Below are 131,239 nucleotides of genomic sequence, written 5' to 3'. Positions count from 1 at the left end.
CTTGCCCCTCGGGGGCGGCCGCACTTATGGAGGAAGTATCCTCACTCCTTCACCGGGGTGCAATAACGGAGTTGAGCACAGGCTTCTACTCCCCCCTATTTTCTGGTTCCCATGAAAACGGGAGGAGTGAGACCTATTCTGGACCTGCGGGTCCTCAACACGTGGATCACACGGCCCAGGTACTCCACCACATCAAACACCTTGGGTTTGTGGTGAACGAGGACATGAGTGCGCTCCTTCCGGCCCAACAGATGATGTATCTGGGTTTGGAACTGAATGCGGTGTCCTTGACGGCTCACCTCTCAGAGGAGAGGTGGAGTTCGCTCCTGTCTCTTCTAAGGACCCTGGTTGCATCACCCATGTTCCGCGTCCACCAGTTGAGGACCGTTCTGGGAATGATGGCCGCGGCCCAGCCTGTGGTGCGCCTGGGCCTCCTTCATATGCGCAGACTTCAGCAATGGTTCAGTCGCCTCCGCCTATCTTCGGTGCGGGACAGGCACAGAAAGGTCTCGATTCCGCTGCATGCGCGCAAGGACCTCCTGTTCTGGCTGGACCCAGTTTGCCTCCAGCAAGGAGTCCCTATGGGCTGCGTCTCGCATCACGTCAAGGTGTTCACGGATGCGTCGCTCATAGGTTGGGGAGGCACTCTAGGCCACTCCGCAGTGGGCGGTGTCTGGGACTCCACGCCCACTCACATCAATGTCTTGGAAATGACTGCGGTGCAGCAGGTGTTACTTCATTTCCAGCCTAGGCTGCAGGGCAGACATGTCTTGGTCTGGTCAAACAACACCACAGTGGTGGCCTACGTGAACAGGCAGGGGGGGACCAGATCCCCTCCCCTGCATCACAGGGCCGCAGAGATTCTGCTGTGGGCAGATCGCCACCTGTCCTCTCTGAGAGCGTGACACGTGCCAGGCGCACTCAGTGTCGGTGTGGACAGAATGTCTCGGGGAGGCCCACTTTCCGAAGACTGGTGCCTGTCTGGTTCTCGCTCAGGTCGTCAGACGAACCCCCTCTCGGGATAGACGCCTTGGCTCACAGGGTCTGGCTTCGGGCCTCCTGTATGCCTTCCCTCCGACCCACTTTTTGACCCCTTTGCTGTGCCGAGTGTGGTTGCAGGGCCTTCACATTCTGGTGGTATCCCTGGACGACCCGGGCCCCAGGTCGTTCCCGGATCTGGTTCAGTTGGTGGTCGAGGATCCATGGCTTATCTCCGATGAACCCGATGCCCTACTCCAAGCGGGGGGCACCCTGCGGTCCCGCTCCATCTTGGGCAGGAGAATCCTGGTCTGGATGCTGAGAGGGTGAGACTAGCAGGGCTAGATCTCCCCCCAGCTGTGGTGTCCACTATCCAGAGTGCCAGGGCCCAATCTACTGTCAGGGCTTACAGGTCTCGGTGGCGCCTCTTCACGTCGTGGTGCTCGGAGAGGGGTGGACCCCGGCTCCTGCGCCGTCTCCGGGGTTCTGGAGTTCCTGCAAAGTTTGCTGGATAGAGGTCACTCTGCTTCCACCCTCGCAGTGTTTGCATCGGCCATCACGATGGGTCATGCTGGCTTTGGGTGTTTTTGGCATGCAGCCACCCGCTGGTGAAGCGGTTTCTGCGTGGGTTGTGTAGGCTTAGGCCTCCCCTAGACATGTCATTCCCCCTTGGGACATCCACGTCATGCTGGATGGTCTGGGGGGGACCCCCTTCGAGCCTTTGGAGCCAGCGGACTTCCGTATTCTCTCCTTCAAGGCTGCTTCTTTTGGCTCTGGCTTCTGCCAAAAGGGTCAGTGATCTCTGCGCCCTGTCGGTCCACCCCTCCTGCATGTCCTTCTGCCAGGATGGTGGGTTGGTTCATTCCTGGCCTACCCCGGCCTTTTATCCCAAGGTTATCACTTCGGATTTCATTCGAGAGGTATCTGGATCAGGGAGCTTTGCACCCCTTTGGTTCGTCGGTGGATGATCCACAGCTGCAGTTGCTGTGTCCAGTCAGAGCTCTGCGTTATGTTGAGCATACAACTAGCTTCCGCACTACGGACCAGCTGTTTGTGGGGTTCGGAGCCAAGGGGCGTGGAGCCCCGCTGTCCTCCCAGTGCCTTGCCCACTGGGTTCGTGGTGCTGTTACGGCTGCTTATGAGGCATGAAACCACTCGCCGCTGGCGGTGGTTCGTGCTCATTCCACACGTGGTATGGCCGCCTCTGTGGCTCTGTGCAGGGGTGTCACGGTGTGTGACATCTGCCAAGCTGCTTCTTGGGCTTCTTGGGCTTCTGCGTCTACTTTCGTGTGCTCCTATTTTGTGGATATGTGATTCTATGGCCATGTCGGTCTTACGCAAGGACAGGGGTCCTGTCGCGTAAGTGGACTGGTTCTTGGCCTGGCCGACTGCTGTTTTCCCTGAGGGACTTCAGACCGCGGCGAAGATCTTGCCCGCCTGCCGGTGTGACTCTGGGAGTCCTGACCGGTGTGTGTGTGCTCCGTTGACGGTGTGTCACGGTTTTTATTGGACATGCGTGCGGCCAGCGCCTCGGTGCGAGGGTGCTTGACGTCAGTGTCTTGGGGGCTTGGTGTGGTTGTACTGGGAGTATGGCCTGCCTGCTTCTTCTTCCGTGCCGATCTTGTCAGCCTGTCCAGCTGGGAGTACATTTATCCCTACGGCCTCCACCTTGGTAGGAGACCAATAGCGAAGCCCATAGGTGGGCTAAGCACCACACGAAGTAGAAATTATAGTTACTAGACGTAACTACAGTTCTACAACTGTGTGTGTGCCCACCTACCTGCTAGCCCAGCTGGACTGCTTCCGTGTTTTCTTGGGCTGATCCAAAGAAGGGAGAACTGACGGGGCCGTCAGATTATATCCTCTTGGAGAGGGGCGAGGCGTGCGCCAGCGCGCGGGCATGATTGGCGCGGCAACTCGTTTGATCTTCTCAGTGTCTGGCTGGCGCCAAAGGAGGGTACCAATAGCGAAGCCCATATGTGGGCACGCACACACTCGTAGAACTGTAGTAGAGATGAGCGGATGGCTCATTTTTTCATCTGCAACCGCTTCTTAAAATCTCCATCCGCCTGCTATCCGCCCGCATGAAAGATTTTTTATCAATTTTCAAAACCGAACCTGCCCGCCATCCGCAGAATAGTGTTTTGGCTATTAAAATGTTGCTTTTTTTTTTATTTGAGTGCTTCAACCGCAACGCGCCAGAATGTAATTAAAATCTTAATTTTTCGACACGTCATCCGCCAGATCCGCGGTTATCCGCGGGCTCCGCAGGTGCAACCGCAGTCCGCGCATCTCTAAACTGTAGTTACGTCTAGTAACTATAATTTCCGTCTTTTTCAAGCAATTGTGAGTTATTGGCCAAATAAGGTCATCAAACATGGTATTTCGGTAATTTAAAAAGGCAACGGTAATGATTACCGTCGGGAATTTTACCACAGTTTACCATTTTACCTTTAACCGTTACATCTCTTGTCCCCGTTACCTGTCGACGAATATTCCCCCCATGGCTCAAGAGAAACTCTCTGATCTCGCTATCTGGCCAATGCTGGGTCATCTTGACGAAAGATATCTCACGCTGTGTCCAAAAAAACAACAAGCACGCTAAACGTAGGCATGCTACGTCGACGTCATCACGTAAATTACCGCGTTGAGCCGGAGGTGAGCCGATTAAAACCCAGGTCGCTTGCAGCATCGATCAACCCAGGTTGGAATGATGTATAAACACTTTCCCACTGCCATGAGGAGGCGATTATTAGCCGGTTTAAATGGGTTTTTTGACCAGTGGGAAAGGGGTATATGAGAACTTCTTGTTCCAGTGGAGAGAAGGGCGCCACTCTGGTTTTCATGGTGAATCTGTGATCGATCGCGGAGGCCTATTTAAGGAATCACGTGCTGATCCTGGATTGGCTTCACCTGGCCTGATGAATCCATGTGCTCCCATCCTGGATTAGTCTTTTGTGCGACCAAGTGAGCCCGAATACTCTGGTTTTGAATTGGATGAGCCTGGATCAGACATTCATCCTGGATGTCTGAATCCTACTTTTGTACAATAGGCCCCAGGTTTCTCTGCGCATTCTGGCCTGTTTCGGTTTGTTGTCCAGTCCTCTTTTCCCTTGTGGTCCATCAGCCTCATGTGTTGCACCTGTTTGTCTCCCTATTTAAGTCCTGCTTTCCTCATGTTTGATAATTGGCCCTTGTGGCTGCCGGCCCGGAATAGACCCCACCGGCCCGGAACACACCAGCCATTCAAACAAACCTCCAGAACCTCCCGGTGGCCACCCCGCCCCTGTTCGGAAGTGTTCGTGGGAGGAACAAGCCGCTTCTGCGGCTTCTGCTTCTGCGATGGTCGCTCCCACTGCATGTCACTTCCTAAACAATACTCTACGCATGCGCGGCTCAAAACAAGACCGCGCACAGAGGCGGCGACTCGACATGATATGTCATCACGCGAACGCGTTCCCACATTGACTGGCATTATGACTGCCCAATCACGAGTTGGAACCATACAATTCTGATTGGTTCTAAGGATCCTCCAGTATACCTTTAAAGCTAGGGTTGGCGATTTTAGAAAACTAGCATGTAGCACGAATGTAGCATCTCCCCAAGGCTCCGCCTAGCTCCGCCCAGCTCCCACCCCACTGGAGGAGCTCCCGTTGGGAGCGGAGACGTTCGCGGCGCACACGGCGCTTCCGCGTCCAGTGCGTTCCTGGCGTAACCTGTCCTCAGCGCTTCTTTTCTTCGTTTTTCTTTATTTGCACTACGCCAAGTTATGGCGCACTCAACGGTAAGTAAACCCCCAAAACATCTTCTCCGCCATTCTGCAACAACGCTCCGTCCTTCTAAGCGCGCACTGAACCAGGGTCTCAGTGCACGCCATTGACATGTACGCGCAGGGGACAGGTCAAATGGCGAAGGGATTTGATTGGTTTAAAAAAAAGGTGTCCCGGCAAGACGAATGGTTGCTGTTTTTCTTGTTTTACTCCTGCTGTAGATAGCGGATATTTTCCAAACTATTTTAAAAACACGCTATGAATTGCTTCCCATCGGGTCATAAAGATCATTTTAACCAGTATTTAAAAAAATGTATCTCATTCAGATCGCCAACCCTAGCTTTAATATAATAAATTATAAGTAAATAATAAGTATAATAACGTAAATATAGTAAACTCTTTCTCATGTAGCTGCTTCATTGTTGTAGAATAATTTTTGATGAAATACACAGAAAATGAATTAGGAAAGATGTTTATTGAAATGTGTGACGTTACAGGATTTCAACAATTGAATCATATTATATGAATTCAGTTGAAAAACTTCAGTCGTACTTCAGTTGTTACTCAGCGGAGTCACTCTAAAAGAAAAAGATAAACAGAATTATGGAATTATTTTGTGAGCTTTTGCCATTATTTGCACAGTTCATTACTTTTCATGTGGTTAAAATGCAAATAATTGACTTCACATGCTTCACTAATAATTAAAAAAGAAGCGCTATCACTGTTTAAAAATTTTACATCTTAAATTTGTTCTGAAGATATTTTTACATTAGTATTACCTTTCCAACATCACGGCTCTTAGCTCTCAGCTTATTGACTTGGGACTCAGCAATGTCTGCTCTCTCCTGAGATTCTTCCAGTTCATGTTGGACCTTTCTGAGCTTGGACATGTGAGTGTTGGCCTGCTCCTCCTGTGAAAGGTTTTAAAGTTAGAGAGTGTTAATTATGGGGTTAATTAAGACATTTTAAGTCTAGCTGGAACACATCTACCATAAAGCTGTAGTTTACTTACAGCTTCCTCAGCTTGTCTCTTGTATGCCTTGACTTTAAGCTGCAGCTTGTCCACCAGATCCTGAAGTCTATTCACATTCTTCTTGTCCTCTTCAGTCTACAGAGATTGAATTATAAAATGGTCAGTAATGTCTGGGGATGGGGAAATCTGGGCATCCCTGCTTCTGGTGTTATCGCCGTGACCCAGCACCAGAATAGCAGTAGATAATGGATGGATAGATAGATTGTTGAATGCATTACCTGGTAGGTGAGCTCCTTCACTCTCCTCTCATATTTGCGAACTCCTTTAACAGCATCAGCTCCACGTCTCTGCTCAGCCTCAACTTCAGACTCCAATTCACGAACCTATGAAGCAACATGATATATATATATTTATATATATATATATATATATATATATATATATATGGTGTGTGTGTGTGTATTTATTTTTTGTAATGGTTTCACCGTATAGTTCTTAAAACATTTACAACTCTGTTTGACTCTTACCCTGGACTCCAGTTTCTGGAGCTGCTTCTTGCCACCCTTCATGGCGAGGTTCTCAGCCTCATCCAGACGGTGCTGCAGATCTTTGACTGTGACCTCCAGGTTCTTCTTCATCCTCTCCAGATGAGCACTGGTGTCCTGTTCCTTCTTCAGCTCCTCAGCCATCATGGCAGCCTTAAATGTTTCAAAAGTAATTTACAGTTAATTTGGATGAGAATGCCATTCCATATGAAATAATATAGCAGTGAAATTGTTGTAATCTCACATCAGTGATAGCCTTTTTGGCTTTCTCCTCAGCGTTTCTTGCTTCCTGAACAGCATCGTCCACCTCACTCTGAACCTGGACGAGGTCAGACTCCAGCTTCTTCTTGGTGTTAATAAGACTGGTGTTCTGAATGTGGGAGAAGAATGAAAATAATAATTACAAAGGATTGTAAACTTCTGGATCTGGGACAGTACTTTTTCATATTATGTCCTGAAATTCTGACATCAAACCTGAGAGTGCAGCAGTCCCACACGCTCACTGGCATCAACCAGCTCCTGCTCAGCCACTTTGCGTCCTCTCTCTGTCTGCTCCAGGGCAACTCTCAGCTCCTCGATCTCAGCCAACATCAGACCATTTCTGCGCTCCACCATTGCAACCTGCTCCTTCATGTCCTCCTGTCCTCTGACAGCATCATCAAGGTGCAGTTGGGCATCCTGATGACGGAAGAAATTAAGAACACTCATTTTCAACAGTTAGTACCATTGCAGATTTCTTATTGTAAGTGAATGATCTCAGAAAACTCACCTTGAGCTGTCCCTGGACATTCCTGAGTTGTTTCTGAGCCTCAGCAGCCTGCCTGTTGGCATGGCTCAGCTGAATCTCCATCTCATTCAGGTCTCCCTCCATCTTCTTCTTGACTCTCAGAGCATCATTCCTGCTCCTGACCTCAGAGTCAAGAGTGCTCTGCATGGAGTCGATCACCCTCTGGCTGTTTCTCTTGATCTGCTCGATCTCCTCATCCTTCTCTGCCAGCTTCCTGTCAACCTCACCTTTCACCTGGTTGAGCTCAAGCTGAACGCGAAGAATCTTGGCTTCCTCGTGCTCCAGAGTGCCCTTCAAAAAATTAAAACAAATGTATTTAAAACCTACTAAAAAAAAATTATAAACTACTACTTTTAAAGGGGCTGTATCATGCAAAATTCACTTTTTGTATGTTTTAACCTTGTTATATGGCTATGTACTCACCAAAAACACCCCCAAAGCGTTTTTTCCTTCGTGCCTGCATGTTTGAGCTTTCCTCCTTGTTGTGCTGCTCAGAGAGGCAGCCCCTCCCGCACCCGTGAAAACGCTCTGTTTTCCCACTTTCACGTCACACGGAGAAGATGGCTCCCCTGAGCCCCCCTCCCGCAGGCCCTCGGCAATCAGCGTTGCCGCTTTTTTCTAACTCTGATTACGGAGATAAACTTCAACCATTGTCTGAAAGCAACAGTCAAGCAAGAGCAAGAGTCTGAAGGGTCTGCGCTTGGTGAGTTTCTAACAGGAAAAGATGTTTTCGCGTGTATTTCCGTGTAGAGAAGCTAGAGCTAAAGAGCTAAAGCTAACCCTTAGAGACGCTAACGACGCACTGATTGGTTGAAGTACGCTGTCAGTCAAAGTCCACAGGGGGAGAGGCGGGATTTTCAGTGAAACAGAGCGTTTTCTCTTCCGGGTTTCAGAATTAGCCCCAGAAAATCTTTTATTTCACACAAAATGACTTTTCCTTTGCGCCAAAAATAAACTATTACCATGTTAGTGCCATTTCTAGGGTTTGGACTAGCTAAAAAAGCATGATACAGCCCCTTTAAGAAATATCTTTTGCTGAGTAAAATAAATTCTAAAATGTTACAAGACGTTACCTCAGCCTCTTCCAGTGCAGTCTGAATTTCAGACTTTTCGGTCTCCACAGTTTTCTTGGCCTTCTCCAACTCATGGATGCTCTTTCCAGTCTCACCAATCTGTTCTGTCAAGTCGGAGATCTCCTCTGCAGAGCAAGCACAGTCAGTTATATTTACAGGAACTTTATGTTTCACATAGTAACTTAATTGTGCGAATGACACAACATAAGTATATATAATATGTCACTGGAAAAAGAGGAACTACTACAGAAGAGAAAAAATGTTTTTATACAATAAACATACGCTGCAGGTTCTTGTTCTCTCTCTTCAAGGTCTCCAGCTGATCCAGAGCCTCTTCATAGGAGTTCTTCATCTTGAAGAGTTCAGTGCTGAGAGAGCGAGCCTCCTTTTGGGCTCCTTCCAGCTCTGCCTGCCCCTCCTCATATTTTTGTTTCCATTCTGCCAGGACCTAGATTTTTGAAGGTGATTCAAATGATCTGTGAATAATCTGTGTATGTGTTTGATCTGTTCAACCATTGTTTTGATGGCAAGATTAAGAATTTACCTTGTCAAAGTTCCTCTGCTTTTTGTCAAGGTTGGCAGCCAGAGCATTTGCTCTCTCCACATCGATCATGAGGTCCTCCACCTCTCCCTGCAGCCTCTGCTTGGTCTTCTCCAAAGAGGCACACTTGGAGTTCACAGCCTCAATGGATTCCTCAGCTTCCTGCAGGCGCTGGGCAAGCTTTTTCCTGGAAAGTAGAGTAATATTTGGGATTAAAGCCAGCAGCTATAGTGAAAGCTTGCTCAAAGAAAGAAAAGACTATTATTTACTTGGCCTCCTCCAGTTCCTCAGTGCGCTGGATAGCATCAGTCTCATATTTGGATCTCCACTGAGCCACCTCACTGTTGGCCTTGGACATTCCCCTCTGCAGCTCAGCCTTGGCCTCCTGCTCCTCCTCAACTGCTCCCTGAGCAGGTCACAGTCATGGCGGGCTGACTGAACAGCATGAGCCAGGGCGTTCTTGGCCTGTTCAACAAAAAGTTGAATGTGAGGCCCCATCCACACGACGACAAAATGCTCATAGTTCCAAAAGCGTTTACCCGTAAAGACGGAGTTGATTCAATATTTATGACCGTCCACATGACTGTTTTCAAAACGGCCGAAACGTTGCAATAACATGGCAGGCCGTTAGGTGGCGCTTCATTGACAACCGCTGGAAATACATGGCAATATCATAGCACCTCCGCCTTGTAGCCCTTTGTGATCTTTTTCATGGTCGATCCAACATTGCATGAAGCATCCTGCTGACCACTTCATGACAAAATATAAAAGGGACATTGATGTGAACTGTTCTTTCTGCGGAAATCACCCTGAAACAACTCAACATCTCTTTTGGACGTGATGACTCCAAGATCTTTTGGAAGGATTTCTGTCGCTTTGTAATTAATAATGTACACAAGGACTTTACTTTGAGGTAGGAAAATGTGTTTTTTTGTTTCTTCAGAAAACTGGAAAACGAAGGGGTGTTTTTTTTTTCGTCAATTTACTAATCCTAATATCAAAATTCTTTAATCATAAATGCAAATACAGCAGGCAGAAGCCATTTCCCCACTTCAGAAATGTAGTCTCTTGTATAAAAATGTTAAAAGACTCCGAAAACAAAAAGGCTGTAAAAACTATCAGTATCTGTGAGAAATTTAAACCGTTTGAAATAAACTGCTCGCTTATTGTGTACCCCCCGGCATAATGTTTGCCATGTACGTATATATTTACAATAATAATAAAAATATATATAAAGCATGGCGTTCTCCATGTTGGTTTGTTGTATCCGGTGGCACTGAAGGAGTGTAATATTTTGCTGTAAAAGCAGCAAAAGGCTCGCAGTCTTCAGCAGGACGTCTGGTACACTGCACAGCGCCATTGTTATTGTTGTTTACAGTGCTCTGCGCTTGCGCGTTTGTTAAGACGAAGCGCGATGACACAAGCGTATCAGGAAGTGCTCCAAAATGGGAGTAAATACGGAGACGCGGATTCAACAGTTTTCGGATCTGTTCACCCTGGGACCTGGTTTCAAAATGTTCGGTTTCAGATCCACAGAATGCTGAATTCGTGTGGATGACAGGATGAATTGATCAAATATTTTTGCGTTTTGGCCTGGATTCGTCTTCGTGCGGATGGGGCCTGAGGTTGATAACTCCATGACCCAAATATCAGTTTAGAAGCCTACTGCATGTCAGTACTTTTATGTTCTTCATATTCTCAATAATGCAACAAGGAATGGAAACTTTTCTCACCTTGACTTCCTCTTCAACGTGCCTCTTGAGCTCCTCAATCTGCTGAGTGAAGGCCTGCTTGCCTCTCGTCAGCTGAGAAACAAGGGCTTCCTTCTCCTCAATCTGGCGAGAGTACTCACCTGATAGACAACGTAGAAAGATGTTATTCATTAAGAAATACATTCCTACATTTTTAAATCTTTTGTTTGATGAATTTCTCCAACATATGACATACCATTTTCTGTCTGAAGTCTTGCCCTCTGAGCATTAATATCATTCAGCTGGCGGACATTCTCATCATTTTTGGCCTTAAGCTCACTCAGTTGGTCTTCAAGAGTTCTGCTAATTTTCTCCAAGTTGCCCTACAGCAGCATAACACGATGGATTTTGTTTATATCTTTAGATGTAATACTCATGTCTAAGATTCAGGTTTAGTTAATTTTTAATTATAAGGAGCAGACCTACCGAACACAAGCAAGCTATTTACTCACCTTTGATTTGGCTACAGCCTCCATGTTGCTGGACAGGTCATCGATCTCCATCTTGTACTCGCTCTTCTCCTTCTCCAGCTTCTGCTTGACACGCTGGAGGTTGTCGATCTGCTCTCCCAGCTCTGCCACACTGTCAGCCTGCTTCTTGCGGAGAGCTGCTGCAGTAGCTTCGTGCTGCAGGGTGGATTCTTCAAGGTCACGACGCAGCTTCTGGAACTCAGCCTCACGCTTCTTGTTCATCTCAATCTGAGCGGCGGTTGCTCCACCAGCTTCCTCAAGCCTCTCACTGATCTCCTCAAGCTCCCTGGAGAGATCAGCTCTCTGCTTCTCCACCTTAGCCCGAGCAGCCCTCTCAGCTTCAATCTCCTCCTCCAGCTCCTCAATGCGAGCCTAGAGATGATGGCAAATTCATGAAGAGGACTTCTTCAATCATTTGTGTACTGTAATTTGATTCCCATAATAATAATCAATCTTAGATGGAAATACTTATTCAGTGTGTGTCACCTGGAGTTCCTTGATCTTCTTCTGAAGCTGAGCACCAAGAGACTGTTCATCCTCAATCTTGCTGAGCAGCTGGCTCGTCTCAAAGTCCTTCCTGAATATCAACAGAACCAGAAGCTTTAATTTTGCTCACATGTTTTCAGTGCAGAACTGAACATTCAGTTATTTACTTCTTGATTTTCTCATCAGATTGCTGCTTGTCATTCTCCAGATCCATTATGGATTCCTGGGCCAACTTCAGATCTCCTTCAAGCTTCCTCTTGGCTCTCTCAAGGTCCATACGGAGCTTCTTCTCTTGCTCCAGTGAACCCTCAAGCTGTGAGGCAATGAAAAATGTGAGTAATTTATAATTTTCAAGTTTCCACAGTATTTCCAGCTTAAAAATAGTTTTCTTACATCGTCCACTTGCTGTTCCAGCTTTGTTTTGGCCTTTGTCAGAGTGTTGACTTTGTCTTCCTCTGCCTGGAGATCATCCAGTGTTTGCTGGTGGGACTCTTGGAGGGCTTTCTTCTCCTTGGTCAACTTAGCGATGGCCTCATCTTGAGATGCCATCTCCTCAGTCAGGTTTTTCACCTAAAAGCATTGTTAGAAAAACATTTTAGACACTCCATGTTTGAAAAAAACGAACCAAATAAGTCCTATTTTAGTAAATGTGAATTTAAGCGCACTTTGTTTTCAGTGGCATGTTTCTCCTTCTCCACTTTAGCCAAGGTGAGTTCCAAGTCATCAATGTCCTTCTTCAGCTCAGAGCACTCATCCTCCAACTTCCTCTTCTTGGCAGTCAGCTCAGCATTGATTTCCTCTTCATCCTCCAGTCTCTCAGAGGTCTCTTTGAGTTTGGCCTCAATCTGGATCTTGCTCTTGATCAACCCTTCACATCTTTCCTCTGCATCAGAGAGGCTCTCCACTTCCTACAGTACAAGAAATAGGTGAATTATGCGGGTGCAACAAAGTGAAAAAACAAATGAAAGAATCATTATTTTTGCTTTCATGTTAATGATAAGTGATCGGATGATTACAAGATCACACTACTGAATTTGGATATCAGCAAATTCAGGATGTGTATTTGTTTTCTCATATAGTAACACAGTTAAGAATTTTGTCTTGGTTTTATTTTAAACTTACTGCAGCCACTTGAAGCTGCAGGTCATTTTTCTCCTGCAGAAGGGAAACCATCTTCTCCTCCAGTTCCTTCTTCTTGGCCAGAGCAGCAGCAAGGTCTGATTTCATCTTGTCATAGTTTTCCTTCATCTGCTGCAGCTCCTTCTCAGTCTCAGCACTCTTCAAAAGTGGCTTGATCTTGAAGTAAAGTTTCAGCCATGGCCAGTTTTTCACATTCATGAATGAACGGACGTTGTACTGGATGCTGTAGATAGATTCTCTAAAACCAGATAGACGATATGTCATCATATATTACTTTTGCCTCCATGAAATCTGAAACGAGTAATGGGAATATTGTGTGTATTTTATAATTTCTTTACCTCCTCTCCATCATCTTGACAAATTCCTTCCTCATGACATATCCTCTGCAGAGAGCCTGAGTCATGGTCACCAGCTCAGCCAGTTTCTCATCTCTCATCTCCTCAAGAGTACCCAGCAGACCAGCTTTGAAGAACACCTATGTTTGGCAATCCAAATTAATAAGCAATCACTTTAAGTATCGCCAAATATTTCCAGACACCAAGCTGAATAATGACATACCTTTGTGTGGCCAAACTTGTACTGAGTGTGGTCCACATCAATGGAGCCCAGCAGCTTCTCTGCAGCCTTCTTGTTGTCAATGAACTGTCCCTCAGGGATGACACTGGCATTCAGGACTTTGTATCTGCAAGAGGAAATTGTGTTCATGCTGATACAGTTGCTTTCACATCATTTTCTTTTATTTGCATTGAAACTCATGTTCACCTCTGCTTGAAGTCACCATAGAGGATTCTGCTGGGGAAACCCTTTCTGCAGATTCTGATACCCTCCAGCACACCGTTACACCTCAGCTGGTGGATGACCAAGAAATTCTCCATAAGACCTGAAATTCAGAAATTAATGTCAGCCCATTTTTCTTTTGCAGAAGCATGGAATTGTTTTTGCCATGAAACTGCGGATTTACCTGGAGTCTTAGTTTCGTTGGGAATCAAGCAGCGCACAAAGTGAGGATGGGTGCTCCTCAAGTTGGTCATCAGCTTGCCCAAGTTCTCCTGTGGATTGCATCATCCATTGTTCATTATATTTTTTTCAAATTTGGTCCTACATTTTATACAAAATAAAATTGGACTGTACATACCCTGAACAGAGCAGAGACAGTCTGGAAGGAGCCACCCTTCTTCTTGCCACCCTTCTTGCCACCGCCACCGGAAGCCTCTGTTTGTGAAAAACAGAACAACACAACTTTAACATCACTGAAACATTTTTTTCCTGTGAGAAGTTGGTTGTCAAAACTTTTGTATTTCTTCAGTTTTTTTCAACAAGTTTTTAAGGATCCTTACCCTCAGCTCCAGCATGGGCGGCATACAGGAAGGCCAGCAGTTTGTTGGAAGACTTCTGGTACAGCTGAACCACTGAGTCATTCAGTGGGTCCTTGTTCTTGTCCAGCCAGCCAGTGATATTGTAGTCCACAGTACCAGCATAGTGAACCAGAGCAAAGTGAGCCTCGGCCTTGCCCTTTCCAGGCTTCGGCTTCTCAAAGGCCTTTGTCTTTCCAAGATGCTGATCATGCAGCTTGTTCTTGAAGGTGGTGTCAGAGGCCTTGGGGAACATGCACTCCTCTTCAAGGATGGAGAAGATGCCCATTGGCTGAGGAGAGTTCATGTTTCTTGGTAAAAAACATCACTTAGCAGCAACTGTAAGCAGTGAATCATTACACGGTGTGAAAACATACCTTCTCAATAAGCTCAATGCAGGCAGCCAAGTCCATACCGAAGTCAATGAACTCCCAATCAATGCCTTCTTTCTTGTACTCCTCTTGCTCCAGGACGAACATGTGGTGGTTGAAGAACTGTTGCAGTTTCTCATTGGTGAAGTTGATGCAGAGCTGCTCCAAGCTGTTGAACTGAAGTTACAGAAAAGCAATTAACTTTTTTTCAAAGATTCAAAATATAGTTTGAAAAAGTGTGTTACTTCAGTATCCTTCCGAAATTACACGTTGTAAAAATTGCAAGTTCTTACATCAAAGATCTCAAATCCAGCAATATCCAGCACTCCAATGAAGAAGCTTCTGGCCTGCTTTGTGTCCAACATCTCATTGATACGGATGACCATCCACAAGAACATTTTCTCATAGATAGACTTGCAGAGAGCTGAGACAGCATTGTTGACCTGGAAACAACAATTTATTTAGCAATACAATAATTATTTTGGACTAAACATTTTATTCATACATATTACTGTCGTTACCTGTGGGACGGTCTGACCCTTGGTCACAAACTCATTTCCGACCTTGACTCTGGGGTAGCACAGAGCCTTCAGCATATCAGCAGAGTTCAGTCCCAGGAGGTAGGCGATCTTATCTGCCACTGTATGGAAAGAGCTATTTCATCAGTTCACTGGGAGTACGGTATGTTCATACATGTCACCATAACCATTAATGAATCAAGCCTCAGTGAATTTCCTCAGACTTACCCTCAGTGCCATCAGGCTCAGCCTGCTCCTCACGCTGCTTCTGCTTGAATTTCATGTTTCCGTGATGCATCACAGCACCAGTCAGCTTGTAGATGCTGACCTTCTCATCAGCATTGAAACCCAAGATGTCAATGGCGGTCTGAAGAACAAACGAGGGTGTTGATGTTTGCAATTTTGTATAGAGCATTCAGCAGAAAGTAATTATGATAGACTTAATTGAGAATTTACATCTGTTGCAATGAACTCCTCCACGTCATTGATGCTCTTGACAGTGATTTCACCCTGACTGATCATTGGGTAGTCATAGGGGTTGGTGGTGATCAAGAGGGCCTCTGAAAGAGAAGAAACAACAAAAATGTGAACATTTTTATAGATTTAATTTCCACTCATATGATTCGTGGTTGAAGTTTCAACATACCCAGCAGCTCAGGCTTGTGGCCAGTCATCAGCTGATAGAAGATATGGTAGCTCCTCTCAGCAGACAGCTGGAAGGTGACACGAGACTTCTCCAGCAGATCTAACAGTCAAATGATGGACAGTTACATGTTTGACGCGTCATAGGATGTAGTGAAAACAAACATTTCGTAACATTTTGTTTTGAATCGTGTCTAGCATCCTTGTCACCTGTAAACTCACTTACATGTTTCAATATCTGCTGAGGCCAGTTTACCAGAGGTGCCAAAATGAATTCTGATGAATTTACCCTGAAGACATATCAAAGTTGAGTCAATGAGATTCTTCGTGTGATGCTTAAATAACTAATACTTTATTTCCCCCCAACACTTACGAAACGGGAAGAGTTGTCATTCCTCACAGTCTTGGCATTACCATAAGCCTCCAACAGAGGATTGGCTGCAACAATTTGGTCCTCAAGGGAGCCCTGCAAGATGAAGTTTTAGTAATATGAGCCAAACAAAAACAACTTTAGTCTTAAAAAGTGATCTCTCCTGATGAGAAACGTACCTGGATTTTGCCAGTTGCTGCAGGCTGCTCAGCTTTCTTCGCTCCAATTGCAGCAATTGTAGCGAAATACTGGATGACACGCTTGGTGTTGACAGTCTTTCCAGCACCGGATTCTCCGCTGGGGAAGAAGAGACACATTAGTTTCAGTCTTACGTACATTGTGACAATTTTTCACATCAAATTTTCAGCCAAACTCACGTAATCAGGACAGACTGGTTCTCACGATCTGAAATTGAAACAGGTTTAACAAAGTTTATTTTCATTATTTCTTCAATAAATGTATGTCAAAGCAACTTTCTGCAAAGTAGCAATCTACTTAAATGTATAGCTCTATGTTTTAGATTTTGAGCTTACCTGTGAGCATGAACTGATAGGCATTGTCAGAGATGGAGAAGATGTGGGGTGGAGCCTCAATCCTCTTCTTGCCTCTGTATGCTGCCACACATACAGCATCATATACAGGAAGCCACTTGTAGGGATTCACGACAACACAGAACAACCCAGAGTAGGTCTGTTGTAGAAAAGATTTTAAACAATTAATTACATCCAGAAACAACCACTTCAGTGTCAAACATGAAAAACCACAATTTTGAAATAATTAATACAAGTAATTGGTTATTAGCTGTCAGGAGAAACTCACGTAGATCATCCATGATGCATAACGCTCTTTGAGGTTATACAGCACAGAAGGCTCGTTCAGATGGGTCATCATGGCCATGTCCTCCATCTTATCGAACTTTGGAGGGTTCCTGGGATGAATATCCTCCTCTTTTACAGTGATTGACTGATTAGGAATGACACACAAAGTTCTTTGTGTCACATGACAGCACAGAATTTACATTTTGTGAGTAAATCCAGTTCATTCACCTACCTTTCCTGTATCAGTCTCAACTGTGGCTTTGCCACCCTCTCTCTTCACCAGTTTCCCCTTGAGGTACATTTCTTCAGGTTCAGCAACGAAGTATGCAGTTTTAGCATCAAACGGAGCTGTCTGAGCCTCAATCCTCTCCTTTTCTGTCTTCCGGAGGTATATGGCCGCCGGGCCATACTGCTCCATCTCCGCGTCTGTGCTCATTTTGGCACTTTATTGGGGCCTGAATGTGAGGGAGGGAAAGAAATCACATATGAATCCTTAATTTTTCTAATATCTAAGTTCATCTTTCTAAATTGTCTCATTTTTGTTTCATCGATATTACCTCAGCCTATGCAGAAACAGAAATTCTTTCTGGTGTACCTCAGGATTCTACAAATAAAGTACAAGTTGATCATGTAAATACCGTCATTTTATTTCATCAAAGACTATGAGTATGTATTCACACGAAATGATGAAAATATTCATGTTAAAAAGAGTAATCCGTAAAAACTTAACAAAATCATTGCGAATTGTGAAATGGTATGACAGAAACACAGCATACGAACAGTTTGAAGTACTCACCTGACTGAGATGCCCGTCAGTTTAGAGCAGAGGCCTCCAGCTGCTGGTATTTTATACTGAACAGCTCTGCCTCCTCAGCAAATGAACCTTACTCTGTTTGGTCAGTCTTTGGCACCTCATCGCTCGATACTGATATGGTTAGGTATACATTTATAGTCATGTTGCATTGTGTGCATATATCGCTGCCAGTTTAAAAAAGTCTGATAAAAGCTCAAAATTTGTTTTGATTAGGTTTTGTAGATTTTTCTTAACATCAGAATTAACAATAATCTTTTGAACACATCTATGACATATCAGTCATAGTTGATCAATATATTAGCTGATGCTATGCTGACTCAGTATTGTTTATGGGTAATTTGAATTACCGTACTCCATTGAAAAGCACCATGAATGATCATTTACTGACACAATGATGAGAAGGAATGGAGTTAAGGTGTTTCTTAAAAAAAAAAATGGAAAAAAAAAGGTGATTACAGTGTCATTGGATGATACAGTCTGTAACATGATTTGTCAGTGGTGAGTACGCCAGTAATTTCCACAGCAAATTAACTTGGAAATTGTAAAAGTGTTCTTCGTGTTTGTGGTTTATTTGTTCCAATAAATCCAAGGCGGGGGGGAAATAATTTTAGGGTGGCAGGGTTTATAGCTGGCACCTGTATCATGATCAGTTTAATGCCAGAGCATGTAATGAGTTTTAAATTTGGGGAAGTATTGAGATGCCTCTGGTGCCTAGTTACAGGGCAATCAACTCTCAGATATCAGACTGAGGCAGTTTCCATTAACGCTGTATAAGTGTTACATATCTCTGGGGAAATACAGTTCAAAGAAGAAAGTCGAAGCACATTATTCAACCAGGGCAAGATACAAGTATAAATAGTGTTTTCTCATTTCTCAAAATGTTACAGTAGGTTCAGGGGGGTACGCTGACTGCCTGACATAAAAATGATGTAATTATGATAAAGTCTCTATGACAAGGATGGAAGCAGATCAGCTTACATGCCCAAGATTACATGGAGCCGACTTTTATTTGCCATCTTACCACCAGATCACAAGGTATTGCCAAAGTCAAAATAAATCCAGTAAAGGGGGGGGAGCAGTGACTTGTTTCTGGCACTGAGAGAAAATGTATTTATAGGACGCATTCAGATATGCTGTTGACAACATTTTCCGAGTTTTAACATTTATTTCCTATCAACCAATTTATTTGTCACTGTTGATCCGTGTTGCCATTGCAAGGCCAGAGTAAGATATAAGTAACTCAAATAATCACGTTTTACTCTTGCTTAATAAAATTAAGTGTTTATAGCTAAAAAACATAATTCATTGTAAGTCATTACAACTGTCATCTTTGCTTGTGGTATCTTAGAGCGCTAAAATTGTTTCCTTATTTCATATAATGAAAGCAGACCTTGAAAACTCAACATTGATTTGCATGCAGGTGGAGCTGATCCAGTAAATGAAAGGCAGGGTATAAATTGATCAGTCTCTAATTTGAGGTTGAAAATTTACTGAATATTGAATATTTAGATGAAAATGAAAATTTACCGTTGGTATAATATTGTAATGCTACTAAACTTAAAATGAATTATAAATATGTGACACATATCAAAACACCAACTTCTTTAAAGTTTCAATTCGATATTCTATGATAATAACATTCCTCACATTTCATATGGTTGGCTGAGTTTTAGTGTTTTCAGAATAAACCTTTTGCCTTGAGATGCTTCTTCTTCTTCTTTCCAGTAATGATCATGGCAATGAAAGTTAAGCCATGGCATTTATTACACATTTTTATCTACTGAAATAGCACAGAAAATTTCATGATTTTTTTCATTTATTTCTTAAAATGTATTTTTTACAGGCTGGTACCTTCAAAAATAGATTATCATCTCCTTCTCAGTGTCTAAAACTAATAGGGGCATGAGCTGTGCTGGACGGAGAAGGGGGTATCAGATTTTATAAGCCAACTGTGTCATTTATTGATGACTGCTCACATTTTCGGTCAGGATAAGGTTGTGGGAGCAGCATCATTAAATATAGAAAGGCATCTGTGGTGTCAGTAATAGTAAATTGTTGACAGAGGCTTCTGGAGAACATAAAAGGTGGCACAGACGCCTGTGTAGCTGACTTCTTTCATCAGTAATGAGTGAATTCTCTCGTAGCTACAACTACATTGCCCTGTATTACTACTGCATGACAGCAGCAATGGTGCATGTAGCCAATGAGTTGATACTGTTTTTCTTTTACAGTAAGTGTTTGAAGAAGCCTTTGAGTGATGTGTGGTGACATTGCGTAAAATACAGTTGATGATAGATAACAGCTATGAGAAAGCACTTGTAATGACCTGTAGCATTGCATGTTTACTTTTTTACGATAGTGTAAAAATTTAACAGTGTAATACCCAAATCAAGTAAAGCATGCATGTTGAGAATCACTGTCAAAATGATATGTAACTTTAAACAAATCTGTTATACTTAACTTATGCTAATGCAATCATTTAACTTCTAGTTAACTGTATGTATAAGTAAATAAGTAAAATATCAGTGTTACTGTTACTGCTGGGTCTTCAGAAGTTATTGTTATCCATGATGTGATGACATTGCTCGACTGTGCGTGCTTTCAGTGATTTTTTTGTTATTTTTGTTAAAGTTATTTTGTGTATTTATTAGGCTTTACAATATTTTTAAGAGCACCCACTAAATTTGGTCATGCTGATACCTTGTGTGTGACATGGTGACAATAAAGTTCTGCTCTATTCTGGCTAGCTGTGCATTAGATTTTACTGCATCTGAAAAGAGACCATTTTAGGTGTATTTGGTGACTGTAAAATCCCACAAATACAAACCCATATAAGATATTTTATATGTGAAATATATTACTTTTTGTTGTCATTCAACTCAATGTATGAGGTGACCATTTAAGTTGGTAATTTAATTGATTGGTATCCCAACATCTTTCCACTGGTCATGCTGAAAGACCCCAAAACTGATAAACAGCAGTGCTGTTGAGCCTCGATTCAACTTTCATGACCATGATCAGAAAGAAGTCAAATGTAAATGCGATATTGACCTAGAGGGGCTCTGAACACTTTTAAATTGCATAGAGCAAATATTCCAAGAAATCGCTGTCAGTCGAACAACATGAGAGCAAATAATACAAAGTAAATAGAGATCATGAAACAGTTTATTGAAATTATGCATTGTAAAATGACAATTCAACTGCCGGTTCATATTATATGAACTCTGTCAGAATGTCCCAGGAGGTGTTGCTTCTTATTCAGCGTCAGCCTAGAAAAAAAAAGCAAGAAGAATATAATTATTTTCGGCACACATACTGTAAACACATGAGTGTCTGTTCTTATGCAGTAATCATGTCTGTCATTCTTTACCTGACAACATGTATTTATTACATTCATATTCAACAATATTTTGCATCCAAAGCGATCAGACACATACTTTTCCAACATCACGGCTCTTGGCTCTCAGCTTGTTGACCTGGGATTCAGCGATATCTGCTCTCTCCTGAGCTTCCTCCAGCTCATGCTGAACCTTCTCAGTCTAGACATGTGAGTGTTGGCCTGCTCCTCCTGTGAAGGATGTTAAGTGATATTATCTTTTGATACATGAGCCACACGATGAGATTTGAAGTCAATTCAGTCAACTTACAGCCTCCTCAGCCTGTCTCTTGTAAGACTTGACTTTAAGCTGCAGCTTGTCCACCAGATCCTGAAGTCTGTTCACATTTTTCTTGTCTTCCTCAGTCTACATGGAGGAATTATTACATATTAAATAAATAACATATAATGAAATGAAGTTTGTGTCTTTTTTTTTGTCTTGGATAAATGCATTACCTGGTAGGTGAGCTCCTTCACTCTCCTCTCATATTTGCGAACTCCCTTAACAGCATCAGCTCCACGTCTCTGCTCAGCATCAACTTCAGACTCAAGTTCACGTACCTACAGCAGAAAGTGAGATAGATTAAATAAAAATATCACAAATGTTATGCAGTAAAACATACAGGATTTACAGTAAAACTGATTTGTACTCTTCAGCAAACATGGAGGAGTAAGGATATGACTCTTTGTTCGTACCCTGGACTCCAGTTTCTGGAGCTGCTTCTTGCCACCCTTCATGGCGAGGTTCTCAGCCTCATCCAGACGGTGCTGCAGATCTTTGACTGTGACCTCCAGGTTCTTCTTCATCCTCTCCAGATGAGCACTGGTGTCCTGTTCCTTCTTCAGCTCCTCAGCCATCATGGCAGCCTTAAATGTTTCAAAAGTAATTTACCATTTATTTGGATGAGAATGCCATTCCATATGAAATAATATAGCAGTGAAATTGTTGTAATCTCACATCAGTGATAGCCTTTTTGGCTTTCTCCTCAGCGTTTCTGGCTTCCTGAACAGCATCGTCCACCTCACCCTGAACTTGGATGAGGTCAGACTCCAGCTTCTTCTTGGTGTTAATAAGACTGGTGTTCTGAATGTGGGAGAAAGAGTATTAGGCTTAGGTAATAAAATGCTTGACATGACACCAAAAAAATAATTTGCCATATCATATTCTGAATGTTGACATCAAACCTGAGAGTGCAGCAGTCCCACACGCTCACTGGCATCAACCAGCTCCTGCTCAGCCACTTTGCGTCCTCTCTCTGTCTGCTCCAGGGCGGCTCTCAGCTCCTCGATCTCAGCCAGCATCAGACCATTTCTGCGCTCCACCATTGCAACCTGCTCCTTCATGTCCTCCTGTCCTCTGATAGCATCATCAAGGTGCAGTTGGGCATCCTGATGACAGACATGACATTTTCAACAGTTAGTACCATTGCAGATTTGTTATTGTAATTGAATGATCTCAGAAAACTGACCTTGAGCTGTCCCTGGACATTCCTGAGTTGTTTCTGAGCCTCAGCAGCCTGCCTGTTGGCATGGCTCAGCTGAATCTCCATCTCATTCAGGTCTCCCTCCATCTTCTTCTTGACTCTCAGGGCATCATTCCTGCTCCTGACCTCAGAGTCAAGAGTGCTCTGCATGGAGTCGATCACCCTCTGGCTGTTTCTCTTGATCTGCTCCATCTCCTCATCCTTCTCTGAAAGCTTCCTGTCAACCTCACCTTTCACCTGGTTGAGCTCAAGCTGAACGCGGAGAATCTTGGCTTCCTCGTGCTCCAGAGTGCCCTTCAAATAATTAAATGTACAAAAAGTTATTTTAAGAAACACTAGAAAAACAATCAATTTAATAATTTGCTGTGAACACATCGAATTGTTAAAATGTTACCTCAGCCTCTTCCAGTGCAGTCTGAATTTCGGACTTTTCGGTCTCCACAGTTTTCTTGGCCTTCTCCAACTCATGGATGCTCTTTCCAGTCTCACCAATCTGTTCTGTCAAGTCGGAGATCTCCTCTGCAGAGCAAGCACAGTCAATTATATTTACAGGAACTTTTTGTTTCACATAGCAACTTAATTGTGCCAACGACACAACATAAGTATATATAATATGTCACTGGAAAAAGAGGAACTACTACAGAAGAGAAAAAATGTTTTTATACAATAAACATACGCTGCAGGTTCTTGTTCTCTCTCTTCAAGGTCTCCAGCTGATCCAGAGCCTCTTCATAGGAGTTCTTCATCTTGAAGAGTTCAGTGCTGAGAGAGCGAGCCTCCTTTTGGGCTCCTTCCAGCTCTGCCTGCCCCTCCTCATATTTTGTTTCCATTCTGACAGGACCTAGATTTTGAAGGTGATTCAAATGATCTGTGAATAATCTGTGTATGTGTTGATCTGTTCAAACCATTGTTTTGATGGCAAGATTAAGAATTTACCTTGTCAAAGTTCCTCTGCTTTTTGTCAAGGTTGGCAGCCAGAGCATTTGCTCTCTCCACATCAATCATGAGGTCCTCCACCTCTCCCTGCAGCCTCTGCTTGGTCTTCTCCAAAGAGGCACACTTGGAGTTCACAGCCTCAATGGATTCCTCAGCTTCCTGCAGGCGCTGGGCAAGCTTTTTCCCTGAAAATTAGAGTATTTTTGGGATTAAAGCCAGCAGCGATAGTGAAAGCTTGCTCAAAGAAAGAAAAGACTATTATTTACTTGGCCTCCTCCAGCTCCTCAGTGCGCTGAATAGCATCTGTCTCATATTTGGATCTCCACTGAGCCACCTCACTGTTGGCCTTGGACATTCCCCTCTGCAGCTCAGCCTTGGCCTCCTGCTCCTCCTCAAACTGCTCCCTGAGCAGGTCACAGTCATGGCGGGCTGACTGAACAGCATGAGCCAGGGCGTTCTTGGCCTGTTCAACAAAAAGTTGAATGTGAGATTGATAACTCCATTGACCCAAATATAAGTTTAGAAGCCTACTGCATGTCAGTACTTTCATGTTCTCCTTCATATTCTCAATAATGCAACAGGGAATAGAAACTTTTCTCACCTTGACTTCCTCTTCAACGTGCCTCTTGAGCTCCTCAATCTGCTGAGTGAAGGCCTGTTTGCCTCTCGTCAGCTGAGAAACAAGGGCTTCCTTCTCCTCAATCTGGCGAGAGTACTCACCTGATAGACAACGTAGAAAGATGTTATTCTTTAAGAAATACATTCCTACATTTTTAAATCTTTTGTTTGATGAATTTCTCCAACATATGACATACCATTTTCTGTCTGAAGTCTTGCCCTCTGAGCATTAACATCATTCAGCTGGCGGACATTCTCATCATTTTTGGCCTTAAGCTCACTCAGTTGGTCTTCAAGACTTCTGCTAATTTTCTCCAAGTTGCCCTACAGCAGCACAATATGATGGATTTTGTTTATATCTTTAGATGTAATACTCATGCCATTTCAGGTTTAGTTATTTTTTTAATTATAAGGAGCAGACCTAGCGAACACAAGCAAGCTATTTACTCACCTTTGATTTGGCTACAGCCTCCATATTGCTGGTCAGGTCATCGATCTCCATCTTGTACTCGCTCTTCTCCTTCTCCAGCTTCTGCTTGACACGCTGGAGGTTGTCGATCTGCTCTCCCAGCTCTGCCACACTGTCAGCCTGCTTCTTGCGGAGAGCTGCTGCAGTAGCTTCGTGCTGCAGGGTGGATTCTTCAAGGTCACGACGCAGCTTCTGGAACTCAGCCTCACGCTTCTTGTTCATCTCAATCTGAGCGGCGGTTGCTCCACCAGCTTCCTCAAGCCTCTCACTGATCTCCTCAAGCTCCCTGGAGAGATCAGCTCTCTGCTTCTCCACCTTAGCCCGAGCAGCCCTCTCAGCTTCAATCTCCTCCTCCAGCTCCTCAATGCGAGCCTAGAGATGATGGCAAATTCATGAAGAGGACTTCTTTAGTCATTTGTGTACTGTAATTTGATTCCCATAATAATAATCAACCTTAGATGGAAATACTTATTCAGTGTGTGTCACCTGGAGTTCCTTGATCTTCTTCTGAAGCTGAGCACCAAGAGACTGTTCATCCTCAATCTTGCTGAGGCAGCTGGCTCGTCTCAAAGTCCTTCCTGAATATCAACAGAACCAGAAGCTTTAATTTGCTCACACGTTTTCAGTGCAGAACTGAACATTCAGTTAGTTACTTCTTGAGTTTCTCATCAGATTGCTGCTTGTCATTCTCCAGATCCATGATTGATTCCTGGGCCAACTTCAGATCTCCTTCAAGCTTCCTCTTGCTCTCTCAAGGTCCATACGGAGCTTCTTCTCTGCTCCAGTGAACCCTCAAGCTGTTAGGCAATGAAAATGTGAGTAATTTAGAATTTTCAAGTTTCCAACAGTATTTCCAGCTTAAAAATAGTTTTCTTACATCGTCCACTTGCTGTTCCAGCTTTGTTTTGGCCTTTGTCAGAGTGTTGACTTTGTCTTCCTCTGCCTGGAGATCATCCAGTGTTTGCTGGTGGGACTCTTGGAGGGCTTCTTCTCCTTGGTCAACTTAGCGATGGCCTCATCTTGAGATGCCATCTCCTCAGTCAGGTTTTTCACCTAAAAGCATTGTTAGAAAAACATTTTAGACACTCCATGTTTGAAAAAAAACGAACCAAATAAGTCCTATTTTAGTAAATGTGAATTTAAGCGCACTTTGTTTTCAGTGGCATGTTCTCCTTCTCCACTTAGCCAAGGTGAGTTCCAAGTCATCAATGTCCTTCTTCAGCTCAGAGCACTCATCCTCCAACTTCCTCTTCTTGGCAGTCAGCTCAGCATTGATTTCCTCTTCATCCTCCAGTCTCTCAGAGGTCTCTTTGAGTTTGGGCCTCAATCTGGATCTTGCTCTTGATCAACCCTTCACACCTTTCCTCTGCATCAGAGAGGCTCTCCACTTCCTACAGTACAAAGAATAGGTGAATTGTTTTCCTCATATCGTAACACAGTTAAGATTTTGTCTTGGTTTTATTTTAAACTTACTGCAGCAACTTGAAGTTGCAGGTCTTTTCTCCTGCAGATGCTATCATCTTCTCCTCCAGTTCCTTCTTCTGGCCAGAGCAGCAGCAAGGTCTGATTTCATCTTGTCATAGTTTTCCTTCATCTGCTGCAGCTCCTTCTCAGTCTCAGCACTCTTCAAAAGTGGCTTGATCTTGAAGTAAAGTTTCAGCCATGGCCAGTTTTTCACATTCATGAATGAACGGACGTTGTACTGGATGCTGTAGATAGATTCTCTAAAACCAGATAGACGATATGTCATCATATATTACTTTTGCCTCCATGAGATCTGAAATGAGTAATGGGAATATTGTGTGTATTTTATAATTTCTTTACCTCCTCTCCATCATCTTGACAAATTCCTTCCTCATGACATATCCTCTGCAGAGAGCCTGAGTCATGGTCACCAGCTCAGCCAGTTTCTCATCTCTCATCTCCTCAAGAGTACCCAGCAGACCAGCTTTGAAGAACACCTATGTTGGCAAAGCCAAGTTAATAAGCAATCACTTAAAGTGTCACTAAATATTTCCAGACACCAAGCTGAATAATGACATACCTTTGTGTGGCCAAACTTGTACTGAGTGTGGTCCACATCAATGGAGCCCAGCAGCTTCTCTGAAGCCTTCTTGTTGTCAATGAACTGTCCCTCAGGGATGACACTGGCATTCAGGACTTTGTATCTGCAAGAGGAAATTGTGTTCATGCTGATACAGTTGCTTTCACATCTTTTTCTCATATTTGTATTGAAGATCATGTTCACCTCTGCTTGAAGTCACCATAGAGGATTCTGCTGGGGAAACCCTTTCTGCAGATTCTGATACCCTCCAGCACACCGTTACACCTCAGCTGGTGGATGACCAAGAAATTCTCCATCAGACCTATAAATGTGAAAATACTACATTAAGGTTTTCATGTTCCAGCATTAGTTACAGTTACAAAAACAACACATGATGTGATTTACCTGGAGTCTTTGATTCATTGGGAATCAAGCAGCGCACAAAGTGAGGATGGGTGCTCCTCAAGTTGGTCATCAGCTTGCCCAAGTTCTCCTGTGGATTGCATCATCCATTGTTCATTTTTTTTTTTTTTCAAATTTGGTTCTACATTTTACACAAAATAAAATTGTACTGTACATACCCTGAACAGAGCAGAGACAGTCTGGAAGGAGCCACCCTTCTTCTTGCCACCCTTCTTGCCACCGCCACCGGAAGCCTCTGTTTTCAAGAAAGTTGTTAAAGTGGTCTTAATTTGTGTCATATCTTGTCCATGTATGTTTAGCCAGAGAAAACTCTTGTGAAATTTTGTATGAGCAAATTAACAGTTTGAACTGGTTCTTACCCTCAGCTCCAGCATGGGCGGCATACAGGAAGGCCAGCAGTTTGTTGGAAGACTTCTGGTACAGCTGAACCACTGAGTCATTCAGTGGGTCCTTGTTCTTGTCCAGCCAGCCAGTGATATTGTAGTCCACAGTACCAGCATAGTGAACCAGAGAAAAGTGAGCCTCGGCCTTGCCCTTTCCAGGCTTTGGCTTCTCAAAGGCCTTTGTCTTCCCAAGATGCTGATCATGCAGCTTGTTCTTGAAGGTGGTGTCAGAGGCCTTGGGGAACATGCACTCCTCTTCAAGGATGGAGAAGATGCCCATTGGCTGAGGAGAGTTAATGTTTCTTGGTAAAAAACATCACTTAGCAGCAACTGTAAGCAGTGAATCATTACACGGTGTGAATACATACCTTCTCAATAAGCTCAATGCAGGCAGCCAAGTCCATACCGAAGTCAATGAACTCCCATTCAATGCCTTCTTTCTTGTACTCCTCTTGCTCCAGGACGAACATGTGGTGGTTGAAGAACTGTTGCAGTTTCTCATTGGTGAAGTTGATGCACAGCTGCTCCAAGCTGTTGAACTGAAGTTACAGAAAAGCAATTAGTTTTTTTCAAAGATTCAAAATCTACTTTGAAAAAGTGTCTTACTTCAACATCCTCACTGGATTACACATTGTAAGAATTATAAGGTCTTACATCAAAGATCTCAAATCCAGCAATATCCAGCACTCCAATGAAGAAGCTTCTGGCCTGCTTTGTGTCCAACATCTCATTGATACGGATGACCATCCACAAGAACATTTTCTCATAGATAGACTTGCAGAGAGCTGAGACAGCATTGTTGACCTGGAAAAAAAAAACACCTTAATATTGCACTTACCCACCTGTAAAAAAACTTTACGATAATGTCTGTTTACAAAATGTATGTTGTTTACCTGTGGGACGGTCTGACCTTTGGTCACCATCTCATTTCCGACCTTGACCCTGGGGTAGCACAGAGCCTTCAGCATGTCAGCAGAGTTCAGACCCAGGAGGTAGGCGATTTTATCAGCCACTGTCGGAAAAATAGCCTGTTAGTTATCTGTACACTCAGAGACAGATCCATATACATTGTAGTGTAGCCATTTCTGAATCAACATTGTTTTGGAAGTGCTGTCTTACCCTCAGTGCCATCAGGCTCAGCCTGCTCCTCACGCTGCTTCTGCTTGAATTTCATGTTTCCGTGATGCATCACAGCACCAGTCAGCTTGTAGATGCCAATTTTCTCCTCACCAGTGAAGCCCAAGATGTCAATGGCGGTCTGCAAAGGTAATGAAGCAAAATGTTTCCATTAATTGATTTTGAACTTTTTCTTCCACTCTAGTACACACATTGACAATTTATCAACATTGTTGACTCACGTCAGTTGCAATGAACTCCTCCACGTCATTGATGCTCTTGACAGTGATTTCACCCTGACTGATCATTGGGTAGTCATAGGGGTTGGTGGTGATCAGCAGACCCTCTGAAATAATGAAAACAACATCCATGAGAATTTCTTTTTCTAATATCATATCAGCCTCTTTAATCTTAGGTTCCCAATCTGCTTGAACATACCCAGCAGCTCAGGCTTATGGCCAGTCATCAGCTGATAGAAGATATGGTAGCTCTCCAGCGGACAGCTGGAAGGTGACACGAGACTTCTCCAGCAGATCTACGTGTAATGATAGGTTGTAACATGTTATATATATGACAGCACTCAGTGACAGAAATGCTTCTTAATTAGATGAGTCGTGAATCTTGTCTCTTCAACAGTACATTAAAACAGAGCAAACCGTGGACCTTTTGCAAAAAATGAAAAATACTTACACGTTTCAATATCTGCGGAGGCCAGTTTGCCAGAGGTACCGAAGTGAATTCTGATGAATTTACCCTAAACATATAGCAGAATGAAATGAACAATGTTCTTCATATGGTGCTTAAAGTGCTTAAATCCAGTCTTTTACACTTACGAAACGAGAGGAGTTGTCATTCCTCACAGTCTTGGCATTACCATAGGCCTCCAACAGAGGATTGGCTGCAACAATTTGGTCCTCAAGGGAGCCCTATAAGATGAAATTGTTGTGACAGTCAAATATTGCACACAGTTTTCATCTGAAAAAAAAAAAAAATCCTGATAATGAATATAATGAATATACCTGCATTTTGCCAGGTACTGGAGCCTCTTTCTTCGCTCCAAGAGCTGCAATTGTTGCAAAGTACTGGATGACACGCTTGGTGTTGACAGTCTTTCCAGCACCAGATTCTCCGCTGGGGAAGAAGAGACACTATTAAGTTTCAGCTCCTATGACAGAGTGACTAAGATAACAATCTGAGCTATACTTACGTGATCAGGACTGACTGGTTCTCACGATCTAAAATACAAATATATGGCTTACTTAAGTTCAGTTTTCATGAATATTTCATCAAGATTATTTGGTAATTTATTGTTCTTTAATGTTGTGACATTTTTATCTTTCATATTACCTGTGAGCATGAACTGATAGGCATTGTCAGAGATGGAGAAGATGTGGGGTGGAGCCTCAATCCTCTTCTTGCCTCTGTAGGCACCAACGACTTGGGCATCGTACACTGGGAGCCACTTGTAGGGGTTCACCACGACGCAGAAGAGACCAGAGTAGGTCTGTTGAATTGGAGAGAATAAACTTAATATTCACACCTCTCCTGTTAACATTAAGTTATTACAGTTTAAAGGAAACTCACGTAGATCATCCATGATGCATAACGCTCTTTGAGGTTATACAGCACACAGGGTTCATTGAGGTGGGTCATCATGGCCATGTCCTCAATCTTGTCGAACTTGGGGGGATTCCTGGGGTGGATGTCATCCTCTTTTACAGTGAGTGACTGATTGGGAAAAACAAACAAAGTTCCAAGTGTCACATGACAGCGACACATGACAATTTTTTATTTTGTGAGCAAATCCGACTTATTCACCTACCTTTCCTGTATCAGTTTCAACTGTGGCTTTGCCACCCTCTTTCTTCACCAGTTTCCCCTTGAGGTACATCTCATCAACATCAGCAACGAAGTATGCAGTTTTAGCATCAAACGGAGCTGTCTGAGCCTCAATCCTCTCCTTTTCTGTCTTCCGGAGGTAGATGGCCGCCGGGCCATAGGCCTCCATCTCCGCGTCTGTGCTCATGATGGCACTTTAGTTGAGACTGAAAAGGTGAGAGTTGCACGCAGGAGTATAAGCACATGAACATGATGCAGTCAAATGTGCATTTTACGTTAAATTTTTTTGTTTGTTTTTGTTTGTTTTGTTTTGTTTTTTTTACCTCAGCTCCTTCTGGAAAAGATTGAGTTGTGCCGTCTCTCCCAGAGCCTTCAGATGCTGTAAAATGTCAATGAAAATGGCCTTAGTCACATTTGTTTGAATGAGTAAAAGTATGACTTTTTTTCAACTAACAATATTCTGTGAAATCATTCACACTTCACATTCTCTCAGCTTCTCAGTTGTTCCACAGATAAGAACTATTTCACAAATTTCTAATTTGTTACTCCCTGCGGTGTGAATCCAGCAAGATATTCCTGAAATGTATAATCATCTATAGTAAAAGTTATTTTACAAACCTTAAAATGATTTATTTAATTAGATTTTTGTAACCCAACCAACAATTTGTGTATAGCATGCATAGGTAACAAACAATGCATCAATTTTTTCAGTAACCAGAATTTCCCAGTTTGGGATTAATGAATTAATACTCTACTCTCTACCATCTAAATAGTTAGTACAAACTAGGATCACTATGAATACACTCACCTGTGAGGGGAGCCTATCAGTTAATGAGAAGTCCCGAGCTGCTTCTTTTATAGAGGGTGTAGTGCCTCATCAGCAGCAGCCCCTCACTTGGTTTGGTCATGGCCTCTTTTCATCCTGTTGCCTTTTTGGTAGTAGGGGTGTTTACGCTAGTAAGAGGCTTGAGAGTATGAAAAAAAAAAAAAAAAAACTTGGTCCATTACAATGTTGTATGAAATGATATTATTTGATAGAAAATACAGACATTTTTTGCAACAAATGTGTGATTAATAGAACAATTGAAGCAGCTAACTAAAAAAATAAATACCCCCAAAAAGCAGAAACAAACAGAAATAAGCTTTAAATCCTGTTGAAGATTTCTGTACATGATTCAAGCAGCTAGATGTACCGATATGCATTGTTTTGTCTTCTGAACTACATGGTCCGCCTATGAAGGAAATATGACGGTGCTTATGAGACAATTTATGTACTGCTGCAGCAGAGCATCTGTGGACGTTACAAGCTTATAGTTGAAACATTTGGTCCACCACTGCCTCCAAGTGTGTGTACAAGTAATGTAGAAGTAATAGCAAAATAATATAATTCAACAAAAAATATTTGAGGATAATTACAATAAACATAACTATAAAGTTAACAGATGTGTTTTAGAAACGATAGCTCTTAAAGGTTATGAAATTCAATTGGTATTTATTTATATGATACAAATATGTGGGAAATACCTGAAATTGAAGAAAATGTATCCCCAGATAACACTAAAATAACAAGTTGACAATGCTTCATCTTCAGTTAGTATATAATTTCTATATACTAGCAAGATTATAATGATATATATTTGAGTTGGCTCTGAAGCAGATGGGGTATCTAATATAGCAAGGTCGTTACTGCTCATAAATATTCCAGAATTGGTTAAGTGTCACAGAGCTCATAAAACCTAAAATAAATTCAAGAGTTAAAATCTACCTTGATACATGCATCTTCAGTTTTTCTGTGCTCTATCTTTCTTGGGCTCATAAACAAAAATTCAAGTACTTTATTAATAGAGATTACACCACATTAGGGTTGTAATGGGCCATGCCAGGAGCATGCATGGTGCTTAGCTTTGGATATGTCCCAAATGTTTGTGGTGTTCGGTTACAGGACACTGACACATCTTGTATTCCTGTAATAAAATTATATGTGAGATCTGAGCCATATTAGTTCAATCAGCCATTATATGACTCCCTACATGGATATGAAGGCTGTTGGCATCCCGTCAGAGATCAAGCTCAAAATAAGTTCTACCCAAGGCAAAATGACATTCATCCAGTTGCTCCATTTGACAGAAGGGAAAATGTGCATGGGAAGTCTGGTTAAAAGGTGTTGGAAAATTTAGATTCCAAAAGATACAGACTTACCATAGAAAACCACAAAACCAGTTGATTGTAGTGGGTGGACTAACTGTTTTCTTAACCTTGGTCACTATTTGGTCACTATTTTAAAATTGGATCTTAAAACACATACTGATCTGAACACATGGGTGGATCCACAAAAACCTCAAAACACCCAAGAGGCCCTCACAAGTATTTTACAGCTCTCTTTATAGCTCCTTTGTTGTGTATTAATTACAGTGGTTAATTCAAAACTCAAACGTGTAAACCAAGGCATTACTGGAAATGTGGGTGGATTTTGTGTGCGTGTATGTGTGTGAGAGATTGTGTGCGTGTGTGTCAAGGACATTTGGGGCCCCCTTTTGTAAATAAAGCCCCTTAATGAAGGGATGGTGTTGATTTCCTTTGGCGCTTATGTGGCTTGAACATGTTTCCTTGTCACCATATATTCCCCTCCGGACGACACAAAAGTGGCATGAAAATCCAAGAAGCCCCTACATAGGATGAGTGGAGGATGAAGGCGCATCAAAAGCTTAAGTGCAGACCTTGTTCTCGGCCAACATTCCTAACCAAGCTTTAGTTTCTTACCACATGGTGCAAAGACAGGCAGGACTTGGCAACCTGCTGTTTGTTCCCTCTGACATCCCAAATAGTGCATTGCATGGATGCAGAACAGGCCTGGCCACATTTTGATATGCTAAGCATAATTTGATTCCCTGAACAGTCTTGTGAGAATAACAGGAGCCTTTTTTTCCCATGATGCTTTTTGTTTTTACATTCAAACACATCTTAATATATACTCCCTCTATAAGTCTCTCAATGCTTGATCCCATCTTTCATGAAGAATATGTTATTGAGAAGGTAGTGGAAAGTTTATGGTCACAATTCAACTGTGACTCACAGGCATGAAGCAACACTGTCCCTTGAGGTTGCTGTGTGCTTGTTACTCAAAAGAAATATATTAAAAATAGCCACAATTAAACATTTTCATTATATCTTCTTTGCCATACGTAACTGATTATATGGTGAAGCCTTGGGATCACTTTTTTTTCTTCTGGGGAACAAAAAGCAAGCAAAAAGAAAACGACGCAATTCAGAAAAATGATACAAATTATTGACTTTATTATTTTGTGAAAATGCCCGCAAACGCAAGTTCATATTTTATGAACTCTGTTTAAAGGCTTGAACTGAAAGACGAGTCTCATTCAGCATCAGACTACAAGAAAGAAATAAGAATCAATTAGCAATATCAGATAAACAAAGCAATGTTTTTATTTTCATCAAGTTTTGTGTTCTGATCATGGATAATGATCACAGACTTACTTTTCCAACATCACGGCTCTTGGCTCTCAGCTTATTGACCTGGGATTCAGCGATGTCCGCTCTCTCCTGAGCTTCTTCCAGCTCATGCTGGACCTTCCTGAGCCTGGCCATATGAGTGTTGGCCTGCTCCTCCTGAATAAGTGACAACAATAATAGTGATCGAGCCACTGGGCATGCTACACAATTTTAATGAAAACTAAGTGATTAAAAAGCAAAAAAACATCAAGGACTTGACTTACAGCCTCCTCAGATTGTCTCTTGTACGACTTGACTTTAAGCTGCAGCTTGTCCACCAGATCCTGAAGTCTGGTCACATTCTTCTTGTCTTCCTCAGTCTACATGGAGGAATTGTTCGTTTTAAGTACAGTGATACACAGAATTAGTCCAGAGTTTGTAAAGTGTTCTTTCTTTCTTTGCTGCATTACCTGGTAGGTGAGCTCCTTCACTCTCCTCTCATATTTGCGAACTCCTTTAAGAGCATCGGCTCCACGTCTCTGCTCAGCATCGACTTCAGTTTCCAGTTCACGCACCTGAAAAATCAAACAGATGTGAAGACTGAACAGTTTAGAAAGTTTCAAAACAACTTTAAATAGATGCATTCATACCCTGGACTCCAGTTTCTGGAGCTGCTTCTTGCCACCCTTCATGGCGAGGTTCTCAGCCTCATCCAGACGGTGCTGCAGATCTTTGACTGTGACCTCCAGGTTCTTCTTCATCCTCTCCAGATGAGCACTGGTGTCCTGTTCCTTCTTCAACTCCTCAGCCATCATGGCAGCCTTAAATGTTTCAAAAGTAATTTACCATTTATTTGGATGCAAATATGGTTCGATATGAAGTAAAATAGCAGTGAAATTATTGTAATCTCACATCAGTGATAGCCTTTTTGGCTTTCTCCTCAGCATTTCTTGCTTCCTGAACAGCATCGTCCACCTCACCCTGAACCTGGACGAGGTCAGACTCCAGCTTCTTCTTGGTGTTAATAAGACTGGTGTTCTGAAATAAGAAGAAAAAGTATAAATACAATGATTTATGTGCTGCAAAAAAACAATTTACCATATCATATTCTGAATGTTGACATCAAACCTGAGAGTGCAGCAGTCCCACACGCTCACTGGCATCAACCAGCTCCTGCTCAGCCACTTTGCGTCCTCTCTCTGTCTGCTCCAGGGCGGCTCTCAGCTCCTCGATCTCAGCCAGCATCAGACCATTTCTGCGCTCCACAATTGCAACCTGCTCCTTCATGTCCTCCCGTCCTCTGATAGCATCATCAAGGTGCAGTTGGGCATCCTGATGACAGACATGACATTTTCAACAGTTAGTACCATTGCAGATTTCTTATTGTAAGTGAATGATCTCAGAAAACTGACCTTGAGCTGTCCCTGGACATTCCTGAGTTGTTTCTGAGCCTCAGCAGCCTGCCTGTTGGCATGGCTCAGCTGAATCTCCATCTCATTCAGGTCTCCCTCCATCTTCTTCTTGACTCTCAGGGCATCATTCCTGCTCCTGACCTCAGCATCAAGAGTGGTCTGCATGGAGTCGATCACCCTCTGGCTGTTTCTCTTGATCTGCTCCATCTCCTCATCCTTCTCTGCCAGCTTCCTGTCAACCTCACCTTTCACCTGGTTGAGCTCAAGCTGAACGCGGAGAATCTTGGCTTCCTCGTGCTCCAGAGTGCCCTTCAGATAATTCAGGCAAATATGTTAAAAACTTTTTGGAAATAACTTTTGCTGAGCAAAATACATTCTAAAATGTTACAAGACGTTACCTCAGCCTCTTCCAGTGCAGTCTGAATTTCAGACTTTTCAGTCTCCACAGTCTTCTTGGCCTTCTCCAACTCATGGATGCTCTTTCCAGTTTCGCCAAGCTGTTCAGTTAAGTCAGAAATCTCCTCTATTTGAAAAAAAAAAAACAACAATGAAAATATACATCAATGAAACTTATTTGAAGTGGTGTATAAACAGGGCTGGATGCGCTTTACTTTTTATGTATAAAACAAGAAAGTATCCATACGCTGCAGGTTCTTGTTCTCTCTCTTCAAGGTCTCCAGCTGATCCAGAGCCTCTTCATAGGAGTTCTTCATCTTGAAGAGTTCAGTGCTGAGAGAGCGAGCCTCCTTTTGGGCTCCTTCCAGCTCTGCCTGTCCCTCCTCATATTTTTGTTTCCATTCTGCCAGGACCTAGAGGTATGCAGATTCCTGAAGTCAGTTGCACCTAGTAAATTACATTTTATGCTAAAAGTCAACACACTGGTTTAACAGTTTACCTTGTCAAAGTTCCTCTGCTTTTTGTCCAGATTGGCAGCCAGAGCATTTGCTCTCTCCACATCAATCATGAGGTCCTCCACCTCTCCCTGCAGCCTCTGCTTGGTCTTCTCCAAAGAGGCACACTTGGAGTTCACAGCCTCAATGGATTCCTCAGCTTCCTGCAGGCGCTGGGCAAGCTTTTTCCTGAAAATTAGAGTAATTTTTGGGATTAAAGCCAGCAGCGATAGTGAAAGCTTGCTCAAAGAAAGAAAAGACTATTATTTACTTGGCCTCCTCCAGCTCCTCAGTGCGCTGAATAGCATCTGTCTCATATTTGGATCTCCACTGAGCCACCTCACTGTTGGCCTTGGACATTCCCCTCTGCAGCTCAGCCTTGGCCTCCTGCTCCTCCTCAAACTGCTCCCTGAGCAGGTCACAGTCATGGCGGGCTGACTGAACAGCATGAGCCAGGGCGTTCTTGGCCTGTTCAACACAAAGTCAATGTCAGATTGATATTTTTATTAACCAGAAGAGAATTACAATAAGGGACTTTTATGTACTACTTCGTATGCTTAATGATGTAAGAGGAGATAGAAACTTTTCTCACCTTGACTTCCTCCTCAACGTGCCTCTTGAGCTCCTCTATCTGCTGAGTGAAGGCCTGTTTTCCTCTCGTCAGCTGAGAAACAAGGGCTTCCTTCTCCTCAATCTGGCGAGAGAACTCACCTGATATATATTGGTTGAAGGAGTTACTGATTAGTGTTTACGTCACTTTATAAATAAACCTTTTGTTTGATCACATTTTCAGTCATTTACCATTTTCTGTCTGAAGTCTTGCCCTCTGAGCATTGACATCATTCAGCTGGCGGACATTCTCATCATTTTTGGATTTGAGTTCACTCAACTGGTCCTCCAGAGTTCTGCACATTTTCTCCAAGTTGCCCTACGACAGCAAAATATGATATGTCCTCTGAGTCTTCAAAGTACTAGTATTGATCCACTTAATTTATTTGGACTCAAGTGTATGTCATTAACTCACCTTTGATTTGGCTACAGCCTCCATATTGCTGGACAGGTCATCGATCTCCATCTTGTACTCGCTCTTCTCCTTCTCCAGCTTCTGCTTGACACGCTGGAGGTTGTCGATCTGCTCTCCCAGCTCTGCCACACTGTCAGCCTGCTTCTTGCGGAGAGCTGCTGCAGTAGCTTCGTGCTGCAGGGTGGATTCTTCAAGGTCACGACGCAGCTTCTGGAACTCAGCCTCACGCTTCTTGTTCATCTCAATCTGAGCGGCGGTTGCTCCACCAGCTTCCTCAAGCCTCTCACTGATCTCCTCTAGCTCCCTGGAGAGATCAGCTCTCTGCTTCTCCACCTTAGCCCGAGCAGCCCTCTCAGCTTCAATCTCCTCTTCCAGCTCCTCAATGCGAGCCTAGAGATGATGGCAAATTCATGAAGAGGACTTCTTCAATCATTTGTGTACTGTAATTTGATTCCCATAATAATAATCAATCTTAGATGGAAATACTTATTCAGTATGTGTCACCTGGAGTTCCTTGATCTTCTTCTGAAGCTGAGCACCAAGAGACTGTTCATCCTCAATCTTGCTGAGCAGCTGGCTCGTCTCAAAGTCCTTCCTGAATATCAACAGAACCAGAAGCTTTAATTTTGCTCACATGTTTTCAGTGCAGAACTGAACATTCAGTTTTATTTACTTCTTGATTTTCTCATCAGATTGCTGCTTGTCATTCTCCAGATCCATTATGGATTCCTGGGCCAACTTCAGATCTCCTTCAAGCTTCCTCTTGGCTCTCTCAAGGTCCATACGGAGCTTCTTCTCTTGCTCCAGTGAACCCTCAAGCTGTGAGGCAATGAAAAATGTGAGTAATTTAAAAATTTCAAGTTTCTACAATATTTAAAAATCTTAAAAAATAGTTTTCTTACATCGTCCACTTGCTGTTCCAGCTTTGTTTTGGCCTTTGTCAGAGTGTTGACTTTGTCTTCCTCTGCCTGGAGATCATCCAGTGTTTGCTGGTGGGACTCTTGGAGGGCTTTCTTCTCCTTGGTCAACTTAGCGATGGCCTCATCTTGAGATGCCATCTCCTCAGTCAGGTTTTTCACCTAAAAGTATCGTTAGAAAAACATTTTAGACACTCCATGTTTGAAAAAGACGAACCAAATAAGTCCTATTTTAGTAAATGTGAATTTAAGCGCACCTTATTTTCAGTGGCATGTTTCTCCTTCTCCACTTTAGCCAAGGTGAGTTCCAAGTCATCAATGTCCTTCTTCAGCTCAGAGCACTCATCCTCCAACTTCCTCTTCTTGGCAGTCAGCTCAGCATTGATTTCCTCTTCATCCTCCAGTCTCTCAGATGCTTCTTTGAGTTTGGCCTCAAGCTGGATCTTGCTCTTGATCAACCCTTCACACCTTTCCTCAGCATCGGCAAGGCCCTCAATTTCCTATAGGGCATAGTTTTTGATGGATATAAATTCCTGATTCTGGAAAACAACTGGATTCAGAATATCATAAAGTCACACTTGATTTTATCTCTTTACCGCAGCAACTTGAAGTTGCAGGTCATTTTTCTCCTGCAGAATGCTAATCATCTTCTCCTCCAGTTCCTTCTTCTTGGCCAGAGCAGCAGCAAGGTCTGATTTCATCTTATCATAGTTTTCCTTCATTTGCTGCAGCTCCTTCTCAGTCTCAGCACTCTTCAAAAGTGGCTTGATCTTGAAGTAAAGTTTCAGCCATGGCCAGTTTTTCACATTCATGAATGAACGGACGTTGTACTGGATGCTGAAGATAGCTTCTCTAAAACCAAATACATGATATGTCATCATATATTACTTTTGCCTCCATGAAATCTGATATGAGTAACAGGAATATTGAATGTATTTTATAATTTCTTTACCTCCTCTCCATCATCTTGACAAATTCCTTCCTCATGACATATCCTCTGCAGAGAGCCTGAGTCATGGTCACCAGCTCAGCCAGTTTCTCATCTCTCATCTCCTCAAGAGTACCCAGCAGACCAGCTTTGAAGAACACCTATGTTTGGCAATCCAAGTTAATAAGCAATCACTTAAAGTATCGCCAAATATTTCCAGACACCAAGCTGAATAATGACATACCTTTGTGTGGCCAAACTTGTACTGAGTGTGGTCCACATCAATGGAGCCCAGCAGCTTCTCTGAAGCCTTCTTGTTGTCAATGAACTGTCCCTCAGGGATGACACTGGCATTCAGGACTTTGTATCTGCCAGATGACATTGTGTTAATGCTGATACAGTTGCTTTCACATCTTTTTCTCATATTTGCATTGAAGATCATGTTCACCTCTGCTTGAAGTCACCATAGAGGATTCTGCTGGGGAAACCCTTTCTGCAGATTCTGATACCCTCCAGCACACCGTTACACCTCAGCTGGTGGATGACCAAGAAATTCTCCATCAGACCTATAAATGTGAAAATACTACATTAAGGTTTTCATGTTCCAGCATTAGTTACAGTTACAAAAACAACACATGATGTGATTTACCTGGAGTCTTTGATTCATTGGGAATCAAGCAGCGCACAAAGTGAGGATGGGTGCTCCTCAAGTTGGTCATCAGCTTGCCCAAGTTCTCCTGTGGATTGCATCATCCATTGTTCATTATATTTTTTTCAAATTTAGTTCTACATTTTACACAAAATAAAATTGTACTGTACATACCCTGAACAGAGCAGAGACAGTCTGGAAGGAGCCACCCTTCTTCTTGCCACCCTTCTTGCCACCGCCACCGGAAGCCTCTGTTTTCAAGAAAGTTGTTAAAGTGGTCTTAATTTGTGTCATATCTTGTCCATGTATGTTTAGCCAGAGAAAACTCTTGTGAAATTTTGTATGAGCAAATTAACAGTTTGAACTGGTTCTTACCCTCAGCTCCAGCATGGGCGGCATACAGGAAGGCCAGCAGTTTGTTGGAAGACTTCTGGTACAGCTGAACCACTGAGTCGTTCAGTGGGTCCTTGTTCTTGTCCAGCCAGCCAGTGATATTGTAGTCCACAGTACCAGCATAGTGAACCAGAGCAAAGTGAGCCTCGGCCTTGCCCTTTCCAGGCTTTGGCTTCTCAAAGGCCTTTGTCTTTCCAAGATGCTGATCATGCAGCTTGTTCTTGAAGGTGGTGTCAGAGGCCTTGGGGAACATGCACTCCTCTTCAAGGATGGAGAAGATGCCCATTGGCTGACGAGAGTTCATATTTCTTGGTAAAAAACATCACTTAGCAGCAACTGTAAGCAGTGAATAATTGCACAATGTGAATCCATACCTTCTCAATAAGCTCAATGCAGGCAGCCAAGTCCATACCGAAGTCAATGAACTCCCATTCAATGCCTTCTTTCTTGTACTCCTCTTGCTCCAGGACGAACATGTGGTGATTGAAGAACTGTTGCAGTTTCTCATTGGTGAAGTTGATGCAGAGCTGCTCCAAGCTGTTGAACTGAAGTTACAGAAGAGTATTACTATTAGTATTTTTTGATTAAACAAGAGCAACTTCAACATGCTGATCAAATGATTGATGAATTCTCACATCAAAGATCTCAAATCCAGCAATATCCAGCACTCCAATGAAGAAGCTTCTGGCCTGCTTTGTGTCCAACATCTCATTGATACGGATGACCATCCACAAGAACATTTTCTCATAGACAGACTTGCAGAGAGCCATAACAGCATTGTTGACCTGGAACAATACCCTCAGCATTACATTTTGTCACGTGGCCAGAAGTTTAAACCAAAAAAAAAAAATCATTACAAAACGTTTGTTGTTTACCTGTGGGACGGTCTGACCTTTGGTCACCATCTCATTTCCGACCTTGACTCTGGGGTAGCACAGAGCCTTCAGCATATCAGCAGAGTTCAGACCCATGAGGTAGGCGATTTTATCAGCCTCTGAAGGAAACACAGGACTTTAGATATGTGCAACGATAACACGGCAACCTATTTTTTGAAAATTCAACAATCATGCTGGTGGTCTTGAATTATTTCAGACTCACCCTCAGTGCCATCAGGCTCAGCCTGCTCCTCACGCTGCTTCTGCTTGAATTTCATGTTTCCGTGATGCATCACAGCACCAGTCAGCTTGTAGATGCCATTTTTCTCCTCAGCAGTGAAGCCCAAGATGTCAATGGCGGTCTGTTTTGGACATAAATAGATATTGAAATCACAATATTATGCTGGCTTGTCACTTTTTTACCAATTTAAGAGTATGAAGTGAATGTTTACATCAGTTGCAATGAACTCCTCCACATCATTGATGCTCTTGACAGTGACTTCACCCTGACTGATCATGTGGTAGTCATAGGGGTTGGTGGTGATCAGGAGGGCCTCTGCCAAGAAGGAAAAGAAAAACTCTATGTAAATGAAATTTTATGTGATTTAAATTGAACGACAGATGGATGGAGAGAGAGACAGTCAGACAGACAGACAGACAGACAGAGAGAGAGAGCGATATTTACATACCCAGGAGCTCGGGCTTGTGGCCAGTCATCAGCTGATAGAAGATATGGTAGCTTCTCTCAGCAGACAGCTGGAAGGTGACACGAGACTTCTCCAGCAGATCTGCATGTGACAGCAGGTTGTTATATGTATGACAGCCACCAGAGGCAGCAAATGTGCCTTCATGTATCACAAACTGGTATCTTATTTATTAATAAATTATAGCAATGCTTACCAAATGAGACACATAATAGATAATGAGATGAATACTTACATGTCTCAATATCTGCTGAGGCCAGTTTGCCAGTGGCTCCAAAGTGAATTCTGATGAATTTACCCTGAACAGAAGTTACATATCAGTTAGTCTGAAAACTATTTAGTGATTCCAGAGCAGTGTGAAAGCTAAGTTTCTGATCCATGGTCGGACTTACAAAACGGGAGGAGTTGTCATTCCTCACAGTCTTAGCATTACCATAAGCCTCCAGCAGAGGGTTGGCTGCAATGATTTGATCCTCCAGTGAACCCTGTGCAAATATAATCATGATTATGTTCCATGTTTTTCATTTGCAGTAGTAATTAACATTACCTTCGCACGTGCAGGTGCACACACAGACACAGATACAGATGTAAAAACTATACAGCAAGACAACAATACCTGAATCCTGCCAGATGTTGGAGGAGCGTCAGACTTCTTAGATCCAGCCACTGCAATTGTTGCAAAGTACTGGATGACACGCTTGGTGTTGACAGTCTTTCCAGCACCGGATTCTCCGCTGAGGTAGAAGTGAGAGATAACTTGAGTCTATTTTATTTTTCGTTTATTTGTTTCATGGATACAAATTATCTATAAACAAGTAACACATTCATACTGCACTCACGTGATGAGGATAGACTGGTTCTCACGATCTGAATTAAAAAAATAAATGGCAATGATCCATTAAGTGTCAAACATCCTTCATACTTTCATCATTTCCGTTTTTTTTGTTGTTGTTTTTTTTGCCTACTGTGTCTCCTAAAAATTCATCTGCATTGAACTTTGAAACATCTTACCTGTGAGCATGAACTGATAGGCATTATCAGAGATGGAGAAGATATGAGGTGGAGCCTCAACCCTCTTCTTGCCTCTGTATGCAACGACAACCTGGGCATCGTACACTGGGAGCCACTTGTAGGGGTTCACCACGACGCAGAAGAGACCAGAGTAGGTCTGCAGGAAAGGAAGTAAATGCGTCATGTCACCATATACACATTTGGCATCTTAGCATTTCAGTTTGCAGTAGACTGGAGTAATGTCCCCTTTGATATGACAGCCACTGAGAGACACTCACGTAGATCATCCATGATGCAAAACGCTCTTTGAGGTTATACAACACGGCGGGTTCGTTGAGGTGGGTCATCATGGCCATGTCCTCAATCTTGTCGAATTTGGGAGGATTCATGGGGTGGATGTCATCCTCTTTTACAGTAAGAGTCTGAACGGGAACCAAATTAAAACGCTTCAGATTAAAAGGGAATTGTGTGATGACATATTTTTTTAAATAGTATGAAATTTTCTGGAAAGTGTGGTGTTGTATTTCGTTTTTCAAGACGGGTAAATCAGTCTTTCACTCACCTTGCCTGTGATCGTCTCTACTGTGGCTTTGCCACCCTCTTTCTTTGTGAGTTTCCCCTTTAGGTACATCTCTTCAGGCTCAGCCACAAAATAGGCGGTTTTGGCATCGAATGGAGTGTTCTGGGCCTCAATTCTTTCCCTCTCGGGCTTGCGGAGGTAAATGGCCGCAGGCCCGTACTGCTCCATCTCTGCGTCAGTGCTCATCTTGGCACTTTTGTGAACACTGAAAAAAAATGAAGAAGTCCAAATGAGTATGAATTGTGGTATCATTTAAATAAATAGCTTTGGATTAATTTGTGAATATGTTGAATGGGTTATTGCTGCTACATCTTACCCCTATGTATCCCAACTGATTGTTCCAGATAGGAGGTGGCTGATGGTGCTTTATCAAAAAAATTGAGATTATCAATGAAGTTCACACAAACCTTGGATCACTCAAAGCAATATTTTAAAAGCCTCTTTCTCAGTCATCAAAAATAATGCAGGCTTTTAAAAGAAAATTCTGAATGCACAAATTGCTATAATAGTAGCATCTCTAATATAGTATTGATAATTTCAATAATATTATTGCAGTAATATGATTTAAATCACAAAAATATAACAGCAAAGACCTATTTAAAATTAATATTATTAGTAAAAAGAAATTAAATAGAAAAAAACACATGCAGCACTAACCTGTGTGGGATGCCTCTCAGTTGTGTGGGGGAGTCTGAAGCTGCTGCTTATATAGAGGTTGGAACTGCCTGCTCAGCAGCACTCCACCACTCGATTTGGTCAAGTATCCCTGACATCTTAAGACCCAACTTGGGACTTAGCACATTTAATCAGCTTTTTGTCTGAAGTGTAAGATTACTTGACGGAGAGTAGCCAAAGTCAAAATCTCAACACACTGTTGTTATGATTATTTTCTGTATTTTTTTTTTCTTTTTTATTCAGTAAGGGTCAGAATTTTGGCAAGCTCAACTAAAACTTAAAATATACACAGAAAAAAGTCAACTCAAATTATATCTTAATTTCATGGGAACTTGTACATTTGATATATCTTACTTTTTAAATAATTTACAGAATTAATACTATTCAGCTAACTGGGAAACTCATCATTAAATAATCTTAAGAGAGTTGTGTTTTGTCTTTACTTTTTCGGGGTTCAACCGTTTGTCCTTCGTAAAAAAAAGAAAAAAACACACACAAATGTCACTGGTATTGAGTGTCAGCTGTTATACATATTCCAAATCTTTGGAGTCCACTAAACTGGGCATCACGGCCTTTTTATCAGTTTTTCCATTCCTAATTTATTCATAATGAATAATTGCTCACACTATGTGTATTATTTTTTTCGGACTGTGCTGGCTCATATCATTGACATCTCACAACATGTTTTATAGAGGCACATTTTGTCTCATAAAACTTAAGTGTAATGTTAATGTTAAAAGTGTGTCCCAATATAGATACTTTGCGATGCACACATGGAATTTTAAAAGCCCTATTTTCCACAATATATAATTCAGAGAAATACATCTGAAGTTAGTTTTATGTGAGAGAGATTTTGTTATTTTGTAACAACAACTTTGCATGTGCTTATCCAAGCAATTTCTCTTGCTGTGAGCCAGGAATGGAAATTAATTTTGGAGAAGCCCCCAAGTGCCGCTGGTATATGGTTGCAGAACGCTGGCACCTCTCGTATTCCTCTAATAAAACTGAATGTAAGGCCCTTTCCGTAAAGTTCAAGTGGTATTACACCTTGCCTTAAAAGGACATGAACATTTGCCAAGAAGGCTGAGATAAGACCTATAATAAGGCCCACTCGGATATCAAAGATCTTTATCCCTGTGCCACATTTGATTCTAAGGATGTTGTTGCTGTTATGGAAACCCAGTGTCCTTGAAAAACTATGCGTCTCTGGTTTTGAAGCATTGCTGGCATAGGCCCCAAAATAAAGTGACCTACATGATCCGAAAAACAGCTGACAACTGCGCTAATGCTTCTTAAGAGAATAAACAATTACCTCACAATAATAGGTTTGAAGTTGTTATAACTTTGTGTACAGTTGTATTATTTTACAGTAAGCTCTCTGTCTATCTGAGGCATCAAATAATGGTCATACCGTTTTATTTGCCACACCTCTTAAAGTCCACAGAGGGCAAAATACTTGGCAAGGTTATTTGTAAGCTTAAGGTTACACCAACAATTATTGGATGTATTTATGAATGCTGGTATGTAAATTAGACAAATTAAGATCCACCACATTGTTGAAAGGAACACTGTGCTGATAGGCAGCTTCATTGAGGCCTTTTCCAAAGGATGCCATGAAATACTACCTTTCGTTATGGGGTGTTGCAAGCAAGGATTGTTGAAAATAGCCATAAATGAGATTTAAAACAAAGCAAAAATAGGCTTCATTCATACGCGTACATGAACGAGTAGCATTGTTGCTTTTCTGTTTTGCATTAATAGTTTTCCGGTTATCTCTGCATGTACAGATTGCAGCCATACTACAATTCACTTGTGCTGTTGGAGTAGAATACATGTGTTAATGGCTTCCATGTAAAACATTTCAATGATAAAATTGTCTTTATACAATCTGAAAAAGGGTAAAAAACACACAAAACAAACATTGTTCAATTATTATCTTATTATTATTTATTGTCTTACCCACTATTCCACTTCCTCAAAAAAAAAAACCTCACTAGCTCAATGTCATTTCAGAACTAAATTCTCCAACACATGTTTCTGTGTGATCACTTTACTATGATCAGATGTTTCCTCAACTTTGATCGCAATCTATCTATAGCCAAACCTTTTTACATGGTACTGTATATCATTCATAAATCTATTCCAAAATAAAACAACACAGGGTAAAGTTGTATAGCCGCTTTTGTCCAGAAAGAGGAAAAAAGATTTCTCCAATAGATTTATTTTTATTTTGAGAATGACTGGATAGACAGATTGTCTCTCAGGTGTTTCTATTGGGATAAAACAAGTTTGTTTGTGGACATCAAGTCTCTTTGGCATATATAAAGCATACCTACACCAAAAGGGATGGCTCCAAACGCTGTTACATGCTCTGCAGGAAGTATTTGTCAATAAAATATAGCCTGCTAAACCTTAATCAGAAAAGTGTCCGAAAAGTTATCACAGGGATAACTGGCTTGTCGCGGCCAAGCGTTCATGGCGACGTCGCTTTTTGATCCTTCGATGTCGGCTCTTCCTATCATTGTGAAGCAGAATTCACCAAGCGTTGGATTGTTCACCCACTAATAGGGAACGTGAGCTGGGATTAGACCATCGTGAGACAGGATAGTTTTACCCTACTGATGATGTGTTGTTGCAATAGTAATTCAAGCAACACTTTGATATAAAATGTGGCTTTTGTAATGAATGCCTTGAAATAATTATTTATTTACTTTGGTTTTGTTCAACTGAAAACTGTTTTGGCAAAAATTTTGTGATTTTATTCACATTAATATTGAAAATTATTTCACATATATGGCGAAGAATGCATTGTTTGAAGAAGTTGATGATGACTGAATGGCAAAAAGCAATCCTACTTACCTGATAGCTCTTTTAGTACTGATATCCAAGTATTACATTCATGACTGTAAACATTTTATTGTTCAAACATTACATTTTCTCAAACACTGACAAAACTAAGGGCAGGTTAAACAGTAGAAATCTGTAGTTTACTGGGTGTGTTTTTTAAATTCAAACCCCCCCGGCATGAGCTGTAATTTTTTATTTTTATTTCATCTTTGTGCTGTTGTGCATGTATTTGTACTGTCCATATAAACTTGTTACTGTTCACTGACAATTTGTCGTGTTGTCCTGGGACAAAGTGTTAGTATGAATAAAGTTTTTTTTTTTTAATAACAAGTCTCTGCGTGAGCGTGTACGCCCTTGCGTCTGCTGTGACGCAGCTCCGTCAACCCGGAAGCTTGACTGCACGCGTTGACAACGCAAGGAGCGGGTTATTGCAAAGAAAAGCTAGCTTGCTAATATTAGCATCGCTGATATTTGGCGTTGTTTGGACAAAAAATGATCTCGTCAAATGATAAAGCTGATGTTGTGTTTGTGAGTTACACCATTCAGTACACCGTTGGTTTTGTGTGTTTGTGGCTACTTTGTATTTTTAACTTTTTAGAGGCTTGCTTGACTGTGTTGAAGTTTTGCCCGCTAAGCTAAAATAGCTACAGTGCAATGCGTTGTCTTATGAACTTTTAATTATTGTGCACTTGTTGTGCACTACGTGTTTATACTCACTTTGCAAAAATTATAGACGGTAAAACCCCATACTACCTGTATCGTTTTTTCCTGTTTCACGACAATGTTAGCTTGAGCTGTCGTAACCGTATTGCTTTGCTGTGCTTGTGATTGTTGTGTTAGGAAGAAGATGATCTGCCTTATGAGGAGGAAATCATCAGGAATCCATACTCGGTCAAGTGTTGGATGCGTTACATAGAGTTCAAACAGAATGGACTCAAGTCAACTCTCAACATGATTTATGAGCGGGCTCTGAAAGAATTGCCTGGCAGGTAAATGAGGGAAAACGCTTCAAATACCACATAAACATTTTAGCAAAAAGACTGAAAAATCCCAGCTAATCCATAAATGAAGTCCTTACAAATGTACAGCATCATCGTCATATATTAACACGGTAACACACATATAGATGTTATGTAGCATTGGTTTTGACTGTAAATGAAAATACTGTTGAGTAATACGGTATTCACGAAATTATATCTTCATTAAACTTTGTGAAACTTCTATTTTCTTGTCTCGCTAATAATGGCTCTCCTTGTTCGTTTCATTATCCAGCTATAAGCTCTGGTACAATTATCTTAGAGAGAGAAGGAAACAAGTTAAAGGCAAATGCATCTCTGAACCCATCTATGAAGAGGTCAATAACTGCCACGAAAGAGCACTCGTGTTCATGCATAAGGTAATATTTCCCACACAACTTATTGCTAAGATGTTTTTTAATTCAGTGTGATCTTGGCCATTGTTGATCTTAAAACTAATCTGTCGTCTTTCTCTCTGCTAGATGCCGAGAATATGGCTTGATTACTGCCAATTCCTTGTGTCCCAATGCAAGATCACAAGAAGTCGACGAACATTTGATCGTGCACTCAGAGCTCTGCCAGTAACTCAGCACCCACGTGTCTGGCCACTGTATCTTCGATTTGCCCGTAACCTTCCCCTGCCCGAAACAGCCATCCGGGTGTACCGCAGGTACCTGAAGGTGAGAGTAATATGAAATAACATAACATAAAAAAGTGTAGGATTTAAAATGAAGGCTGTATTTGGGACACCTGTGTTTCCTCTAATCTTAACCCTCTATCTAAACGCCTGAAGGTTGTTTGACAAATCAGACTTTATATATTTTAGGTGTTTCACTATTTGCTCCTAAAGCTGCAATATATTCTAGAGCTGTTGGTTTAGCTAAAATTCAGAATAATTTCACAAACTGTAACCATGTCTTGTCCAAACAAAAGTGATTATTAGAATAAAAACAATAATTGAAGGTCATCAACTGGCTAAAGAAACGTAAATAGTATCATGGTTATTTTATGTAATTATATATTTTTTTGTCTTACAGCTTTCTCCAGAGAATGCAGAGGAGTACATTGACTACTTACGATCTGTTGGCCGCTTGGATGAAGCAGCTGTGCGTCTCGCTGCTGTTGTCAATGATGAAAGCTTTGTTTCCAAAGAGGGCAAGTCAAACTACCAAGTAAGATATGTTATTCTGATTCCAAGTAATTTGCATTGTGTTTGTCTCAAGGGCAAAGCTTGGAAATGTTTACCATACTTTTTCTTCATTCATTTCCGATACAGCTGTGGCATGAGCTCTGTGACCTAATCTCCCAAAATCCAGACAAAGTGACTTCTCTGAATGTAGGAGCTATCATCCGAGGAGGCCTCACTCGCTTTACGGACCAACTTGGGAAACTTTGGTGCTCTTTATCAGACTACTACATCAGGAGTGGGCACTTCGAAAAAGTATGTTTCCTCTGAGTATACAACATTTTTCTGCATAAAATATAACAGATTCAAACGATTGAAAGGTATTTTTTAAACCATTGTGGCAACCATTGGCTTTTTTTTTAATTCGTCTTTGTTTTTTTTCCTCAGGCACGTGATGTGTATGAAGAGGCCATCCTTACAGTGGTAACTGTAAGGGATTTTACACAAGTGTTTGACAGTTATGCCCAGTTTGAAGAGAGCATGATTGCTGCCAAAATGGAAACGACATCTGAGATGGGGCAGGATGAAGAAGGTGTGTGGATTCATCCAGAGAGATGCTGTAGAGATGCTTTGTTCACCAGTCTCATTTCTTTTCTTTCTCTCTGTACCCAGATGACGTGGACCTGGAACTTCGACTCGCCCGATTTGAGCAGCTAATAGCTCGGCGGCCTCTACTGTTGAACAGTGTCCTGCTCCGGCAAAACCCGCACAATGTGCATGAGTGGCACAAGCGGGTTAAGCTGTACGAGGGAAATCCCAGGCAGGTGAGTTCCAGATCATTTACTACACCCTGAATTTTGCAAAAATCATTGACCTCTGTGTTGTGCATTAACAAACTCATTTTTTCATGCAGATCATCAACACATACACTGAGGCAGTACAGACCGTGGATCCCATGAAAGCCACAGGGAAGCCTCACTCGCTCTGGGTGTCCTTTGCTAAATTCTATGAAGACAATGAACAGCTGGAAGACGTAAGTCCAAAAAGTCTTTCCACCAAAGTTTTCCAAATTTCCAAAATTTCAGATCTTACTTATATATTTAATATCCTGTGTATCTTAGGCCAGGACTATCTTTGAAAAGGCGACGAAGGTGAACTTCAAGCAGGTGGATGACCTCGCAGCAGTGTGGTGTGAATATGGCGAGATGGAGCTTCGCCATGAGAATTACGAACAGGCACTTCGCATACTGAGGGTAAGATATTTGCCATTTTAATTTACCCAGATGTATAGGAGCATCTAGTGGCAGGATTGAGTAAAGACAAAGTAACTGGGATCATATTTATTCCTTCTTTTGTCTTCTCATATTCTCATTTGTCCAGTTAGAAGGAATCTCAAAGCACCTATAACCAAACTGACTCATTCACAGTACATTTGAGGCAAACTTTTGAAAATATCAGCTCAGAAATTGTATTTCATCATCAGTACTTGCACATTTATTATGGCAGTTGTATTCAAGTAGGAAAAAAGCCTTGTTGCATATTTTTGAATATATGGAACTGTGTGTACATGTATTGTGATGAATCTTAACTACTGTAAGCCATTTTTATTTTGCTGACTTGATTGTAGAAAGCTACTGCCATTCCATCCAAGAAAGCGGAGTACTTTGATGCATCTGAGCCAGTCCAGAACCGAGTCTACAAGTCCCTGAAGGTCTGGTCTATGCTGGCTGACTTGGAGGAAAGTCTTGGCACTTTCCAGGTGTGTTTACTATTTATCTATTATATTCTGTTAGCCAAAAAAAAGCGGTGCATAAAATCATAATGCAAATTAAATTGATTGTCTGATTAATGATTTTTTTTCTTTCTTCAGTCGACAAAAGCTGTCTATGATCGGATTATTGATCTCCGAATAGCCACTCCTCAGATTGTCATCAATTACGCCATGTTCCTTGAAGAGCACAACTACTTCGAAGAAAGTTTTAAAGTAATGACACCACTCGTTTTCCAACTGATAATTCATTTTCGGTTTGGATTTAGGTCTTGCCTATTGCAAATTGACTTTATAAAATTACTCCATGTCTTTGTTTCAGGCATATGAACGTGGCATCGCTCTGTTCAGGTGGCCAAATGTTTATGACATTTGGAACACTTACCTCACCAAATTCATTGATCGTTATGGCGGGAAGAAGCTGGAGCGAGCCAGAGATCTGTTTGAACAAGCCCTGGATGGCTGCCCCGCCAAGTTTGCAAAGAGTAAGTTGATTAAAACACACTGACTCCTTTTGTATATTTACTGACATTTTATTTTGCTTGTTTATGAAATGAACATTTCGTATCTCTTCTAGCCATCTATTTGTTGTATGCCAAGTTGGAGGAAGAGTATGGTTTGGCACGTCACGCCATGGCTGTCTATGAACGAGCAACGCAAGCAGTAGAGACTGAGGAGAGGCATCACATGTTCAACATCTACATCAAGAGAGCGGCTGAAATCTATGGCGTTACATACACCCGAGCAATCTACCAGAAGGCCATTGAGGTATTGAGGAGTGGTACTATGAATATTCTTTGTTGAAAGTTTTTATTTGAATTATTTTAATTTAATTAAGTCACTGTATTCTGCAGTTACACTTGAACATCAAACCTGTCGGAAGTTCATTGTCACCTTTCTAACGTCTAATCTCTGAACCATAATGCCTCTACTTGTCCAGGTTCTTCCTGATGAACACGCAAGGGACATGTGTCTTCGATTTGCGGACATGGAGAGTAAACTGGGTGAGATTGATCGGGCCAGAGCAATCTACTCCTACTGCTCCCAGATCTGTGACCCCAGGGTGAGAGAAACCACATTCTCCTCTACTTCTTACTCAACAGTCACTTTTCTATCTAAGCTGTCAGAAAATTTCAGATTTATGCATTTTTGAATGTGGGTCTTCCAGGTGACGGCAAACTTCTGGCAAACCTGGAAAGAATTTGAAATCCGCCATGGAAATGAGGACACCATCAGAGAGATGCTGAGAATTAAACGCAGTGTTCAGGCTACTTACAATACCCAGGTCAACTTCATGTCCTCTCAGATGCTGAAGGCAACAACAAGCTCGACGGGCACCGGTGAGAACATTTATACCAACTAAATGTTTAAATTGTGTTTGTTTTTGGAAAAATGCTTTGAGTTGTCCGATTATCAAGAAGCGTTTCACAATATAAAGTCACTTTATATTGGTGACTTTAAAAGGTCACTACATATTTCACATAGCATCTTCTAAATACTCTCTCAATGAAACTGAATTTGCTGTTGAGTTTCACGCATTCTCTTTTTGTGTGTGTGTGTGTGTTTAGTGTCTGATCTTGTTCCTGGCCAAATGGGAATAGATGACATGAAGATGTTGGAGCAGAAAGCACAGCAGCTTGCTGCAGAAGCGGAGCAGGACAAACCTAAGCCCAAAGAGAAGATCCTCTTTGTCAGGTTTGTCGTTTGTTTTATTTACTGTCATTGAAAAGTATTGGTTAAAACATTTACTTTGCTTGACCTGACTGCATCTTTCATCCCTCCATCTTTAATACCACTTACACCCTGCTCAGGTAGAAGGGTGCTGGAGCTAATCCCAGCAAACTGGGAGAGGGCAGGCTACAATGCTGTACAGGATGCGTCTTTCAGTCAAGTAAAATTGAAACTTTGCTTCTGTTTTCTCTCCTTACCTGTGCAGGAGTGACACCTCCCGCAGCGAGCTGGCTGAGCTTGCCAAACAAGCCAATCCTGATGAAATTAACATTGATGATGATGATGAAGACGATGACGGCCAAGGGCCAGATGGTCAGTGACAAATAATGAAGAGAAGAAGTTTGTTTTCGTATTTATGCCAGCTTGTTATTCATGTAAAACTGACTTCCTCTTGGTTTTTACAGAGGTGCAACTCGAACAGAAGAGCATTCCCACTGCGGTCTTTGGAGGACTCAAAGATGATTAAAGGACAACTCACTCATTGTTTTTTTGTTTGTTTGTTCTTTTTCCCTAAGACATTGACTTCTTTTTTGTGATTATTTAGTTGATTGATTATTAAGTTTGTTAAATCTGCTACTATCTTTTTTTTTCTTTTTAATATGGTGTTAATATTTTATTTGGGTTATCTCTGTTCTTTACACATTCATTATTTTAGCCTTGGATGCAATGACTAGTTTTGGCCTCACGGTGTCAGTCCAACTCAACCATGAGGCTGAAGATGTTTCTGAGCAGTAATGGCATAAAATTCTACTATCTAGATACCTGTGAATTGTCAAGAGAAAATGTCATTTCACTTCCTTCGAAAACCAAACCTTGTTTAACATGAATTGGAAAAAAGCTCTTTAATAAATTGGAATGACAAGATCAGTTCAGCCCGAGTGGAAAAGTAGGGGAGGAGCATAGTTTGTTCAGCAGAGAGCATTCATCTGAAAGTAGAGCTTAGTATTCAAGCCTTGCATTGTTACCTTGAGGATCACAAGTAGGTGGGTGTCTTACAGAGCCCAAGGCCTCTTTCATAACATGTACAAATGTCACATTCCTCTTCCAGTGTTACATGTGCAAGTGCCATTGTAAAAAAAAAAAAAAAAAAATGACAAGGGATATAAAACATTTTCATAGCATATCACAAGGGGGCAGTTTTTTGCCCCAACTAATCATTTTTAGATCAGAAGCAGCTTAAAACTCCAAATATTGTAAAGATTTCTGATATGCAGTTTATGAGGTGGTCAGGTTTTTTTTGTTTTTTTTTTTTATGAAGGGGGTATACGGTTCTCACAACTGCCCACACTGTGTTGAATCTTTCATTAAAACAAGTGATTATACCTTTTACAATAATAAAATGTTTTTGTTCACTTAGAACATTGTTTTTTTTTTTGTTGAAATAAACAGTGAGCTATTTGATTGTGTAACATTTACTGTGTAGAGTTGCAAAGCTGTTACATTTTCTTGCGGGATTACTTTCGTGTTGTTGGTCAGGTACACCTGCTTAAATGTTTGATGGAAACAGTGCCATGCTTTAGATTGTTGCCAGCCCAACATCAGAAGTATGCTGGCCTTCGACTAGGAAAAGAAGTGAGTGGGATTTTTGTTTCTCTCATAATTAGATTAAAATGGCTGAGAGGTAATCCTCTTACAAAGTTACTGCAGTGGGGCACTTGAAACAACCTGGGACTGTGAACATCATGTGATGAGGCACCCCTGAGATTTTTCTGTAACAATGTTGTTGCTGCTACAAGAAAATAACAACCTCAAAGACAATAACAAACTTAAAGCAACTCAGAAGTTCTAACTTGAGTTGAGCTGTAAGAACTAATGAATTTACTCACATATTGCATCTTTTTCTTGCAGCTTGCTTTGAAGTCAGCAAAGTATATAAAATCACCTTATTTGCAAATGGTTATTTTGTTGCTAGTCTTTACTAAACAAAACCCAAAAATTCAATGGGACATTCTCCATCACATACTGGAAGGTTTCACTAATAAATAGCATCTTTGTGTCGTAGTTAATTTATTTAGTAAATATTTCCTCATCAATAACTATACCCTGATCAGCTTCTTGATTAAATCTAGAAAAGTGGATTAAAAGAACATTTGCAATTTCAAAAATCATTTTAACATTAGTGGGCCGAGTTCTCTAAAACAAAAAGGTATACAAGCTGTACATGTTGAAGTGATGTTATGGAGCAGTTTATAAGCCTAATTTTACAAAAATCGACAATAATGAGTGCATAGCTTTGTGAAAAATCTGAAAATACTGACTACTATTAGTCAATTGCAGGCAATACTGAAACTGATGGCAAGGTCATCATTGGTAATGAAACAACTACTATTCTCTAAGCTGTCATCTGACAGCTACATAGTGAATTCACTGAAATATTAAGTCAAATTATGATAGTATTGTTCTCCAAGGAGCTTATCAAAAATCAATTTACTATTAATATCCTGCAAAGTACTAGGAGAGTAAAGTCTGAAGTGACAATTTAATCGAAAAGACCCTTAAACATGACATTTTACATGATCAACTTCAGCGTACTGCATTTCACCCCTAGTGGGGCCCCATTGAGTGTCGGAAATTCCAGTTATTTTACTCAAACAAAACATTTGCCTGCCACTGACGCCAGTTCCTGAAGCGGTTTGTGTAAATGCACAGTGTTTCATCTTGTCTGTCTCTGCTGAGAGAAGGTGGCCCTTCGGGCGCTTTACCTGTGCCAGCAGCAGATGCACCTGTAGCAGGAGCCTCCCGCAGCACACCTCTACCTGCTGTCCGCTCCGAGGGGGAAGTCCCGCCCCCTCCGGCGGAGCTGGCTTCCTATTGGCCGGCGCGCTGAGTGAGCGCTGCCAGTGTGGAGCACCTGGTCGTCAGTCATCCGCGGGTCTGGAGGAGCGGAGCTGCGTACAGTCAACTGACAACACAGCAATGCGGACGAAGAAGGACACAAACGAGGGGAATTGTCCGTTTTTTTGTAACAGCCCGGCGGGTCGGGGCTTCGCTTGGTCGTAAACGACACACGAGCTGGGATTTTTTTTTTCGTCTTCAAAAACCTCGCAGAAAAAGGGCATTTCTCAGGCTTGGAGAGCGGCTCCGGGGCGGATATTTTCCCGACAAAACCCTGAACCACATCCGTATTCCCAGCCTCGTCCGTGAGGAATACTCACTCAGAGAATGATTCCTTAATTCCCCTTTTTTATACTCTCTTGAATCCCGTTTTTTGATAGCATAGCTTCTACTATATTAGAGATTCGCTATGGTCGACTCTCCTACGATGAAGAAGACTTTTGTGGTCCCAGACATAAAGCCATTGGATTTGTATGACTGCACTAAATCAAAAATATGCGCAAGTGTCGGATGGCTGCTGGCAAAGTCGTACGGCAGTGCAGGTAAGTGTTAGCAGGCCCGGTGGGGTGCAGTGTTATGAACACAGGGGTTATAAAGACCACCATCCTTTTGTTGTTCTCATATTATGCTCAGCGGTGGAGCGAGAAGCACATGTACGGGGAACTGCAGTGTGTGTACACATATGTGTTTGTGTGTGTGTGTGTGTGTAGTTCAGCGATTTTCACCACAAAGAGCCGCATATGAAAAGACCACCCGCATTTTTCAGTCTGACACATGTCATTTGTTCTCGCTCAATAGCTTGTCACATTTCAGAGTGTGTCAGTGAAACGGGCCTGGTCCGAGCGGGCCTGGTCACGCTAACCCAGTTTTTCTTTTTCTTTTTTTTTTTCATATTCAAAGCCACCAGGTTTTAGAGAGAAATGGCAGCCTGCTGGGTATGTTTTTTTAATCCGGTTACACAGACACAGCACATGGGGCGTAGATGTATTTCAGTGTTCCAGTGATGATGGCACCTCCTACGAGCCAGTGCACTTTGGATTAAATGCAGCAACTCAATGAATATACAGCATTGTCATTTATCATGAAACTACCTTCCTTACTCAGCACAATCCATGCGGCGGTGAGAAACCAGCCAGCCAGCTCAAAATGTGCACCAATCCCAGCTTCTGTGTTTTGAGACTTTGTTGTGGCTTAGTTTTCTTGAGATGGGCCTTCCCACTCTAAGCTTTGACCCTGAGATGATAACATGTCTTCTTGATTTCCAGTACTATCTGCTAGATTTCACAAAGAAGGCAAAATAATCCTGTTTAGGAGAAAAATAACTTTACTTATTCTCCATTCCTGCTTCAGCTGGAAAATAAGACATTAGTCCAGTGGTTGTTCACCTCTTTCCTATTTAAGTTTGTGTATATTCACAAGAAAGCCCTCATTGGCATTTTTGAAATGTGCAGTGGTTAATGAGGCAAAAGAGTTAAACTGTATTGCACTTTAACAACATAACTTGTGTGTTTCACAATCCCAGACAGGCCCTGTTTCAGTGCTGGAGTCTGTGTGTGTGTGTGTGTGTACTCTTGTTTAGCACCTCAGCCACACCCTGTGGTCAAAGTCACCTCATGCCTGGCTGAGGGAATAAGTAGATAAATATTGTGATGGTAATAATTTTTCCTTAATCAGCCACGTGCCCTTGCTGATAGTTTCCAGCAATCTGAAACTGACATCATCTAGTTGCTTCCCAGAAATCTAAAGGCAGATAGGGTAATCTGGTGCTCTCTCTTTTTAATTTAGTTTCAATGATGGTGACATGTGGCTTGTTTTGTGTGTGTGTGTGTGTGTGTGTGTGTGTGTGTGTGTGTGCGCGTTCTTGTATTTCTATCCTTGTCGGGGCCAAATGTCCCCACAAGGATAGCAAAACGTGGAACGACGTGCCTTGTGGGGACCTTTTTCCGGTCCTAAGTAGGAGAAACAGTGTTTTCTTGACCATGTTGTTGTTACTGAAAAAAGTAAAAGTGCAAAAACATTTCTTTAGGGTTAGGCTTTGTTGTGGTGTGGGTTAGGGTTAGGGTAAGGGTCAGGGTTAGGGGCTAGACATGAATGGGAGTCAATGGACGGTCCCCACAAGGATAGAAATACAAGACTGGGCGTGTGTGCGTGTGTGTGTGTGTGTGTGTGTGTGTGTGTGTGTGTGTGTGTGTGTGTGTGTGTGTGTGTGTGTGTGTGTGTGTGTGTGTTCTCGTATTTCTATCCTTGTCGGGGCCAAATGTCCCCACAAGGACAGCAAAACGTGGAACGACGTGCCTTGTGGGGACCTTTTTCTGGTCCTAAGTAGGAGAAACAGTGTTTTCTTGACCATGTTGTTGTTACTGAAAAAAGTAAAAGTGCAAAAACATTTCTTTAGGGTTAGGCTTTGTTGTGGTGTGGGTTAGGGTTAGGGTAAGGGTCAGGGTTAGGGGCTAGACATGAATGGGAGTCAATGGACGGTCCCCACAAGGATAGAAATACGAGACTGTGCGTGTGTGTGTGTGTGTGTGTGTGTGTGTGTGTGTGTGTGTGTGTGTGTGTGTGTGTGTGTGTGTGTGTGTGTGTGTGTGTGTGTGTGTGTGTGTGTGTGTGTTGTAGCTTTACAGAATGAAGTGTACTTGGACTGCAATCTGTGGTCATTTTATGGTTGGAGTAATGCTGTGTTTGACAACAACTAGTAAAAAGTGTTTGCTTTAGGGATGCAAACAATTAATTGATTATTGATTAATTGTCGATAAGAAATTACTCAATTGAAATAAATTAATTGCAGTTAATCATTACCTTTATTTTTGTTCTATGTACTATTTGAGAAGTTTTTTTTTTTGCTTTTAACAGACAGTGCACTTTTTTTATTTTCGTGTTTCTAGTAGCCTTAAAGTAGCCTTGTCATTGCATTGTTCCATGTGTGAATGTGTTGTTCCCTGCTGTTAAGAATAAATCTTTTATTAAGGAATATGATTTGCATTTTCTCTTTCATAAGAAAGACAGCATTTTCGTAGAAAGGAACCTATTGATTCAGAGGGAAATTCAGCTTCTCAGAAAAATTGCCGCTTATCAATTAATCGATAATCGATGAAACAACTATGGATTAATGAATTACTCGATAATTTGCATCCCTACTTTACTTTTAACACCTCCTTTAAAAAAAGACTTGACTTTGATATTGCAAAAGTATTCCACATTCAAGTGAAAAAGGATAAGTGAGCAATAAGGCATTTCAGAGTTCTAAAAAAGAAAATCAAGTGTTTGAATACAGTGATCTGCCATTCTGTCACACGCTTGTTGACTAAAAACTGACCTATGTGTTGTGTTGCGGACCGGTGATATTACCTACTTTTATAAGTACTGTTTTCCATATAAAGTAGTTCAGGGAAAGGTTTATGAGCTGCCCTTGAAATAGTTTTAACAAATGGCTTAATAGGTTGCCTTTCTGGATGACTCAAGGGGACGTGTGCACCTTTTAGATCGGAATGAGATCACTCTTGAGTTACCTGTTTGTGTTTGGGAAGCGCTTGCTCTTCAACTTGGCAGCTTGCTTGTGGCTGGGATTTCAAGTCGTTCCTCAGAAACACACTTCTAGTGTTTGTTTTTATAGTTCAAACCACCATCTCTCAAACATGATATGTCCCAAAGTAAAATATCTATTCATTTCATTCTCAAATCTGTTTGGCAGCATTTTGTCGACATTGAATGGAAACAGTAATTTCAGTTGCATTGTTGTTAAATGCTTTTAGCATGTGAGCGCCACCTTGGCCTACTCTTTCTATTGGGTCACACGAACATCCCATCGGACTGATTACTCATCCTCTTCCAATCATTGCAACCATGGTGAGTCAACAAGAGACAAGGACCTGAGGAGGATGTTAGCTTGTGTTATTGTTTACTTAATAGGCAGAAAATGCTTTTGGTTACTATGGAAAACCCATTTAAGGCTAATTCACTAGCACAACCATCCCTGAAATATGGTGTGTATGAGCTTAATTTCTGACTTCAAGTAAGTTTCATTGTAGTCAGCTACCAAATGGTGAAAGGTTCTTAGCTGAAGAGCGTTACTCCCAGATCTGTCTGTGATATTATATCCACACCGAAGTTGCATCTGGAGATAAATGCTTGCTAAAACAAAGGTCTTGACTTTACATTTTCACCCTGTCTTGGTAGTTTTATGTCACGTCAACCTCAAACGTACCCGTAATGTAATCATACTCTGTCTATAGGGTATACGTCTGTGTACACTGGCCCTTTAATGCAATAGAAGGCTGCTGTGCTGTAGCAGATCATTGCCTGTATTGATGTGTTACAGGATGCACATGGCTCTTAGGAGAGACATGTTCATGGTAAGTGGACATGTGAATGCGTATGGAGATGAGTGACACTTCATGTGTTGTGTTTGAAGTGTGCTTTTTTTCTTTTTCTTCAGAGCACATGCTGTCAGACACTGGCTTCAATACACGAGTGTTGTGCATGCATGCATATTTATCTGTTTCAGCTATTGACTGGATGAATGGAGATAAACCATTTGGTGCAGATGCAGTTTATTCATGACGTGAGCTATTTTTTCGTAGTTAATACTTCCCCAACAAAGACCTCAAGACATTTGATAACTGTACTATTGTATGTTTTTACTGTTACTTAACAAAATATGCAGTTTAGATGAGCATAAAGCAATCGCTTTCCATCTTGCGTGATTATTTCTAAGGTGTTGTTTGAATTTGCTGTTACCTCAGAATCAGCCATCACGTGTCAGGTAGACTTTTACCACAGGCTCCCTCACCACTGCTGGGTTTTGGCATAACAGTGCCTGCTTTGTTCTAAAAATCCTTCTCTTTTTGGATCCTTTTCACCTCATGATGAGGATGTTTATAGCACAAGCATCAAAGAAGATTTTAAAATTTATATCAGTTCTCTCAAATCACAAAAAGAAATGATCCTGATATCTTCAAAGTTTGCTTCAGGTTGATGTGAATTCAATTGTTTAATCAGCATGTATGTAATGATCCCTAAATACGACGTAAACATGGAAATATTTTCTCTTGAGCTTTCAGCTTTTATGCTTATCTTATGTCTGGATACTTCTGCAGATCTGAGCCGTAGTAAATTATTTAAAGTCTTCCAGGGTTTCTTGAAGATTCCAGTATCAGTCTGACAGCATGAATGGTCAAATCAGCAAGTTGTTGCGGCGTGTTTTTGCTTAAAAGTTCCACATTATACAACTTTCCAACAATTTCACATAGGTGTCAGAGGTCCAACAGCATTGCATTCAAAGTGCATTGACCCAAATCCAGCCTTGGTCCTGAATTTCACCCTGTCTGAACGTCCCTCGAGTGAGCTCTACTGTTTCTGTACCTTTACATGCTAATGAACTGTGTCTGTCCACGCCTACTTGTTGATGCCAACAACAGAGCAAGTACTGTCCTTTGCTTGTACCTTTGCCATGTTTGTTTTGCAGTAGTCTTTGAGGAGCTGCTACCAGAGGAAATGGTTATTTCCACAGTTCATGAAGGGAAAATCTTTGATTCTGACTTGATGAGGACAGATTTATTAAATGGTGACGCAAGCGGGGGAGACGACAGGTTTTCTTCACTTCTGGGACGTCATACACAAACTATGAGGATGCATATTACTGTTGAAAAAGCAATATGAAGGTTTTTTTTTAAATATTGGACCTTTTAAAGGAGGAGATCAGTGGAGTGGTAATTGTTCATAGTCACTGAATTCCACCTTTCTTTTTTTCTCTCTAAAGGTAAAAGATTAGGGGCAGGTGTGGATGTTTTGTCTCACAGCCATCTGAAGGGTTTAAGTATTGATTAATTTTAATCAGACTTTGCTTAAGTTGAACTTTTTTGTCTGGTGACTTTCTCTCGTACACAAATGATAATGTCTGAGACATGACCAGCATGCTAGCTCAATCAGTCAATGAAGCAGCGGAACACACGCTCCTTCTTATCAGCAGGCTGTCCAAATATGCAGATCAGTACAGTAATGCAGATAGAAGTAAATGCCACTGAGCTGCTTAGGGCTGCTTTTTTTTTTTTTTAGCTTGGTCAGTATTATGAGTAAATTTCTTGATTGCTTATGCAGCATCTCACTGATAATCTTGTGATGTTTGGAGGCTCTTTCATTATAACGGTAATACTGTTGTTAGCTTCTTTATCTACTTGGCAAGGTAAAAGGTCAGAGACTACTTTAACACGCGCTCCCTCTCAGTATATTGGATTAAGTCTCTCGGTATTCAGACTTCTCTACATAAAGAGTGATTCTCTGGCTAACGTTATGTTAATGTGCTGATAAACTTTAGACACCTCTGACTTTTGCCTCCTTACTCAAACCAGTTGATAAAGCACTGACCTCGTGATCTCTGAAAATGACTGAGAGGCTGTTGCTCCAGTTTATGCAAACTCACGAGCTTGTTGTGTTTGATGTTTTCCTTGAGCTGAATTCATGTAAACGTAGCTGTAGCATCACTTTTTTTGCTTGGGAAGAATGATTAGCTGAATCAATAACTAGTGTTTGCAGTTAATGATTAATCATTCTTATATTGCCTTTTAATTAGTAGTTTTTAATATTCAGTGTGTATATTATTAAAGTCTTGTTGCATTTTTGATTGATATTAACGGCGTCAGTCTTGTACCTTCAGTTTTATCCGAAACAATAAACTGTCTTTCATAGTCCAGATGTCTCAAAGGGAAATCATGTTATCGATATCTCTCAAATCCATGAGTTGTGGGATTTGCATCCTGCTTTGCCTTTAGGGGAATTTTTCTTTTTTTTTTTTTAAACATATAATTGTGGAGCCTCTTGTGCATATACTGTGCCACTAAGTGGACGTGGAGCGGTGTAACATAATTGTAGTTTAAACACACAGCAGAAGATTTCTAACAAAACGAGCCATGTGGAGTGACTGACGATATTGTCGAACAGCTTCAGTCAACTTAAAGTTAAAGACTTGGGGCTTTGTCTGAGGCATGTTTTCTGTGTATTGTCAGTGGATCCATTTACCTGCCTGTATAATGATACAACACCCAGGCGACACCTCCCTTATAATTACCCCCTTGCGAAGTACAACCTGAGACTATCCGCAAGATACATTACTTTAAAATTTCTACTTTCTCTTGTCAGGCACACTGTTGTACTTCAGCCCGGGCGCTTTAAAGCACCAAGTCGCTAACTGGTGTATGTTTGCGTACAGACAGGGGTTATTAAGTTTGCTGCTGGTTGGTTCAGTTTCAAAGAGGGTGTGTCAGCTGTGTGTGTGTTTAGGATAATCTTTGCTGTGCTGGTCCTCTCCACAGAAGAGTGGCTAGCCGGAACAGATTATTTGAAAATCATCAGCATTACTGGAATCGTTCAAGTTGTAGACTAAAATCGGCTTGTTCACAGCGTTTGTCGATATTTGAAGCTGAGATCATGTGGTCTGAGAAGAGAGAGATGAACAAGTGGTAAAGCACCTTGTAATCTGCAGATGCCAATATTTGAGCTTAGCATGCCCCACTAACCTTGATGCTTGCCCTGCTCTTCTCACACATGATTATAGCTCAATTGTATACACCAGCTGTCTAAATCTGCCCGGTGATCCAGGCAGAAGTCGCGTTTCCCCACCAGTGTTGAGAGAACTGAGTTTTTACAGAGAAGCCAAGTTTAACAGTAACGTCAGGCATTTGTTTCCTTTACATATTTTTGGTAGAATCATTGGAGGACCCTGTATAACCAAGTCTGCTTTCTGTTTTCTTCCTCCCGATAGAAAATGTCCCTGCTGAGCTGCGTGACCCATTCTACTGTGACCAGTATGAACAGGAGCACCTGAAACCTCCAGTCACACGCCTCCTTCAGTCCTCAGAGCTCTACTGTCGCACCTACAGCCTATTACTGGGCAGCGCTGGACCGGAAGCACAGCCCAAAGACAATGTCGCCCTGTTGCAGCTTCTCAATCAGAGGGGGATTGTTGCCAAAGACCGGGACTCGCCAGTGACTGATGCAGACCTGCGACATAAACCCATCAAAATGGTAACATCATAAATCTCACATGAGGTCTAACAGACATTACTGTGTGCACAGTAAACAAAGCTTTAATGTTCTGACAATTTGTTGTTGTTTGATGGAGTTTGTCCATTATTTCTTCCACCCTATGCACTGAATGCCTCCTCTTGTGAAACCTGATTTTCTGCTATCCAGGAATGTGTGGAAAAGCAGAAGGGGTCAAGTTCACTTGGTTTCTGATATACGGGCATGTTTATGCTTTGATTCTCGGGATTAAAGGACATCAAAAAGACCCCCATTTATTCAGCCCCAGCCCTACCCCCCATGCTGCCCCCAGCTGATCCCAGAGGATAAGTGGATCCAGCTGCTTGGGCTGGGGCAGTCACAAGGGATGACTGCTTTACTTTCAGGGCGTGAGAGGGAGACGGTGTCTCGGTACAATAGGCAATCCAGATCAGGACAATGGAGAAACGGGGCTGTTGAAACTCTAGATGCGTTGTGTTGGGAGAGTACTCTGGAGTGGCTCAGCAAGTTACATCTAGAAAAACAGGTTTTGCTTCTTTGGCCTCTCAGCTAGTGGCAGTAGCTCTCTGTCTTTCATTCGTCTTCATTCTCTGTTTCTTTTTTCAGCTTTTCTATACTTGACCTTTCTAATTGTTGATCACATTATTTTTGTGCTCATTTGTCCCTTTCCCAGATCATAATCATCCTCACTAAATGACAGTTTGAATTACCTCAGCCATCACAGTTCATACACATGCGGGCTGTTTTGGAAGCTACGTAGCGTCTCTCTGGGGAATTGAAGAGAATATTGTGTTCGGTAAATGGTGTTTGCTGATTGCAGCCTGTTCCATCATCACAGTGCTGGGGTGAAAGTGCTGTGATGATGAGCTTGCTTGTGGAATGTATTGTAAACTGCGTGCTGGATGTAGCTTGAGTGCAAGCTAATGCGTGATATATTTTTTTAAATTAACCCTATGCCAATTTTTTTTTTGATCCATTATCAGCATATTATTGCTCGTTTTATTTTATTTGTATAAAATGTAACCAGTTTAGTTTTATATCTTATGTAGTACTTAAAAGCATTTCTAAAATTAATTTCCCCTGGTCATCCCAATGTTAGGTCACATCTCATTTGAGGTCTTCACAAGTCTTATGCTCATTATTATCTGTTCTGCCACATCAACCATTGTGAAGTAATGCTTCAGATCTGCTGCTACTACACCAGGAAAAATGACCAATTGACCCAGGTCATTTCCAGAGAGGATGCTGCTGGATTTCGTGCCCTGCTTGCACGCATGTGTCTTAGCAGTAAATTATGTTTTTAGGTCAGACTATGGTTCCTCTCAGCGGTAAATCTTTATCGTTAAACTCCTATTTTGGCTGTGACAGCTAATGCAGTATTTGCTGTTTGGGTGTACCAGCCTTCCAGTCACTGCTTGGCTGCTCTTTGAGCTTGTCTGCCACACACTGGCTCTGCAGCTACAGTGAAGCAAGCAAAGAAAGTGGGTCATGCTGCAGCATTAGAAGGATGGAGCATCAATGTGGGTCTTGGCCAGTAAACGGCTTTGCGGCATCAATCTGCTGCAGAATGGCTGTATGTTAAAGCTCCACATATTTGTGTCAGATGAGTGAGAGAGAGAGAGAGAGAGAGAGAGGGTAGTATTTTTGTGAGCACATGTAAAAGCATGCCGAGCAGTGACGGGTGACAAAAGTCAGGCGGTGTTTGACTTTTGGGTGCAGCAAACAGTGACTCAGTGTGTTTTGGGTGATGTGTGAATCCGGTGGAGGTTTTCTTTGTAGCCCCTGAAGATCCTGATCCTAGTGTTGCATGAGGCATGATAATCTGTATGCAGTGCTAGTGAGGGGCAAAGTTAGCATTATTGTTAAAGAAGTGCAAGTTGTATTCCCGTCACTGCTAATCTTTCAGCTGATGGTCTGCAATTTGTTGTAGGTTTGAGAAATTTGATTTAGCGTGTTACTTTAAATTTGATTCTTCTGTGCAGGCCAGCATTATCCTGAATAGAACTCTCTCCAGATGACACATTGGTAGCTTTTTTGAAATTGCCCCGAAAATCCTACACCTTCCGCTACCAATTACATTTTATATTGATGTGTGCTTCCCCCTGGAAGCTGTCCTCCTACTGGAGGCCCAGCCCCCATCACTCCTCAGATTTAGGATAAAGATCTTTGAAGATTAGAGATAATCTGCCACGCAGACTGGACGTCATCATTGGTGATTGGATGACACACCAGAGATGACCACTGACTCATTATGAATGTCTCACAGCATCAAACTAATTGTTTAAATTTATTGCAGTTTAGAATAATTTGCATGCATTAAAAAATGTTGTAATTCATAATTACGCAACTGCTTTGGTCCATTATTGGTTCCCACCATGTCAAAGTAAGTCATGTAGCTATAATTGAGATAACCCTCTTCCTGGTCCCCTGTTGGTTTTGGATGGGCGATGACACTTTGTCTTAAATCATCACACTGCTGTGTTGGCGGGTTTCTGGTCAAGTGAGCATCATTCAGGAGCTTAGCAGAAAATAATAGTGGCAGACGATCAGAAACACTAACCATCATCTGAGAACTTTTTTTTTTTTTAACTACTTTGGGCCATGCTTGATTGAACACTAAAGTGATTTAAATGTATTACTGTATGCTGAGTAAGTAAAGCTGTCGTACAGTATCTTTTACTAATGAAGCGTACAATTTATGTACATATCACTGTTCCCATAACCTCCTTTTCCAAAATACCCAGCCGGGCCCCAGGCTTCCATGATCCCTCTGTTTGTCTGCCCATCAGTAGGCACCGGGCGTCGGAAAGGGGGGGGAAGGGTTAAGTCATATTTCAGACATAATCAGATTTTACCTTCAATCATAATCTCACTTAATGATCCGCAAGATGCCTTTGCGGTCTTTGTTTGCTGGAATCGTTGAAATTATTCCACAAACTGATTTACCAAATAAGACCACGGAAATGATATGTTAATAAGGCTGATTTTTTGTGTTATTTGATATATTTTTTTCCTTTTCGTCACGTAAGTTTTAGTAGTGGTGGATGTTTCAGAGGGAGCGGTGAGGAGTGCAGAGCAGCGCAGCAGTGAGGCATGTACTGAGATGCATTGTGGGTCAGCTGGTTGGTTGTTATGGTGACCTGGCAGGCTCTGTGTTCGGTCGCTCCTCTCTCTCCTCTCATTAGGGTTACTTGTGATTTAGCTTAGCGAGCTCTCCTGGGGCTGCGCTGGGAAATCCACTAGCAACACCCCCTCCTCCTCCTCCTCCTCCTCCTCCTGCTTTCATTCTGCACTTTTTAGTCACTCATTACTCTTTTCTCTCTTTGTCATTTTAATAATCATGGTGAAGTTTGACAACAAGGTTTGCTACTTTCAGAAAGTCTAGCATTCATTTGTTCTTGTTCTTGTGGCCATCCAGTCACTCTTTAGGAATTTATAGCTCCAGCCTGTGATGTGGGTAAATGTAAAAATATTTCACCACCATCTTAAAAGATTTTGCTTTCATAGGGACTGAAGAGCAAACTGAAAGGATTTGACTGCTTTTTTGTTGTTCCTGAAATACTGACGAGCAGAATGGTGTAAACCTCTATTTTGCAGTGTTTGTTTTTTTTTTCTGAAAATATGCTGTGTTGATCATTTTCTACACTACAGCAATGCATTGTTTTACATGAGTTTTCCCTGTAAAAGATGATCTAATGATAATAACAGTGGTATTAGATAATGTTTGCTTTTGTGTGATGCTATCAGGCAGATATTAATCTTTCTATGCATTTCTTACAATTAAAGGGGTAATTTACAGTGTTGCACTGCACCATTTATTTTGTATGGCGCCTAATCTTCCGTCGGCTCCATCTACAACCATGAGGCGACGGCAAAAGAAGCAAAATTCGTAGCATAGCTCAGCACAGTTTAGAGACTCGGTACCCCGTCACACTGACTGCACTGATAAACACACTTGAAATCTCATGCCAGTAGTTAAAGAAACATATTGGATGACAATGGTGCTACACAGCGTGATGCTGGCCAATACAGAGCTCTACTCTCATGTCAAACAAAGCAATTCTTTAAATCAGTAATAAAGGTTTTGTTTTCTAGTTCTAGTTTCAGGTTTTACATCCACTGCATATGATTGATTTAATATTGAACCTTATGTTGTGTCAGGCATCAATACTAAATATCTGTGCTCAGAATCAGTCAGGTGGTGCTTAGCTCTTACAATATTGCTTTCTTGAAATTCAATGCGCTCTTTCTCTCTGTTCCTTTGAATTGCCATAGGAAAAAAACAAACAAACTAATCTCTCAGACACACAAACAGCTGGGCGAGTGTTGACAACAGTATTTTGAGGGCAGGACGGGCAAGTCGGAGCCACACAACATCCACAGAGCTTGGCCCGACACTGTCTGACAAGCCTTTGATGGCATACCCTGCTGTGGCTGCCCCAGCACCAGGCCTGCCCAGGTCAGCACTTTACATCAAGGTTGAGTAGGCAGACATGCAGCCAGGGCTCATGCATGCGGCATGAGTGCTGCCACCCCTCATCTGGGGCTGCATAAGAGGCTGGAAAAAGAATGTTTGTCCTCCATGGTGGAATTTGCAAGTAGGAAAACGGGGCAGGCACTGATTTGCACAGATTAGACTCAAAATCTTGACTTGAGTTTGAAGGAATGGCCCCGTGACAGGAATGTGTTGTTTGTGACTGGCCTGTACTCTCCGTTGGCCCGAATTAATGATAGTAAGTTTTGTTGCAGTTAGCAAGAAGTAGCGAGAAAGGGGCCTCTATGCGGATGTAGTATGTAGCTCCAGCAGTTTCTAAAAGTCCTGTATTGTGTTTGTAACTTTTGGAATTGGAATCAGTGGTGTCCAAAGTTTTATCGCTCTGAGCCATGTACAGAAAATCACTTGAAGGACCAGGAAAGTCTCAAGAGGCATTTACGAGCAAGTCATTTTTGCCTCACCTCTTTTCCATATAGCATATATCCTGTTTTTTTTTTTTGTTTTGTTTTGTTTTTTTTTACTGACATTTTCCATAATGTACAATAAGGTTTAACAAGATGGACTTTAAAGTAACTCACATATTTGAAATGTTTTAGGTGAGACATGGGGTAGTTTGTTGCAGGGCCGTGCTCCACGTCTAATAAGCTAACAGGTTTATAGAGTTAAGGCGCTCACTTTGACTGAGCTGATAATGTTGGTGGTTCGTTTTAATGGGCTCTCGCTTGTACAAATAGCTCTGTAATGGTTTTCCCCAGAAAGCGGAAATGTATTTTTGATACAAGCCCTTAGGAAAACTGAGAATCTTTAGCTTGGTTTGTTTTTTTTGTATTGATAGTTGTATTTGTGCAGAAAAGACTAAGATTTCATATCTGTTGTGTTGTTTTGAAGAATTCATTTCTGTTATCCTGGTGAATTTGCTACAGCTGCTCGTTTCCCTCCTGCAGTCCCCTACATGAGTCACTCAGAAATACTCAATGCACATTGGGGAAGGGAAGTGCATGAACAGAACGCAAATAAATGGAAAGCAGCAGAGGAATGAAAGTGCTGAGACACATGTGTTATCGTGTTACTGCGCCATCGCCTATTTAATAAGTGCACAAACATGGGTCCAAAGTACAGACGTGTTGACTAATGTTTGCTGGCTGAGAGCTGCTGTCAGAGTATCTGCTGACTCACAGTTGGCTTTGGGTGACCTCTAGAGGATGCAGTTGGTAAATAAAACCGGCGATGCAGCTGGTTACTGTAGTGTAATATGCTAGAGCTGCACAAATGCACGTGTCCAACATTATTGCGTTAAATGTGATTGACTGACGCTGTCGGGAAAACTCCGGTCTTCATTTCCTCTCCTATCTCCCATGTGATTGGTGCAGAGTGCTCACCTGGCATTGATAGATGCCTTGATGGCAGTGGGAGCCATGGAGACGCTGACTGCGGTGAAGACATGTGATTCTGCTGTGCAGCTGGGTGGAGCGTCCAGCTGGGAGGATGCTCTGCTTTATTGGGTTAATGAGGTAAGAAGCAGACCAGAGAAACTCACCTATTGTCTGTACTCTGGTCGATATTACTCAGGCTTCAGACTTGTTCTGAAACCTGTCATGTAGATTTCAGAGTATATTTTTATTACGTAGGAAACATTCCACTCTATTTGTTTAATGCACTTCTGCTTAATCTTGGAATGTGTGTAAGCTGTTTTCTTTTGTTGTTGTGTTTTCAGTTAAACCAGAAGCTGAGAGAACGTACTGAAGCAGCCCAGAATGATTCTTCCCAGGCCATCTCAGAACCCCAACCTGTTCAACCCTCTGTAAGTTTTACTGTCACAAAAAAACAAACTATTTTTATTAATTTGCTTCAGGTGATTTTAATAAACACACAGCCATGCAATAGCTGAGCGTTATGTTTTCAGGGCTTTAATTTCGTAGAACGAGAAACGGGTGGAAATACAACAAACATCTCCAGATACCTGCATTAATGGGTGGGGCCGGCACACTTTTGTTGACCATAGTTTCAAACCAGGTGGAGTCAAGTAAACATTGTCACAGAATGTTAGCGTGGGGTGTGATGGTGGTAGGAATACAGATGGAGTCACGTTCAGCTTAATGCACTCTCCTCTTTCCCTTTGAATCTAGCTGCAGGTGATTGATAGAAAGTGACTGTGGCACCAAATAAGGGGAAAGACGCCAACCTTTCAAATTGATTATGTGAGCTTTATCTGAATGAAATTTTAGAGGACAGAGGTTTTTGTTGTTGTTGCGTGACAGATTCATTAAGGGCCTCTAATGTATTTAGACTCGGGGGGGGGGGGGGAGATGTTTGTTCTCGAAAGTCCACAATCCAATAACAGATTTTGAAAGTCATTCTTTATGTGTTCTGTCTGAAATGTAGCGGTCTTATCCATCCTGTCAGATACTTTGTAAAAAGGCTCATTTCAACTATTATAAAATGTTCGTGTCTGACATGACAAATTTCACAGATAACTGAATGAAATTATCCTCGATGCAATAGGGAAGCAAATTGTACGTAAGGTTTTATAAAGAGTTGAATGCCATTGTTTTTATCTATTCTGAAAAACATAAACTGTTGTGAATATGAAAAATGTTTGTAACTCAACTATTTTTAGTATTCTTTAATTTTCAGTTTTTCTTTTTAGCTTTTGTTACTGTTGTGAGGACTAATGTTGGTATCCTGCCCCACAAGCTATTTCGTTGGTTCTCCAGCAGCTGCTCTAGGCCTCTGTTTAATTATGGGTCAGGTCAAGTCCAGCAGGGTTTGGTTGACTTATTAAAACGAAGGCCAATGCAATCGTTTTGTCAACAAGCTTTGGTCTTTGTCATTTTAAGAAAGCGCTGTCACCAAGCTCCTTCTCGTGTTTGTCTAGTTCCTCCACTGCGGGCTTAATAGCTCTCCTTGTGCTCCTGTTTTCCATTCCCTTGCTTTTCTATATTTCCTGTCCCTTCCTCTCTGACAGTGTCCTACTCGCTGGTACTGGAAACTTGTTCCTGTAAGTTCCTTCCTTTCCTCTGCCTCCTTCCCCTGTCCTTCCATCCATCCAGTGCCTTCATCAAATTTATCACCAAATATCTGATAGTCAGGTTTGTTTTGTTTTATCACTTTCGAAGGCGTGAGATTGCTCTGTGCATCACATCCTTTGGTTTTTTGTTGCATTTTTAACAGCATGAATATGTGGCGTTGGACAGGACTCTGTTGACAAGCGGTGCATGAATCACCGACTGTATTAATCCAAACCTTGTGAAGCTGCCATGTACAACCGGTTTCTCTGGTGTTAAACAGAGGTGTGTGTTTGTGTGTGAATGGCGATAGGGTTAACAGAGGCAGGCTTCGAGTCAGCTGTTCCCGGCTGACAGTGGGCTGTTTGTTTGCATACTGTTGTTGTACCTGAAACATGTTCTTTCTTTCTGGGCCTGAGTATGTCCTGCTGTCTATTCTCTCCTGTGACCTCCACTTGAACCTGATTCTTCAGCAGAAATCTCCCTTCATTTTGCTTGATTAGCTTGCAACCGTTGCGTCTTCCATTACCTTTTTGAGTAGTTTATTTTTTTTAAGCCTTACCATAACATTTCTCTGTATTTTTTATTTTGTTTCCTTAACATTTTGTGTTTTTGTGCACTTATTTTTATAAACTTTTCCTCCAGGTTTCCAGAATTGAATTTGGTTGTGCTTGATGATGCTAACAAGTGTAATCATACTACAAAGGTTTACAGGAAGTTGCTGTTTTCTTTTTCTTGTAGCTCCGGTACAGGAAGGATAAAATTGAGTCAAAAATCAAGCCCAGCTTTCCAGTCGTGAATGAAGTGAAAGATCTCTACAGTGGTTGCGCTGTTGCTGCTGTCATCCATTACTATTGCCCTGGATTACTCCGACTTGAAGGTATCAGTAAATATTATCAACCTGAATGTGATGAATAGAATTTCGGCACGTGATTTAAGTCAGCCTAACGTAAGGTTCCCTTCTCTTTAAGATGTTTGTATGAAGGAAGCCATGTCTGCTGCGGACAGTCTGTACAATTTGCAGATCATACGTGAATTTTGTGACAGCTGTCTGAAGAACTGCTGTCACTTGGCACTGGAGGATATGCTATACACACCTCAGGAACTCCAGGTATTGTTCAACCTCCTGGTTGTGAGTTCAGTGAACAGTACAGTAACAGAAGTGCTGAGTACAGCGTTATCCTTTTGAAGTGTGACTTACTGTGTGTGTTTCGTTCAGATTAATTTGCTGAGCTTCCTATCGGAACTGCTTTCCTGGTTTGAAGTGCAAAAGCCAGAATTTGTTCATCCGATTGACTCATTAGGTAAGAGTTGCACATTTGTTTTAATTCCTGTGTGACATTATTGTCGAGACACAACATTTAATGTCAAATTGTCTGGGTTTTTTTTTTCCTTTGTCAGATGCATCTACACCAGGAACACCAGGTAGCTTGAGTGGAAACAGGTACAGAAACTTTCTGATAGTAACTTTGCCTTTTTGTAGTTAATTACTTTAATCCTAATTAATTTATGCTAAAGCTATTTCCCTGCTTCGCAGTTCATCTCCCTCGATTTTCAAGAAGCCTTTCCTTCCAATCTCATCCCCAGCGTCAGGTAGGTTTTGAACCACATCCTGTTTAATCTACTGAATCATTTCATATTGTGGTTCACTTATTTCCCTCGGTCCTCGTTTGTCTTTTACTTGTGTTTTGTGAAGTGCTCATTTTCATTTTATGATATTTGTAACTTGTTTTTGCTATTCCTGTATATTCCCTTCAATTGGTGTGTTGTTTGGTTGATTTGTCCATCCCTGTGTGGTTTGCATGCCTTTACACATCTGTGTGTGTCCCATTGTGCTCAGGATCTTTGACTCAGTCTACCTCAATGTCTCATATAGAAGGAGTTGGGAAGACATGGAGCAAGAAGCCTCTCAGGTATGGCACATATATTGGATTACAGTTAAACCTTGTCACTCTTGATTTTATCGTAGTGGTAGTTCATTTTCTTTTTTATTTCTTCTCCTTGTAGCCGACCCTTGTCAGCAGTGTCCTTCAGCATTCCTTTTGGCCTGGACAGTGATGTTGACATTGTGATGGGCAATCCTGTGATAACTCGCTCCGTGAGTTCAGATCAGCTCAATCCGGCCGGCCAGAATATGACCCGAGTGCCCTTCACCCCACCAGAGGACCTCAGCCATTTGCTTACAAAACCTGGACCCAACGGTCCTCAGAGATCATCGTGGTCCACCCAGTCTCCTGTTGTTCCAAGACTGGCTGAGGAAAATGGTCTTGGACCCAGCGAAACAGGAGAACTGCCTACCATCGAAGAGGCTCTCCAAATTATTCACAATGAGAGCAAAATGGAGCCTCGTTTACATCCCGATGGCGCCCCGGATGGCTTCTACCTCCACTCACCTGATGATCCAGCTAGCTCCAGATATAACAGCAGCATGGCGCCCATCAGTAGCTCTGCTCCATCACGCTCAGGGATGCTGTACCGGCCTGCAGGAGACCCTAGAGACCCCGCTCGCACTAGAAATGCCTCCGAATGTTCACGAGATGACGACTCGGTCCTGAGAGACGGCAGTGTGGATTCAGATGCTTCTGAAGATCTGCCCAAGGCTCACTCCACTCCAGCTACGCCGGCCGCTGGCGCAAATTCTGCCAGAGATCACGCTAAGGAAGGGCCTGACAGTGGAGTGAAGATGACCAGCTTTGCAGAACGCAAAAAAAAGCAGATTACTGAATCTCCTAAAGCAAGTGACTCGCCGTCTCCTAAGATCACTACATGGGCACAGAAGTCTGAAGAGAGCTCCCAACCCCAGAGTCCTCAGCTGGGCAATGAGATGACTGAGCTGGGCGTCCGTCTTGAAGAAAAAAGGAAAGCTATCGAGGCCCAGAAGAAAAGAATTGAGGCCATTTTTGCAAAGCATCGGCAAAGACTGGGAAAGAGTGCCTTTCTGCAGCTAAAAAAGGAGCAGCGCGAGGATGACGATGAGGTGAAAGGAGCAAATGGTCAAATCAGTACCTCATCCACAGAGGAAGAGCTGTCCCGCTTGACACTGGAAGAAAGACTCGCTCGAATTGAAGCAGAGGAACAGCAAGAACTAGAGGAACAGCGCCCCTCAGTGGCAGACAACACTAATGTTAAAAAAGCCAATCAGGCCAGTAAATCTCAAGAAAAGGCTGGCACACCGGGAGAAATGGGGCCTGGAACACCGGGTGAGAAAATGGTAGCTCCTCTCGGAGACTATAACAACGCCGTGTCCAAGCTGACTGCAGCTCTCAGCTCTCTGCAGAGTGACATGCAGCGACTTACCGAGCAGCAGAATCAGCTCATCCAGAAGAAAGCTGCACCTTCCTCTAACAAGTCCTGGGTTATTCCAGCCAGCCCTAAAACCTCCAGCCAGACTGTTCCTCCTGCACGACTGTCACGAGAATCCACCAGGGATTTAAATTCAGCCTCCTCTTCTCCTTCTCCATCTCGGAGACTCACAAATCACGTCACTCCTCCAAAATCGCCTCGCGTTCAGCGACGAGCCCAGTCTGTACCTCCTAAGAGCCCAAAACAAAGTCGTCCCATGGACGTCAAAGTTCCGACCCTGTCGAGGGTTCTCAATCCACCTCAGAATGTGGACCGCATTCCTCACCTTCGCCGAGTGAATCCCTGGCAATCGCAAGTCCAGACTTCGTCCTCGTTCTCTATAGGTGACGCTGAAAGCCTGGATGACTTGCGCTCGTCTGGACCGAGCCCTGTCCACACGCCTACACTGACTCCTTTACCCACCCCGAACCTAACTCCCACCCCGACTCCCCACCATGCTGCGGACGACGCCCTGTCGGAAGTGGGCTCCACCGACGGACAGAGTATTTTCAGCATGGACCTCGAAGCCGCTTCCTCACACAGCACTTTGGTTCGGAAGGATGGGCTCACGGGGGCTGGCTGCAGCTCTGGTGCCCCGTCGGAGTGCTCTTTCGAGAGTGACGCTCCTTCCGGGATGCCTAACGGCAAACGTGGCAGCCTGATCGAGATCTCACTCTCCGCCCTGCGAGGAGACGGCGAGGACGACGACCAAGTGCCAGACCCTTTCTCTGACTCCGTGAGCGATCGGCTGGATCCAGAGTCAAAAGCAGGAGTTGGTTTCTTTTTCAAGGTTGGTTGCTGTTTCTTCCTGAATATGTAGGGTTTTTTTTTATTAGAAAAAAAATAGACAATGTTTTCATTTTTGTCTTTTTCTGCTAGGATGACAAGGACCGACCAGAAGATGAGATGGCTCAGCGAAGAGCAGCTTTGCTGGAGAAACAACAGAAGAGAGCTGAAGAGATGAAAAGGCGCAAACTGGAGCAGGAAAAGGAGAAAGAATCAAAGTGAGAACAATTTTGTTCAGATACTATAGGAATACAACATTTACACATAATTATAAAGATGGAACACAGCTGTTGTAGTAGTTGTAAGGTTTTTATAGTATGTAGTGGGAGATTAGAATTGTTTTAGGGTTCATTTAAATAACTTACTGTCCAGTGTTTAGCTTAATAGAAAACACGACTGCCATTTCATGCCCGATGTGTATGTCTTATTGTGTTTTTTCCAGCTATTGAACATTTCTCCTTTTACTTTCAGCAAGCCCCAGTGGATGATCATTGAAGGTTGGGGGAATAAAAGCGAGGACAGACCCCAGACCCCAGTCACCCCTCCAGCATCACACACCCCACCGTCAGAGGGCACCCCTCAGCGCAGAGGGGACTTTACTCGACAGGAGTATGAGAGAAGGCATCAGCTTAAAATCATGGAAGACCTGGACAAGGTGCTGAGGCAGAAACCAACCACAGTCCGAGGAGTGAAAAAGCAGAGACCCAAGACAGTCTTCAGAGACGACTCCGTGCTCAGCCCCGCCAAAGGCTTCATGGGTAACTGATTTTTTAGTTTTCCTCTGAGATCCATAGCTGCCACGCCATCTTTCTTCTCGTATGTTAGTGCTCCTGTTTCTGAGTCATTTTTTTCCTCCTTCCTTGTAGGCACGAAGTTGAACAAGGTGTACTCTCACTCGAGCATGAATCTGTCCTCCATGGCTCATGACTCTGGAAATCTGACTATCAGGAAGTCTCCCAGGTAATCTGAGCAGTGACTGTGGCTCTGATGATGATTATAAAGTGGGAGATGCAGAACTCAAAAATAAAACTATTTAAATTCCATAGCAAAACGTTTTCTCAAAAGTGAAATTCACCAAATTCAAGCTAATTCATGTTCACATACACATTTTCAGAACTCAATCTGTACACCATTAAACCCCAAACACAAATTAAACTTTTATTCAGCATACAGTGACCAAGAACTACGATGAATGATTTCACTATATTCAATATGTGAATGTATTTGAGTGTGCTGAATACAGACATTATGGTCGCTGTTATCAGTGTTATCAGGGGCAAAGGTACATGTGACTTACAACATGTACACACAGCCACAAGCACTGAGACTTGACTTCCCCTCACTGAACTTTTTATTCTCTCCAGCCGATCACACTCTCCCTCGAGATCTCGGCTGATGTCCCCAGGACGGATGAGTGCCCAGAATGGAGAGAAGGACTGGGAGAATGGCTCCACCATTTCGTCTCCTGCCTCGATCCCAGAATACACGGGTCAGTGAGGTCTTTCAAGCAATAAAAACGCTTAACTGTTGTTTGCCGTTGTTGTGTTTAAAATATGACGTCTTAAAATCGTTTTGCAGGACCAAAGCTGTACAAGGAGCCGAGCTTTAAGTCCAACAAGTTCATCATTCATAATGCTATCACTCGCTGCTGCCTGGCCGGCAAGGTCAATGAACCACAGAAAAACAAGATTGTAGAGGTAAGCCAAGCTCTTGTGTCAGAGTCCAGGTCTATCCTAACTAGGTTACAAGTGACATACTTAACTTTTTTTTTCTTCTTTTTTTTCCTTTCCTGTCTTTATTTCCATCATTAGGAAATGGAGAAAAGCTCGGCCAATCATTTTCTCATCCTTTTTCGGGATGCCAGCTGCCAGTTCAGAGCAGTTTATACCATGAACCCTGAAACTGAGGAGATGGTGCGGCTCACTGGCATCGGGCCGCGCTTCATCGCACCCGAAATGGTGGAGTCCATTTACAAGTACAGCTCTGACCGCAAGCAGTTTACCGTCATCCCGTCCAAAACCATGTCCATGAGCGTCGATGCCTTCACCATCCCCGGCCACTTTTGGCAAAAGCGCCCTGGAACTCCCAAAAAGCTGGGAACCCCCAAATAAGGACTTCTCTTAGTTTGGTAGGGATGTTACTATTCAGGGATTTTGCTCCCAATTTGACTTTCATTTTTTCCAACTTTGGCCAGTGTGACACTCGAGATTGTTTATTATCTGATTGGGCTAGCAGCAAACAGCAACACTGATTTTAGTTTTTGGCCAGCTGTAAAACCTGGATCAATCGAATCAACTCCACATGCCATCAGGGCAGGCCAATCACTCAATCAGCTAATGTATTTACAGTTTTTCATCTCCTGAGAACTTCTGACCGGCTCTACCTGGATTGTACAATGCAATGTGACTGATTTTTGTCAGGATGAAGTTTCTTCCTCCCCTTGCCTCATCATGCCTTGCCTTACCCTGCCATGCCCGAGTTCCTTTTTTTTTTGTGACTTTTAGGTTAAAAAAAAAAAAAAAAAAGAGAGGACAACCACACTGCCTTTGCCCACATGACAGTATTTTTGGGCACAAGTAGTTTCTCGCCCCTCTCAGTTCTGCTTGCTTTTCCTTTTGCTGCCTTTTCTTCTTCCAGGGCTCACTTTCTCTCCGCCGCGAGACAAGTGACTCGACTCTCTCGGTTCTGATGGTAGTTCTCAGCTGAAAAATAATCGCAGGTAACACTGCTCTCTTAATGAATGTAGGGCACACACTAAACACTCATTCCATTCGGTGGCGTTTTCACAGTTTGATCAGGGGAGAGGGGAAAATGCCACAGCGGTGGTCCCTCTGTGGGGTGCGCCGGCGGTTGTCGGTGGACTTGCACGCCTAGAAACTGCCTGCGCCCCACAGTTTGTGCACTCCATCAATCTCTCAGCTGTAGACACTTGGATGTTTTTTTTATACTATTTTGACATATTTTTTGCTGGATAACTTGATTCGACCTTCGAGAGCTGAATGGATTGAAAATCATGTTTCGTTTTGTTGTTTTTTTCAACATTGGACGATTTGAAATGTTACCTGAGCTTATCTTAAAAAAAAAAAAAAAAGAAATCTGGAAACATGAAGGAGGGCTTTATCATGTTTGATTATGTTGAAAACAGCTTTGTGTGAGAATGATAATCAATGGTGATTTAATATATACTGAATGCTGAACTTCTCTGATTTTTTTTTTTCACAATAATTTGTAAAAAGTTGACCTTTGTAAGCTACGAATAAGCTAGCCTGCTGCTTAAACGTTAATGAGATGTATGTTTGAGATGAGACGGAGCGAATGAGAATAAAATAGAAATTGTCAATCAGCTGGAATTGCTCAGTTTGTCTAGGGATTAATAAACCTTTTAGGTCGCTAGGTGTCCGTTTCCTATGATGTTATTCCCTGTTTGTGTGTCTTGGCATATAAACAGTAGGTGTCTTGATGAAGGATCATTCTGGACTGTAACAGCCCTCATCTGCCCCACAGTCTCTAGAGACGCCTTCATGTACAACTGGGGGGAATGTAAAATGCCAAAACTACTACTTTTTGCCAGTGTCCATGCTCTTAAAAAAAAAAACAAAAAAAAAACTAAGCCTGCGGTTGAAACCACTACAGCGTCTGTTAAGAATGAGCCCTCCTCTTCCTTTAAAGTCCTTAGCACTACAACAGCTGCCGATTTGCAGCTGTCTTTCTTTCAAATCACTAATTGCCTCCAAAAAAAATGTGTTTGAATGAGATTCCAGTACAGATGTGAATAAAGAAAAAATAGTAGCAACTAGAAACATGGCACAGTGATAGAGTAATAGTTTGTATGGAGCAGTGCGTATGGAGTTAGTTGATGTTTGTATTTATGTGGATAAAACTAGTATGTGCTAGCAAACACCTTATGATTTTTGTGCAATTCTCCTCATGAACCCCGCCTACCCACCACACCCAGAGGTGTATTTATTTGCTTCAAGTTAGATTGTGTATTTTGATGTTTACTTTCAGAATTTAATTATTTTTTTTTTTCTGGGTTGAGGTTATGAGTCAAATACTCATTTCATTTAAGTTGTCATTCCGATTATGTTTTGTTTCTCTTGTGTTATCAGATCTGCCGGCACATTATAAATGTTCATTTCATAAAACTGAATATCCTTGGCAACTGGACCACACAATAAAATCCTTTTTAAATCATCTGTGGGTTTTTTTTCATTCCCATCCTTTGTTTTTCCTCTTGATTTTTTTCATATTCATTGTTTGTGTTAATGACATTTTGAATGAAATAGATAAAAAGTGTAACTTGAATGTGATGGAAAACATTTGCTATGGAAAACTCCACTGAAAAACCTGAGTCGGCAAAATGTGAATGTGACAACACTATTTCACGATTTAAGTTCAATCAAACTTTTGTCAGAGCCACATTTTAGGCATTTTTTTTAAACTTGCCTGACCACTAACACGCTGTCTGATCACAAATAACATTATACTGTAGACGTGCTTTGATCCTGAATCTCCTGAAAATGCTAATTAAGTATTGCTTTTCACTTTAGATTTGATAGCACTGCTGCTAATAGAAACTCAGCCAGAGCATGGCACAGTTGGTAAATATTCCCTTTTAATGATGATCATGGTTCACATGCCTTCTTTCCATACCTGCAAATGCAACTGTAATGCTTGTTTTTTTTTTTTTTTCCAACAATCATCTGGATGACATCGGACAGTGTGAAATGACAGACAAAAAAAAGAAGGCACACGTGGACGCCATCAAACTGCCGCTACTGATGATGGCGCTGGGTGTTGAAGATGTGGCAACTTCCTGCTAGTTGTGCTTGGTGTGCAGCATCTCTGAAAGTAAAGAGTTGCAGGGCAAATCCCCCAGAAGGTGTCGCTGGTACAAATACTCCTCAACCTGCAGGCTGATGCTGCGTACTTCTGGGAGCCGGAGAAGCAGCTGACCAAATTTGTCTGATTGTCCCGAGTGACATTGCTGAGTATGCTCCATGAGGGCCCTGTTGACCTTCTCCTGGGTCTGCTCCACCTGCCTGCGGCTCTGCACCGACTTCACATCTACAGCAGAAAAGACAGACTTACAATACAAGACAGAGCTCATAGAATTTTTTTTCAAAAGATCTATTATCACAACAAAATGCTCACCAGGATTGAACAACACCAAGTATTTGAGACACACAAATTCATGTCTGTCCAGCTGGAGTGCCTTAAATTTAGACACCAAGTCCTGGGTCCTTGAGACCAGGCTGCTTAGTGTGGCCCCTGCTTGGGAAAGGATGGTTGACACCTCAATCTGCATCACAAGACAAGCACGCAGTGTGACATTATGAGTGCAATTCAAACAAAGAGCACTGCAATTTTTTATTTTTTTTTTTGAATGGCATCAACATGCAGTGTTCTGTCTTCACCTGTTGCCCTGTGACTAGATAAATACAGCTCTCTTTGCCATATGTCACTTGTCTGCAGAGGTGATCGAGAACCAGAAGCTCACTCCAGCAACTCTGCAGCAACACCATCTGGTCCTCCACCTGTTGGATACATTCAGTGTTTATATGATAAAGATCACAGCTCGGCTCTCATGGCTACAGAGTTTGGATAAAGTTAGCAAAATGGGCACTGTGACTTTGTATCTCATCACTCAAAGGTTTCTCACCTTTAGCTCCTTAAACAGTGAGCTATTTCTTGCCCACTCCACAAGCCCAAACAGAGTTTGGTCGGCCATTTTGCACATGATGCTGAACGTATTGAGGCGGTCGTGCTTGCCCCGGTTGGCCTGTTCCCTCTGCAGACTGGCCAGGACTTTGGCGCACAGCTGGCTCTCATCCTGCTCCCCCTCCAGGAGCTGGCCCAGGAAGCTGGGTGTGACGGTGGCCAACGGAGAGGCGGCTGGGACTTGAGAGAAGGCCTGAGAGAACGCGGTGGAAGAGCTTGGTGTGGAACAGGGAGACGACGCTGGCGTGCTTCTTGGTGTGAATGGATGATTCTGGGTTGAATGGCCTGCGTAGTTTGCAGGAGCTGAACTGCAGCTGGAATGGATTCCTCCTTTTTCCTGGGGGTATCCGGGCAAGGTGCAGTGGTAGAGTGCGGGGTAGGGCAGGGATGGAGGGGTGAGCCCTCTCCCTGTGTTCATACTGCAGTCCAGAGGTAAAGATTCACTCGAGTGCCCCATGCCGGAGGGATACGTGTGGTAATGGTGAGAAGCGTCGGAAGACGGCGGAAGACTTGTTTGACTGCCGATTCCGTGAAAGTCACTTGGAGCATGAGGACAGTGTGTTTGTGCGGGTTCTGTCTTAATCCTGTTGGGTGCCGTTTGTTCCTGGTTATACATCCTCCGTTGTTTCATCTGCCTGTCCCGCCGGTATAAAGGGCCAAATTTATTCCTGCCACCTCTCATTCGATCTGCTCTCACAGCTGAGGATCAAAAAAAAAAAAAAAAAACTTTTTAAAACCATGTACAGTATAGGACATGAGTAAAGATAATTATTAGCTCGCAGTATTGCTATAATACAAAGTGATCAAACGTAATCTGGGTCATTACAACACTGGCTTATCACTTTTCAGATTATCTGTATGGGAGAAAGCGGTATTCATGCCAGCGGTATTGAAAGCTTTTCAAATTGCAGCAGAAAGAGGCCAAAGTCATGTTGACTTTATGTACATGTTTCCGAAATGAGGCAGCAGCATTTTTACCTTCTCTCTTCATGCCCACCGCCAAACACTTCTGAAAGCGACAGGAAGGACAACGTTTCCTCTGGGAGAGGTTCACAGGGCAGCTCTGCTGGTCTGCACAGGTGTAATGCTTGTTGTTCTGCACTGAGCGCTTAAAGAAGCCCTGCAGACAGAGCAAGAAAAGGCTGTTGCTTTTAGATTCTGCAGGCTGCACGGCAGTCCTCAGTGAAAGAATTACATTAGAGTTTGCATTTGTACAGTATAGGTTTTTGCATCATCTCTTACCTTGCAACTTTCACAAGTGAGAAGTCCATAGTGGTATCCTGACACTCTGTCTCCACAAACAGGGCAGTTCTCCTCCGACTCCGGTCGACTGTCCTTTTCTGACTTTAGGTTCTGAGCTAGAGAGAGGCACCAAAAAGCTTCATAACAACTCCGTACATGTCAGATTTACAGCACAAATATCAACAACTAAAGGCTACCAATAGCTGTGGCCACACACTCCTGCTGAAAGCTGTCAGATGTCCAGTATGAGACACTGTGACACATTCCAGGTTTGTACCGTTATGTAATATTTCACGTCAACCACAAACTCATCAATAGCCAACAGCCAGACAGCAGGGGAAATTCTGTCAAAGTTAAAACGGTCAATGAAGCCGATTTGACATAATAAAGTGTCTAATAATGATTTTTATTGCTCAGCTATCAAGAGGTAGGAAAGTAGTGCAGGCTCATCCTCCTGATCCAGATACAACCTTATCAGTATGAATTGATCCTAACTGGGACACGATTCACAGCCACATTTAGATCTCTACGATTAGAAGTATGGCTTTTGAAATGAACGTTACAGTACATCACACATCACAGTGTAACACACACGTGGAAACAATGTCAAAGCATATTCACCCTTTAAAACCAAGATCGCACTTTAACCACTTTACAGATTCAGTAAGTCCTAACATTACCCGGTTTTGTTGGTACTCACGTGTTGTTGATCCGTCCAGAGGCAGCAGATCCTCTGGGTGGTGGACGTGAGGCTGGGGCTGCTGTGGGTGATAACCAGGTAAGTCCATTTTGGCCACTGGGACGTGGAGTTACATTGTCGTGTAGATCAGGACATCGGGCAGATGTTGCGGTAGAGTCAGAGAGAGGCCGTCAGGCAGACAGGCAGGCCAAACAGCTCCGGCGGACTGATGGGTGTTTGAGGCCCACAAGAGGACTTTGATCTGCGGAGGGTGTCATAAAACCTCTCCTGACTGGCACTCCTACCCAGCCAGTCTGTCAGCAAGCAAACCATCCAACCAGCCTCTCAATGGGAGATAGTCAGATAGCCACCTGCTGGAATCTTATTGTAGTGAAATCACTTCAGTTTCAGCTGATAAGATAAGAAACCTGTGACCAGATAACATAATTGCTGTCAAAACATATAGACAGTTAGATTTAATAAACCGATTCCTGTGTTGTTGCCATGTAGTGCAGCCGTAATCTCATTAGACTGGTTTTCTACTTTATGACTCAAATGTTGGTGAAAGCAATTTTATAAATGCAGTAATGAGTGGTGTCTTCTGTTGAGCATATCAGCAACCCAGGTGTAAAAACCAATTAAGAGTACACATATTCACCTTCACCCACGTCCCAATAAAACAGAGTTATATAAGTATTATCAGAAAATGCCATCAAAATCTCAGAAGGCCATAAGTGTGCTCTGCAAATTGCCAATTGGAAAGAAGTTGTAAAACAGATAAATGTTTACCTCCATGAATATGAAGTAACTGGTTTATTTTTATAGCAATTTACTGCATTTTTGTTTTCAACTGATCTAAGTACACAACCTTAAATGCTGCAGAGTTATGTGCAATTTAGTAGTTATGGTCAAGTAAAAGAGTACAACAATAAAAAGATAAATAAAAAACAACATAAACCTATCTGTGAGAAGCAGTTTAACTCATTTCATTTTATGAAGTCTAAAGAGGCAAACTGATAAAGTTCAAATCATTTATCACCTTTCAAATCTGATTCATTCAGTTGAAGACAAGGCTCTCCAGTCTGGAGCACAGACTATAGTTATATCATCACACATTTGCAGCCGGTGTTTGGTGCGATAAGGTGCCTCCACCTGCTTCGCTGAAGCTCTCTGTGACACCGAAGACAAAGGGTTCAAGGGTGAATGATTATGACACTGGAATATTAGCTTGTAAATGAATAACATTCGTGACGACTGCAGCCAGCAAGCCCTCTTTTTAACGAGCACATTATCTTCAGATCTCTGACGATGTGCCTCTATATTCTGAGATAAAATGTTGATGAAATCCATTCATTCATGAAGTTAAAAGCTTGAGCTCAGGAGTGGATTGAGGCATCCTCAGGTGGACCTCAGCAGCGCCATCTGCTGGTAATGGATGGAATGTGCTGTGAGCTTCAGGCTGGGGTGTCACAGACTGGTGATGAAGAGGTGATGAAGAACGAACACAAAAATCACTGCTAAACGTATATTTATTGATTATATAAAAACATCCATCGGAAAAACCGGTACAAAGTCTTCAAATCATTTTCAAAATCTCTCTGCTTTCACTTATGTTATTTTGAAAGTTTCATGTCTAGGAGTATTATTCTGCTACAGGTTCTCTCTGAATGCGCTGTTCGCTCCGTGCAGGCCTCTCAGGGTCCGAGAGGCAGGAGACTAGACTGATTCCTCACTGCTGCTGCTGGAGCAAACTGGGTCATCCTCTGCAAAGAACCACACCTCATTGCGCCTGTTAAGCAGTGTCATTGGACTACACACACACACACACACACACACACACACACACACACACACACACACACACACACACACACACAAATAAGAATTACAAGCATATAATCACCAGAAAATATTGAAATATAATGAAATATTGTTTTTTTTTTTTTGTATTAATGTTACCTGTTGTATCCAACGGCGTAGTGGACTTGTTTGTTGAATTTTGCACCTGCTGATTTCAGGTCTTGGGAAAGACCAGAGGCCTTCGACGTGTCAGTAAAGGTTGTCATCCACCCTCCATAGCTGCGCACATACACGTTCATGTCTGGAGTTTCGTGTAAGTACACCTGCAAGTTCCCAAATAGTTGCATATTATTGGACAAATCTGCCAGTAGATCTCCATGGAGTCTGGAGCCCTGCCATTGTTTTTGAAAAGCTTACGCTGGGATCAGTAGGCTGAGGAGGATCCTCCTGATACTCAGACGGCAGCAAGAAACTCATTGTGAAATTACCAATTTTCCAAAAGGGCTTGTCCTTCACGTCTATAAGGACAGGGGTCGTCATGTCAATTTTAGTTCCTGAGGCAAACAGAAAATCAAAAAAATATCAAAAATGATACAAACAGAAAATATAAACACCACTTGCACATATAAAGCAACAATGTAATGACAAATGAGGTGTTTTTGCTCCTAGAAATGCAGTAAAATCTCAAAGTTGTCATTTATCTCTGATTGTGACTGAGTCCAATTTTCATAAAGATGTTTCAGTTTGAGCAAGATGAAGGTTCAGGATGATTCCATCACTACAAACTGAACATTTGTTTTTGACATATGACAACTTCCTCGGCACTGCCATTAAAATTGCATGCACAAAATATAAGGCATTAAGTGATTCAACACATGGACACACACACACACACACACACACACACACACACACACACACACACACACACACACACACCCACCGTTGGCGTTCGCCCCGGTGATGTACTTGAAGAGACGTCTGAAGGCTCTGCTTGTTGCCATTTCCATGAAGTAAGATTCCTCTTGAGTTGAAACCCATTTCGCTGAGTCGTAGTGGCGAACCTGAGACACAGGAGCAAACACGTGGATTTTATTTTTCTCCTGACGTTCACCTTGGGAAACTGGTGTCTGTGTGTGTGTGTGTGTGTGTGTGTGTGTGTGTGTGTGTGTGTGTGTGTGTGTGTGTGTGTGTGTGTGTGTGTGTGTGTGTGTGTGTGTGTGTGTGTGTGTGTTGCTCTCACCTCGTAGTTTTCAGTCTCACAAATCAAATCAAAATCCAAACACTCTTTGGTCTCAGTGCAGATCGATGACCCCACAGACTTTCTGTGAATTTACAGATGACATTATTCTTGATGAAGAATTAGGTGAAAGTGTGACTGGAAGCTTCTGTTTGGATTTCGGTTTCTTACCCAATCTTGGCTTCTGCTGTGAGCACAAACAGAAAGCCAACAAGGCCTGGAAGAAAAACCCTGGAACACACATGCAGTGTTTAACTCTAAAAAGCTTCTGCAGAAATATTTAAGTTCACACAGTAAAAAAAAATCTATATGTGTGTAATAAATGTACTTACATCCTGGCTGTTGGGTTCTCAGAATTCACAGATGGACTCTTTGCAGTCTGAAACCAGAGAAACTATTTATTCCTTGCCTGGTTATGAAAGGCGAGCTGGCCACTCCTCAGGCTCTAAATGGAAAACAGACGCTGGTGAGTTTGAACCAAGATGAACCCAAAACAATACCAGAAAGAATGTTTTGTAACTTTTGGTCAAAATACACTTTACGAGTATAATGTCAAAATGGTCAAGTTCACCTGGAGTCAATAATGTAGAATATATGTAAGAACATAATAATAATATAATAATAGTAATAATAAGAAGAGACCATCACTCCTTTTCCATTAATATAATTCCCACAAAATAGTGTAATTATTGTCAGTAATATGCAACTTTACATTTTGTAAAATTCACCATCTCCTTCATCCCTGTAGCCCTACAAATATTTGTACATTTTTCAGATGAATAAGGTCTTCATCCTGTTTTAGCCGGACATATTATTGTCAAATGCATTTGATGTTCTCTCATACAGCGACTTCACTCACTTATAAGGCCATAAGGCCTGTGGGACAAAACCAGACCGCAAGCATGCCGAGCCACACACAAATGGTAACAATTTCAAAGGAAAACATGGATTCTTCCAAAGGATTTTTTTAGGGCTGGACCCAGCTGGGTTGTCGGTCATGCTGCCATGAAGCCTAACTGGAACCAAACTAGCCTCAAAGCCATGCTGTCAGGGTGAGGTGGTGAAAACATGCATGCTGTAGCATCTTTAGGAGACGTTTTATAAACATTTCATTTCAAAAGTATCATTAAAACTGTTTTTATTTTGAGATTGTAGGATTTCTTTGGGTGCAAACACAGAAAGACACGCTTACAGACATTCACACTAACAACAGCAACTTAGAGTCAACCTCAAACGCATGTTTTTGGAGAATCTGGAGAAGAAAAAGACTGAATTATGATTTGACTTATTGCTGCTGGTCATCATGTCATCCATCACCTGTGCTTCCATTTCGAGAAGAAAACACTTCAAAAATCTAAAAAAGCTAAAACAGCAGACAGAGAGTCGGTCTTTGTGTCAGGGATGGAAAACATGGTGAACATTTAATGTTATTGTTCAAGAATTAGATAAATATTAGATTTCGTCCTCAAGCTTGGAAATACATATCAATAACACATAATTTAATTTCCCACCACACAGTATAGTACTGGTTAGCGCTTTCAGCTAATGCCCCTAGTTTGAGTTTCCTGTAGATATTTGCATGTTCTCACTTTCTCTGAATAATCTAGTTTTCCTCCCTCAGTATATAAACAAGCATTTGAGGTATATTGGTGATTATATTGCCCCCATATGTTAATTTGTGTCTCTCTGCTTTCCCTGTGACTGCATGTTCCAGGGTGGATCTTGCTAAGGCTCCAGTGACCCTATGACCTCCGGCTGGATAAAGCAGTAGAAAAGATGGATGGATTTCAGTTCATTTCCTGCATGAGCTGCTTCAAACATGTGACCAGCCTCTCTTTTTCCTGAGCGTGGTCTTCATGAAATTCAAAATATTTGTCAGCAGAAAAGCTTGAAGTCCAGGGCACAATGACAAACCCTGGAGATATTACCATAGTCTTATTATAGCGCCATCTGGTGGCATTGAGCAAAGACGGTACTAAAGTGAAGTGAAAGTGCATAGTAATAATTACTCAGAAGCAAGAATGTTGCAAGAATATTTTTATTGATACAAAAATAAGAGAACAAATGATCCCGTCCTTTCAAAGTAAACCAGCTGTCTTTATGATGCATGATGGCTGCAACATCTCTCCAGATGTACGGTGAACTAAAGCTGACTGGGCAGGAGAGCTTCATCATCAGGGTTCCTCGAAGGCAGGACACACCGGGTCACCCTCAACAACAACCCACACCTCATTGTGACGGTTAAACATTGTCATGGGACTGAGAGAGAGAGAGGGAGAGAGAGACAGAGACAGAGACAGAGACAGAGAGTCATTATTCAAGTTTTCATGAAGATCATCTGCAGGATTTTTCTTGAAATCATTCAATCATGGTGTCTGTTTTACCTGTTGTATCCGACAGCGAAGTGATAGCCTTTCTGATATTTGGCACCGACTTCGTCGAGAGCTCCATACAGGTTTCTAGTCTGTCTGTCGTCTTCCAAGGCTGTCATCCAGCCTCCATAACTCCTCACATACACGTTCACATCTGGAGTTTCATGGATGAACACCTGCAAAACAGCAGTGTAGTGGTTCAGCGCCAAAAGCCTTTCGCTCAAAGGATGAATCAATTTGATAATCGTGGCAACTAATAGTGGATTTGTTCTGTAGGCTGCTTGATTTACCTCTGAATTGGTGGGTTTAGGAGGATTCTTCTGATGTTCAGCCGGGAGCAAGAAACTCATCGTGTATGTGCCCCTTTGCCAGAACTTCTTGTCAACCATTTTCACAACAACAGGAGTGGTCATGTCAATTTTCTTCCCTGGGGATAAGCACATGGTCAAATCAGTCTAGAAATGTTACTGACAGAAAATACACAGCAAACATGCAGCTTGCTATCAGTATCTGCGGCAACAGATCAGTGGTGATGCTCACCGTGCTCATTATCACCAGTGATGTAGCCGTAGAGCCGTCTGAAGGCTCTCATTGCTGCCATTTCCATCATAAAAGATCTCTCATTAGTTGAAACCCATTTTACTGAATCGTAGTGGCGCACCTAAGAGACAGGAGAAGACACATTATAGGAGAAATCGGGGGTTTTATGCACCAAAGAAAGAAAGAAAGAAAGAAAAACTCTCACCTCATAGTCATCAGTCTCACAAATCACATCAAACAGAAGGCATTGTTCTGTCTCAAAACAGAACTCCGCATCAGAGGCATTTCTGAGACACCAGAGAAGAAATTAGATACTGTATGTACACAATAACACATCTGGTGAAAAAATCTGTAGCAGAGAATAAATTTGTATGAATCCTGAAAACTTCTGCTCAGGTTCAGATTTCTTACCCAACTTTGGCCTCAGCTGTTAACATCAGCAGGGAGCCCACAAGAACTGCGAGAAAAACCCTGGAACAAATAAGACACACAAATTTTAAACAGCATTAACATAGTCTTTAAAACTGAAAAAACAAAATGTACTCCTACATTCGAAATCATTTCATAGAACAACAAATTTCCTCAGAAAAAATTCCTGGAAAGTCAGAAGATACCTACATTTTGGATGCTGCTCTCAATGAATCTGCAGGTTGGACAGTAGCCATATTTATATCAGGTGTGGTTATGAAAGACCAGCCACTCCCTGAGTGCAGAATACAAACAATGCGGCATCCCCACCAATAGGAACCCAAAGCGGAGGGACTCAGGTGTCCCACTCACATGTTCTGTGACATAACCCATCAAAAAAATGAACATTTAGATAATCACTGAAGTTAACTGAATAGGCCTTATCTTTAGAAAGTATCAGTAGTCAGAAGCACACACAGACAAAGACGTGTTGATGCTTTTATCCAGACCGGCAGAAGGCATGGAGTCGTCTGCTTTGCTGACGAAAAGCATTTTTTTGCCACAGTGCAGGTGTTTTCCTTAACAGACACGCACACACACACACACACACACACACACACACACACACACACACACACTTGCGGGTTGTCAGGGCTTTCCAAGAACTGCTGTGAAACATGTGTTACGAGGTCACGTTTTTCAAATGTCTTATTCCTCGTTCCCATGCAATATCATCTGTCAGCACAATGTAAAGAACATGTACTAAATAGCTGCTTAGGCTCCAGGAGAGAAATGATGGTCTTAGCGTGTTAGCGTTCACGTCTCAGGAGAATTACCTGCACCCCACACCTCCCCCTTTTGTTTGGCTGAGACCACCTGATACCTGTTTTGTGGTCTCTGAGCACAAGATCTTTTCAGTTTGGTCCAGTTTCAGCATAATCATCCAATTTCAAGACAAAAGCTTCAATCACTCCAATGGGTGTATTAGAGACAAAACTCACAATAAGCATTATAATCATTTTAGATGATGTCCAATAAACTAAATGATTACAGATGTGATGAGGACTGATTGTTGTTCAAAAACACCCCCCCTCCAGATTAGAAAAGAAAGTTAGATGTCTTGTTTTTTCTTTTGTCTGCATTTTTTAATACTTGGGACAATCTTTAGATTAAAAAAACAGAAACAAAGCTTCCTTCACCAAAATAATCAGATCAAATAGTCTAAATTCCTCCCAACAACTTTAAACCAGAAAACTTTTTTTTATATAAAAGAAAACTATCAAATGCATTGCTTCTTGACCCAAGACTCTACATGTTATATGATTCTGTACATGAATTCATTCCTAGTGATTGATTTCATAATTTATGTCTGACCTGGGTTCAGAAGACACAACATATGAAATTCCATGTCAGAAATGACTCTTTGTGTACATTTTATCTATTGGATACCTCCTGAACTGCATCCAAGGGCTTTCAGGCAAACTTCTGGATGTGACTGCCAACTAACAATGGTTTGGAATTTCATGTAAAGCAAGAAGTAGTAACTATTAAAACACCGGAATATAAAATGCACTGAGATTCTTGCGTTGTTCCAATCATTAGTTATTAATGTTTTATTGGTTGACGAGCATTAGCTTTTAGTTTTTATGCTTACCTTTAAAAAATGTTGAACTGGATGTGTATGGGAATGTCTGAGACCTTTTTTTGAATCAGAATTAAATTCTTGTGAACATGGAATGGTTTTCTTTCATGTGATAAAGATAGATTTCTGTTGGCTTCTATGAGCAGGTGAATTAATTATTCTTTACAGCAAAACTTGATCATTATCATTTCTTTGTACCGGAACACTGGGTAGAGGTAATGTAACCTGAACACAACAGCAGCTTAGGGTTAAAAGATTATGCTTTTGTCCTCACAGACAAAGACTAAAGATAAAGTCCTCCCTCAGGCTTCAGTCTGACTCCCCCACTGTTACAACACATTCACACAACAGCTGTTTTTGTAACGCTGACGGGGGATTGAACTCTTTACATTACAAGGAAAACAATTCTGTCGCATTTCATCGTATTGTTACACAAACACTGCCAGTTTACATTTAAAATGTATTGAAAACCTTTTTTTGTCAAGTTGTTAATCGACATGAGCTTGGAGAGGCTCCTTTAATTTTGGATGCTCTTTTGATGGTTCAGTGGGAAAATCTAAATGTTTTGAACTCTTTAATTGTCTAAAAAATCTTTCGAATGAGTGTGAGTGAACCTAGAACAATGGTGTCAAACATAAGGCCTGTGACCCTGCAAGAGGTTTCGATCCAACCCTTCAAACCCCAAGAAAATTGTAAACATTTCACAGAAAATGTAGATTTTCTTTTTTCAAACCAAACTTTTGAGATCTGAGCTGAGATGTCGGAGATGCTGCCATGAAGGATAGGCCATCTATCTATGATAGAGGCTATCATTAAATTAAAATTTAAAATTTATTAAGGCACAAATTTTCCTTTACACAGTTGCTTATGCTTGCTCATGAGGAATTTATTTATTTATTTATTTATTTTTTTGCAAAAGTGGCTGGAAATGACTTTGTTGTACTTGACGCAAAATAAATGAAGCTGAATTTGATTGAATTCGACAACTTTATTGATCCAGCCCATAAAGATGAAAATGAGCTGTTTGTTGCCCCCTGGACTAAAATTTGTTTGCCATACCTGCATTAAAAGAGAAGCTGCATAAGACTTTTAGAAAATTACCTCAAGTGTGCCCCCTGGTGGTCATAATGAGAAATTGCATTTTGCTTTGGTTGTGAAGTATTTTTCTCTGGTCAGCAAAAAATCGCACAGATCAAAGTTTGAGAATTTATTTAAGAATACAAAAATGAGAATAAAAATCTTGTGAAGTGAACCTGCATGTATAGAAATTTCTCTAACAAAAGACTGAGAACAACAGAAACAACAATGCAGGAGTAAAGAACTACAACTCCCAGTGCTGTGAGACTGTGACCCATTTAGGTAATCTCTCGGTTTATGTGGCCACATGTCCCGATCGGTGTCTGTTCCCTGAAAGCAGCAGCGGGCATTTATGATCGATCAGCTGGTTTGTTATCGCCCCCCTTCCCGCCTCCAGGAGGACCGACGGCTCGCTCCACAGGTCGGTGTGTTCCAGCAGCTCCGGCTGTCTGGAGGACGTTTACACTGTCTGACCCAGAGTCACTGGAATGTCGATTATTGAATGGATACAAGTATTGTTCTAAACAGTTTGCTTTCACTTCATGGTAGAGTAATATTTATTCTATTCGCAGCCCATTTGTGTCATTTAATATTACTTACAGTTGCAGTTTATGGGGAATTCTGCCCAAACAAACTTAATCTTGCAAGCAACTCAAATTGTGAAATATATCTACTACAGACTTATTTTCGTTTGATGTGATGCAATCAATTATATTGATTTTTAATTAAATTAAATTAAATTAAATTAAATTAAATTAAATTAAATCAAATCAAATCACTTTACATATTTCGGTAGATTGTTCAATATATATTTAGTATAGATATAGATATAGATTTTTTTTAAGTGAAGCAGAAGCTGCAACATCTATAGTAGTATGTTTTTTAGTATTCTTATTATTTGCATTCTTGCTTTTGTTTAGCAAAATGTTGAAGCAGATTTTGGACACTTATGACAAACTTTTTCATGTGCCACTGTGTCACTTGAGAAACTTATCACACATGCTTATCAATGAATACTTGCTTCTATCTGCAAAGTCAACATTCACACATATCTGCCCGCTCTGAATTATGTGTAATCAGATTATCTGATGTACTATTGTATTATAAGCGACTCACTCCTTGAAACACTCCACTGATTGTCTTTTTTGAAAATGCAGCTACGCTTTCAGATCGAATAAAGTGGCTTTTGTATGCCGATAAACACTTCAGCTTTAAACCAGATTAGGGCCAATTAAATCTCTGAGCAAATACCAGCCTCACTGTGGCCTCTTTAATACATAACAGGGCAAATCATTTCCAGGTACAATGTCTCCACAGAGTGACATTTGTATACACATTACAACAGCAATTCAACCCTGTTTTAATTCTCATTTGTCCTTTCTGATTAAAGTACTGTAGTCGGGATCCTTGAGGTCAGAGGTCATAGAGCATGGGGACCCAAAGGGTGTTGGTGACTGGGTGCTCCTCTGGCATTGGCCTGGCCGTGGCTGCACGACTCGCCAAGGATAAGCTTCGACGGTTTAGAGGTCAGTTTTTTTTTTTTTCTCTTCTAGACTAGAAAACTCCAGTAGATGATAGAAATGGTGGCTTTACGGACAGCCGGTGTGTTTATTGATCCGCGTCAGTGGTTGCCACTATGAGGGATCTGACAAAACGGGGACCCTTGGAGGAAGCAGCAGGGGAAACCCTGAACAAAACACTGGAAATTAAAGAGCTGGACGCCTGCTCTGAAGCCTCCATCAAGGATTGTGTCAGTAGTCTGCCGGACAGACGGGTGGATGTTCTTGGTATGTGTCCTTTCATCCTAAGAGATATCCTCTAAATAAAATCATGGCTGATTAACATATAATATAACTACAGAGTGTTCTGTTGTTGCAGTGAACAATGCTGGTGTTGGCATGATCGGTCCTCTGGAGTGCCAGAGCATGGCTGCCATAAAGGAGCTGTTTGATACAAACTTCTTTGGCCTGGTGCGGCTGGTGAAGGAGGTGCTGCCCGACATGAAGCAGCGGCAGAGTGGCCACATCGTGGTGATGAGCAGCGTTATGGGAATACAGGGTGCGCATCTCTGTTTATGTTAAATTTAACCCTAACCCTACACACGTTGAAAGAAATTTGAAATCTTCTTAATATTTGCACGCAGGACTTCTGTTCAATGACGTATACTCTGCCTCCAAATTCGCCGTGGAAGGATTTTGTGAGAGTCTGGCCATACAAGCGATGAAGTTCAACATCAAGTGATTACACATCCTTCAGCTTTACAAACGCACACACACAGCACACAGCTAAGAGTTGAGTTATCAGGAAGAGCACCTCACTGCGGTGGCTGCGGCTGAGCAGAGATCCTTCATGTGGTTTTCTCTCTCCCTAACAAGGACGACCCTTGTGGAGCCCGGCCCTGTGGTGACAGAGTTCGAACGGAAAGTCTACGAACTTGCTGAGACGATGGATTTATCGGGGACGGATGAGGAGACGGCCAAGATCTTCCGTGAACTCTACCTGCCGTACTCCAAAAAAGTCTTCAGCTCTTTGGGGCAGACGCCAGAGGAAGTGGCTGAGGCAAGTTGTCGAGTCCCTGAACAAATGTTTAACATGTAAACTCAATGCAGTGCGTTGACCTCACTCTGTTTTTTATGATTTAGCAAACAGTCAATGTTATCATGGCCAAAGACCCCCCTCTGCGCCACCAGACCAACCGGCTGTACATGCCCATGACGGCCCTGAAGCATGCGGACCCCACCGGCCGCCTGCCTCTGGAGGCCTTCTACAAGATGATCTTTAAGCACGACAGCGTGTTCAATGCTTCACTCGGGGTTCTGCGTTTGCTGCAGAGGAGGGCGGGAAAGAAATGATGATCTATTGCACTGAAATGTTACACTCCAGAGAGACGGTACTCGATTTGGTACCGCCAGCATGTATCATTCAACTGTAAGCTGGCCAGCGTTTCCCCTAAATCTGCAATGAACCTGGCATTTGTTATATGAGCTTGTAAAGTAATGCTTTAAGTCAGTACTGACAATATTGTTATACAAATATTGTCATTTGTACACATTTTATGGCTTCCTACGCTAGAATCATTTATCTTGATAATAAAAGAAAGACATTTATGTTTTAGTTGATCTAAATACAAGCAAGAGGAAATCAACTGTGATAAAATAAGTATCAAGCTAGTTAGTAATTGAAATATTTCACACTTTTGCCAGTTATACTGACAAAAACACCATGAAATTTATCATATGTGATCTTTATTTAATGAAAATAAAACCTAACTATTTATTCTTTATCATGCTGTTTGACGTTTGTCTTCATTGCAGTGGTTCTCAAAGAGTCTTCTCATCCTTTATAGAGGATTATTATCTTAAAACATCAAATAATTACTGACCACAGAGACACAAAACATAGTTCCCTACAGTTTTATTATAGGTAACTTATTTTACAAATTTGGACTGTAGAAATGTTTTATGTACAGTGGGTTTGAACTAGTTTTAAACAAGTATAGAAATTAACATTTATAGAAAAATATTCTATGACTCTAATAACAAAAGACCAGTGAAAGCCTCAGCTTCAAATAATGCTAAATGAAGTACTTTTTTATTTTTGTCCTTTTTAGTACATAACAATCATTTTAGAAACATAAGACTTCTGAAGCAATGATCTACCCAGAACAAACATATTTACACACAAAAACTGAGAGCCTGAAATGTACAAAACACTTAGTGCGACCTGGTAAGGAAATTGTAAGACCAGTTATGTATATAAAAAAAAATAATAATAAAACTTTTTTTTTTTCTGGTAAGTAGCATATGAGCAGGAGTGAACAACATGTATCCCAGGTCAGACGAGAACAGTATCTGATTCTATGGCGAACAGGATAGAACAATGAATTACAGATCAACTCAGTCTATGGCACATCTAGGGGCAGTGCTCACGTCACCACGGCCCCGAACGTAGAATGGTGGCCTAACCGTCTCTGTCGATGTCGTCACAAGATGAAAATGAAAGGATTACTTTATCAAAATTTCTACTAACGTCAACTGACTTTATGTCAAAAAAGTTCACAAAATAGGGATGAAGAGTGGACGACCCTGTGTCTCCCGTCTCCCGTCTTGTGGAAATGAAAGAGCTGGTCAGACAGTAAAAGCGTTCGCTGAGTGACTGGGAGTCAAATCTTCAATTTTTGTAAAAAAAAGTAAGAGGGCGAAGCACTACACAGTAGCGTTTTTGTTTTTTTTTTTGTTTTCCTTCAGTCCCTTTTTAACAATCATCTCAAGATGTAACTCCGAAGCCCCTGGACTGGAAGCTACTGTAGATGCAGGGGAACCGTCCCGCTGCATGCCATAAAACACCTCCCTGGGGAGTGACAGGGCACGAGCAGTCACAGCCCAGCAGCCGCACCGTCACCGCGACCACCGCTTCGCCACACAGACAGGCGGAGAGGGGGGGAACCGGGCGCCGCCGCCCGACGCCGACGAGTCTGCCCTCAGGTTTCATCCTGCCGCTGAAGGCACAGTGTCCAGACTCAACAATACACAGGAAAGGAAAGAAAAAAACAGAAGGAATGTTTGCAGAGAGTGATGATACAAAATAGCAGCTGATAAAATTAAGCTTAGGCTATCTGGAGTGATTCACTGTTTTCCACAAATATACAGAGTATAAAAACAGACCAAAAAAATAATAATATTAGGGCAGTGAGAGGCTGTTTTTACAGGCAAAATAGTTTGAAATGCTTTCTTAAAGTGAAAAAACAAAACAAAAACAAAAACAAAAAAATTCTTAAACGGAAAGGTAACAGGGCTGGAAATACATTGGCAAGGAGAGTGCTTTAATATCAGTGACAAGCTACAAATAAAAAGCAATTAATCTAAAACCTTACTCTGCATTTTCACTTTCAATTGTTATAAAGGAAATTGCCTTGGATTAAATGCCCCCATATATTATAAATATCCATTTTAGCCAAATGTTGCATTGACCCACGTCTGAGCCACCCATGAGGCCGGTTACTGGAAGTGCTTCAGAGACACTTGTCTACATTCTTATTCATAATACTCATATGGAAAAAGATTTATGCAGTTCAATCAAACATATCACTACTGCAGCGACTCTTGAAATGTATTTGCTAGAACCAGGTTATCAATTTGGGCAGCACTTTATGTGAGAACCTAAAACAGAAAGAAAAACACCTACAAAGGCAGTTCAGATAGATAAAAACAATAAATAAAAATAAATGAATTCCCTTCAACATTTCACTTTGTCTCTTATCTACTTTTAAAATGTTTGTTAGTTTTCAGGAGAGCATCCCTAAGTCTTTGAAATGAAAGACTTGGTTTTCTTCATATACTTCTTTTATAATAAAAAAACAAGTCCATCTGTGACAGAATTACTTCATTAAATTGTCTGCGGTTTCTTCAGACAACACACATTTCCCTTTACTTTTTTTTTTTGTTTGTTTGTTCTGCAAAAGAATCACCAGCAGACGGCGCTCGTGATAAACGTAGTCAATCCAAATCCAATGAAAATCTTGGAAACAGGCTGACCTATAAAAACACAGACAGGCCCAAGAGCCAGTCCACAAATTCTGATCCCTCGCCCAGTCCTTTTTGAAGCAGAGGTCACGGGATCTTCACGCAAACACCTGCATCTTGCCATTGGCCTCTGGAATTTGAGTAATTTGGGTTTGGGCCGGGACGGCGACCGCCGGACTGGGTGTGGAATCTGACCAATCTGAGACGCAGTGCGGGGAGGGACTCGACCAGTGCTCGGGAGACTCCGGGGAGGGGGTCAGGTAGGGGTGCTCGCTCGGCAAGTGAAGGTAATGCTTGGGCGTGGCGTCTAGTGCGGAAGAGTAGCTGTGCTGGGAGGGAGGGGTGGGGTAATCCTCCTTCACCGCGGCGCTGCCGCTCGGCTGGGGGGGCAGAGCCGGGGCGGGCTGGGCCGCCGGCGTGGCCGTCGGTGCGGGCTGAGCGGGAGGCTGGGGCTGAGCGGGCGGCTGAGGCATCTGCTGCTGCTGCTGCTGGAAGAAGGTGGGTGGGGGCTGCGATGTTTGGGGTGTGGGTGGGGTGGAGGTGCCCATGCGAGCCATGTTTTGCTGGTTGGTGATGCTGTGATTGATCAGCTGCTGCTGCTGCTGCTGCTGCTGCTCGGCGATGGAGGGCAGCTTGACGGGGCTGATGGTTGGGGTGGAGGTCACGGGAGTGGGCTGCAGCATCGGATTACGGTAGATCTGCTGGTGCATCAGCATGCTCTGCTGCTGCATGGCCGGGCTCTGGGGGTGCATGCCGGCCTGGCTATTCTGCACAATATTCACTACTTGCTGGCCGCACTGGGAGGAGGGGGGCATCCGGTTGTGCCAGTCAAAGGGAACACTAACAGGACTGACCATGCCCATGTTGAGCCCCATTTGGCCTGAACTCAGCACATAGCTGTGGCTGACATCTGAAGCCATCGGAGCACGCCCCTGCAAAGACATTCCTCCAGCCCCCAGGTCACTGAGTTGAGCTAGAGACACGGCGAAGGGGCCGCCGCCCTCCAACATGTTAGTGTGCACCATTGGGGTGTTCGGGACCGACATGGAGGAGTGGAAAAGCCCTGGTGACTGCATGGCCACCGGAGAAGTGGGGTTGGTGATGTAGCCAGCGTTGCTGGCTCCCCCGTGGGGCGAGTCCAGTGAGTCGACCGGGGACAGAGTAACTGAGCTCTCCAGTAAGGCACTCTGCATGTCCAGGGTCAGCTTCTTATTCCGGGCCTTCACTGACTCTTTCAGACTGGTCACATGTTGTCCTCCGAGGCCAGACCCCTTGGCACCGGGCCGACGGTTCTTCTTGCCCTGGGGAGTGTTCTTCAGGCTGGGGAGGAAGGCACTCGGAGGGCACATGAGTGGAGACAGGGTGTGTCCCCCGGTGAGGTGGTGTCCGGCCCCGCCGTGGCCCTGGGGACTCCGCACTGTGTTGTACTCGTCGAGAAGCTGCACGATGTCGTGATGCATGCGCTCCTGAGCAATGTCTCTTGGCAACCTGTCCATGTGGTCTGTGATTTCTCGGTTTGCAAAATGAGCCAGCAGTACCTTGACGGCCTCGCAGCTGCCCTCACGGGCCGCAAGGAAGAGCGGAGTTTCCTCCTGCAAGAAGTGGCAGAAAACTCCTGTTAGATGCAACCAAAGCTATTTCCATGGAAGCAATTCTGATGTACAAGAACCATCTTAGGCCTACCTTAAGATCTTGCATGTCTTTGTTTGCTCCGTTCTTCAGCAAGGCAACAGTGGCGTCAACGTTGTTAACAGCAGCAGCCCAGTGCAGGGCAGATTTACCTGAAAGAAGCAAAAAAGCAATGAGCACACACGCCGGACATGTCCGTGCAGGATGCTGATGTGAGCGGCAGATGAATCACACTCACCCAGTTCATCAACTGAATTCACGTCAGCATGACAGGTGATCAGCTCCTCTACCATTCCCTCGACTGCCAGCCGTGCAGCAAGGATCAGAGCAGTGGAGCCATCGTACATACGAGAGTCAAGATCTGTTGCTCGATTCCGAATCAGAATCTAAAAGGATGGAAAAGGATGAATTTAATATATTGATTTTTTGTAGACATAGAATGATCAGTGCATTGCTAATGTTGATAAACCGTCTGGTTACCTGGAAGACACCCTGTGCGTCAGCAGCCACTGCGGCGTGTAGAGGGGTGCGCCCTGTGTTGTCCTGAGCATTGGCGTCTGCTCCAGCGTCCAGCAGCCTCTTGGCAGCGTCTGCACGGGCGTAGCGAGCAGCCAGGTGGAGCGCCGTCTCCCCGGTGCGGTCCGTTTGGGCCGCGAGCGACGCACCCTGATAGATCAGGTCGGAGATGATGTTGGCAGAGCACTCCTCGTTCTCCTCCTCCTCCGTCACTTCAGGCTCTAAGCCGCCTCCACAGAATGACGCCAGCATCAACGGAGTAAAACCATCTAGAAGAAGATAAAAACAGACATGAGTCAGACCGATAAATGAAGTAAACCGATAAAAGTATGCATGAATCACAGGCAGGACGATTTTACTGAAGACTTCAGTGTTACTGACCCGGGCCTCGAACGTTAACATCCATACAGTCGCTTTCAAACTCTCCTTGAGGAGGAGTGAGGGCCATGGTTGGTGGAACGCGGATATCTGCTGCTGCAAGATGGTGCTGTGTCCACTGTCTGCAGTCCACAGCGTCTTCACTGTCTGAGAGCATGCTGGGCTCTTCAACCTGAAATTAACAAGACAAATTCAGTTTACATTCAAATAAAAAAAAAGCTATGTGCATTCATGCTTTGGAGGATGTGTAAAGGACGTTATGCAGCTGACCTTGAGTCTTTTGGCTTCTGGGCAATCTGAGTCCATCCACTGCTCACAGTGATCTCCAAGGAGTGATTCCTCCACAGTCTTTGGCATATGTCTGTTTAGAGATGAATGCATTTAAATCTAAAGTCCAACTCCAAATTGCACTGTAAGGACCACTCAGTCAGAACATATCACTGAGAGTTATCGTTCACATGGCCATGACTTACTTCATGCCCAAAGCGTCCTGGCCCACAGGTTCTCTGCGGTTTTTGTTGCTGCTGGGCTCCTTCTTGAGGAAGAAGCCCTCAGGGAACCAAAGGGTGCTGTGTTCTCGCTTTCTACGTGCAATCAGCATCCCGATCACAAGTATGACCAAGAGGAAGAGTGAAGCGATCCCCACCATCATCAACTTGCCCCATGGTGGTATTACAATCTCGTCATGTATGATTCTTTCACCTGCGGTCAGAGGACACAGCGCCGTCACATACGTGCACTTTTCGAGTGTCGGCGGTCTTCTTCGTGTTTTTGAAATATCCCCACTCACCACGGACTTCTTTGAGAGGGTAAGGGAAGCGAAGCATTTCCACTGCTGACAGTGCGCCCAGGTAGTCTGCAGCACTGAAAGCTGAAGGGAAACAACCCTCTGAGCCCTGAGAGCACAGACGGTTATCTATTTCCAGGTAAACTATGGAGCTGTGAGGAAAAGTGAAGAAGCAGGCGTTTAGTGTTGTGCACAATTTACAAAAAAAAAGCTTTGACTGATTTCAACTGTGTGCCTGACTAACCCAATGATCTCCTGCTGATGCTGCAACTCGCGCTTGAGGCGTGCCTCTCTGCGCCTGTAAGGGCGGATCATCGCTTCGCCGTTGCGGTCCTGCCTGAAGCGCAGTGAAGTGTGTAGGATGGCGCTTAACTTCTGGAGAAAAGCCGTGCTGGTGCGGAGGAGCTCCTCCGGAGGCAGCAGGACGACCAAGACCAACACGCCGTCCGCAATGTCCTCCGGGACTTTCTCTGCGCAGTCCAGGCCGTCCCAGCCGCACTCCTCTGTGTTGCAGCCCTGGTCGCACTGTCCGTCGGCGTAGTGGTCAATGCAGTAGGTTTCATATATTGGACTGGAAATAACAGGAAACAGAATGATGAATCAACATTTTCTAAGACCATTGAAAATGAAGGAGAATTCACTTAACAGAGAACTCAAACTCACTTGCAAACTTTCTCCTTGGTCCTGCAGTCGAAGTTGTCATACAGACAGTGAGCGTTGTTGCAGGACTCATCGCACTGGCTGTTGTTAAACGCGCGCCAGCAGCGAGGATCTGCACAGTTGGCCCACGGATTCACCGCCAGAGAGCAGTCGCCGCCGTCCCAGCGGCAGGCGAACGTGTTGCATTCCTTGTCGCAAACGCTGTCGTTGGCTTTGCCGCGACAGTCTGCCAAAGGGCACGACGGCGTCTGGGGCTCCACCGCGCTCTGCTCACAGCGTTTCCCCGTCCAGCCACTGGAACACTGGCAGTGAAAGAATGGGAAGCTGGTCTCCTCTGTGCACAGTCCCCCGTTCCGGCAGGGCTGGGAGGAGCAGCCTTCATTGCTGCGGTGCTGACACTGGGGTCCGCCATAGCCTGGCAGGCATGTGCAGCGAGCCCCTCTTGTAGTGAGAGCACAGCTCCCTCCATTATAGCAGGACAGCTCCCGGCAGGACATGCTCCTTTCACAGTTCGGCCCGGTATAACCCTAAAAGAGGAGTCGTCGTTCATGAACTTGATCACTGAAAACACAGCGAAGGAGACTCTAAGCTGTTTAAATGAATTTACACTTACAAGCTGACATGTGCAGGTGTAGCCCATGCCTGAGCTGCTGGTCAGAGAGCAAGCTCCTCCATTCTGACACGGCTGAGACTCACACACACTGAATCTGCTCTGACACCTTCGGCCTGAAAAGAAGAAGAAAATGACATTTCTATGATGAATATCTGCAAATGGAAAAGAATATTTTACTCAAAAAGGATGAAAAGTGACACTATATCGGTGTCTCACCTGTGAAGCCTGGTTTGCAGACACACTGGTAGTCGTTGGGCAACTGGATGCAGTCGAGACTGTTGGAGGGACTGCAGGGGTTGGAGAGACACTCGTTTATGTCGCCCTCACACCGTTCTCCGGTGAAACCAGGAGGGCAATTGCAGCGGTAGCCGCCGACTCTGTCCACACAGGTGCCATTATTCAGGCACTTGGGAGTAGCACTGCGCAGCCTCATGGGTGGAGCGCAGTCATCTTCATTGATCTCGCAGAGAACTCCTTTAAATGATAAAAATACCATAATCAGTGGATTCATTATATTATGTACTGTTTACAAGGAGCTGAATATATCTATAGCAATAAGAAGAGGTTTCGTGTCAATGTGCTGACGTACCTAGAGTGCCAGGTGGGCAGGAACAGATGTAATGTCCGACCAAATCAATGCAAGTGCCTCCATTCTGGCATGGGTGAGACTGGCACTCATTGATTTCTATCTCACAGTTTTGCCCAGTATAGCCTGGCATACACTGTAACGATGAGAAGAAGACAATATTAAAATCTTCACCAGTGAAGCACAGAGCTAAATAAAAGGAAAATCACTTGAAATCAGAAAAAAAAAGACACAAAGCGCTCAGACTCACGTCACACTGGTAACCTCCCACATATCCCCTGCAGGTGGCACCATTGCGACAAGGTTTGTCCTCGCAGTGGTCCACTTGATTCTCGCAGTAGCTTCCAGTGTAGTCGGAGGGACATTTGCAGTAGTGGGTATTTCCTGTGTTGACACAGTGACCCCCGTGGTGGCATAGTTCATCTGTCTGGAGGCCTGATCGGAAAGATTCAGGAGAAAGTTTAACTTCAGCTCTTATTTGCAGCACAGATTCAGACCGTATCAAGAAAATGTCATCTCCGTACCTCTTTGGCGAGCCGCTGTCTCACAGGAGACTCTTGGGATGTCACAGTAACGTCCAGACCAGCCATTTGTGCAATCACAGATAAAGGAGGCATCCTTCTGGCGACAGCGTCCTCCATTTTGGCATGGAGATGAGCGTCGACACCAATCCACTGGCGTCTAAGGATAAATAGACGCATTTTAGAATTTATAGTAAAAAACACAAAAGCAAGAGGAATGAAATCCTTTCAAACAGCATTTGTGAGTTAATGTACCTGGCATCGGTTGCCAGTGTAGCCCCTGGGGCAGGAGCAGCGGAAGGACTCCAGGGCATCCTGACATATGCCCCCATTGAGGCAAGGCTGGGAATCACACTCGTTGACTTCATACTGGCAGTGGGAGCCAGTGAAGCCCGAGCGGCACGTGCAGGAGTAGCCATTGATTTTATCGGTGCACGTCCCTCCATTGAAGCAAGAGCTACAGAAATCAGGAAAAATATGATTATTTCTTGAAAAATACTTTAAAAACAATTGAAGTAGATTGATAAAGTGCAACATCAATGCATACACACCTCTCAGTGCAATCGGGGATGTTGGTTTCACAGTGGATGCCAGTGAAGCCGGGCCTACAGGTACATGTGTAGGAGTTGACATAATCGGTGCATGTTCCTCCATTTTTGCAGGGAGAACTTTGGCATTCATTGATCTCCAAAGCACAGCGGGGCCCTGTGAAGCCTGGCAGGCAGCTACAGTGGTAAGAATTCACCCCATCTGTGCAGGAACCTCCGCTGAGGCAGGGATCTGACAGCACAACAGAAGACTTTGATCAGAAACAGTAAACACACATGGATCTTGAATGCTTCTGACGGTGGCAGACACTTCGTTTCACGCAGCGCACAAAGTTGAAACGATCACTCACTTGGACTACAGTCATTGATGTCTGTTTCGCAGGTTAGCCCGGTATATCCTGCTCTACAGGAGCACACGAATCCTCCGAGAGTGTTCGAGCAGGTCCCACGGTTTTTGCAGGGATTTGAGATACATTCATTCACATCTATGTTGCACAACTGACCTGAGGAACACAAAAGAAGGACACAATGAGCTCCCAATGACAATTTGATCTTTCAGCCTCCAAGAAGATTATTGCACAAACAAAACGAGCCGGATTTGACTTGAGTAGCAGAATTTACTAACCTTGCCACCCTGCCTGGCAGTTACACTGATAGCCCAGGTAATCTGGCGTGTGTGTGCACACAGCATGATTGGCGCAGGGGTTAGGAGAGCAAGGCGTGAGGACCTCAGCACATGTGGGTCCACTGTAAGGGAGCTCACACAGGCACGTGAAGCTGGCCACGCCATCCACACAAGTGCCCTTATTCAGACAGGGGCTGGACGCACATTCGTTGATGTTCACTTGGCAGAGGTTACCTTTCAAAGGAGAAAAGAGCTAAAATTAGTAGCAGAAATAATAGTGGTAAGTGTGACATTTGTTTCAGAAACTTGTGAATGCTTCTGGCTTTTGCACTGCACCACTAGGGGGAAACAGTTGCATTTAAACAAATGAAAGGTAAAAGCAGAGGGATATTTAAGAGGGTTTCTTTAGAAGACTGGAAATATTTAGTCACCACATCACATGAATCTCTTTTAAAAACTTAGGGTTTCTGAAATGATTGTGTATTTGTCTGCTGTTCTGGGCTCTCACCTCTGAAGCCTTGGCGACACTTGCAGGTGAAACCGTTGAGCTGGTCGATGCACGTGCCAGCGTTCTGACAGGGACTGGGCAAACAGTCATTCCTGTCCAGGTCGCAGTTCTTCCCCACCCAACCAGGCTCACAGTCACAGCGATAGCTGCAGATAAAGAAGTGCAATCAATGTGACAAGAACATCACAAGTTCAAACCTGCACAATGGCAAGTTTTTCTGTGGTTTTACTTCATTTAAAATGCCAAAAAAAGCTGTGTTCATACCCGTTAATGTCATCCCTGCACGAGCCGTGCACACACGGGCTGCTGCCGCACTCATCCACCTGCGAGTAGCAGTAGGGTGGCTTGAAGCCCTCAGGACACTGGCAGTGGAAGCCGTTCTCCTCGTCCACACACGTTCCTCCGTTTCTGCACGGGCTGGACGCACATTCGTCTATTTCCACGTTACATTTGGGACCTGACCGGAGAGAAGTTGGGCATATTCATGAGCTCATGTGGACAGATCTTTGCTATGAAATTATTCATTGTTTTTAGATTTATCAGCATTGCTTACCAGTGAAGCCAGGCTTACAAACACAGTCATAGCGGTTGATGCCATCTTTGCAGATGCCGTAATCACATGGGTTACTGGCACAGTCGTCATAGTTGATCTCACAGTTTGTGCCTGCGTTGACAAATATTGTGAATTTAAGGATCAGGAAAAACTTCAGTACGCATTAGTACGTGTTATTTTCATGGACATGGGCCTTTTCCCTCTTACCTGAGGTTCCGTGTTGACACTGACAGATGTACTTGTTGACCAGGTCCACACACTTGCCCCCGTTCTGACAGGGGTTGCTGTGGCACTCGTTCAGCTGATTCTCACAGCGATAGCCGGTGTAGCCGGCGTCGCAGTTACAAGTGTAACTCGCGATTCCATCGATGCAAGTGCCGTGATGGCACGGGTCGGGCTGACAGTTGTTGATATTGCTTTCGCAAAGGGTCCCTTCGTAACCTTGGAACGAGAAAAGAAGGAAAGAAAAACCGAGGTTACTAAACATTGGGTTTCCATTTTCATATTTGTGCTCGTTAAATTAGTCAAGAAAAAGTACCTAAATTTGTACATTTACATCTGACATTTTGGTGAACTACACTTTTCTCTGCATAAAAGTTTCAGCACGTTCGGGTTTTAACCGCCGCGGTTACTCTGTCGGCATGTCTCGCGAGCAACTGTTGGTTTGTGTGGTATGTGTGTAGCGCAACGCTGACTTGGGCAAAGCAGTAAAGAAGGGCCCTACACAGGCCTCCCAGTCTTGCTTTTGTTCTCGGGGGCGGAGAGAACAATGGACTGCGCCACGTCAAACAGGGCCACTTCACTCAACAGAAGGGGCCACAAACACAAGGAATACCAAGCAGCTGGCCACTGAAACAATGAAGCAGGCTCCTCCGCAGGCATCGGTCCAAACAAACATGCGAAACACTGAAATATACATGCAGATGCATTATAAGTACAGCTTTTTCTGAAAAATTCTACACATCGTATCTGGTTCTTGTTTTCAAATGATGGACATGACCGAATGTGAAGGAATGAAAGTTAAGACGCAGCATAAGGTGTTGTATGGGGGTATAAAAGATGAACAGATGTCGGGGTGATGACCAAGGGTCTTTTCTTGGCAACTGCTGGTCCTCAGTGACCCCATGATCCTGAGAGCCGATGAGGGAAAGAGGGGGATTAGGGGCCTCAAGTCGGTCTGCTTGGCCAGCAGACGTCCACAGAAAAAGTTCACCCCCCAAAAAAAACGCTGAATGTTTAACAAAGACCACAACAAGTGTTTAAGGCTCATCTGTTATCCTGTCTGGGGAGACGTCTTGAGCCTTTTACTGTCTGACAAATACCAATACATACAGGAGCTCTTACCTTCGGCACAGCGGCACTCGAACCCGTTGGGCCTGTCGTAGCATTTCGCCCCATTCTGGCAAGGCGTGCTGGCGCACTCATCTATGTCGATTTGACACATGGTGCCAGTAAACCCTGGGACATACAAACATAGAGGTCAAGGGTCAGAATGAAGGTCCAGTGGAAGGGCCCAAGCTGAGGTCAAAGGGCATTTTCTGCTCCTCTTAGAAGGGCAGAGGTCCCTGGCTAGGTTGGTAATGGTTAGGGTAGGGTTTGAGCTTGTCTCGACTGGTTAAGGACATTTTATCCTGTGCACTTGGACGCTGACATGGCCGCTCCAAAACGCCATGGAAAGCCTGCAATGACCTTGATAATGTCGTACAAGTTTTGATCAACTTTCAAGTTGGACCAGCCTGAAATTAGGAAGGGTAAAGAAGGTTCTGGATGGGAAAGTGCTGTTCAAGAAACACTGGCTTACAACAGGTGGTTTTTGTTTCTGTAGAGCACACAGAACCAATGCTGCACTGGAAGATGTGTGACGCATGTAAATGTATGTGAGAAGCCTGTCAATAGTAATAATAATAATAATAATTATAATAATAATAATAATAATAATAATAATAATAATAATAATAATAATAATAGTTTTTAAAAAAGCATGCAGGGTTTAAATCTTTGAGAAAAAGAGCAGGCCTGAAGTGACTGGGCACGGTGCCCAGACGGGTGAATTGGTGCATTGGTAGCACACTGCTCAGTTGATTAACAGTGTCAGGATGGTCTGTGTGTTGGTGCTTGGGCTGCTTAAAGGGGGGGCTTGGAGGAGACGGTGGGATTGTTTTCTCTTTTGGGGACCCCCCCCCCCCCCCCCCCCCCCCCCTCCACTGCCTGCATCAGCTCCACCGGCTCAATAGCTAGATGGGGGTTGGAGGGGGGACGTCTGTCCCAGATGTAAATTGCGGACCTGGAAAAGAATCTCATTAGCAGGACTGCTGTCCCCCTCCCCATCAGCAACAAGGCAGGATGAGGGAGACTGCTGTCCCTTCCACATTCCACAGAGGAGGGAAGCGGGGGTCACAATAGTGTCTTTGTTCAGGCAAGAGGATAGGCAGCTTTGGGGCTTGCCTTTTTATATGAGTGGTGGCTCTAAACACCAGCAAGCAGAAGTAGTGAGGCTGACCCTCCCTCTCCCGGTTCGGGGACATTTAAACTTAGGCTTCATAGTTTTACTGCTCTTATCACTAAACTAGTTGCTAACAGACAGTGAAAATATGAAAGCTGCAAAGGAATAAAAAGATGTGAGGAAAAAAAAAAAAACCTACCTGGCTGGCAGGTGCATGTGAAGCCATTGACCATGTCTCGACAGATGCCGTCATTCACACACGGGTTGCTCTCACAGTCGTCTACGTCAATCTCACAGTAAGTTCCCATGTAGCCTGGAAGAAGACACAATTTCATCTTTAACTCGTGCTTTTTATTTTTTTTTTTTTTTCGCATAAGATCACATTTAGCTTTTGTACGTCGATTCAAGCTGGGAAGGTCTGCAAATGTGTGCAACTGTTCAGTGGGAAAAGGGTCTGTGGGAAACTTTTCCCATGTGTGGGTTTTGTTCACTGGTCTCTGCTGAACCACAAGTTGGAATAAAAGATCCCTGGAGCATCTCCAGTGTTCCCACTCAACTGACCCGATCATCACACCCTACTGTCCATGGAGCATCGCCCCTCCCTGAGTCAGTGTCCCATTCAGCAGATGCATGTTATACATTCTGTGTGAGCAAACTATGGAGGGTTCCCTCATTGAGGTGAAACCAAATGTGAATCAGAAGGTTTCCCCTGGGGAGAGGCTAGCGTGGAATCAGAAATAATCAGCAGCTCCACATGAGCTTTGCCAGGCTGACTGATGATGAGGAGGGTGAAGAGGAAGGGTCTGTCTCTGGAAATGAAGCGGGAGGGGGGGGAGAGGCTCTGGGAAAAAGCCTCTTTCCCTCTCTGTGTGTATGAGGGGTGCAAAGTGGAGCACAGAGGGGCCCTATTGTTCCGCTCCATTCCCACCACTCTTCCACTCATTAGTATTCACAGCACACTCCTCCCCCTAACTGTTCACCCTCTCTCACATCCAGTCCTATAGACCCGACTCCCAGCTCTAATTTGTATAGCTCCCAAAACCCCAGGTTGCATGTAGGACTGTGTGTGAGAGTTTCACTGTCTTTTTGTTACCGAGTGTCCAAACTATCACTTACTCCAAACTATTGCCCTGTCTGGCTGTACAGTGAGCAGAGAATGGAGAGGTGCCTTCAATACCCAAAGTCAGTGGGAATGAATTACATAATAGTCTGCGCTGATGGTGAATATGGCGGCCTTTCAGATAAAGAGTCTTTTAAAGGCCAAGTGAAAGTGTTCGTCGATTCTGTCTGTTGGTTTTGGATTGTTCAGCCCATGAATGACATAAAGTCGAACTTGAAGCTTTTACTGGAAACACAACAATACAAAGTCCTGTTAGACTCAGAGGTGTGTTTTGGCTCATACTGAAAAATAATGATGCTTGAGCATCAAAGTAGTGTAATGGAAAAAAAGAGAGAAAATATTCTTGAAGGAATTTGATTTTTCAAAGAGCGGTCTGCAACCTGCAGCTGTGTGTAGAGCCACACGGCACGACAACCACAATCGGACAAATAACTAAAACCACAAGAAGTGAGGAAAAAGATGCAAAAACAGCTGTAAAACCCAAAATGACTAAAATTTCTGAAATTAAAAAAAGCTTAGAAATTGGGAAAACATGCAAAACTGTTTAAAAACGGAAAAAAATGGTTAAAACAGTTAATAATATAATTAAAAAGGCTGAAAAGGAAAGGTGAAACAGGAACAAAAACTGAAAACAAAAGTAAGACGTTTTCCACCTTGAATTATAAATGAAACTTCATAAATTAAACTTAATTTATAACATTTCATAAATGTAACACAAGATACAGTTTTTTTTTTTATGTACATATATCAAAATTCTATTTGAAACTTCATAAGCTGTGTAAGTCCTGATAAAGGTGCAATGGAAAGTCACAAAATCGACTTTTATAACTATAAAAATTACAGACTTCTGGGCTACACAAAAATCAGACTATAAGCTTGTACTTTATTTTCAGAAAAACCTCTTCTTAGGGTTGATAAACCCTTTTTCCTTTGGGAAATTACTATTCTAAAGTTTGTAAAACACCTCAATTTCAAAAAGCAATGTTGACTCATGTCAAACAAAAATTTAATTTTCCTACTTCATAATGTTGTAAAGATTTATATTTAAAGATATATATAAAGAATAAATAGCGGTGAAACGTCTGAATACCTGGCATGCAAATGCAAGTAAACTCTCCAATGCGATCCAGGCAAGTGGCGTCGTTCTGGCAGGGCATGGACAGGCATTCGTTGATGTCAATCTCACAGCGTGGGCCAGCATATCCGCGGCCGCACTGACACTCGAAGGAACCCTCCGTGTTCACACATTTCCCAAAGTGCTCACATGGATTTGCACCTGTTGAAAGACGGTTAAAGCATCAGCAAAGCAGAACTCACATGACCACGGTACTGCTAAGCTTCTCAGAAAATACCACACTTACCAATGGAACACTCGTCCATGTCCTGATTGCAGGCACCTCCCACAAAACCAGCGGGGCAAGTGCAGATGGCCCGGCCATTGAGGGGGTTCGTGTCACACACTGCCCCTTCGTTGCAGGGGTTACTCACACAGGCATCGTCGAGGTGGCACAGCAAACCTGACGTAAAATTGCAGGAAGGTGTTACTTAATTTCGCCAGCCAGGATTTAAGCGAGACAGAGAGTGTGTCTGACAGCTCCTCTTACCAGTCTTCCCAACTGGACACGCGCAGAAGAAGGACGCGACTCGGTCGTGGCATGTGGCGCCATTGAAGCAAACAGCGATCGCGCAGTCATCGATGTTTTCGCTGCAGTCGTCTCCCGTCCAACCGTTCACGCAGACGCAGGTGTGGCCACCGATGGTGTTGAAGCAAGTGCCGCCGTTATGGCAGGCGTTGGGCTGCATGAGACACTCATTGACGTCCTCGGCGCAGTATTGTCCTGTTGTAAAGAGGGAAACATTGGCTCACACATACTTCATTTGATGTCTTTAATATCTTTTCAAGGCTAATTTTAAGGGCTGTACCTGTCCACTCTGGCGGGCACTGGCAGTTGTATGTATTCACTCCATCGACACATATTCCTCCATTCATACACTTGTGGCCTGGACAGTCATCCACGTTATTCTCACAGTTGTGTCCCTCAAAGCCTGAGAAAAATTGAAAGATACAATGAATTACGATGCATGTGCAACCTGTGAGTTTAATAAACATTCAGCAGGCCTTGTTTGTGACCCGAAACGGCTCTACTCCAAACCCCGAAGCTATATTTCCCACACTTGAGACTGTGTGGGGCGACGTAGTAAAAAGGTTCAGAGGGTGTCTGACTGTTTACATCTTCATACGATGGTTCCCACACGATGCCAGCAACAGCCGTGACTCCTGCCTGCTTCAGAGGTCTGCACTTCCCTCGGTGTTTGCTTGTTTTATAATCTCTCACAGTTTCAATGACTTCCTCTCTGGCAGGAGCCATTTCCTGTCAGCTCCCCAGTGGGAAAGCAGAAGGCCCATAAAGTGAATTCCTTCTGTTGTGAAGAGAGCGGAGTGGAGTGTAGGCAGGCCACCGCTTAAACTCCCACCATCTCATCTCCCTTCAGTAACTATTAATAGCAGACAGGAAGTTGACCTAAGGCAAAGGGGAGAAAAATCCCAGCAGCAGTTCTATCACCTACGTCATGAGACTCCGGTGAGTTCACTATACTCAGTCTTGTGTTTGTGTGTGTATTGCCATCAGAGAGCCACGTATTCTACCTGGTAAGCAAGCGCATTCGTAGGAATGGTCGCTCGTCTGTCGGCAGGTGCCCCCGTTGAGGCACTGCGACGGGGCGCAGGGCAGGGTGGACACCTCGCACGTGCGACCGCTGTATCCAGGCGGGCACTGGCAGCGGAAGGACCCGTGGGTGTTTATGCACAGGCCGCCATTGAGGCACGCGCCGGGCTTGCGGCACTCGTCAATGTCATTTCTGCAGTTCTTCCCCTGAAAGCCAGGTGGGCAGGAGCAGTTGTAGTGGTTATTCCAGTTGACGCAGCGGGCGCCGTTGGCACACGGGGTGGTGGCACAAGCATCAATGAGGGAGCAGTCCTGGCCTGGAGAGAAAAACACATAACTGTGTTCAGTTCTGAAAATTTTCTCATTTGATTTCTTTCTTTTTTTCTTTCTTTTTTTTTTTTTTTGACACATACCTCTGAACCCTCTCTGGCACACACAGGTATACTGCGGGATGCCATTGATCACTTGGCTTTTGCAGGCTGCTCCATTTAGACATGGCGATCGATGACAGGGATCCAGGTACTGACAGAGAGGACCAATGAACCCGGGCCGGCATCTGGACAAGCAAATTTACACACACATACACACACATTAAGATGCTGAATGAAAGGGATAAATATTGAAGATGGAGATGATAAATATTGTAAAATGTAATGCGATTTCCCTCACACTGGGTTTAGCATTAAGGGAACAGCGCCAAGCTTATTCCTCCTGCGTCCAAAAATAAAGGATTATTGCTAGAGTTTACATCAAAAGTACAAAACTCATGCAATCCACTGTAAAAATATGACCAACAAATATCCAAAAACAGACATAAAATATTGAAATAAAGACTATCCCTTTCCACATTTCCAGCTGGACATTTTCTCTGTCTCTGCTCACATTCCAACAATTCAGCTTTTTTTCCCCCCCCCCACACCTCTATTCCCATATATGAAAATGGAAAAGGAACACGCCCAGAGACAGCAGCCTGGAAACTCAGCAATTGCCAACAATTTCAAACATGAAGAAAAGCAAGGAGAGCACACGGCACACACAAATCAAATGACAGAAGCAGATGTGGTATTTGAATGAAATAACCTATTCTCTTCCCAAACCCTTCATTCTGATGCAACAGCTGGGTTTTTGACCACAGTTTCTCCACATCTTTGTTTTTCAATCATTCCTTCAACGTGACTTTAAGGGAATGGAAGGATTCACAAATTACATCCCTGTATGTATGTTTTCATAAAATGTGCTGTTTTAAATGTGCAGTGACTCTGACTACTGTGCTGACGATGCCAGATGACCTGAAATATGCCCGAACACCTTGACGGATGCAGATGGAGGAGCGAAAGTTGTCCTCCTCAGCTTTGGCTCTGCCTGCTGAGCAGACGCTGTGTAAGGCCGACCTAAACGCGCTCTACAAAGACCATGAGGTAAATATATAAACAGGGCTCCCGATAGTTTAGTTGACCCGGGAGTTTAGACGAGGTTGGAGGGCTGGTAACTCTACACCCAAGCGGAGCCCTTGGCTGGGGACAAGGCCCCTCTTCAAACAGAGCGTTTGATGCTGACGGCGAGGCAGTGACAGCTGGGTTCTGGCCCGCCCTTGGGCTCTGTCTTTTCTTTCATTGGCGAGGAACCCCTGGGCAGGAGCAACAATAGGTTCTCATCTGTTTTCTTTTACAACAGCATGTTCGCTACACTATCGTCGGTTCATTTTTTCACTGTTTCAAAACACACGAAACTGTGGGCTTAAATCAAGAACACTAGCGATGCACCTCCTCCGTCAGGATAGATCCTGAATCGAGGTGTTCACTGAAATAAGCAGTATTTTTTTTCCTTTCTTGACTGTTCTGCTCTAGTTGAGAAACACTGAAGGTTTCTCAGTTTTGTTTGACTTTTTTTTTTTTTTTTAATAGCTTTACAAAGAAATGGAGGCACCATGGGGATTGGCCTGAATGAACTCACAAGTATCCAAAAGAATGTATTTTTACATACAGAACATACTGTGGTACTTTTGAAAAAAATGTTTGCTTTACTTCAAAAATTCAACAGCTTGTTGATTTATAAAAGTAACGGTCTAATAAGAACTGTCAGATGGGGGGGGGGTTGCCTTGTTTCACTCTGTAAGGTCAGACTGTGAGACGTTTTTTAGGAAGTTTAAGTGAAGCTGCACTGAAGCGTCCATGTTCAGACGGAGAGTCTGGACAGATGCTGCAGCTCCTCTCTGACGCACCCCTGAACGCCAGCTTGGCTTTCCACCTTCCAGCTCCCTCCCCTCACGCGCTGAGAGGTCAGAGGTCAGAGGTCCTCTGTCTGATTGTGATGATAATGTCACTCAGGCTGCAGGGTGGGGCTGCTCTTCCATAGAGAACGTCTTTAGAGGTTCAAACCAACCGTGGTGAAGACAAGGGGAGACGATAGTGGCACGGATGAGCTAGAACATCATGTCTTCCTTCCTGTAATTCCAGATCCTGTAGTCTGACGACAAAGCATTTACTTCTAGCGCACAACTTCTGTTGCCCCAGCAACCTCACAGACAAGCAAGCAAGCCTGACACCCAACCAATCACCCACAACCCCACCCTGGGTCCCCATGGCTATTTGTCATGGCTTGGCTGGGTTTATTTAGAGGCAAATTAACTATGTCTGGAATCTGGGGTGTCACTAAAAAATGAAACACAAATGTGGCACAAAGAGGCTTTGAAAAGACCGATTGTTTAGACAACGTAAAAATAACACATAGACTGACAGTCAGAGTCTTCTGGATTCACTCGGAACTGTTTGACTGCTGAAGACTGAAATGCTAAAATCCTGAACTGCTGTTCTCCATGAACAATCCTTCCTTTCTGTGCACAAAAAACAACTTAACTACTTACTCGTAGAAGCACTGCCTGTTTCAGTGTAAGCCGATATGGAAAATAAAATGTTAGACTAATGGAACAAAGGTGTGTTCAGCAATTAGTGCGTGTGTGTGTGGGGGGGGACGGAGTGTAACAACAACAATGGCAGTAATGCAAGATAAATATTTCGTCTTTCCTCGCGAATCTGCAGAGAACTATGCAGCCAAAACACACATTCTTTTGTCTAGACCTGAGTCAGTGCCAACATGCTACTCCCATAACACACACATCCGAGTGCTATCAGCAGGCTGTGAGAGACATGTAACTTTGTCCTGGCCCACCTGACAGCCTCCTTATCGGGCTCTTTATAGCCTTGTGGATTCTGCTGCCGGGGAGTTCAGTGGGGCAAGATTTGTGTCTCACCCTTGGCCAAAGTTTTTGTTTGTGGCGGATGTGAGCGGCAGGTGCAGGCTGCTAGTTGCGCAATGGCTCCGTGACTCATACTTAGTGCTGACTTCTGACCTTTGAGGAAGAGGCTACAGCAGATGAGGAGGAGGTCTTTGAGTGCAACGGGCGGATGGCCGGAGCGTGTAATCTCACCGTGTCAACACATATGAGGGCTTTTGCCAGCTGCAGTTCTGACGCCGTGCATCTGTCCAAATCCGTCAGTGCAACCCTGTGTGTCTGGCTGTTACCTCTCCTGCCAGACTTTAAGCCAAAACAACTGCGCTGTTTTGCCCATGGGACTTGCCTACTTAACACACACACACACACATATACACACACACACACACTCGGACTATTTCCCATTTCTCAACAGATGAAACCAACTCTTACGAATGCATGCATTATCTCTTCATCTTACATCACGCACATTCAAGAATGTTATGCAAAAGGCACCACTGCAAGAAGCAAACGCATGCAACAATCACTACACACCCAAACACGAAGGAAAGTGACTTACAACCGGCCTCAGCCTTGAGGAACATGAATGCATAAAAGAGAGGATCCACTGAGGAAATTACAAAAGAGGGAGAAAAGAAATGTCAACTTTGTCAGAGGAGGCAGAGTGCAAAACATTGAAACATAATATCACATCAACCTGCTTCGACTTCCCAGGTGTGTTTTTTTTTTTCCCTAAAAGCTTTATCAGACTAAGACTATTTGATTTATGTAAGTGAGTTCTGTCCCTCATACTTGTGTAACACAATGCCAGTTTTCCTGCTTTCTGGGTCACTGAAGCAGGGTAACCTGAGCTCATCCTCTTCTATACAATAGCTGCTACTCTGCCAGAGGTCAGAGGGCGGCTCACCTGTGAACAAAGAGGCTGTAATCTCTGACACGGTTCATACACACAGTCATGCTCCGCAAAGCGACAAGTATAAAGCAGCCTTCTTATCACAGAGGAGATTTCCTCAGAGAAATGGAAAGAAACAACAACAACAGCAAAAGCTATTCATGTAGGGAAGAAGTTATCCTTTTCCTTTTTTTTAAATTGATTTTAATGAATCAAACTATTAATCAAAAACAAATATCCTTCACCTGATGTGACTGCAAATACATTTTTCAGCTATATCTGAAGGCTTTACCTTAAATATTTGATTTTGTCAGCACAGTCTTGTGTTTAACCAACCCCCCTCCCCTTCCACAAGCAAGCAGGAACTAGCTCCTCTCCTTTACGAGGGCCCATACTGACACCACACTGCCAACAGGAGCCCATCCACGCACCCACCAACACACACACACACACACACACTCCCCCTCCTTCCAGCAGCCTCCTCTGCTCTGCTCTCTTCAGCTTGGCTCTCTCGTTCTCAGCAAAGATCCAGATTGGGGGTTGGGGGAATGTTTTGTGGCCCAAATAAAAGAGCTAAAGTAGTCAGAACTTCTTTGTATGAAAGTGTTGGGGGGAGGGCTGGGGGGGCAGTGACCCAAACAGCTAGTCTTTCAGGCCTGGCCTGTAGCCTGGCAACAGTAACCCATGGAGAGACAGAGCCAGGGAGAGAAAAAAGGGGGTGATGAGAGACAGGGTTTCATAAGGACAGTTGGAGCCCTTCAGAGGACAGATACCCCAACATAAACAGGTAGCTCCGACCACCCCGCTGGAGGTGTTCAGTCAGGTATTTAAGTACATTAGTATTTCCCAGGGGAGATGTGTGCATCGCAATTTAAAGGAAAGGGTTTGTTTCAACAAAGAACACACAGAAAACTCCACAAATCTTCCAGAAAATCCGAGGACATCCACATTAAAAATCGGTCTGTACGGATATTTGACATACTCCTGACGCTAAGCAGAGGAGGATCTGACTGAATGTTTGGGACAGCTGTTAGTGAATCCTTCCTGCTCCCGATAGCCTCTCAATGGTCAGGTCTACTTGTAAAATGATATAAATCCAAAATTCCTAGGAAATGCCAGACGTTTCCTTGGCAGGGAAGACTGCACTGACAGGCTGCACCAGGAGAGAGAAAAAAAAGTGGTCGAGTTGCTATGAGCAGAGTAATAACTCCATGAGAGGAGCTCCAGAGAAATTCAGTTTTAATACTTCATACATTGTCTGTATAAATTAGCTCCTAGTGTCAGTTTTAGAGGAGTATAAGCTCACATTGTTCACATAGCGGAGCTTTTGCCCATAACCACATTGCATGAATCCGAGGGTCGAGGTCTTTCAAAGCATTCTCTACTGAACTTAACCACAAAACCCCACCCAACCACCTAAACTGAACCAGATTTCTGTAAAACTTTGAAATTGAAAAGACTACATCCTTAGCATGAAACGTCCACTGCGACTGCCAGTGTTTTGTTGCGATTTAGTCTTTGCAAAATACACAATGTCACAAAAGGTATTTTTAACTTACTAACAGCTTGCAGGGGAATTCACTTTATGGCAACCACTTTTTTTACAGTGTGAACTTGAGGTACAGCTGGTAAACCACACCTCACATGTAGAAAACTTTCAGGCAAACTGATGGAAACCAAAACCTCCTCTCAAATGGCTCCACTTCCCAAATGATGGCGTTTTAGGCACTGACAAAAGTTCTTAATTAAAGCAAATGAGAACAGCCAGACGATGTATGTTATCTAAATCTCTGTCACCCAAAGCAGTACTAGAGATTGCTAAGAAGCAAATATGTCCATCAAATTCTCAGAAAATGCAAACGTCAGTCATTACTTGACAAATACAAGTTAGAAAAAAACATTTTTCAAATTAAGTATGAATCATCCTGTTGTCGTCTGAAAGAGAAGGGAGGATGGGAAATGTTGTTGGCAGACATCAGTTTTTCCAAAGCAGCATCCATGAATGTTTCTTCAGAAGAAATTGTCTCCCCAAAGAGAGCAATTTCAGGGAATGAAACCTCAGAGCTGGACTTATCTCCATAAGAACATGTCTCAGACATACATCAGCACACGCACATTCCAGCCGGATGTTCTGTTGCCAACTCTCAGTAACAGTAAAACTGTAATAATTGTTTCTCAGCGAGTGATGTGTGTGGGAGTGTGCAAGTTTCCTTTTCGCCTTTCCAGACTCAACTTCAAAGTCACGAAGGATGAGGCCAAATAAGCACATTAGGCTAGAAGTGAGTCAGAAAAAAAAAAAAAAAAAATTAAGATGCAACATGAAAACACATGCGAGCGTGGAGGCTGGGGTACATGGAGTAAGCTCCTTAAGCTTCTCTGATAAGGCAGGATGTGCGTATAGCAGGGAGGTCAGAAGGCACCACTTCCTCTGACAGGGCCTGGGAACCACGACTCCCAGTCTTTAACCGTGACCCAGAGAGAGGATGGGACAACAAACCTAAATCGTCATCTGTAGTAGTGTAATCTTTATAGAGGATAGCACACGTCTCACCGTGGATGTGAAAACTGCCTCATGGAAAAAGTGGGTTTGCTGTGCATGTGCGCTTCTGGACAATGGCTCCATCAGCCTGTCAAGGCACCATGAGTGATGTGTGCTATACGTTCTCTCACAAAATTGCAAAGTAACTAATTGCACATCAAACAAGCCATTCCAGACATCCAATCGTCGGTGAGCCCCGGCTGACAGTATTGTTATAAAGGCATTCCTGAAGGGGCTAACGGGGTGAATGGATCGGAGCAGAGACAATAACCTGAAAGCACCAGAGGGAGAGGAAGAGTCTTACTAAGCATTCCTTTCTAATCCACCATAAAGATGCGAAAGAAAACACAAGCCCTGAGGTGCCCTGAACTAAGCCAACAATATAATCTGTCTGTTTGCTATGGTCTGTCTGCAAATATGTGATTTGGCACGTGTGCATATTTCAAGTAAATTGTGTTTCTTGATAATGAATCGCAACCTGCGTTTGAAAGATATGTAAATACCCAATTAGAAAAGCTGGATGTTTTAATGTTTCAAATAATTAAAAAAAAAAAAAAAAAAAAGTAAAAATAGATGATTGTTTTCCTTCAACGTGGGCTTTGTCTATTTTCAAAGGAGAAGAGAAGTGAGCAGAAATTAGACTGATAATACTCCACGCTGGCCGTGAGGTCTGCTCCCACTCAAAGTCAGAGATGTCCTCTTTCATCATGTTTAAAGAGGCTGGGAGTAGCTACAGGGTCAAAACATAACACCCACAATTCAAATGCTTACGCTGCTACTGAGGCCAAGGGCAAGGCATTTGTAACATGACAAGGGAACGCTGGACTCATTCAAGAGTTTGGGAATTGCAGAGAAAGCTCACACTTATTGCAATTAATCTCAGCAGATCTCAGAGGAAAGAAGTGGCTGTAATCTGAGGTCTGCCACTGTGCTGGATGACGGAGGATGAGCTGGGACAGCCCGATGGGGGAGAAAGAGCAGACCCGGTAGCTGCTGCACGGTGAGAGAAGCAACATGTGCTGGAGGGACTGTGGGCTACCGGCTTCATTCCTCCACAAGCTTGTCTCTCACAGTATGGGGGCGACTGACTGCTCAATGGCAGCACCTGGCCCTATGCTTTCCTTTTGTCAAGATCTGACTTCACTGGATTACCATCACAACATCCACCAGCTGTCCTATATGCAACCCACCCCTCCGCCCACTCCTCCTCTCCCTCCTACCCAGCCTGCTCCTACCCATTCCCTACCCCCAGCCCGATCCTTCCAGCTGGATCCTCTCTGAATGACACCCTCTCAATCTGCCTAATTATCTCTCCTCTGGCCACGCCGCCGCGGCCCTCTCCACGCAGGGCATTCTGCTCACAGGGTGGAGCTGAGGGGACCAAAGGCTCTTCAACTGGACTTCCTGACTGCTCACCTAGAAGAGTGCACTTTCTATGACACCAACAACCCTTCACTGTCAAGTTCAAAACTGTGGGTCAGAGGAAGACCACAAAAAAAAAAAAAGATCTCAAAGAGAAAAGGGCAAACGACTATGTCGACAAAAACCTGTCATTGCTTCTTAAGTTTATATATCAATTATCACGTGATGTTTTTAAGAACTGTCACATAAAACATACAAACAGTCCTTTGGGTGAAGAACAAAGGAGACAGTGGCATTTGACCAACCTCCAACACCAAGCTTCAATCTGCAGTTAGATTTTTTTTTTTCCCCCAATATCTGTTTTGTATACAGGAGGCGCCTGTGCATACCTTTAGCAGTATTTTATGAAAACTGTATACACGCAGTCATGTTGCATCTTATTTACCCCTCTTAGCAGTTTCAGTCATCAGTATTGTTAATAGTACTTTGGGAGCAGGGTCATAAGAAGCCTTTATGCTCAGAGGCCTGTGCATGTTGAAACTGCAGTGGATGGAAATTACAAGCCAAAAAAGCCAGGGGATACATTGCTATCTGGGACGCCAACAATGGCACCTGTCATGCAACCACTAATACTGTCACTTGAGCATCTTTTCTCAGAAAAGTAAAAGTAAATAACCCCAAAACTGGAGAACAATCATGAAATTCATACTCCTGAAATGTGTTTTGGGTTTTTTTTCGAACAGGTTTCATTTCTAGATGGTTTTCTACAAGTTTCACATTAGTTTTTTCAAACACAGCAGAATGCATTTGGATATGGGGTTTTGTTTTCATCTACTCTGTATTTCCCTCTCTCTGCTCTGGCCCTCCGTCTCTCCCTCCCCACTCTCTAATCGATGGTGCCGTGTTACAGCCAGGTATCTGGTGGAAGAAAGGATCTTTTCTGCTGTTTTGGATCTCCTGTTTCCGCCGGCTCCCAGGGGAAGGGGTGGGGAGGTTACACTACTCATACGACTGGTCTGACCGCTCTCATGCGGCCACGCTCCGCTCCGCTGCTCGGCCCCGGTTTGGGACTCTACTCTCTGTCTTCGCTGTGTTGTGTGACATTCGATGGCCTTCTCCATTAGAAATCCTCTGCCTTTGCACTTAACTGCTCCTTTTTTTCTCTTGGCACTGAGCCAGCATGGCATGTGCCCAACTATAACACCCCGGACGAGACGTACGCACACATATATGAACAGAGCAAAAAACAACGAGATGAACAAAAGAGGTGCTGGGATGGAAAGACTGAAAAATTCCCATGTGATGACACTCAAGAACTTTGCAAAACATTGGTGGTGTTTGTTAAATACCACTCACAGTGGGGGATTTGTTTAATCACAAAGCAAGACATGCTAAAAAATCTGAACGGATAAAATTATACAACTCAGTCGTACACAATCAGTCCAGCTGCAGCAAATGATTGAAAACATGTGGGTGGTGGTTACTTGTTTCATGAGCAGTTAAGTTAAACATTGGCTCACGTAAAAGCTCCTACTGACGGTATGACTTTGCAGGAGTGCAGTCAAAATGATTTCATTGCACACACGTATTTGTGCATCAAGGTGCAGGCAGAATTGGCACAACTTTTAACATGCAAACTGCTCGCTGAATAAAACATTCACTGATTTGGAGAGCTGGCACCCAAGGGGATTTTGTTCTGTGGTCAACTGTATCTCCTCCATCTGAAATGCAGGCATGTTTCCTAAACTAAAGGGGTTTTTTGAGAGGGCAAATAAGCCCCAGGCAAGACACTGGAGGCTATTTAACTTGAGCATTGTAATGGGTTCCCACACAACAACCCCCTCCAGCGCCACCATACCAGTTTGAAAAAAACAAAAGCCTTATCATGATTAGAAGATGCAGAGGCCCAAAATGGCAGCCGCAGCTCGTGAACAAAGGCAAGCCATCAAAAAAAAAATGTTTTTCAAAGCTTTGAAATGGAAAGGAAAAAAAAAAAAAAGAAAAATGACTGAAAGAAACTCAATCACAGACTGAGGCAGAGTGCAGAGCTGTGATTTAGGGAAGACAAAGTTTTTTAACAGGTGCAAGCCATGGCTGAGGGAGGAAAAAAAAACAGTTGGAGACTTGTTGATACTCATCTGTAGAGAACTAATAAGCCTGTCTGGTCTCTCGCCACTTTATTACCACATCATAAATGAACAGACAACAGGATATAATCAAAACAAATTTACTACACTGTAGAAAACCGAGTGCCTCAGTGGAAACAAGCCTCTGAAAGCCACATGAGAAATAATAATGTGCTAAATCAATTTACCCCAAAAGCCTACACCCTTTGTTTCATTGTTTTCTAAAAGTATACTTTTAGAAGTGTTAAGGCAGGGAAAAGCAAAAGTTAAAAAAAAAAACTTTGCTGAGAGGAAAGTTTGGTCCAAATCCCGGGACATCTTTGAACTTACGTGCATCGAGAGTTGGACTCTGAGCATGTTCCTCCATTTTCACACGGTCTGTACTTATCCAGGCAGCGGAACCCTGTGGGAATTCAACAACTGTTAGAAAACCTTCACATGCTCACACTGGACTTTTTCCACCTAAACTTTAACGACAACTAAAATAAATTCTACACATTTTTTTTAAATCACTTTCTGGCCCTAATCCTCAAAGGGACATGGTTTATATCAACTGGCTGGTATGATGTGGAGATAACGGAGCCTGTCGCAGGCACACCCGCATGTTTGCTGTTTACTTAGTCGAGGTCAGATAAACTTTTGTTTCCTCGATAAAGACGCAGGCTGACATTATCAAACACACTCAATCATCCTACCTGACAGTGAAAGCCCAAATATTTACACCACCACAAATCAATTCTTTCATTCATTAATATTTTTGATGTGTTTTCAGTTTTCATTGTATTTAAATAGTCATTCAATCCCTCTATACTTTGGGTTTAGTGGAACTCAGTGCCATCGCACCTTTCTGCACGGAATAAAACCATCATCCCACAGTCTGCAGGTGTTATTTCCTGGACAATGGTGTCAGATTTATACTTAACGACTTGATGATCCAAATAACACGTGATGCGCGAATTCTTCCACTATCATCTGTTGCGCTTCAGTGACTCCAGCCCTCATTGGGAAAGTTAGATCTATAACACTGGATTTTTTTTTTTTTTTCAAACTACCAAAGAGATATAGAGAACATGAGTCTGGGAAGAAAATTCAAAGGTGATGCAAAAAACGAAACCTCCGTGATCGTGACTTTTTAATTGGAGTCGGTGGGACTGTCCGGACATGTCCATGCGTCCATGTGGATGAGCTGCATGAGGACAGAGCGAGACGCGCCGGAGGGACTCACCTTCACAAATGTGCATAAACAGTAAGCATGAGAAAATAATCCATGGAATATTCCCTTCCATTTCGGTGGAAAAGTTTCCAGCGTTTCAAGTTGGTCTTTTAGTAGGAATACATCCTTTGTTGAGTTCACGTGAAAATGAAGGCTCCAAGATCGATGGGGGTTTTCTCATAAAGTCAGCCGTGAGGCGCAGCGTTCCGTCCCAGTCCCGTATTATCCTCCGCAGCTCGGCCACGGCTGCTGTGATTCTCCTCTCGCCTCCTAAAACTTTTGAAAAAGTTCGTCTTCCAGATCCCAGATCCCGGCGTCTGCTGTTACTCCGCCTCCCAGCCCTCTCCCTCCCTTTCTCTACCCCACTACCCCCCCCCCCCTCTCTCTCTCTCTCTTTCTCTTTCTCTCTCTCTCACACACACACACACACACACACACACACACACACACACACACACACACACACACACACACACACGCACACAGATATTAAATATATTGACCATCACTTCCTATCTAAACTTCATAAGGAAAATCTGTGCAGGTCTGCAAGCAGTAAAGAAACACAAACTGAAAAATAAATTTTTTTCATCCACAACAGATTTGTCAGAATGAATCCAATTTCAAACAACTGCATTTTCCAAATAAGTTGTGATCCATTACAGCAAAAACATCAACCACATGAGACAGTTGTAGAAACTGGGAGTTCTGTTGAATGCAACATGCAGGGTGAGATTAAACCCAATAATTAATCAACATCAAAAGTCAGACTGAGTTTTGTTGTTAATTTCTACTGCACATGCATCAAACCACTGTCTCACTTGGCCTCCCAGAGTGCAACTATGCATTCACTCAAAACAAAAAAATATAAAAAAAGGAAAATGCAGTACTATTTGACCCAATAGAATTATGTAATGAGAAATAATCACCTAAAAAATGTGCAGTATACATACACTGAAAACCTGCGATAAACAATATGCAATACAATACAGATTTAGCCTCTGAATTTCTTGTCACTCATGCAAGATAATCACTTCCATGTGCTTAGATTCATGTAAAACAGCAACAAAAACTACTTGAAAACTACTTGACTGTACCATGATAGCTGACTGGAGTTAGTCCAATCCTGTACAGCCTGCTTGTTTGTTTGTGTGTTTACACTTGATGGATTGCAGATAAGAGAGTGAATTGTGTTTACATGGCAGCGGAGAGCCAGACAGTAGGCATTCCTGCTGCCCCCGTGGCCCGTGGTCTGAATCGGAGTCCTGCTCTCTGGGCTCAGCTCCCTCGATTCAGCCGGCATCTCCTCCACGGGCCTGACAGTGGTCTGGATTTCTACAGCCAGCATATAGTGCCTCAGTTGTTCTGCGGCACAGAGCGGAGCCGGTCGCTTACAGAGACAATGGCCTTGATTTGAATCATAAAAGCGGTCCAGCATTATGACACAGTTTCTCTCTGCAGGGGAGGGCAGCGCACTAATATTCAAGCACACTGCCCTCCTGCACCAACATCTCCCCCTCTCCATCTCTGCTCCTCTTGGTCCTGGCCTTGAATAAATTACGGGCATGGGTAGGGCCATGAATGTAGCAGGCTGGTTTGGAGCGGGGTTCGTTAGTGCACGTGACGTCATCTATAGGGGTCAGTGAAAAGAGCTTGTTAGGCCTCACAAACACCTGCCTCATTTGGCACCCACCGTGTGATGAAAGTTGGGCTGCACAAAGTTTTCAATAGCTGGATTCAGCTTTTTGTTCAGCATGATTACTCAGTCCTGTATTCTTAGTTAGCACTTGTGTATGAGTTAAAATAAAGAGCTCAAATGTAGAATATTAATAGAGATGATGTGTGTGACTAAAGCAGCAAGTGCAAACTAAATAGAACATAAAAGAGGCTGCATTATTTATGTGTATTTGAAGTATGTGAAAGGAGCTGTGGTTTTTAGTGTTTACATTCCTCTAAGAGATACTTCGTGTCTTTCATCCTGGGATTGTTGTCTCAACCCATCATTGCTGCTGTTGGCAGTATTTTGACTGGCTTATAGTTGAAGGGGATCCCAAGGAGAGATTTCTCACTGAGCTCAATGTCAGGCAGTTGAACAGTATTTACAGCGTCATGCACACAATTCCTCAGTAAAACAGAAAGCCTTGATCATTCCTTTGAAAATGCATGCAGGCTGCATCATGTCTAACAATACACAGTAAAAAAAAAAGACATTTCAATGAAACTGCATGGTCACAAAGCAATGCTTTGAAGGACAAATATAAATTACCATGATTGCAGCAGGGATATCTTCTTGAGTTTTTTTTTTTTTTCATACTGGAAAGTTTGATGTTGAGCAATTAGTTTATTGAATTAGAATTTAATTTGGTGTGTCAAATTTGATATAGCTACTATATAAGTTTTCCTTACTTATCATGTTATTTCCAACTTTTTCCCACATTTTCTTCCAGTTTCTGTGTCCAGACTTCATGCAGCCAAATGTCAAAGCAAACTTCTGAAAGGCTCACAAAATTCTCGAATTTCCCCAATCAGAAGTTAAGTTGTTTGAGAAGATTACAAGAAAAACAAAACAAAAAACACTTGATACCCAAAAGTAATGAACCATGAGGAGTTTCCACTTTGTCCTGTCTCGCTCTGAATGTATTAGTAGATGCATCAGCCCGTCCTCCTAGAAATACGACCTCTCCCTGATTGTTTGAGGATTGAAAGAGAACAGCTCACTCAATCCGAAGGGGAAGACTTTGTTTTTTGGGAGCCATGTTTAACTCTATGACCTATACAAAATTGTAATTTCTTTGTATTTTGACAAATTTATCTGCCCATACACATATTAGGTTTCCATGCCTTATCTGGATAATACATTGACTTGGATTCATTTTGCGCCTAAAACTACCTCTTGCTGAACTTTAACCCTGAACTCAACCTGGTTCTTATCACAAAACGTATGTTCACCGCAAGATTCCACTCATGGGGACTTCCATCATCGACGTGAGTCGTCATGAGTCAGCGCGCAGTCAGATTTAGATCCTGAGCAGTATAGAATAAACAAGCAAACACACACGCGCGTGCGTGTGCACGCGCGCACAGAACAAATAGCTCAGTGTTTTTGTTTGCATTAAGGGAGAAGCTGTGAGAGTGGAAGCGCTGGCGACAAAGTTCTCGAGCAGGACTCAGGGGGAATCTCCAATCTCACAAACAAAGATGTGACAGGCCAGGATTTATAACTGTGTTGTGTGTTGAAAACCAAAGGGCAGCTCCCCTTTGAACTGTGTCAGCACAGCTCGTTGTTAATTTAGCTAAATCTGAAGAAGTAACAATTCAGCTTTTATTGAGGACACATTAGTGTACATATTTATTGTAGAAACTCTTTGCAGAAGCACCTTTCTACTTTTGTATACCCAGCTGAACAAAGTGCTCTGTAATTCCTCGTTTTGCGTATTTAATACCTGGGGATACCAGGCACAGATGTGACACACATCACCGACAGAGCAGCTTCTATCCAGAACTGGCTACGAATTACAGCGTATGTTTGTAGTGTAAAGAGTGAAAGCTGACCAAAAGCCTGGTAAGTGAAGACCACCCGTGGTGCAAAAGCTTGGCTATCACTGCCCTAGTTAACCCAGCCATACTCTGCAAACAGCCCTCTGCACAAAGCGGGTTCAGCGAGGCAGCGTAACATAACAACTGCTTTAAAGTTTTCTCAAAAGAGATGAAACTCAGCTTATAATGTCAAGTGATGTAAACCCTATATCAAGAAAAAGTAAAGTGTTGCCTTTTGTGAGGAGATTTGTCTAAAACATAGCTGGAGCTTCATAACCATTATGATTATTAGGTTACACAACCAACTTTACCTCACAACGCTTTTTGTATTTTTAATGCTTGGATACGTCATTCAAATGAATTTAGGTATAATCATTACAATTCGGAATGATTACAACAGAAGTTACTACATGTCCAGCCAACAATCACAGGAAAAGAAATAAAAGAAAAAAAAACCACACACACACACAAATTTATGGGTTTGCTCATGAAGTTAGCTTTATTACAAACTTGACCTGCACGATACTGGAAAAGCTAAAAAGCTGCTTTCTGAGAACGTGCCGAAAAATTTCAGGCATCACTAATACAAGCAGAATACAAATGTTGATTGTTTTTTACTGAAATCTGAAAATCTCGCTCCTCCTGTCCGTGTAAGGCATCATGCATTTTATATACGTATTGCTCTAATTCAATAAAGAGAAAGCACTGCACGAAATGATCGATGAAAAGAAACCGCACTTCACCCCAACATTAATAAACATCAAATTTTTCTCTTTTTCACTGGACCACTCATACAGTGACAAACAGCAAGACAAGAGTTTGCACGGTCACTGTAATCATTGGTATGGACTTTTTCTCTGTAGAGTTTGCATGGTTTACCTGTGCCGAAGTGGATTTCCCATCATATTCTGACTGAATCTTGTCAGCGTATAAGGTTGATTTGTGCCTGAAAAATTGCCCATAGGAAATAATGAGTGGAGGGGATTTAGGCTTGGAGCTGCAGTGAACTGCTTTTTTGTTAAAGGAAGAAAGTGTTTTTAGCCCAGATGAATGGATTGCACAGATCTCCAACTGTACCAGAAAACTGTTTCATAAGCTATAAAACTGTAATGATTTCTATGAGCAATATGTTTGAAATTTCCCTGCCGCAGTGTGCTGCAGTTAGCCGGCGCCCTCCTCTTATGCTTGGTGGCCTTTGAGAGTTAGCACGCTCCGTGTGATAGGGGTGCTAACAGGCAGAGTGTGTGTGTGGACACAGTGGACGTGATGACTTTACCACCCAGACCAGACTGATTTATGTGGGAAAAGCCTGAAGAGCACCCACAGAGACTGTGGAGAGGATTAGAAGCTCCTCTACAAAACCGGTCACGGCCAATCAGCAACTGAGACCCCCTACAGACTGACGTCGGGGCCAATTGTAGTGCAGTATTCAGGTTGCTGATCTGGTATCTGAGTATATAACTGCTTCATAATTGTGTGTTGTTTGAATTTCTCAAAATTCAAACTTCCAGTTGTGAGGTAAAGTTATGCACACTGTTGTATGACAATGCAAAAACACCACAATCCCCCAGTAACTGTATCTGTGTCTGTAGAAATGCTCTTTGTTTTAGTTTTGTTTTTTTTGTTCTATGTGATTTTAGATTTACATTTTCTCAAATCCCAGTCTTTGTTTGCTAATTTTATCTTCAGTGTTGTAACAATTTTGTATACAAAAAAAGCAAAGTTAAAAGAAGGCCTGTCAGGACACGCTGGTTCATGGAGCTTCGTGGTAATATGGACCAATTCAATGTATAGTAAAGAAAGAGATGTGATCCTTCAAAGTAAAAAAAAGCATAACTTTAAGTGGGATATGCCAGTTTTTTTGCATTTATTTCTATATTGGCTAAACATCATAAAGAATAAAGAAAACAAAAACCAACATTCATTCCCCTCTATGTCATGCATTGAAAATGATTTCCTTCTCTATGTTGATTTTACTTCATGTACAAACATTGTCCTTGGTTAGACTTTACTTGAATGGAAATCAAAACAAATATGTTTCAGATTCTGTGTTTGTTTCCTGGTTTCTGTGCCCTGATTCATCCTGATTCGTCTCTCTTTTTTCTTTTCTTTCCACCCACTCTCTGACAGACACACAGAGAGTGGCTTAGAGACTGGAGGTTTTTGCCTAAAGTAAACATATGTGAATGATGGATCATTCCTGGGACTGTGGGAAAATGTGTTTAACTTTCACACAAGCTCTCTAAACGTCTATTAAATCCTGTATGTGTACACACTTCTTGTTTCTGCAGAGAACTGGAGCAGAAGAAAGGAAGTTTTCATTGATTTCGGCCTTTTGTTTTCTGAAACGGGTTTTCTTTAATTGTTGTCAAAGAATAGCGTGTCACAATAGAGAAAAATCCAGGAGGATATTTTAGAGTGACATCTTGCACAAAAAAATTTGCATCCTTCCCCTTTAAGATATAAATCTACAAAGGTGAAGAGTGAATTAAGCAGCAGGTCTGGAGGCATTTGAGAGACTGCAACAGATATTTCTGTGTCGGAATGTATTTCAGACGGAGCTGGAGACTGGCCAGCTGGAGGAATTCGGAGAGCTAGGACTCCGTTTCCGTGTGAAATAGCTACTTAAGACCACTATGAACAGCTGCTGGACAGTGCCCCCTCTCCTCATCCCCCCCTCCTCCTCGAGCTCCTCTCTCTCGACCGAGCTGTAAATCTTAAAGCAGAGCGGAGGTGATGGCGACTTGCTGAAAGGGATCCATGGAGGATCCTGGAGTTAGTGCAAAAGGTCAGGTCTGTGTTAGCAAGGCTTGCTGCTGAAACTCTGGGCTCCCGATGACCTGACACACACACACTCTAGGGACCAGGATGCTGTCAACTATGGAGGCACCAAGGATCTCCAGTCTGTTGTCAGGATTAATTGAACTAGTATAGGAAAGAGGGCAGTGAAGGCCTGGTGCAACAAGAGGGCTTATCTTAGCTGAAGGCTTCGGGGTCATCTGAGCCATTTTACAAAACCATGTTCAAAGCCTTGTAATCTGACAGAGCAGAAAATAACTAGAGTTTGTCTGCAGAATTATGGCAGTGACAGCCTTGAAAAAGTGTTTCGAGTGGCATATGCTGCACTAAAAACGTCAAATAAAAGACATATTGAGAAAAATGACTGAATTATAACTGCGACTGATCCCACATTTGCCTCTGAAAACCAGAGGAGAAAGACATGGAGGGGTCCCCTGCTCTCTGTTCATCCTCTATCCCTCCTGAGTCAATTGTTGGGGAAGCATGGTGTCAACCCTGCGCCATCAATCACCCCCTTTCAGAGGAGGGCAGACAAGGCGGGGACCCGCCCCCCAGGACAGGGGGGTGGAAGTTCTCATGCCCTCCCCGCCTCCTGAAGCCCCGCGCCCCTACAGACAGAACTCCGACAGCTGGTCTGGCCATTAGGGGTAGGCCGGGACCCGAGGGCCCCCGCACAGCAGCAACAGCTGCCAGCCCACTGCCCCCAGCCGCCCCACCAACACGGCTCTATAAAATCTGTATCAGAACGGCAATTTACCCTCATTCCTCCACATTCCATCACAGAGACGGACGCGCTACAGTTCACAGTGAATTCCTTTCACTTCAGCATTGTAAGTTCTAGTCACTAAAAGATACATTAAAAAAAATCTATGGATGAATTTCCTATCTTCTCTGGCTCATGGCTTTTTAAACTTTATTAATTCAGGGATTCATTTTGATCATTCAATCTCAGCTGATCCTCGGCAGATTCATGCTCATGTCGATTTGTGTCCATTAAAAGTAATGACTTTCAACTAGAACCCCACTAAGCGCTGGTGTCAGGTTGCATGTTTGTCCTTTCAGGTTAATTCGAATGAGGTCATTCATCACGCAAACCTCCACAAAACGCAATCATTTCTCCAACAGTGGAATCAGTGCAAAGCAATATTTAACTGGCTGGGAAGGTATTTACAATACAAATATGTCTGTGTATGTGTGACTTGGAATCAAGCTTTCTATTGAAGATTGCTATTTGTTGATTGAGATAAAGGCATAAGAGCATACAGTCCTGTCAGTGAATGTGTGTGTTCCAGAGAGAGAAAGAGAGAGAGGGAGAGGGAGAGAAGAGATGAGAGCGTTAGTGGAGATTACGCCACACTCCCTCAGGATCCTTGTTACTCATGCACTACTGGCGGCTGAGTGGTTCCCACACTTTCAGGTGAGAGAGGCTGCACCCACAGCCCCACCTGTGTCCCTTCATGTTCCAGCAGAGCCTCCCTGAGCCGGGATCTTCCTTAAGAAAAGAGCAGGGAGAAAACACTAAACCTGCCTAGTGTGCAATCAAAACAACAGCCCATGAGCAACAATGCTCGTTTGCCGCTAAGGTATAATTACCACCCGGCAATGTGGTAATTAACCTGTACCTGAACAACCCCCAAGTACCTTCTTCACACATAAATGCGCGCAGTTTGAAACAAACATCCTCACCGCAAACACATATATTTCCATGTCATTCAACATTTATCTATATTAATATTAATTCCACAAAGCTTTGTTTTTCCATTGTGGAAAGCACAAGTTTTGAAGTGTTGTTATTACCAGCTTGATCTTTCAGCTTACTAGTGCACAGCTCTATGATTTTCAGCTTTGTCATGGGACAGCAGCTATTTGTTAATGTTTGACACATAGAGCTCACTAATACTGCCCGGTGTGGGATGGACTCCCTGCCAAAATCAACAAGCCCGCTCGCTTTGTCGGCCAAGCAGTCTTTGCTCTCAAAGTCCATCTTAGAGGCTCCAAGTCCTTTTGTGCAAGCCCACTGAAGCATTGTGAGATTACATGTGCGGTTATTACGGCCACCACCTCATCTTCCCCGCACCGGATTGATTGCGGAGCTGGACTCCAGCCAGTCAAATGTTATTGCACACAGGCATGCCAGAACAGCTGCTGGACCTCATTAAATATGGCTGTGGTTCTGTGGTTATCTTTGGGAGTGAAAGCAAGGATCAGGTAAGGAAAAAGGGGTGAATTTGGGAAACGGTAGGTTTACTGGACACAGATTAAAAGGTGTGTGCACATTCCTGTGTCGCTCAGCCTTGGGGGACACTTGAATGATAACGAAGGCAGGTTTAGAATAAGACAGGGTGGGACTTCAAGTGAAGTGTTTGGGGTCGATAGGGCTTAAGTGCTGTGTGCCCGAGGGCTGACGAACCTGCTATAAAAACTCTCAGGGGTTTGCTTTCTGTCCTGTTTGTTACTTACTTCAAACACACCATCACACATATGCAGACGCAGGCAAAAACTGAAATAGATTGTCTATCAGGACAGGGACAGCTGATCAATCATCCTCTACAGAAATTGCTGATATGAAAGAAAACACAAA

At 43.0% G+C, this 131,239-nt stretch overlaps 9 protein-coding genes and 1 pseudogene across 11 annotated transcripts; 3 read left to right on the top strand and 7 right to left on the bottom strand.

The window, feature by feature from the left end:
- Positions 1-5,308: 5,308 nt before the first annotated feature.
- LOC115387659 (myosin heavy chain, fast skeletal muscle-like) lies at positions 5,309-17,021 on the bottom strand. Its single transcript, XM_030090472.1, is given in 40 exon segments — positions 5,309-5,326; positions 5,528-5,659; positions 5,761-5,856; positions 6,000-6,104; positions 6,249-6,419; positions 6,511-6,636; positions 6,741-6,944; positions 7,036-7,344; positions 8,127-8,251; positions 8,409-8,574; positions 8,671-8,854; positions 8,937-9,066; positions 9,069-9,132; positions 10,401-10,519; positions 10,615-10,741; positions 10,871-11,260; positions 11,375-11,465; positions 11,542-11,687; positions 11,768-11,944; positions 12,040-12,282; positions 12,497-12,752; positions 12,853-12,989; positions 13,073-13,196; positions 13,277-13,394; positions 13,476-13,563; positions 13,650-13,726; positions 13,852-14,158; positions 14,244-14,414; positions 14,531-14,680; positions 14,759-14,877; positions 14,984-15,122; positions 15,212-15,315; positions 15,402-15,500; positions 15,624-15,687; positions 15,771-15,863; positions 15,947-16,064; positions 16,145-16,172; positions 16,301-16,457; positions 16,587-16,730; positions 16,818-17,021. Coding segments are annotated over 40 exon segments (5,820 nt in total).
- Positions 17,022-20,547: 3,526 nt separating this feature from the next.
- On the bottom strand, positions 20,548-30,274 carry LOC115387661 (myosin heavy chain, fast skeletal muscle-like; annotated as a pseudogene).
- A 3,085-nt stretch (positions 30,275-33,359) lies between these two features.
- Positions 33,360-43,286, bottom strand: LOC115387658 (myosin heavy chain, fast skeletal muscle-like). The gene is made up of 40 exons (XM_030090471.1): positions 43,237-43,286; positions 42,903-43,125; positions 42,619-42,762; positions 42,341-42,497; positions 42,169-42,196; positions 41,946-42,063; positions 41,722-41,814; positions 41,565-41,628; positions 41,315-41,413; positions 41,078-41,181; positions 40,849-40,987; positions 40,626-40,744; positions 40,386-40,535; positions 40,125-40,295; positions 39,733-40,039; positions 39,532-39,608; positions 39,358-39,445; positions 39,157-39,274; positions 38,953-39,076; positions 38,733-38,869; positions 38,377-38,632; positions 38,038-38,280; positions 37,766-37,942; positions 37,537-37,682; positions 37,368-37,458; positions 36,864-37,253; positions 36,641-36,767; positions 36,432-36,550; positions 36,111-36,307; positions 35,845-36,028; positions 35,593-35,758; positions 35,348-35,472; positions 34,950-35,258; positions 34,666-34,869; positions 34,450-34,575; positions 34,188-34,358; positions 34,008-34,112; positions 33,822-33,917; positions 33,583-33,714; positions 33,360-33,475 (listed from the first exon to the last, which is right to left on the bottom strand). Exons 2-40 carry the CDS (start codon positions 43,104-43,106, stop codon positions 33,461-33,463), a joined length of 5,820 nt encoding a protein of 1,939 aa, XP_029946331.1. The 5' UTR covers positions 43,107-43,125; positions 43,237-43,286; the 3' UTR covers positions 33,360-33,460.
- Positions 43,287-46,828: 3,542 nt separating this feature from the next.
- xab2 (XPA binding protein 2) lies at positions 46,829-53,204 on the top strand. Its single transcript, XM_030090497.1, has 19 exons — positions 46,829-46,970; positions 47,283-47,431; positions 47,715-47,838; positions 47,941-48,138; positions 48,496-48,630; positions 48,735-48,899; positions 49,032-49,176; positions 49,257-49,408; positions 49,498-49,617; positions 49,706-49,837; positions 50,212-50,343; positions 50,455-50,568; positions 50,675-50,837; positions 50,930-51,120; positions 51,293-51,415; positions 51,521-51,692; positions 51,921-52,047; positions 52,289-52,395; positions 52,488-53,204. Exons 1-19 carry the CDS (start codon positions 46,935-46,937, stop codon positions 52,547-52,549), a joined length of 2,547 nt encoding a protein of 848 aa, XP_029946357.1. The 5' UTR covers positions 46,829-46,934; the 3' UTR covers positions 52,550-53,204.
- Positions 53,205-54,956: 1,752 nt separating this feature from the next.
- Positions 54,957-78,339, top strand: camsap3 (calmodulin regulated spectrin-associated protein family, member 3). 3 transcript variants are annotated; one of them, XM_030090483.1, is made up of 18 exons: positions 54,957-55,460; positions 62,675-62,937; positions 68,800-68,940; positions 69,144-69,230; positions 70,395-70,427; positions 71,176-71,314; positions 71,406-71,545; positions 71,654-71,738; positions 71,836-71,878; positions 71,972-72,027; positions 72,311-72,347; positions 72,442-74,566; positions 74,656-74,780; positions 75,034-75,320; positions 75,429-75,522; positions 75,927-76,051; positions 76,141-76,259; positions 76,374-78,339. In XM_030090483.1, exons 1-18 carry the CDS (start codon positions 55,328-55,330, stop codon positions 76,671-76,673), a joined length of 4,332 nt encoding a protein of 1,443 aa, XP_029946343.1. In that variant the 5' UTR covers positions 54,957-55,327; the 3' UTR covers positions 76,674-78,339. The 3 variants fall into 3 exon arrangements, with proteins under 3 accessions (XP_029946343.1, XP_029946341.1, XP_029946342.1); XM_030090481.1 differs by having other exon boundaries at positions 72,275-72,347; XM_030090482.1 differs by lacking the exon at positions 70,395-70,427 and having other exon boundaries at positions 72,275-72,347.
- Positions 78,340-79,300: 961 nt separating this feature from the next.
- Positions 79,301-82,313, bottom strand: nr5a5 (nuclear receptor subfamily 5, group A, member 5). The gene is made up of 7 exons (XM_030090506.1): positions 82,226-82,313; positions 81,526-81,641; positions 81,262-81,403; positions 80,225-80,982; positions 79,980-80,099; positions 79,717-79,864; positions 79,301-79,629 (listed from the first exon to the last, which is right to left on the bottom strand). The coding sequence occupies exons 1-7, from the start codon at positions 82,311-82,313 to the stop codon at positions 79,382-79,384; spliced, it is 1,620 nt and encodes a 539-aa protein (XP_029946366.1). The 3' UTR covers positions 79,301-79,381.
- Positions 82,314-83,715: 1,402 nt separating this feature from the next.
- Positions 83,716-85,678, bottom strand: LOC115387705 (heme-binding protein 2-like). The gene is made up of 7 exons (XM_030090539.1): positions 85,577-85,678; positions 85,416-85,475; positions 85,248-85,329; positions 84,948-85,068; positions 84,422-84,558; positions 84,164-84,327; positions 83,716-84,014 (listed from the first exon to the last, which is right to left on the bottom strand). Coding segments are annotated over exons 1-7 (660 nt in total). The 5' UTR covers positions 85,579-85,678; the 3' UTR covers positions 83,716-83,920.
- Positions 85,679-87,381: 1,703 nt separating this feature from the next.
- LOC115387706 (heme-binding protein 2-like) lies at positions 87,382-88,811 on the bottom strand. Its single transcript, XM_030090540.1, has 7 exons — positions 88,775-88,811; positions 88,568-88,627; positions 88,362-88,443; positions 88,157-88,277; positions 87,907-88,043; positions 87,629-87,792; positions 87,382-87,503 (listed from the first exon to the last, which is right to left on the bottom strand). Coding segments are annotated over exons 1-7 (651 nt in total). The 5' UTR covers positions 88,777-88,811; the 3' UTR covers positions 87,382-87,418.
- Positions 88,812-92,692: 3,881 nt separating this feature from the next.
- Positions 92,693-94,135, top strand: LOC115387701 (retinol dehydrogenase 8). The gene is made up of 6 exons (XM_030090533.1): positions 92,693-92,809; positions 92,909-93,070; positions 93,162-93,341; positions 93,427-93,520; positions 93,659-93,842; positions 93,926-94,135. The coding sequence occupies exons 1-6, from the start codon at positions 92,713-92,715 to the stop codon at positions 94,133-94,135; spliced, it is 927 nt and encodes a 308-aa protein (XP_029946393.1). The 5' UTR covers positions 92,693-92,712.
- Positions 94,136-95,534: 1,399 nt separating this feature from the next.
- notch3 (notch receptor 3) lies at positions 95,535-122,584 on the bottom strand. Its single transcript, XM_030090470.1, has 33 exons — positions 122,335-122,584; positions 121,440-121,512; positions 111,372-111,514; positions 110,940-111,275; positions 110,216-110,338; positions 109,897-110,130; positions 109,654-109,809; positions 109,383-109,568; positions 107,372-107,485; positions 106,074-106,187; positions 104,937-105,170; positions 104,730-104,840; positions 104,441-104,633; positions 104,177-104,322; positions 103,669-103,902; positions 103,394-103,546; positions 103,047-103,275; positions 102,751-102,952; positions 102,499-102,655; positions 102,225-102,409; positions 101,978-102,110; positions 101,605-101,862; positions 101,389-101,501; positions 100,779-101,302; positions 100,360-100,686; positions 100,119-100,267; positions 99,802-100,030; positions 99,599-99,689; positions 99,332-99,500; positions 98,915-99,219; positions 98,673-98,820; positions 98,489-98,586; positions 95,535-98,397 (listed from the first exon to the last, which is right to left on the bottom strand). Exons 1-33 carry the CDS (start codon positions 122,393-122,395, stop codon positions 96,904-96,906), a joined length of 7,422 nt encoding a protein of 2,473 aa, XP_029946330.1. The 5' UTR covers positions 122,396-122,584; the 3' UTR covers positions 95,535-96,903.
- Positions 122,585-131,239: the final 8,655 nt, after the last annotated feature.

This window comes from Salarias fasciatus, chromosome 4 (genome assembly GCF_902148845.1).
Source record: "Salarias fasciatus chromosome 4, fSalaFa1.1, whole genome shotgun sequence".
Taxonomy (NCBI): domain Eukaryota; kingdom Metazoa; phylum Chordata; class Actinopteri; order Blenniiformes; family Blenniidae; genus Salarias; species Salarias fasciatus.
Note: the sequence above shows the minus strand (reverse complement) of the source record. Positions and strands in the feature narration are given on the sequence as shown.

What these genes read in the sequence shown, in the direction of transcription:
- LOC115387658 (XM_030090471.1), bottom strand. Translation starts at nt 43,106, where the DNA reads ATGAGCACTGACGCAGAGATGGAGCAGTACGGGCCTGCGGCCATTTAC. An exon ending in CTATCAGTTCATGCTCACAG is followed by an intron (nt 42,197 to 42,340) that starts GTAAGATGTTTC and finishes TTTTTAATTCAG; the next exon opens with ATCGTGAGAACCAGTCTATC. An exon ending in AAGACTTCAGACAGAAAATG is followed by an intron (nt 36,551 to 36,640) that starts GTAAATGACTGA and finishes AATATATATCAG; the next exon opens with GTGAGTTCTCTCGCCAGATT.
- xab2 (XM_030090497.1), top strand. Translation starts at nt 46,935, where the DNA reads ATGATCTCGTCAAATGATAAAGCTGATGTTGTGTTT. An exon ending in AAAGTCTTGGCACTTTCCAG is followed by an intron (nt 50,344 to 50,454) that starts GTGTGTTTACTA and finishes TTCTTTCTTCAG; the next exon opens with TCGACAAAAGCTGTCTATGA. An exon ending in CCCAGATCTGTGACCCCAGG is followed by an intron (nt 51,416 to 51,520) that starts GTGAGAGAAACC and finishes TGGGTCTTCCAG; the next exon opens with GTGACGGCAAACTTCTGGCA.
- camsap3 (XM_030090481.1), top strand. Translation starts at nt 55,328, where the DNA reads ATGGTCGACTCTCCTACGATGAAGAAGACTTTTGTGGTCCCAGACATA. An exon ending in TGGAGCAAGAAGCCTCTCAG is followed by an intron (nt 72,348 to 72,441) that starts GTATGGCACATA and finishes TTCTCCTTGTAG; the next exon opens with CCGACCCTTGTCAGCAGTGT. An exon ending in GAGTTGGTTTCTTTTTCAAG is followed by an intron (nt 74,567 to 74,655) that starts GTTGGTTGCTGT and finishes TTTTTCTGCTAG; the next exon opens with GATGACAAGGACCGACCAGA.
- nr5a5 (XM_030090506.1), bottom strand. Translation starts at nt 82,313, where the DNA reads ATGGACTTACCTGGTTATCACCCACAGCAGCCCCAGCCTCACGTCCAC. An exon ending in CACTGTTTAAGGAGCTAAAG is followed by an intron (nt 80,100 to 80,224) that starts GTGAGAAACCTT and finishes TGTATCCAACAG; the next exon opens with GTGGAGGACCAGATGGTGTT. An exon ending in CTTGGTGTTGTTCAATCCTG is followed by an intron (nt 79,630 to 79,716) that starts GTGAGCATTTTG and finishes TTTCTGCTGTAG; the next exon opens with ATGTGAAGTCGGTGCAGAGC.
- LOC115387705 (XM_030090539.1), bottom strand. An exon ending in ACAGCAGAAGCCAAGATTGG is followed by an intron (nt 85,330 to 85,415) that starts GTAAGAAACCGA and finishes GTAAATTCACAG; the next exon opens with AAAGTCTGTGGGGTCATCGA. An exon ending in GTGAGACTGAAAACTACGAG is followed by an intron (nt 85,069 to 85,247) that starts GTGAGAGCAACA and finishes CCTGTGTCTCAG; the next exon opens with GTTCGCCACTACGACTCAGC.
- LOC115387706 (XM_030090540.1), bottom strand. An exon ending in ACAGCTGAGGCCAAAGTTGG is followed by an intron (nt 88,444 to 88,567) that starts GTAAGAAATCTG and finishes CTGGTGTCTCAG; the next exon opens with AAATGCCTCTGATGCGGAGT. An exon ending in TTCGCTGTCGGATACAACAG is followed by an intron (nt 87,504 to 87,628) that starts GTAAAACAGACA and finishes TCTCTCTCTCAG; the next exon opens with TCCCATGACAATGTTTAACC.
- LOC115387701 (XM_030090533.1), top strand. Translation starts at nt 92,713, where the DNA reads ATGGGGACCCAAAGGGTGTTGGTGACTGGGTGCTCCTCTGGCATTGGC. An exon ending in CAGACGGGTGGATGTTCTTG is followed by an intron (nt 93,071 to 93,161) that starts GTATGTGTCCTT and finishes CTGTTGTTGCAG; the next exon opens with TGAACAATGCTGGTGTTGGC. An exon ending in CGCCAGAGGAAGTGGCTGAG is followed by an intron (nt 93,843 to 93,925) that starts GCAAGTTGTCGA and finishes TTTATGATTTAG; the next exon opens with CAAACAGTCAATGTTATCAT.
- notch3 (XM_030090470.1), bottom strand. Translation starts at nt 122,395, where the DNA reads ATGGAAGGGAATATTCCATGGATTATTTTCTCATGCTTACTGTTTATG. An exon ending in GTGTCGCCAAGGCTTCAGAG is followed by an intron (nt 103,903 to 104,176) that starts GTGAGAGCCCAG and finishes CTCCTTTGAAAG; the next exon opens with GTAACCTCTGCCAAGTGAAC. An exon ending in ACACTGGCAACCGATGCCAG is followed by an intron (nt 102,656 to 102,750) that starts GTACATTAACTC and finishes ATTTATCCTTAG; the next exon opens with ACGCCAGTGGATTGGTGTCG.